Here is a 125,512-nt window from a genome sequence, read left to right on the forward strand (position 1 = left end):
TGGGGAAAACTCCAAGATGAACTCACCGAAGAGAGTCGAAGCTGCTTTTATCCCTTCTTTCTAACCAGATTTTTGTGCACAGTGCCAAGTTTCATAAATAGTTTCAAACTAAAGTGTAACCATAGCTGTTGATAGCATTTTAAAAAAATGTATCTACTGTATATCTGGATCAGATGAAGAGAACAATGATCCTGCAATTCACAGTTCCTATACTGGCACCTGTTTTAAGAACCTCAGCTTTGGAGAGTTTGATTTGTGGGCAAACAGTGTCAATGTACCATTTCCTAAGGCGTATGAGACAAGGAAAACCCATCAGTGGATAGGATTTTGTCACCATATTAATATATTTGCAAAAACCGTCATTTCACTGCCTTGCTGTTAGGCTCCCCAAGAAAAGGCCAAGTGAGCACAATGGCCTAACCTTCTAATCAAAGTCCATAACTACAAAGATACTAGAGAAATTAATTTGTGATTAGAAAAGCATAGAAATAAGAATGAGGGGAAAGCACTTAATAAGACTGTAGCTTGTTGCAATACAAGACTTCCTAGTTTCCCATAAGAGCAGTCCTCTGAGGAAGTTTGGACTGATGAGGAATGACTAATGTCTAATGATTGATGGACTAGAACCTGGATCTTCCCCTCTCATATTCCTACCCTTGAAAAACTTATAAGTGGACCAGAGTTTATAAGGGAAAAGGCTCCTGACACTGATTTTGTAGTTGAAAAGAGACTGAGGAGATAACAGAGCCCACATCTAGTAATTTGAGCCCTAGAATATGCTTTCCATTAAAGATTTTCCACCTTTCAAACTAGACTCCAGATAATGTGAAAAGTTTTTTATTATTAATCAAAGATTAACAGCAACAGGCACATTAACATGAGGATGGCAAAGCCTTTAAGAAATGGCTTTACACTGAAGCTCTCTCCCAAAAATGGCTGTTGCAAATTGTAAACAGAACAAAACAGTCTTTACAGTAAAAACAAGGAAAATACAAATGAACAAAATTAAAGCACCAGTTTCTCAAAATAGATTACAGTTGTGCTTACAGTACTTCAAACTTAAAACTTACCAAAAAAAGGAATGCTTGAAGATTAAAAATTAGTCCTTAAAATTTGTCCTTAAAAACATTTCTCCTTTTCACATCAAAAAACCCCAGGATGGGTAACATTTCAGTAGAGGGAGGGAATAAGTAAACAATGCACTTTTTCAATCAACAAAATTTGGTCACTTAGCTTTGTGCATAGTTTAAGGCAGCTGTAACAACCTATCAGTTCCCCTCCCCCCTTGGCTGCTCATGAAAATATCACATTCTAAAAAGAATAAATTAAAAAATGCCTTTTGACTCCTTTCCATTTTCCCTTCCCACCAAGTACTCATTCACATTTTCACACTCACTCATCCTCTCTCTCTCTCTCTCTCTCACACACACACACACACACACACACACACTCTGCAGCGTAAGGGGCATTTTGTACCCTTGTTATGAAGGACATGCTTTCCATCCCACTTTATTTCAGACTGGCAATACCCTGAGCTGTTTCTGGTAGTCATTCCACCTTTTTTGTTGCATGTGCAGTTCAAGTGTACAATAGCAAAAACAACATGCAAATGTTTTCACCATAGAATCTTAACATAATTTGAAGATCTTCCTCTCCTCCATCCCACCTCCCCTCCCCAAATTCAGAAGTATTTCTGCTTGCTATATTGCATTCCCATACTCTGGAGTAAAACGTGGCTGTGCTTTATGTTAAATGTTCAATTCCCAATGCACAGCCAAATTTGTAACCTACGGCGGACTTCTCTTACTAAGAGAAAAATGAGCTGCAGTTTCAGATTTGATAATTTTAAAAAAATCAGTGGTTCTTTCACAGCCATGCAGAAAGGTTATTTTTGAATCTACAGTTTCCAAGTATGTGTGTAAACATCAGTTCTTGCCCAAGGCAGCCAAGTATAGACACTTCACATTTCCACATTTTGGACAAAGGATTGAATGGAGTCCTGCTAAATTCCAGGAAAAGAGAATCGTCCATGTCATGTGGCAGTTTTGAAGGCCTTATGTCAAATCTCCTTTAAAAAAAGATCAAATAATGTGGCACATAACAAATCTTGAACTTTCCCTGTCAAGACTTGTATTCTTCTCAGGGTTGCATATTCAAGGTTCCATGCAGAAGCCAACCAAGGCATATGCATATTGCTCTGTATTCAGGTCTTGTAACTGAAAACCAGTTTCAAACGATTTCTCAAAGGAAACAATTGGAAATAAATAATGCTGGCATTGTTTACACTGAAACCTTGGCAGTCAGACAGAATTTATCCTTCAACACTGGTCCGTAAGTACCAAGCAAGAGCAGTTTGTTAAGCAGACCCCGGGGTCAGGATAATCGGTGTTCCTGAGATACTACATCAGAGTCTGTTTCCTCACATGCAGGATCAATATCATCACCGTTGTTAGACTGTTCTCTCTGAATACCTTTCCAACTAGATTTATTTAATCCCATGTGGCCAAGCATAGTTTGAGACAGCTTGGTGTTTGAAAAACGAGCCCATTCTGCAAATAATGGTTCCACCAAATAGGTCATGAAACCTAGAAAGAAAAAAATAAGTTATCATTTGAACATCGAAATCCTTACCCTACAACATACATTTTAAGAATACTTCAGTATTTCATGGTTTTTATTGTACTGCACACCATCTGCATATTACTGAGTATAGGAACTGTATACGGTGAGTAAAATAAATTGTAAATATAACGGTATAGTCTTTGAGGAACCGTTTTATCATTCTTTCTATCGATTTAGTTTTATGCCATATTGTACAAACTAGCCACAGATTATATACATTCAGACCAATATTTAGACCAGTGGTTCCCAACCTTTGTTTGCCCATGCCCCATCCAAGGGTCTCTAAAATCCTCATTCCCCCCCTCCACTCTGACATATAAGTCTTACTATTCACAAAATGAACTCTTACTCATGTGGAGGAAGCCTAAAATGGCCATTAACTTGGTTTAAACAAAGGTTCCAATTGCCCCTTTTAAAAATCAAATTGCGCCCCTGTGGGGTATGGGTAAAAAAAATGTTGGGAACCAGCGATTTAGACTAAAGCAGAGCCTTGCTGTGGTTCTTCCAAAAGATCTTGCATCATGATCACAAGCAGAAGTTGATGTAGTACTTGAGATGGAGGGTACTATGGCATTCCTGCCCTATCAATGGGCTGCCTCAAGGATCCAGGTGACCACTATAGAAACAGGATGCTGCATCAGGTAATTTTTGAATTTTATTTATTAAGTTCTTATATCTTTGTAGACAGTCTGTTGTTAAGATTGAGACAGACAAATACTAATTTCAAATAGTCATTCTCCAACTATATAACTAGAAAGGAGTTACCAATTTATGCTTTAATATACAGTGATCCCTCGATTATCGCGAGGGTTCCGTTCCAAGACCCCTCGCGATAATCGATTTTTCGCGATGTAGGGTTGCGGAAGTAAAAACACCATCTGCGCATGCGCACCCTTTTTTTCACTGTCGCGCATGCGCAGGTGGTGGAGTTTGCGTGGGCGGCGGGGAAGACCCAGGGAAGGTTCCTTCAGCCGCCCAGCAGCTCATCTGCTCGGCAGCGCAGTGAGGAGCCGAATCGGGGTTTCCCCTTTGCATGGGCGGCGGGGAAATCCCGATCTTCGTCTGCTCGCTGCTGCTGCGGCCGCCCAGCAGCTGATCTGTTCGGCAGCGCAGCGAGGAGCCGAATCGGGGTTTCCCCTTTGCGCGGGCGGCGGGGAAACCCCGATTCGGCTCCTCGCTGCGCTGCCGAGCAGATCAGCTGCTGGGCGGCCGAAGGAACCTTCCCTGGGTCTTCCTCGCTGATGCCCCCGCTCACCCGCCCGCCGCCCGCCGCCCGCCAGCAAGAGGGGGAGAGATAGAGAAAGAGAGAGAAGGAAAGAAAGAGATGAGAGAGGGAGGAAGAGAGTGTGAGAGAGGAAGAAGCAAGATAGAGAAAGAGAGAGAGAAAGAAAGATGAGAAAGGAAGGAAGAGAGTGACGTCATCGGGTGGGAAAAATCGTGATATAGCGTTTCGCGAAGAACGAGATCGCGAAAATCGAGGGATCACTGTAAATATAACTGCAGTATGTAACACAGTTCTGTATGTTGAATTTGGGCACCAACACAAATTATGATTTCATTTAAACCATGAAGCTTTGAATGAAGCATGCAAACCTATCAAAACATTTCTTTTCCCTTACTTTCCTTCCCTTCCCTTTTATCCATTGTCTTTATCTCTATTATATATTAGGAAAAAACTTTTAATAAAAATATTTCTTTTCCAAAACATGAATGTAAAGTATTAACAAAGAAATTGGTTTAAATTTGGCTGAGCTGTTACTTGTAAAGTCTTGTGTCATCATTAATAAATTTAAAATTTCACTATAAAAATGGAACAAATAAAAATTAAGACTGAAATTTTAAGCTCATTTAAAAAAAACAATTTAACAGTATTTCAGGAAAATTATAAAGGATAAATAAAAGAAATCCTATTTCATGAACATAGACATTTTAAAGTCAGTGAGCATAATTCAAGCAACATTAATACACTGCAATAAAAGAAAAAACCTTTTTGCAATCTGCCAAAGACATTTTAAATTATTCAGACAGTTCATTTCTAGCTCCGTATTATGTATTAATTAAATTTATGACAATTTTCCACATAAATCAGTAATTACCAATCTGGATGTTGGCAACGGTTTCTGTTTGTCGATCACATAGCGGACTCACACCTAAGCAGTATTTTTTCTCAATGTCTCCTATAACAGAATATTGTTTTAATCATCTATTATCCACAATAAGTCAGAAAATATGCTCCCCCCCAACTCTGAAATCTACAGCAGACACTTTCAGACTCAGAGCAGAATGAACAACTGAAAGCAATGACTTGAAGTGAAGAAAACCAAGTTCTATTGTGAAAGTGAAACAAGCTGTTCAGTGCTTTAAATGTTTTATTATGCTGCAACAGCTGGAGCTTTGAAAACCAATAGCAATAGCATATAGCATTTAGACTTATATACCACTCTTTACAGCCCCCTCTCAGCAGTTTACAGAGAGTAAGCATATTTCCCCCAACAATCTGGGTGCTTATTTTACCGACCTTAGAAGGATGGAAGGCTGAGTCAACCTTGACTCAGTCAAGCTTGACCAGTCATAAGTACCTTCCACTGAGTGCCATTGTAACTTTGAGCAGTCACTGAATCAGTAGTTGTAACCCAAGGACTACCTGTATACTACACCTAAAACAACTGTTATTATAAATTCAGCCCTATCAGTTAACCCCAGACCCATTCATATCAAAAATTAACTAAAGGATTGCTCAGTGTTTAGAGGAGGAGAATACACCAGTACTGCTGTTTGCACCCGTAAAGTAAACTTAGTTTTTTAAAAATTCACTTGAAATAGAAAACAATACTCTCCAGTCATATGCATGAATACCTGTCTAATGTAAATCAGGGTGGGGGTTGTTATATATGATTTATCAGTACATGTTATTTTAATAGCCAAACTGAAAAAAGGAAAAATCATCATTTTCCAAGGAAAGAATCTATCACACAAAGTGTGAGGAAATACATAATAATGAATTCCTAGACATGATTTGGCTACTAAGGTTTCTAAAGTAGAAACACTACTAAAGAATCCCTTGGATTATAATCCTGTGAGGTTCATTTATAAAAGGAAATCTAGTTCTTTTAGACGGAAGCTAAAGATAACCAATTTATGGCCACAACTGGAACTGGAATTTCTATTTTTCCAGAGGCTATCATTAATTAGAATTGTCATTAAGCAAACGGTCCAAAGTTGAATACTACCTATAAATAAAATGTACTACAGAAATAAATAATGGTGAATGTGTTTTTTAAAAAATTAAAATAAGTGCAATAAGGGTACTTATTTAAGAATGGTTTGGGACCCAAATAAATCTTTTATTAGAGATTATTTTAGAGAACATAATCGTGAATTTGAAAAGAGTCAATAGAAGAAATGAAGAAATTTCCAGAAAAGGTACATATTTCTCAACAAATTAAGCTTTTACAATTACAATTACATTAACATAAGGTAAACTGAAATGAAAATGAACTATGTAAAGGAAAAACATTGTGAATGTGCAAACAAACCAGAGAAATGCTTGGCATGTAAATTATGAAAAGAAAAAGAGAAGAAAATGATTTTGAAATTACAAGAGGGAGAAACTGAATTAGTGGATATCATTAATAATAATAATAATAATAATAATAATAATAATAATAATAATAATAATAATAATTTATTAGACTTGTATGCCGCCTCTCCCCGCAGACTATACAAATAGCATTTCATCAACATTGTTCTAACTTTGTATAAAAAGAATGACTTCTATTTGAAGAAAATAAAGCAATGTCTAATGAAAGAAAGAAATTTTTCCAAGAAATTAACATAACATTGAGACCAGAGGCCTTTCTTTTAGGGATGATGGACAAACAATTGCAAAAAGAACAATCATCAAAATCTATTTTTCTATATTTATTTATTGGATTTGTATGCCGCCCCTCTCCGTAGACTCGGGGCGGCTGATAACTGCAGTGAGATTAATTTATGTGCAAAGATGGTGTTCACATTGTCCACAACTGAGAATAATTGGGGAACATGAAATATATTGAGATAGCCAAAGTGACTGCTTTCTTCAAAGAAAAGACACAATGTTTATTTTTGAGTGAAAAACCATTATAGACGTTTTGCACAAAACAGAAAAAACTGAAGTAATGATTTATGGTTTTCATGATTATGCAGGACAAACACAGAAATAGAAGAGTCATGATGTCACTTACATTACACTGATGACACTATCCTAATACCCTAAATGCAAGGGATTTGCAAGACGCAATATTAAAGGTTAAAGAGGACAGTGAAAAATTGGACTCAAATTAAATATAAAGAATGTCAAATGAATGGTATCAGCTTTAGAATTGAGAATGAAGATATTAAAATAGGGATAGCATCTGCCTTGGAAAAGAAGTTCAAATGAAGTCTCTATTCCTACAAAGATCAGAATTATACAAGTCATGATATTCTGTATGACACTATAGAAGCAAAAGTTGGATTTAAAAAAACAGAAAGAATATTGACATCTTTGAACTTAAGTGTTGAAGAAAACTTCTGAAAATATCATAGACAGCCATGAAAACAAATCAAAGGAACATCAAACAAATCAATCCAGAGTTCCGATTTGAAGAAAAACACACTAATTCTAGGAAAGACAGAAGGAAAGAGAAAAATAGGATGACTAACAGGAAGATGAATGTTTTTAGTTACAATGTCAATGAGTGCATCATTGGGAGACTTAAAAGAAAGATTAGGAAACATCACCATGAAAATTTATACGTATGGTCACTAAGATTGAAAATGACCTAATGGGACATAACCAAACAAGAAATCAAAAATAGATCTAGAAAAATAGTAATGTATTATCCCAGCAACAGTAATTTAATGAAACCATTCCAACGACATACAACCTTTTGCAAATAGCTCAGGTTGTTTGCAATCACCACAGCTGTCAGTATTTCACAATATATGGTAATAATTCTTCACTTCTTACGACTTGCCTTGATTAAAAAATTCTTCAGTTACTTTTTCACTCCACTGTTTGCTTAGCTCCCAGGTCCGACAGGGATTACAAATATCAGCACATTTCAATGCCATCTAGCAAAAACATAAACACATTATTTAGTTCTAGTTTGTCTTAGCACTCATGTTTATATTTATAGTGATTGTGTAATATTCTAAAATTAAGATAATAAAAGATAAAGTAAATAATGAGTAATGAGAGGTTTAAGCCATATAGAGTTAAATGAAGTATACTACTAAATTTAAGAGTTTGAATTTAACTACATTTGGGTTATGGCAAATATGTACATAATTAAAGATAGAAATTGGTGTAACATCAATGTAACACTGAAATGTTATTGAAATAGACATAATTTTTACAATTTTTACAATGTAAGTTGTTTAACAGCAAGTTTTAAATAATTCTTATTAATTATTAATTAAGCATCAGTGGGACTGGTATATTACACTTTGCAGAGAACTGATGTAATACTATCCTTCCATAGAATTCTATGAAATTCTATTTGAAATAAAAGTGGACATAAGAAACGCTGGAACTTCCTGTAATTAAAACGGAACATGGTGTTCCATAATTTCAGTGGCACATAATCTGAGAGAGGATGAGATGAAATGAATCAAAGATTGTAAATGAAGAAACTAAAGGAAGTAAGAAAATTATCACATGCAATTGCTATGGGAAGAAATTTCAGTCATGTGGGCTCGACGTTAAACAGGTGGAAAAAGAAAACTTTAGTATAAATGAGAGTGATTATCATTCATTACTACAGTTCAATGAACCTTCAGTACTTCTGATAATAAATTAGAGTTTATTATTTTGATAAAACATAGCAATCCTTAAAATATTTTAAATATTGTATCATTTTATTTTAAGGCTTTGTTTTTGATACCAATTATATCACCTTATTGGATTTTCTTACTTGAAATGTCAGATGTTGCCATTATGTACTCTGTTTTCCCTCAAATAAGACATCCCCTGATAATACCTTTGAGTGCATGGCAATAAGGCCAAGTGCTTATTTCAGGGTTCAAAAAAATATAAGACAGTGTCTTATTTTTGGGGAAACACGGTAATAATTATATTATTTGAATGAAGAAAGTGGCAGCTATCTTGCCTATTAACTTATAACTACACTATTTGGCCCTTACAAATTCAAAATATGCACATCAAGTCAAATCAATTTCTGCAGCAATACGCATTAAATTCAGAAGAGGAACTGTGACGAGATTACAGATTCTGTGTAATTCTACTGAATCCATGCTAAATCATTAAGACTGAAAAGTTGTTGCTTTGTTCCTACAAGATTTTATTTTTAAAAGCTTAAAGGTAAAAATATTTTTTAAATAAATTCTATTGCAACGGTTTTTGTTTTGAAAAATATAGATTCTTGCTCAGGGGGATATCTACCTAATAATTTCACAAAATTCAAGAAACTGAGGAGATATCAGTTTGCATCACATTGTCCTGCCAGAATAGGAAAACATATTGTTGTATTTCATTTGCAATAGGAACAAATAGGAAATCTTAACATTCAGTCCACGCAAATTGTATTTTTATAAAAACTATAAATAAAAAATGAGGACTTTTTCAAACTATATATTACTAGGATACTTTTTATCATAATTTCTTTTCGACCTAAGATTCATACAAATTACCTGAAGGACAAGATGCCGATGATCTTCCTCCACTAAGCATAAGTCTTCTTTGTCCAAATGGGTACGAAACAGAGATAGATATTCATTCTGACGGCTAATATCAGTGGCGAGAATCAATGCCCCTATTTGGCTTTCCATCAGCTGCCTGAAATCGGAGAGAATAGGAAGAAATCCAAAGAAATAAATTCATGCAAACATGAATCATTACACAATATTCAACTCAACACTGATTATAAATTTGCAATGTTCAGAAAACATTGATTTTAAATTTAGTAATTCAAAGATGCAACTCAGATTTTTATGTCCATTTCAACTCTTCCCCTCACCCACTCATTGTCATTGAAGAAAAATATAGGAAAACCCATATGAAACTGGATACTGCCATTTTGTCTGAAACCACAGATCAGGTTCTTCTATGTTGCCAGTTCTACAGGAACATATGCCTCCAGTTGATTAGCTTTATCTGTACTATTTGTTCAATAATCAACATAAATTTATTTCTCTAAAGTAGCAACTGTAAGTTTTGCTTGCTAATAATTCTTTTTATTGGGAGGAAGTTTTGTGTTGTTCATTTTACTGATTGATCAAGTTTTATCTATAAGTGCCTTTCAGATGTTTGTGATGTTTGCCGTTTCAGAAAGTTAATCCAAATTATCTAGATGTCTGAACTACAACTTTCTACATCATTAAAAATGATGGTAGTATTTTTCTTACACATAGTCCTCTGTTAACATCAGCAACTGGGACTGGAATTGCTGTTTCAACTCTGACACCACATGATCACACCATTTAGCAACTGCAGTTCCAGCACTTTCAGTTGCCACTATCAAGCCCATCCCACATGATAATGAAGCATTTGTGACCTTATGCCAATTTCTCCATTGACTCCACTTGTGCAAATCAAGCAATGAGAGTCACAAATGGCAATCTCATGATCATGAGATACTGTACTTGCAAGTGAGTTGTTGAACAGCTGGACTGCAATCATGTGACTAGAGGGATGCTGTGACAGCTGGAACTTTTCAGAAATCAATCCTAAGTACCATTAGTTCAATGCAAATTTGAACACTCTCTGAATGAGTGGTCATTGTGAAAGTCACTGGCATTTAGCTTTATTTGTGGGAATGTAAAATTGCATTCGGAATTATAATGCATTTTAGAAAAGTACAACTACCTTTTATTATTTATCCATTTTAAATAATTTATTCTGTAATATATTCTCCATTCTGTAAAAATTACAGGTTTTTGCAAATCTGATAAAATACCTGCTTTCTAGTGACATATGTGCAAATAATCCAGACTCTCTCAATAACCCCACTGCAGATCGCCAGTGGTGATTTTCTAATACTGAGGTATTCTGAAATTAAATAAAAGATTATTGGTATTATACATTCTTTGAATCCTGAGCTACATATCTATAACAAGCAACATGTTATACTGATTTTTAAAGAAAGGAACACAATTGTATTAATTTTCCTTGATAAATCAGCCACTTTTTATCAACCACACATCCCTTTCCTGATTTCTCTTTGTTGGCTTCAGATGCCGCTGATTTTGAACTTGAAGAATAGCATTTCCCCCATAGCTAAGACGAGAATCACAGCATGTTTTGCGGCAGTGTAAATATGCCTTCCTGGGTCTTGCTAACAGCTGAAAAATCAGGCAACTGTTCAGGTGCAAGATCTTCTCATGTAAAATTTAGGATTATCAAAACATCTTATCTGCCCACTTTTGAATAATGATGAAGACTATTTTATTTAAGTAGGGATTTTTTTACAGTATCCACCATGTGCGGGAACTTTAAAAAAAATATTTTTTAATCCAAATAAAAAATTAGTGCCTAAAAGGTCCCGCACAAGGTGGATATTGTAAGAAAATCCCTACTTACATAAAACAGAAATGATCACTTCTTTAAAAAAAAAATATGACATGTTCCTTACTTTTATTAAATGCTTTAATAATTTTGAATATAACTTTAAAAGGTTATTAGATAAGTCCATAAGTTGATTCACTTCAGCATTCTGTATCATCAACCCCAGACTGTATGCAAAACACCTTCTCCCCTCCCAATAGCCAGTATGTAACACATGCTGCCTTTGATTCAAGAGTAGTAAACATTAATCAATATTAATAGTTACTGACAATATCATTTCTCCATAAATCTATCCAGGCTCCTTTTAAAGCCATCCAAATGGACTGGCTTTAAAAACAAGTACCACAAAAAGTTGTGATAAAGTTTCTGTCAGTCCAAACTCCCTGTATTTAGTTCCAGTAGACGGTCTGGGCTTCTAACACTGAATGAGAAAATGTTCTTTCTCTTCATGTTAACTATGCTATGATGATTTTATGTAATTTTTATCATGTCTCCCTTTAATCTTTATATTCCAAGCTGAAGGGCTCCGTTGCTATAATTTTTCCTTGCACTGTGTTACACTAACTTTAATTGTTTTGGCTGCTCTGTTTTGCATTTTTTTCTTAAGATGCAGTGATTAAAACTATAAAATACACTGCCTCATAAGATGCAATAATCAAAATTATACAAAACAAGGGCAACCTCAATGTAATTTTTAAGGGTAGCTTTATATCCGCAATTCTATTTTCAGCTCCCTTCCTAATAATTCCAAACAAGGACTGCCTTTTTTAAAAATATCAACTGCCTGCTGATTTGACATTTTCCTCAAGCTGTGTACTATGATGTCAAAATTCTTTTCCTGGTCAATCACCGCTAGTGTCTAGTCATGTCCCATTAAAGGACAGAAGTCTTCATCTTCTACTTACCTTGTATAAAGTTGCTAAATAATGGTTTGTTTTAATAAGAAAAGGCTGATTAACACCTGGATGATCCAAATCATGAGTGGAAGCTGCAATTAAACTGAGCAGAATATCCCATGGAGTTAGAGATTCGGAAAGCTGCAATATATAAATTATGACCATGTGAATATCTATTACTGATACTTTCCAAAAATGTGGCAAGCATTTCCAACAGAGTTTAACTATGGCATCAAGTTATGTCTCACTTTGATTGCATTTTAGTTAGTCCACAGAAATCCCTTTTTTTGGGGAAGGCTAGGGGGAGCGGTTATTCTAGGGCTAGCAATATTGAAACAATAAGTATTGTTAGTTTTTTCTTGACAAATATGCAATCTCCCAAAACTGATACAATCCTGATTTCAACATTCTAAAAAGTTTCAAAGCTATTACAAGAACTTTCCCCAATTGGATCCCTCCCAATTTGTACTGAAAAACTCCAAAATCTCCAACTACTATACTCAATATTATTGAGGAAATTATATCAAAAAATAATCTATGATATAAAATGAGCTCTTCAAAAAATAAAAACAATTAAATTGTATATTACCTTTGCTTAATGTCACTAATGTTGCTAGTTATCAATTTCTTTTGTAATAGTAATTTTGTTATATAAGTACATGAAAGAATGTTTTTTATTTTACCTTGGATTCGTTTAAATAACAGTGCATGGCCTGAGTCACATCAGCAGCATGAACTGCATTGTGGTATGGGTTGTGGCTGTGATAATCTTCTTGAACCATTACTATAAATGAAAGTAAGTATTAATGTGTGAAGGAAAAGGAGAAAGATATAACCCCAAAATATCCCCTTCCGTTCTTGATTCATATTAATTAAAATGACAATAGATATAGTATAAAGTATGATAAATTTCAACAATATTTAGCAGGAAAAAAATCAAATGAAGGCAACCTCCTTTAAAATATTCAGAGATTTATAAACATACTTGTCACCTCTAGAAAAAAATTCATTTTAAATTATCATTTTTAAAAATTCAAACTGGAAAAATCAGAAAATTGCCTGGCATATTGATGTTTCTAACCATGTAACAAATATGGAAAAGTTTTTAAATCTTGTTAGGTATTATCTATTGTAGGCATAAACATGAAAAACTACATTACTGTCCAAATAAAACCGAACAGCAGAAAATTCATAAAAGCATTGCCAATATCGATCTAAAATGATAATATCTAAGATAAAAATGTAGACTGATTATTGGAAATGCTGCCTTTTTGACTTTATGTCCATAAAAGCAAACAGGTTTTTCTCCTTACAGCAAGTTATGAATCACAGAACGTTTCATTAGGGTTTGGGGTGTTTTTTTTTGGGGGGGGTTTTTTTTGGGGGGGGGGGTTTAGAGAAAAATAATTTCACATTCAGGGGATGCACACTGACAATAAATGCCCCCAAACATCTTTTAAATTTGTTACAATCAAGAATGTATTGTTTTGCAATACTTAGCCTCTAATCAGAATCTGATCTAAAAACCAAACATATTGAGCCATGGTTAAATCTTCAGACGAGATTAACCAGGAAATCTCAACATAATCAAAAAAGACAAGTTATATCCCAGAAGGCAGTAAAAAACAGCTGTTTCCATACTGCGGCAAATGTTTCATGTAATCACCAAGTACAGTATATACCTCAAGGAAGTTTTTGCCTTAATAAATTATATAATTTATTTGACTTGTATAATCCTGCGTTTTTCAGTGACTAATTTACCAGAGAATGCTGGAATACAACATACGTTTATATGCAGATTTAAGTGCCACATTAGCACAAAGGCCTTTCTGTTTCATTTTGTATTATGTTAGCACAACTGCTGCAAAACATCCAGATTTCTTCAGGTGTGGGTGTATCCATTTTTTAAATCGCTTCAACTTCAGTTATTACAGTACTGGAAAATACCGGTAACCAATACTTAATGTAACTGCAATAATTTGAATTGCTCTGCAGTTAAGGCAGAAGAGAGGTAAATCTACTTGCTAGCTTTATTAACAACCACTAAAGACAAAGTATACATTCTGCCTTCCAATTCCTCAGTAATATTTTGCAAACTACTTTTTAAAAAAACCTCATTTTTAAAAATCTTCATAGGATGAGTTTACCTATAAAATCTGCCAATTATATTGGCACACATCTAGGAAAATCACTACAGTATATAGAAATATCCAGGACGACATAATCATCTCACTTTTTTGGTTTACTTTCCTTATTTTCATAGGGTTTTTTTTCCCTTTTTTCACATTGGACAATATTCATGAAGAGTTATCAATCCATAATATTGGTATTTTTCTCATTTCATTAAAAAGGATTGCTTTAAAGTAGTGAAATGCATTTAAAGAAAAGATTTAAAGGAAATGTTTGAATTTAGTAAGTTTTTACCTAAAAATCTGCGTAGCTTCATTGTATCTAGTTGGAAGTACTCTATAAGTCCATGAAGATTAAACAGGTGAAACGTTAATGTGACCAAACTGTTTCCTAAAAATACACATACACAAGGAAACCATGTTTAATCGGAAGTAGACAAGTCTGTTTAAATAATCATAGCATACATATTTCTTTTTCTTATCTGTAACTAGAATATGGCTCTCAATGTTTTAATTAAACATTGTTAGACTTCTAATTGTTAGTGCTTTCATATCAAGTGATTAAAAATATTATCACCCAGTATTATAAAATGAATCCATTAATTTTCAACAATCCCTTTACAGGTAGCCCTTATTTATCAACCATAATTGGGACAGGCAACTTTGTTGCTATGCGCTGCAGCTGCTAACCAAAAAACCGCACTGAATGACTCACAGTGGCAATAATCATGTGACCACAATTTTCAATTTCACTTCTGGATTCACCATTAATCCTGCTATTGGAAGACAGTTTTGAAGCTCGCCAATAGTGATCACATGGCTGCACATAACAATTCAATTCGATTCAATTTATTAGATTTGTATGCCGCCCCTCTCCGTAGACTCGGGGTGGCTCACAACAATAATAACACAATATATAACAAATCTTATAATTAGAAGTCATTAAAAACCCCTTATTAAAAAGAAAACATACACACAAGCATACCATGCATAAACTGTATAGGCCTGGGGGAGATGTTTCAGTTCCCCCATGCAGTTCCCCCATGTAGAGGTGGGTTTTAAGAAGTTTACCAAAGACAAGGAGGGTGGGGGCAATTCTAATCTCCAGGGGGAGCTGGTTCCAGAGGGTCAGGGCCGCCACAGAGAAGGCTCTTCTCCTGGGTCCTGCCAGATGACATTGTCTAGTCCAGTGTTTCCCAACCTTTTTTGAGCCGCGGCACATTATTCATATTTTCAAAATCCTGGGGAACACTGAACGGGGGGACGGGGGGGCGCGGGGGGGCTAAAGAAAAGTTTGGACAAAAAAAAATATCTTCCTCAATTTCACTCTATTTCTCCCTCCCTCTTTCTCTCTCTTCCTTCCTTCCCTTCTTTCTCTCTCTCCATCCCTATTTCTTTCTTTCTTCCTCTCTTTTTTGCTCTCTTTCTCTCTCCCTCCTTCCTTCCCTCTATGTCTTTCTCTCCCTTGCTCTCTCTCTGCCTCTCTTGCTATCTCTCTTTCATTCTCTCTCTTTCGCTCTCTTTCTGTCTCTCTTGCTATGTCTCTTTTTCTCTCTCTCTCTCTCTCTCTCTGTCTCTCTTGCTATCTCTTTGTCTCTCTCTCTCTTGCTATCTTTCTCTCTCTCTTGCTATCTCTTTCTTTCTTTTTTTCTCTCTCTCTTGCTATGTCTCTCTTTCTCTCTCTCTCTGTCTCCCTCCCTCTTTCCTTTCTATCTCTCCCTCCCTCTTTCCTTTCTATCTCTCCCTCCCTCTTTCCTTTCTATCTCTTTTCTTTCTATCTCTCCCTCCCTCTTTCCTTTCTATCTCTCCCTCCCTCTTTCCTTTCTCTCCGTCCCTCAGCGGGGGCAAAGAAGAAGGAAGGCAGGCTGCAGAGGGCACCGAGGACAAGAGCGCTCGCTCGCTCCCTCGCCCTCTGACTTCCCTCCCTCGCTGCTGAAGGGACGAGCGCGGGGCACGCTGCAAGAAGTTTGTTTTTGCTTTTTTTTTCCCCTTCCCCCGCCTCACGGGAGAGAGTGAGAGAGAGAAAGAGCAGCGCCCTGTCGGTTCCGAGCGCAGCCAGGGAAAGCGGCCTCGAGCCGAGTGCGAACTGCGGGATGTGGCAAAGGACTCCTTGTCAACCAAAAAAGGGTGGGGGTGGCAAAGGCAAAGCCTGGGAGGCGGGGAAGGGAAGAGCGGGAGACCCCCAGACAGAACGGCTGAGGGGAAGGAAAGATGGAAGGAGGGAGGGATTGAGAAGCGAAGCCAGGGAGGGCTGAGAGAAAAGGGGAGCGGCGCGCGAGAGAGAGGGGCGGGGCGTGCATTCCCGAAACGGATGGAGAAAGCCCTCTCTCGCAGCGAAAGCGCTCCCAGCCAGGGGGCTGCGAGAGAGGGCTGGGAGCGCTTTCGTCCCGAGGAGCTGAAGCTGCAGCCGCCGCCGCGAGAGAAGTCACGCCCCAATGCAGGGGGGCGGCGGCGGAGGAGAGGGGGCAGATCGGGCGGGGAGCTTGGCGGCACACCTGCCTGTGTCTGGCGGCACACTAGTGTGCCGTGGCACACTGGTTGGGAAACGCTGGTCTAGTCGACAGGACCCGGAGAAGGCCAACTCTGTGGGACCTAACCGGTCCCTGGGATTCGTACAGCAGAAGGCAGTCTCAGAGATATTCTGGCCCGATGCCATGAAGGGCTTTCTAACAGCTATAACTGAAAAGATTGGTCACAAAGCTTTTCAACTTAAGTTAAGTTTTGAGTTTTATTAGATTTGTATGCTGCCCCTCTCTGCAGACTCGGGGTAGCTAACTTACAACAGTTTCATTTAGTGACCATTCAAAGTTACAACGATGCTGAAATAAGGAACTAATGAGCCTTTTTTACACTTAGAATCATTGCAGTATCCCCATAGTGAGGTGATCAAAATTCAGATGCTTGGCAACTGGTTCATATTGATGACTGTTGCCCCAGGGTCACGTGATCCCCTTTTGGGATCTACTGACAAGCCAAGTCAACAGGAAAGTCAAATTCACTTAAGAACTGGGTTACTAAATTAATAACTGCAGTGGTTAAAATTAACAATTGTGGCAAGAAAGTAATTAAGCAAAACTCACTTAACAAATTTTTCATTTAGCAATAGAAAGTTTGGGCTCAATTATGGTCATAAGTTGAGGACTACCTATAGCACAGTTGTTAAGTGAATCTGGCTTTCCTGTTGGCTTTGCTTGTCAGAAGGTCGCAAAAGGCAAAAATGACTCCAGGACACTACAGGATACATGCCAGTTGTCAAGCATCTAAATTTTTATCACATGATTGTGTGAATGCTGCAACAGTTGTGTGGAAAAGGTGATAAATAATATTTTTCAGTGCCATTGTAACTAAATGAATGGTTGTGCATCAAGGACTACCTATAAATGATAGTTTGGGTCATTAATGCTAAACTAGGTGAATTAGCAGTTAACCTGATGTCCATTTAACAAAATAAATTTAGGAAACATTGAACAAATTAAAAATTTGATGGAAAAATATTCTTCCTCATTATCTCAAGTACAAAAAGGGAATTAGTCTAACCTACAAATGGTTGTAAGTTGAGATTTAACTTCAAAGATGAAATTGAAGTTGTATGTGATTCCTCTCTCAATAGTTAAGAGTTTACTTATTTACTCACTAACCCACAAAGCCCTACATATACTTGCTATTTTGAAATTATCTATTCCAACCACTTTGTCAGAATTCATCCATCCCAATCTGTTTATTGTCTGAATTATTGGTTGATTACTTTAGCCAATGGCAATTTGAAGTCTGTGTCAGGCTGAAGCCATCATTTGGAGTTAGAGACTTTAGCCTACCACAGTAGAATAGTATCATGGAAACTGGGGGGGGGGGGGGGGGGGGGAGGAGAGAGGAAGAGTTGCATGAGTGGGAAAGTTACTAGCCATAACAAATTCCTTTCTTAGAGTCCTAGGTCATCCTTTATTCTGCACCAGTGGATGTAAGGAGAAGGTCAGCGACATCCCTGCACTTGGACTGGTCCTCGTGATGAACTTGTGGGTGTGGGGATGGGGGATGAATCTTAACCTGGGTGGGGTACTGGAAGGAAGTTAGTATCGGGATGGTAACGGTGTGACCAACATGGCTCTGATAATAAATCAAACCTTGAATGAGAGAATGGGCCTGGAATCTGATTTATTTCCCAGATGCTATTTGGGGTGCTGACCGTCTACACATCTTAAAGTTGCCAACTTTGAAAATCATTGATACAGAATATCATGTATAAAGTAAACAATACATTTATACAAAGTAGTTCTTAATTTGAATGCAAGCTTAACTTTCTGTCTTACCACATTCTGCACAGATCCTTAATACATGATTACCTTAAAAGTATGGGATCAGAATTTTAAAATAATAATAATAATAATAATAATAATAATAATAACAACAACAACAACAACAACAACAACAACAACAATAATAATAATAATTTATTAGATTTGTATGCAGCCCCTGTTCACAGACTCGGGGTGGCTCACAACAATAATAATAACAATGTGACAATATGAAGGAATTGGCTGTTTCAAGTCTCTTGAGCCACAGACTTTACCATAAAATCCCTAGAGAGAATTTATTTCCAACTCTATAATCCCAATACTGTACTAACTAATTACCAGATTTCATGTCTGAAAGAAGTAGAATATTAGTCAATCTATTTTGTAAGCCCAACAATTTAGATAATTTTGGAATAGTAGCATATATGTGTAGGGGACTGGCTGTTTTGTGGTTAGTGAGTAAATAGGCAAATTCTTAACTATTGAGAGAGGGATCAGATGTATACACATACAGCAATTGCTCAGTTTTTAAAATAGTATCTTCAAAGTGACAAATGGAATCTTACCGTTTGTTAACCTGTCAAAAAGGAAGATATCAAAATTCCAGTTCCCAACTTTTTCTAGCATACACTGAAAAGCAAAAGAAAACAACATTTTATTTTTGAATAAAAAACCGTTCTTTCCAAATATCTGAATCATACTTGCTGCAATTTTATGAATCTATACAGATTCTGAAAGGAATAGTAGTCAGAAGAGAAAAGCGACAATACAGTGATCCCCCGGGTATCACGATCCCGATCATTGCGAACGGGCTAAATCGCGATTTTTCAACCCGGAAGTCAAAACACCATCTGCGCATGCGCGCCCTTTTTTTCTATGGGCACGCATGCGTAGATGGCGCCGGGCAGATCAGCTGCTGGGCGGCTTCCCTGGGTCTTCCCCCTCTTGCTGGCGGGTGGGCGAGCGGCGGGCATCAGCGAGGAGTTTCCCCACCGCCCACGCAAACTCCTCGCTGCCGCTCGCCCGCCCACGCCGTTCGCTCGCGCCGCTTCCCAGCTGAGTCCTGAAGCGAATTGGCTTCAGGACTCAGCTGGAAAGCGGCGTGAGCGAGCGGCGCGAGCGAACGGCTTGTCCGCCGCCTGCCTGCCCGCGCGCCCGCGGCTCGCCCGCCCTTCGCCCGCCCACGCCGTTCGCTCGCGCCACTTCCCAGCTGAGTCCTGAAGCGAATTGGCTTCAGGACTCAGCTGGGAATCGGCGCGAGCGAGCGGCGAGGGCAGGCGAAGGGCGGGCGAGCGGCAGCGAGGAGTTTGTGTGGGCGGTGGGGAAACCCCAGCGCCGCTTCCCAGCTGAGTCCCCTTCCCAGGAACCCCAATCTTCGGCTCCTCGCTAGCGCTGCGGAAGTAAAAACACCATCTACGCATGCGCAGATGGTGTTTTTACTTCCGCAGCGCTACTTCGCGAAAACCCGATCATTGCTAGGGGTCCTGGAACGGAACCCTCGCAATGATCGGGGGATCACTGTATCCCTGATCTGAGACCACATCATTCTTTGACTTGAGAAGTTCTAGAAAAAAATCATTTTCTTCACTAAGCTGGGTTGCAACTGCCGTCTTACACCAACAGCTTTCTGTCACAGAAGCAAAACATCACTTTTTTGTGGAGAGAGAGACTTACGTAGACCAATATTAAAATGATCAATTATTTCTAAAACAAAGCGGATTCATCTGAACCTTATTATGGACAAAGCTTTTGCCCGTTGCTTTCCATGTGCCACTTAGTTACTCTATTTCTGTGTTGATAATTTTCTAGGCACAGCTAGAAGAGGAAAGAGCTGCTTCACTGTTGCAGCGGCTATACTTTGGAATAGTCTGACAGCAATCAGGATTGCTGGTCTTCAGGAAAATATTTAAACATGATTTTCTGGACAGCCTTCTCCTAGGTTTATGCATTATGCGTATTTTATTACATTGACTTGTTGTTAGTATTGATTTTCAATTTTTAGTTATGTTTTTAATTATAGTTTTTTTTTTTTTAATATACAATGCATATTATATAAATCACTAATGGTGAATCTTTTTGGCTTGAATGCTAAAAGAGTGCACGTACGAGCGTATGCCCACACCCATAATGCAATGTCCTCCTCCCTTGCATGAGCACAACCCCCACACTGCCGCATGTGCATACAACCCATCGTACTTCCCCCCCATGCTTGCACACAGGTCTCATTGAAGCCTTCAGACTTCCAATAGGCCCGTTGGGCCGTTTTTCACCACCCCCAGGAAATCCTCCTCAAACCTGGGGAGAACAAAATATGGACCAATGGGCCAACTGAAAATTCCAAACTTCTGGTTGGGCCGTCCGTCATTTTTTGCCCTCCCCAGGCTTGAGGAGACTTTCCTGAAGCCTGAGGATGGCAAAGAACAGACCAACTGCTCAAACGGAAATTCATTTCTGAACTTCCTGCTGGTCCATTGGGCCATTTTTCGCCATCCCTAGGGTTCAGGAGGCTTTCCTGAAGCCCGGGGAGAGTGAAAATGGCCCAAAACAAGACCAAAAACCAGCTGGCCAGCCCGTGCATGCATGCTGGAGCTCACATAGGGCAACGCCTCATGTGCCCTCAGATAAGGCTTCGTATGCCACAGCTGGCACATGTACCATAGGTTCACCATCACTGAAATAAATTGATAAAAGCTAGCAAATTGCAGACTGAGAATATAAACAGAAATTTTACTTCTACAAGTCTGGAACAGATTCATTATAAACTGTCAATAAAATTATTTACTTACTTGCACACCTTAATAAAAAATATTATTTCTTTTAGAGCAATGTTGCAAGATAGCTATAAAAACAAACCTTAGCTTGTCCATTGTAATCATCGTCTAAAATGTTTGAAGAATTTGGAAGAGTAATACCACGGAAGAAACGGGAAGATCTCAAGTACCGCTGGAAACTCAGTAACCTTCGGATATTTCTTGCAGACACAGAAACTTCAAATTCAGAATTTGCTAGATGGGAGGGAAATAGTAAGATTAAAGATGTAAAATCCTTTCCTAAAACTTCAAAAGTGAATTTATAAGGACAATATTTATTTATGGAAGAATAGCCGAACATATGAAAACGTTAACTTTCATCATTGCTGATCTCTGATCATTTTTCTTTATATTTTTTTCATCATGGTAATTTAGCATATACAGTGATCCCTCGATTATCGCGAGGGTTCCGTTCCAAGACTCCTTGCGATAATCGATTTTTCGCGATATAGTGGTGCGGAAGTAAAAACACCATCTGCGCATGCGCGCCCTTTTTTTCCATGGCCGCGCATGCGCAGATGGTGTTTTTACTTCCGCACCTGGGAAGACCCAGGGAAGGTTCCTTCGGCCGCCCAGCAGCTGATCTGCTCGGCAGCGCCGCAGCAGCGAGGAGCCGAAGATCGGGGTTTCCCCTTTGTGTGGGCGGCGGGGAAGACCCAGGGAAGGTTCCTTCGGCCGCCCAGCAGCTGATCTGCTCGGCAGCGCCGCAGCAGCGAGGAGCCGAAGATCCGGGTTTCCCCGCCGCCCACGCAAAGGGGAAACCCGGATCTTCGGCTCCTCGCTGCTGCGGCGCTGCCGAGCAGATCAGCTGCTGGGCGGCCGAAGGAACCTTCCCTGGGTCTTCCCCGCTGCCCGCGCGCCGCTCGAGAGCAAGAGGGGGAGAGATAGAGAAAGAGAGAGAAGGAAAGAAAGAGATGAGAGAGGGAGGAAGAGAGTGTGAGAGAGGAAGAAGCAAGATAGAGAAAGAGAGAGAGAAAGAAAGATGAGAAAGGAAGAGAGTGACGTCATCGGGTGGGAAAATATTTTTAATTAATATTTTTTTAAAAATCGCGATATAGCGTTACGCGAAGATCGAGATCGCGAAAATCGAGGGATCACTGTATGTATAATTTGAATACACTGGTACCTCTGCTTACGAACTTAATTTGTTTGGTGACCAGGTTCTTAAGTAGAAAAGTTATAAGAAGAAGCAGTGTAAAAGTAAATAATGTGTGCGATTGGGGAAACCACAGGGAAGGTGGAGGCCCTGCTTCCTCCCAGGAGATTCCTAGAGAGGCCCCACAGAGGCTTTTCCCTGCCTTTTCTGGCCCTGTTTCCTCCTAGAAGATTCCTAGAGAGGCCCTACAGAGACTTCTACCTGCCTTTTCCAGTTTACAGTTTCGGAGGCTCGGTTTGTAAGTGGAAGAGGCAAAAAAATCTTGAACACCCAGTTCTTATCTAGAAAAGTTGGTAAGTAGAGGCGTTCTTAAGTAGAGGTACCAATGTATTTGATATATCAAGCCTTCTAGTTAATGGGTGTAGTGGAAGAATACATTCCAAGACCTTTAGCAGATAAATTATTGCTATTTAATTACTGTGAGTGGACTAACCAACCTGAGAAGAATAATGGTTCAGGTCTATGTTTTGAAAATAACCTTAAGCTTGACCACATAATGGCAAGCATTAGCGACATACTCAGCCAACAACCTTGAGAGTTTAGAATTCACACATTAAAACCTATGTATAATCCTCTATAATCTGAAGTTTCATTATCTGCAAAAATATTCAGCCACAGAAAAGCCTTACTTCTAAAATATATAATCTTGCACTTTCTATTTGTATTCCTATATTTATTTGTGAGTTTTATAGCCACTGTAGTCTCTAACGCAAAACATTGAAATAAAGAGTATCTAGCAACCATATTAAAATCTTTAAGCTCTTATTTTCAGATATTACTAAGCCTGCTCTGATACTTTTGCAACATAAAATTCATAATACCCAAAAAGGTTCTTTCATTTTTCAGACAACATGAGAAATTGGGCCATTTTTAGAAAAGCCCACTCTGGATCTTTCAACACTTTTAGGAAGTAGTCATCCACAAAGCCATAATCTTCTTATGTAGTCTGGACAAAATGTTAAATGATGACTTTGTAAATAAAACTTTGGGGGAAGGGGACTGAAACTAGAGGTAATTCTCATTTAGCTACCATAATTGAGACTAGCAACTAAGTCATAAAATAATTGATAAGTGAAACAGTGAGTGTGTTTATTTATTAAATTTATGCCCCTACCCCTTTTGCAATCCAAAGCAATCTATGATTTTACTTCAGCTTTGCTTTGCTTTACCGACCTGTGATGGTTGCACATGTAAAGATTGGTCATAAAATTACTTTTTTACCAAGTCATAACTGCAGATGAACAAGGCAATTGATAAATGAGGAATATCTGTACTACTTTTAAATTCTCTGAATTAAGATTCTTGCTAAATCTGTATGATAGATCAGGCAAGTCCAGCTGCTACCTGTATTTTCACAACTGGGCAATTGTTGCATTAAATGTCTTCAGTGTATTATTTATTTTTGTAAATTTTATAAAGTAAAATTTTATTTGAAAACGCAATTGAAGGCACTATAAAATTTGGAACCGGTACAATATCAGGCCAAACATATTAACTGAAGAACTGGAAAGAATAAAAATGATGAAATTCCAATTTTATTAATTGGAAATCCACAAACGCTCTGAAACTTTTATTCATCAATCCACCCATCTTTTGGGTATAACTATTTATAATTGTTAGAATTTCTTCCTAATGTGATTCCCACAAGATGAAAAAACTGATTCAAATCATGGATTATAAAGCCTAAAATGGATTGTGGTCATAATTTGGGCATTTGGGCATGATGTGAGCCGCCCCGAGTCTGCGGAGAGGGGCGGCATACAAATAATAATAATAATAATAATAATAATAATAATAATAATAATAATAATAATAATAATATTTTTTAAAAAATAAAGTAACCCTATGACATAACTACATATTTCAGAAGCACATTCCATATGATTTAATGCATTATTCTATACTACATTTAATTGTACTCAAATCAGTTCTTTCAAAGAAAGGTAAAATAGAAGTGAATACAATATAAATGTAAAATTACCATTCTTAAGAAAAATTGATGTATTTTTCATCAATATATCAAACTCTTACACCTCAAAATAAATACACTCATCAAACACTGTATACTGGCTTGGGTATCAAAAGCATAATCCTGTAAATAAAGACATTAATTTATAAGCAAGACAGGTATCTTCACAAGGTATATTTGCATTCCTTTTCCAATAGCAGTTTAAAGAGAAATTCTACTTCCCAAAAAGTGAAAAACTTCACCTCTCCTTAAAGAAGCCATGAATTGTATAAGGAAAAAGACAGTTCGTGCTTTTAGAATGTTTTTTAATTCTAGAATGTTTTAAAAATTTCCACAGAAGAGAAAGGAAAATTCATGTTTACAAAGTAGTAACAATAATGAATTTCCAAGGTTGTGTTTCTGATCAAATTGACCAATTTTTCTCAGATTTCAAACTGGGAAAGAGAGGAAGAAAGTACATGATAACAAAAGAAGCACACTAATGACCAAGTTGAAATTATCGGTGAAGAATGCTACTATTTTAAGTCTCTTCTTTTTGACTGCGTCAAACTTTTAAAAATCCCAATATCAAATAAATCTCATAATATTGAAATCTTAAAAAAAATAAAAGAAATATATTGATTAAAAGGAAAAGGAATGCTAGAGAAAAATTCTGTTTCCTCCAAAATAAGACATCCCCTGATAATAAACCCAATTGAGCTTTTGAGTGCATGGCAATAAGGCCAAGGGTTTATTTCAGGGTTCACAAAAATATAAGACAGGGTCTTATTTTGGGGAAAACATGGTAGATGTCCACATAAAAAGCTAATAATTCTCAAAAAGTTTACTTTTGAAAATGGAAAATCAATTCTTCTTACAGACAAAATGCTCTAAAAATTTCACACATACTTGTCCATTAGTGTACAATAAATATTTTGGAAGTGAAAAGTGTGCACTTGTTTTAGCACACTTGGATGCATTTATTTATATATGTATGTATCATCTTTATTCCAAGCTTTGGAATCAGCTTATGAAAGGATTCCTCTCCATTTTATCGCTATCCTGAATGGGAGAAAGTCATTGGACCAGAGTCACACAGTGGGTTTTTGTGACTGAAGGTGGACATAAACCTGGCTTTCTCCAAACCCGTTTCAACATCTTAACACTCCGTTATATTGACTCCTCTTCTCTAATGCTAGCTCCTTAACCTTAACAGTTTTTACTATACACTGGTATATCCGTGGAACTGTTATCAGGAGAAAAAGAAGTGATATGATGAAATCATATCTAACCACCACCAACTTTCCCTGGCCCAATAATTTGCAAACAAGAAAGCAGAATAAAAACAGTGAAATTTAAATTTTATTCTAAGGACCCCAACCAGCTGGACAGAATTTGAACTGCAAGAAACATATTACTTTCTAAAGTTACTAGCATATACTGTAATCCATATATAGGTGTGGGGGTTTTTTCTTTTGAGTTTGGGCAGGAGGGCCCGGCGTGCTATGATCTATGACAGGGATGTCAAACTTGTGGCCCATGGGCCAGATGCATTTCACACAGGCCACGCCCACCCCTGGTTTAGCAAAGGGGGGGAAGTTATGATACATCAGATGGCAACAGTTAAATACCCCTGATCTATTAGATTATTAAAAGTTGGGCACAACTTAAACAATGAATATATTTTTTCTTTAAATTCTATAAGTATCATTCAGCTACAGGTATCAGTTTTTATATTATGACTTAAGAGTTATGTGTCAATTTCTAAACAAGGCAGACTGGCCATCCAAATGGCCACATCCATAAATTAGCTATGTAATAATCATAGAGATAAGGATCTGATCAGAATTTTCAAACTTGTTAAAATGAATGTACAATCCCTTTCAATTTCTTTTCCATTTAAAAAATCTGTAACTGAAGATTGGAGAATTTCATGAATGAAGGTGCTCTAGGGAGATTATAAGAAGTATTTGAATTCCACAAAAAAATTGTCCACCTGTAAACAGCGATCTCAAGTAGGTTAAGACACTATTCTTCAAGCATTTTTATAGACAACGCTGCAGCTAACAAAATAGAACCTAATTTAAAATATTCTGGTTTTTAACATTTAGAAACATTTTACAAAGAATATGACATGGCAGATTATATCTTGACATGAAGCACACAAAAGCTTAAATGTTGTATATATTTTCAGTGATATGAACTGAAAGTACCAGGCTAATACCATGACAGTTTGAGCTATCTAGGCTACAATTTTATATGCACTTTACATAATGAGAATAAATCCCACAAATATTAGGATTAATTTCTGATTATATGTATGTGCATATGTATATGTAGATATATGTTTACTATTAAATTGAAAGATTCAGAGATTAGTAATACTGTGAAGTTAAGAGCAATATTGATATTCATTAGATTTTTTGAAATCCTTGTCAAGTTATTGGTAATAAGAAAGTACTGGGCACGTTAGAATGCTTTGGATTTATTTTAATATAGAAGTTTATTAGAAGTTTCAACCTTCAAGCCTGTGAATATATACTGGTAAAATATAGCTTTACACTACAGTTTTACTCCTTATCAAGATTCTTCAGATAATTTTCAAAACTCAAGATATAACAATTTAATCTGAAAAGCACAAACATTAAACCTTCTTTATAAAGCCAATATTTCCAAAATCTAATCTAATATAGAACAATCAGAGACAAACAATATACAAGTAGGTATGCATTCAGTCTGATAATGAATTGACATGTATATGGGTGGTGGCTGAGAAAAGACTACAGCAACAATAGGAATCAGAACATACAAATTACAATTATGGGGTGATGTATATAAGCTACTTTACAACCAGTATTAATCTTTGAAATACTTAAAGTTTATCAAGTTACATATTCAAAGATTCTGTGTAGATGTATAAAATGTATGTATTACTCATATGGCTTCATGTTCTTTATTGCCCATTTTAATCTAACTCGAAAAATACAGTGAAAATATAAAATCAACAGAATTATACTCCATGTAGAAAACTCATATGAGGTTATCTAAGTCTAAATATCATTATCTTGTCTTTTTTCTATTCATAAGTTAACTAGCATTTCTAGGACTGGAATTTATTAATAGAGCAATCAGCTATAGATACTTCCTATGTTCAAATGTGCTATCACAGCAATATTCCTGCCAAACAAGAACAAATTAAAAAGTTTATTTTTCCATCTTAACAATAACCTAGATTGATTGACTTAATATACTGTCCTGTGATTATCATCCACAAGATCAACCATCAATGGTACAGTACATACTTTGCACGCTAGACTCTAAATTTAATCCCCAGACTCTCAAGAACTAAGATCACTATCTGAAATCTAGAAAAAATTATATCAATCTTCCTGGATACAGACAGTATCATGATGGATTTGTTTGAATCAGTTTAATGAAGCTTCACATAACCAGTTATTATTATTATTATTATTATTATTATTATTATTATTATTATTATTAATTAAATTTGTATGCCGCCCCTCTCCGTAGACTCGGGGCGGCTCACAGAAGTAATAGAAAACAATATATAATACAAATCTAATATTTAAAACTAAAAACCCATAATTTAAAAAACATGCACACAACATACCATACATAAACAATATAGGCCCGGGGAAGCTATCTCAGTTAGCTAGCATAATTTTCACATTAATGCACCTAGTACAGTGGTATCTCTACTTAAGAACGCCTCTACTTAAGAACTTTTCTAGATAAGAACCGGGCATTCAAAAAAAAATTTGCTTCTACTTAAGAACCATTTTCTACTTAAGAATCCGAGCCCAGAAATATTTCCCAGGAAATTTGAGAGTGGCACAAAAGCCTGGCCAGTTTCCTGCGATTCCCCCTTTAATCCCGGCCATCTTGGGCTTTTCTGGGCTGCCAGAGGAAACTTTTGGTGGTAATTAAGGAGACAGCCCAGAGCGAACAGAGCATTTTCCTTTCTCTGGGCGCTTGGAGAGGGAATAAATCACTTCGTTGTGGTGATTCCCTCGGGCTGCTTCCCATATACCCGGCGCGAGGTTGTCTCCCAGAGCGCCTGGGTGCGGAAAGGCAAAAGGGGCGCTTCACCCCAGTCAGATCAACTCGGCTTCAGCCAAACCGAGGAATCACCACAGTGAAGGAAAGGTGCCGGCTACAAAGCAAACGAGCGAGAGGAGAGGGGAGTCCTTCAGCATGGGAAGGAAGAGGAAGCAGGTAGCAGCAGCAGCAGCAGCCACCTTTTGGTCAAAGGAGCGGGAGGTTCTCCCCTCTCACCCGCCTGGGTTTCTCCCTCTGGCGCAGTGCATGGGAGGCAGCCTCACGCCGGATGTATGGGAGGCACATGCTCCTCCTTGCCGCATCAGAGTCCCTCTTTTTTTTTAAGCCTTAAAGTTTTGGATTTTTTTTATTCCCCTCACCTCACCTTCTTCCTTCGACAGCAAGTGTCCTCTTCCTCTTCTTCCTCCTCCTCCTCCCACCCAAATCCCAATCTTTTATTTCTTTCCTAATGGGTTTCCACGCATTATTTGCTTTTACATTGATTCCTATGGGAAAAATTGTTTCTACTTAAGAACCTGGTCACGGAACGAATTAAGTTCTTAAGTAGAGGTACCACTGTTTATGTAATTGGGAATTTAGACCTTCCAACTTAGTACAAAACATACAAGCAAATCTTACTCCCTGTGATATATTTCAATTGCATGATTTCATTCTTTCTTTTAGGGCTCTTTAACCTCTTTACTTCTAGAAGGAATAAAGGTTGTCATGCGCAGAAGCAAAGAAATCACCAAAAACCAGCAAAATCTCACACGCGTGTTCTCACATGAGATTTTATTTGTTGTGCATGCGCAGAAGCCAAATTTCAGAGAGCACACCAATAGTGGCCGGTGCAACCTCCGCCTGGTTGTAACTTGAGGGCAACCTGAACTGAGCATCTATGAGGTATTTCAAAATTCAAAAGGCTGAACTTAAATACTTTGAAAATACTCAAAATATCCCACCTTGCGCACAAAGAAAATGGTCCAAATAAAAGAAAATTTAAACGGAAATGGGGCAAATCATCCTACAATGAATATACGTTAAAGTTTAAATCTCCCAGGAATTGCAGAACTTCTTTATATAACATTCATATAGCTGAACTATACAAAGCTTCAGCATTCTGTCAAAAAGCAGCTTTCAGATTAATCCAAGCATTTAAAACATTCACAGAAGACAGTATTTTAAAAATAGAGATAATTGCATCCAGCATGTCATTATTTGCTCAAACCTATCATTTTGCAACTACAGTATGTCTTTCAGTAGAATCTTAACGAATTTTATCATTAAAATTTCAAGCCACGTTCATAGTGAAAACATTTGCACTTCTATCTTGGTTATCCTTTGCCATCAGTCTTTAATTCTTAAAGTATGGGAGAGGTAAAAGGAGTTTTACATTCCTATAGAATATTCACTCTTTGCCATTGGAATTAGTAAATTTACACAATAATGAGATTGTCTAATTATGCTCTAATATGTGAAGATAGAGAATTACGTTTTTTTCAAAATATCATTCAATTACCCTCTGCAGTTACTGCACTGCACTATACTAGGAAAAGACATATTTGAATTTAAAGATCTGGAAACAACTCCTGTGCTTGTATCCTCACACACTCAAAAGCCTGAACTCATTGTGCATTTTTTTTCAACTTGGTATAATATAGCTTAAGAAACAAAACTCTAATATTCTATGTAGAGTGTGTTTAAAACTTCTCAAATAGAAATTATTTCCATAAATGAAAAATATTACTTAATAAATCCTAGTATAATTATATGCGCAGCAGCCAAACACAAATGGAATTCTTCATTACTGTACTGCTATTAAATACTTACAGTGAAAAATACGGAAATCAATGTATGGATGAGAACCTCTTCTCTCTCTTTCAAATCCTGCCCGACTTCTTACTCGTACATCTCCTGGAAATAGGGTCAAGAGTGAAATATACCATGTCGAAGAGCTACAGAAAAAAATGCAACTGACTACAGTTGCAAGGTATAGATGTTCTGTGGATATAGGGTAACAATAATATAGCACCTTTACCTTAGATGCAATTTCATAAGTTTGAAGGTTTTTTTTCAAATATCCAATTCCCTGCTTGTCATAAATTCATTTCCTACCTTCTAATACACAATTCACTACATATACAGTGGTACCTCTACCTAAGAACGCCTGTACTTACGAACTTTTCTAGATAAGAACCGGGTGTTCAAGATTTTTTTGCCTTTTCTCAAGAACCATTTTCCACTTACAAACCCGAGCCTCCGAAACTGTAACCGGGAAAGGCAGGGAGAAGCCTCCGTGGGGCCTCTCTAGGAATCTCCTGGGAGGAAACAGGGCAGGAAAAAGTGGGGGGAAGCCTCTGTGGGGCCTCTCTAGGAATCATCTGGAGGAAACAGGGCCGGAAAAGGCGTGGAGAAGCCTCTGTGGGGCCTCTCTAGGAATCTCCTGGGAGGAAACAGGGCCTCCACCCTCCCTGTGGTTTCCCCAACCGCATGCATTGTTTGCTTTTACATTAATTCCTATGGGAAAAAATGTTTCTTCTTACAAACTTTCATACTTAAGAACCTGGTCACGGAATGAATTAAGTTCATAAGTAGAGGTACCACTGTATTCAAATTTTTTATATATGCTGAATTACTATGATGACAAAAATATAATAAAGAAAAATATCGGAATTCTTTGTTTCTCTTCAGTATCAAATTGTTTTTCTAAAATATATCAGTTAAGTAGATGTGTAATGTATACAATTCTATATTTATAATTTTCAACACTACAGTAATTGCCATTACTATTTATTTATGTTCAACTTGACATCAGTCATTAAAATATCAAAATGTAGTATTAATATGAAATTACTGCAACTATTTCCCCCTTCAATAAAAATAAGCATCTTCTGTAACCGTAATAGTGAATCAGTGGCACGTATGCCACAAGTGGCATGCGGAGCCATATCTGCATCCGGCCTACTGGGTGCTTAGATCTGCCTTGTGAGACCAGCCTAGAAATAGCAAAGGACTGGCTCGTTGTGCCTCTCCTACCAAAAATGGGATGTGGGGAGGAGGGCATGCCACCCTATGCCCTATCTTCAGACAACTTCCTATAACACTCTTCCTCCCGCTTTGACTGGCAGGGTGCTGCAGGAGGCAATCCAAGCCAAAAACAGAGTGTGGGAGTCATGCATGGCCCCACTGCGCCCCGTTTTGGCTGGAAGGGTGATGCAGGAAGCATCCATCCCATCTCCCCAGCTGGCCCTCAGAGGACAACTACAATGCATATCCGGCCCTCAAAGAAATCCAGTTTGACACCCCTGACCTACATCTAAGGCTCTCAATCAGTATTTACCAATGCCTAGATTTTTTTAAAAAATATAGAAATACTTTACAAGTATGCCAAATTTAACATGATACAAATTGTCCTTAAAACTCAGATATATACTATTATTTTATAACTTATTTCTTCAATAGGTAAATATTTTATATTATGATGTATCAGAGTCAGCCAGGATTTTGATTGGATTTGTCCATTTATCAAGTCTTTCCCAAAGACCTGGGATATGCAATTGTTGTTTAATAATATTAAAGATTATGTTGCAGGATGTAAGTTGTTCCAAATAAAGCTGCCTTTAGCAATAGCAATTATATACCGCTTCACAGTGATTTACAGCCCTCTCTAAGTGGTTTACAGAATCAGCATATATTTCTCCCAATAATTGGGGTCCTCATTTTACTGACCTCGGAAGGATGGAAGGAGGAGTCAATCTTGAGCCGATCAGGATCAAATTGCTGGCAATACTGTGCCAACAGGGATCTGATATTTAATGATGATTTTGTTTATTATTGTTGTTCTTTATTATTGTTGTTGTTGTTGTTGTTGTTACTGTTGTTATTTTCCAAAATATTTTACAAGCCTGCTTATGTCTAAGATAAGATTTCATTTTATTTTGTATTATATATTATGTCAACTTTTGCAGAAAACATTTCATGTCATAACTATGTTAGTCTTACAAGAGTTTTTCTTCTAAAACGAGCTTATCTATAAACTGATTTGGCTTTTCTAATAAGGAATCTACTTACGGCTATTAAACATTCATTAGTACTGAATTATCACAAACCATCCCACCATCCACGAAGCCGCTGCGTGCAGACAATACGAAGGGAGACGACGAAGCTGGAGGGGGGAAAGGGGGTAGGAACATGCCCCATACACCCCACGCACCTGCTAGCCACATGCAACAACCTCACTGCAGCCACTCCCACAACCCTTTTTCTCTTAATGGCGTACCTACCCCTTCTTCTGTTAATAGCGGCCGCAAAAAGAATCACTGGGCCTCCTTGCTGCTTGTCAGGCAGTTAGCACCAGTGGAGTAGGCAAGGTCAGAGGGGGGAGAACTTTCCCTACATACCATTACCTATGTCGTATTTATGGGCATTAAAACCTTGGGTTTTATGATCCCCTTTTACTATTTCCTGACTGGCAAAGTCAATGGGGAAATCCAGATTGACATAACATCTGTGTTGTAGCTTAACAACTGCAGTGATTCCCTTGACAAGTGGTAGGAAAGATTGTAAAATGTGGCAAAACTCATTTTTTTGCCTCATTGCAAAAATTGCAAATCCCAATCACTACCACTACAGTTGCAAACCTTGAACCTACACACAGGGAAATTACAATAGTCATTCATGGTGTAACTATCAATTTATTCAAATACAGCAATTTATTCAAACACAACAATTTATTCAAACTCAACAATTTATGCAAATAGTCACGTCATCGTCTTCTGGAACATCATCAAAACTCTCCACATCCTGAATTCCAGTCTGAGTTTCTTGTGACTCTATTTTGTTTAAAACCATTGATCCCAATCTCTAATGTCTAGCAATAGAGGTCTCCTTAAAAGAGTACCTCCTGTCAATGTATTGCAGCGGCAACACAAGTATCACTGATTTTTTTCCATGCATTCTTGACCCAAATCACAAGCTCTGGCAGACTAGGCTTCACAAAGTTTCCACGCTGGTTTCTTGCCATTCTGTTTTCAATGTATTCATTTATTTCAATGTGGATATGGGTCCTTGAATGGCTCGTTAATCGCGATGTACAGTGTCTGAAGGCACAAGCAACCAGATCTTAACAGGGAAAGCTGAGATAAATCTCCAAAGTGTCCTTCAGAGCTAGAACTGAATTGAAAAACTGGACCATTAGCAGGGAGACAATCTAAATGTTACAACTCAGTCACAGAGCTGGACAACTAGAGCTACCCAACTTGGCCTCCCCAGAGGATAACATGGAGAATAAGAATTTTTCCCTGTATTTTGATCATTTAGAAAGCATCTTGACAAAATAATAGACTAATAGAATTGGAAGGGACCTTGGAGGTCTTCTGGTCCAACTCCCTGCTCAAGCAGGAAACCCTATAAATTATCAGGAGCAGAAAGCAGACATGATAAAAAATTATACATTGCCAAATGTTTCAGTGAACCTCTTCCTCAGGGGATATTAAACTTAACAAATGCAGAATAAATAATCAGTGTGTTAGCATTGACAACATAAGAAATCAGGCTTAATGTTAAAGGGATTTACAAAGGGATTTTTTGCAATACCGATGAATAGAAAGTACAGTGGTACTTCTACTTAAGAACGCCTCTACTTAAGAATGTTTCTAGATAAGAACCGGGTGTTCAAGATTTTTTTTGCCTCTACTTAAGAACCATTTTCTACTTAAAAACCCGAGGCCGGAAAATTTTTCCAGAAAATTTGAAAGTGGCACGAACACCCAGCCAGTTTCCTGCCATTCTCCCTTTAATTCCAGCCACCTGGACTGACAGAGGAGCCTTTTGGTGACACTTAAGGAAGCTTTGGCAGTCCAGAGCGAACAAAGCATTTTCCTTTCTCTGGGCACTTGGACAGGGAATAAACCTCTGTCAGAGCCCAGAGAAAAGAAACGCTCTTTCGCTCTGGGCACCCGAGGAGTCACCACAGTGAAGGAAAGGCGCTGGCTACGAGCCCTTCAGCATGGGAAGGAAGAAGCAGTAGGTAGCAGCAGCAGCCAGTGTATGGGAGGCAGCCTCGCATTGGGTGTCTTGGAGGCGCGTGCTCCTCCTCGCTCCCTCAGAGTCCCTCTTTTTTTTTTTAAGCCTTAAAGTTTTGGATTTTTTTGATTCACCTCACCTCACCTTCTTCCTTCGGCAGCTACTGTCTTCCTCCTCTTCTTCCTCCTCCTCCTCCCTCTCAAATTCTGAGCTTTTATTTCTTTCCTAATGGGTTTGCATGCATTATTTGCTTTTACATTGATTCCTATGGGAAAAATTGCTTCTACTTAAGAACTTTTCTACTTAAGAACCTGGTCATGGAATGAATTAAGTTCTTAAGTAGAGGTACAACTGTACTTTAAAGTTCATCATCTCTATCTGCTTTTGATACTGGTATTTTCTAAAGTAGCATCTGTCCATGAGAAAGACATTCATCAAAATATATTGGGCACATTTGCTTTAATTAAGTGAATCAATAATAGTTTCAGTTTCAGGATTATTGCTATTTTTTCTGTAAATTAAATATTCCACATTCAAATACTGTACAAAATTATACCCAGTAACAACTATTATGGCCACTTGCCAACAAAATGGAGCCAGTTGCCAGAATGCATTCCTTTCTCCATTATGTAGGATGGAAGATTTATGCAAAATGCAGCAGGAGATTCTTGAATATAATCGGTCATTTGTATTCTATGTCAGTGTTCCAGAAGAACCCAACTCCAATTAAAAACTACGAGACAGACATTCTCTCAAAGTTCCCATTTATTAGAGTAGGTATTCTGACAAATCTGGGAAAATACAAATCTGAGAGTTCCAGGTTTTCCCTCAGTAAATCGAAATCTCAAATCCACCCCCTAAACCCATCAGTCCATCACATGGTCCAATCACCATCTGTCCAAACTGGAGCCATCCCTTCAACCATTCCTCCTCCAGGTGCAGGAATTATTATTATTATTATTATTATTATTATTATTATTATTATTTATTAATTAATTAAATAAATAAATTTGTATGCCGCCCTTCTCCGTAGAATACCATACCTTGACCAAAAAGAAGAATACTATTATGTCTAACTACATTCCCTGTGCCAAATCCTCCCTCCTAATTTCCCAAGTACAAGAATGTGGGTATGTAAGCTTCTGATGCTAATATGGCTTGAAAAGCTGACATTCTATATGGAAGAATTTTTTTAAAATGTCAAGATCCCTTCCTGATTTCACTCCTTGAATTCCTTCTGAGATAATTGGCTAAACAAAACCCTAATTTAGCAGCATTTTATAAAGCATACTTTTAGTTTTCTTCTGAAAACAGAGTAAGCAAGTTGCAATAACTCAAAACAGAGATAAAATGATACAAAGAATTATCGCGGGGGTTACGTTCCAAGACCTCCCGCGATAATCGATTTTCCGCGGTATAGTGGTGCGGAAGTAAAAACACCATCTGCGCATGCGCGCCCTTTTTCCATGGCCGCGCAAGGGCTTGCGGGTGGAGGCGGGGAGCGACGAAAGTGCGGAAGCCGACAAAGATTGCTTTGAATGTCGGCTGCCCCCGCCCCCCCAGCACCCGCCCGCCCGCTGTTCGCTGCTTGCCCGCCCACTGTTCGCCTGGCCGCTCGCTCGCCCACCCACCCGCCCGCTTGCCTGTTCGCCCGCCGTTCGCCCGGCCGCTCGCTCGCCGCTTGAGAGCAAGAGGGGGAGAGATAGATAAAGAGAGAGAAGGAAAGAAAGAGATGAGAGAGGGAGGAAGAGAGTGTGAGAGAGGAAGAAGCAAGAGAGAGAAAGAGAGAGAGAAAGAAAGATGAGAAAGGAAGGAAGAGAGTGAGAGAGAGGAAGAAAGAGAGAGAGAGAAGAGTGGAAGGAAGAGAGAGAGAAATGATAGAAAAAAGGGGAGAAAAAAAGAGAAATGAGAAAATGATTGAAGCAGAGAATGACAGGAAAGAAAGAGAAAGAGACAGAGAAGTGACTCTTGGTGATGACGTATGATGTCATTGGGTGGGAAAAACCGTGGTATAGCAAAAAAAACGTGGAGTATTTTTTAATTAATATTTTTTGAAAAACCGTGGTATAGCGTTTCGCGAAGTTTGAAGCCGCGAAAATCGAGGGATCACTGTACAGTGATCCCCCGGGTATTGCGCTCCCGATCATTGCGAAAGGGCTATATGGCGATTTTTGAACCCGGAAGTGAAAACACCATCTGTGCATGCGCGCCCTTTTTTTCTATGGGCACGCATGGGTAGATGGCGCCGGGCAGATCAGCTGCTGGGCGGCTTCCCTGGGTCTTCCCCCTCTTGCTGGCGGGAGGGCGAAGCCCCCCCCCAGCACCCGCTCGCCCGCCGTTCGCCCGGCCACCCGCCGTTCGCCGCTCGCCCGCCCTTCGCCCGGCCACCCGCCGTTCGCCCGCCCTTCGCCCGGCTCGCCCGCCCTTCGCTCGCTGCTCGCCTGGCCACCCGGGTTCGTTTGGCTTCGGGACATGCCGGCGGCGACGTTTTAAAACAGCCGCACGGTTTACCAACTGAGTCCCGAAGACAAACGTCAAAGGCGAACTTCCGTGTTTGTCTTCGGGACTCAGTTGGGAAGCTCCGCGGCTGTTTTAAAACGTCGCTGCCGGCATGTCCCGAAGCCAAACGAACCCGGGTGGCCGGGTGAGCAGCAAGCCCGCCGTTCGCCCGGCCACCCGCCGTTCGCTTCGCTGCTCGCCCGGCCACCCGGGTTCGTTTGGCTTCGGGACATGCCGGCGGCAATGTTTTAAAACAGCTGCGCGGTTTACCAACTGAGTCCCGAAGACAAACGTCAAAGGCGAACTTCCGCGTTTGTCTTCGGGACTCAGTTGGGAAGCCCCGCGGCTGTTTTAAAACGTCGCCGCCGGCATGTCCCGAAGCCAAACGAACCCGGGTGGCCAGGCGAGCAGCGAGCCCGCCGTTTGCCCGGCCACCCGCCGTTCGCTCGCTGCTCACCCGGCCACCCAGGTTCGTTTGGCTTCGGGACATGCCGGCGGCAACGTTTTAAAACAGCCGCGCGGTTTACCAACTGAGTCCCGAAGACAAACGTCAAAGGCGAACTTCCGCGTTTGTCTTCGGGACTCAGTTGGGAAGCCCCGCGGCTGTTTTAAAACGTCGCCGCCGGCATGTCCCGAAGCCAAACGAACCCGGGTGGCCGGGCGAGCAGCGAGCGAACGGCGGGTGGCCGGTCGAAGGGCGGGCGAGCGGCGGGCGCGGCAGCAGCGAGGAGTTTGCGTGGGCGGCGGGGAAACCCCAATCTTCGGCTCCTCGCTGCTGGGAAGTAAAAACACCATCTGCGCATGCGCAGATGGTGTTTTTACTTCCGCAGCGCTACTTCGCGCAAAACCGACCATTGCGAGGGGTCCTGGAACGGAACCCTCGCAAAGATTGGGGGATCACTGTATTCATAAAACTAACAACCCACTCTTTTGCCAATTATCTCAATTGGGTATACTGAATGGAAAAATGAAAGTATGTAAATTGGCTTTTCCAACTCTGTTATAATTATTTTGTTACCAATACAATATTTTGTATACTGATTTAAGGTAGAAATACATGATGATGTAGGAGTTCATCAAAGACTCTATATAGCCTAGATTATGTAAACATCAATAGGCATAGATATCAACTATCTTGCTAATCAACAAGCAGAAAAATAAGAGCTCCTTACTTTACTGCTTTTTGAACAGTAGCTGAGAGTTCAGGATGACTCTCAACTTGTGTATATACAAACCTCATACAGGAAGTGTGATTCCATGCAAGGCCAAAGCTGAAAATATCCTGGGGTCAGGGTGGGAGCAAATAACTACAGCCAGTCAGGATTCTGCCAGCAGTGCCCATTTCTCTCCACTCAGATCTAAACAGCCTCCAGAAGCAACTGACAGTTTCGTAACCCAGGGATGGGGTGAACAATGCACAGGTCATCAGCATACTGATGATACTGGATTCCAAACTGATTGGCAATGGCACCCAACATGTAGGTTCATGTAGGTGTTAAACATGGGGGGAGTGAGAGTATTGAGCCCTGAAGCACCATGCACTGAGGAACTGCAGATGCAACCTTTCCCCTCTGCCAATACCTATTAGGACTAAACACTGAAGGAGGCAAACCACCAGAACACAACAGTCTACTGCAACAGTCAAAAAGATATAAATGGTCAATGGTACTGAAAATAGCCGAGATATCAAGAAGCACAAGGACAGACATACCACAGCCATCCCATCTTCACCAAAGGTCATCAAGAAGTGTGATCAATGTTGTTTCAGTGCAATATCCTAGCCTGACGTGGATTCAAATAACCTGCTTCCTTCAAGGCCCTTTACAAGAACTATCCAATCACTTTTTCAACAACCCACATTACAAAGGGAAATTTAAAAACCAAACAATAACTATTCAGAAGAAAAGAATCCAGCAACGGTCTCTTAAAAAGTACTACCTCTTTCATCAAGCCAGAAGGATCACCGTCTCCCTCAAAGGTGTGAATACCACCACATGAACCCAACCAAAAGACCCAGGATGAAACTGGACCTAGCAAATAGGTGACCAAATTCACATTTCAGTGGAAGGTGTCAACCTCACTGAGAGTCACAGAATCAATTTCAGTCCAGATAAAGCCATAAGGCTGTGCAAAGGCAACTCAATCAGATCCACTCAGAGTCCAAATCTATATGAGTTTACCCACCAGGTAGTATGACTATGCCATTGTTAAACTGGAGGATTTTTATATGGTTTCACATCTGATTTGTATCTTACATGTCTTTGCCTTGAGAACAATCTAGTAGAACTATGACTCAACTGAAATCTGGATGGCGTGAGTGCTATCCCCATGCCTTTGGCACTACTGACTGTATTCTCTTTTATCTTACTCACTTTGGTTTGGGAGCTACATGCCTATTATAGTAGCACTGTTACTTTTTCTGAACAATCATACAGTATTTTCTAGCAATCATAATGTAGTTCTAAACCAGCTGGGCTGAACCCACACCATTGCTTTTGGCTTTCAGAATGGTCCCAGATATTTGTACTGAAAAACTCAGATTCGGAAATTGGATAAGCTTAATAATGATACAGAGCTACATTCACTTTCATGGAAGGACCAGGTGAACAGAGAGGAATGCCCCTGAATTTGTTGCTTTATTTGGCAATGTGCTTAATTAACTAAGGCTTTTTAACTTAAATGAAACAATGAAAATAAATACTTTCCTAATGTTGCCAAATGCCAACAAATACCACAGAAGGAAATTAAAACGAACAGGGAGGTTAGTGTCTATGGCACAGCAGTAAACAAGGATGAATGAAATTTGCCAAATTAGCCAGAACTTGTCTGATATGATAAACAAAGAATAATTGTGTAAATACCAGAAAGGAAATCTAGAATTAATCTGTTGTAATTATTTTTAAGGAATCATTTACTTTCAATTTCACATTTGCAACAGTATTACATTTTTAAAAATCTGAGGATGCATAAATATTCTATGATTTACCAGTTATTAAGTAGAATTGGCAGATATACCATCCATCCAGATATACTTACTTTCTGCTGATTGTTCAGTATTAACAACTAAATTTACTTTAGGGTTCAGTGCTCTAAAAACCACCACCAACACATTTCTGCAAATTTTATAATAATGAATAACCTAAATAGATGTTGCTGTAAAGGATGCAACAAGTAAAATTCTTATGACAATGTATTTCTCCTTATGCATGTGGAACTAATCTGAATAATTTACATTAAAATTCCTTCCACATTTTTTTCTCTGTTTTGAAGTTGCACTATTTCAAAATTGCTAACACATAACAATATTTAGTTTACAACTTAAGCTGAAATTCATTCCTATACAAATATCTATGAGTCATTCCAACTATCTTTAAACATAACACATTCCTAATTTTATATGTATTTGGCATTTGCCATGTTCAACACAATAATTGTAACTATAACAGCTAATATTTAACAAAAGTAACATACTGTACATTAAAAACAAATATATATTTATACAATTTATACATAAATGTAAATGCATGACACTTCAGTATCATATATTTAATATCTGGCATGTTCTTCAATATTTTTCCTATGTATTTGCATATCTCCACTCTCATATTTCTTCCCACTGAAATTTGAATTACAGGACAGCCCATATTTTCCTATTTTGAAATCATCTTCAGATGCATTTTTAGTGCCTTACTCAATATGAAAATAGTACCAAATTAAATGTAAATACTTAGAAGCATTTGAAAGCAATGGACCAAACAGAACAAAAGTAATTAAAGTATACATTTTGCATATTGTCTACTTGACAGGAATATTTCGTATCTCAATAAGCAACCACACTTACCTAACATGCGAATGTACAATGCAGTTTGATCAGAACTGTCATAGGAAATTGCTCCACGTCTCTGAAAATTAAAAACATGATATTTGTATTTTTAAAGTGTCTCAATTTCTAATTTAATTTAAAGATCATTGTAAATAAATCTTCCAGTAAAGAACAAAAGTTCAAACTTTAATCATGTTTAGCAAAACTAGCTGTGGATGGCATACTTTTCTTCACATTCCACTTATCCTAACTCTCTAAAATCAAATATAAAATGATACTTTTAGTTAAAAAGTCAATTGCATATATTTTAGCTACATCCAATCATATTTTATAGTGAACTTACCATTCTATCCCTGTATAGAACTGCCATTGTCTTACCTGAACAGTCCTCTCTGTGTAGAGAGTCCGGCGTTGGGGGCCTGGGGCCATGCGGGACCGCTCATCCAGGCTTGCCGGTCCACGCGCGCCTGGATGAGCAGTCCCGCATGGCCCCAGCGCCGGACTCCGCCACTGATCTCCACCCCCGTTCCGCTCTGCAGCTGAGAGGCGCATCCACTCCTTCGCCCTCCCCGGCACCCAGCGTCCGGCCCCACGCTGCCTCCACCTCCCGGTAAAGTGCCCGATCTCTTCCTGCAGGAACGGGTGGTGGGGCGCCGCGAAGGGCCACGCTTGAAGGCCACCATGGCGCCGCAGTCCCAGAAAGTGGCGTGCTTTTTAAATGTGACGCTTTCCTTTCCTGCATCAGCCAGCAAAGCCGGGCAGTCGGCTTTGCTGGCTGGAGAAGCGAGCGATCTGGGGCTGCGTAGTTTTGCGCAGGGGGGACAGGGGGACAGGGCAGTCCCCGCCGCCTGTGTCAGCGGCGAGGTGTGCTCGCCTTGTGCCATGGGGGGGAGGCGATGGAGGTCAGGGGTTTTCAAGCAGCCGCCTCCCCCCCACACAGAGATAAGAGAGAGAAAGAAAGAGAGGGACAGAGAGAAAGAAAGAGGTACAGAGAGAAAGAAAGAGAGGGACAGAGAAAGAAAGAGAGGGACAGAGAGAAAGAAAGAGAGGGACAGAGAGAAAGAAAGAGAGGGACAGAGAGTAAGAAAGAGAGGGACAGAGAGTAAGAAAGAGAGGGACAGAGAGAAAGAAAGAGGGACAGAGAGAAAGAGAGGGACAGAGAGAAAGAAAGAGGGACAGAGAGTAAGAAAGAGAGGGACAGAGAGTAAGAAAGAGAGGGACAGAGAGAAAGAAAGAGGGACAGAGAGAAAGAAAGAGAGGGACAGAGAGAAAGAAAGAGAGGGACAGAGAGAAAGAAAGAGACAGAGAGAAAGAAAGAGGGACAGAGAGTAAGAAAGAGAGGGACAGAGAGAAAGAAAGAGGGACAGAGAGAAAGATAGAGAGGGACAGAGAGAAAGAAAGGGACAGAGAGAAAGAAAGAAAGAGAGGGACAGAGAAAAAGAAAGAGAGGGACAGAGAAAAAGAAAGAGAGGGACAGAGAGAAAGAAAGAGGAACAGAGAAAGGGAGAGAGAGAAAGAGAAAGAAAGGTAGAGAGAAAGAGGGAGAGAGAAAGAGAGTGAGTGAGAGAAAGAGAAGAGAGAGAAAGAAAGAGAGGGGGGAGAGAAAGAGGGAAAGATAGAGAGGGAGAGAGAAAGGAAGAGGAGAGATAGAAAGGGAGAGAGAGAGAGAAAGGAGGAGACAGAGAGAGGGAGAGAGAAAGAGGGAGAGATATAAAGAGAGTGAGTGAGAGAAAGAGAGAAGAGAGAAAGAAAGAGAGAGAGGGGACAGAGAGAAAGAGAGAGAACTAGAAAGACAGGAGGACAGAGAGAAAGGGAGAGAGAGAGAAAGAGGAAGAATAAATATTAAATATTGTATTTGTTCCCATTTTGTTTTTTACTTTAAATAATGTATGTGCAGTGTGCATAGGGATTTGTTCACACGTTTTTTTAATAGTCCGGCCCTCCAACAGTCTGAGGGACAGTGAACTGGCCCCCTGTGTAAAAAGTTTGGGGACCCCTGCCATAGAGCAAACTCTCTGTAGCACTTGCCTTCCAAATGCCATCTCAGCCGATGTATAGGAATCCAGTTTATAATTTTGACAAAGGAGAACAGAAAGGCCCACGTGGCCACCTTGAAAATATCATCAATGGAGGCCTGTGTGGCCCAGACCACCGGCATGGCCATGCTGTGGGTGGAATGCACAGTGATTTGGGCCAGAACTGGCCTTGCCTGTGATTCATAAGTTGCACAATACAAGCCATGATCCATCGACTAATCATCTGTGATGACACTTTGCAATGGATGGAAGCTAGTTGAAAGGCCACAAAAGTGCTGCAGAATTCAGAATGAAGACATGCATTTAATATAGATCTTGATGGCCCATCTGACGCCAAGTAAATGCCAGCGATGCTCTAGAGCAGACCTGGGCAAGGGGCGGCCCACCCGTTATCTGTGACCGGTCCGCAGAGGTCGGGGTCCGCTCCAGTGAGGATGAAAGAGCTCACCACGTCTGCCGGGACTCTTCCGGTCCCTGCTTTCAGATGGGTGAGCTCTTTCATTCTCACACTGGAGCGGACCCCGACTTCCTACCGAGAGCGGCCGAGCACAGAAACCATGTAAACACTCCAGTGCAGTGACTGTGGTGCACCGTATTGCCGTAAAGATCCGCATACCAGGGTCAACATGTGACCAATAGGGTGCAACTAGGAGAATTTCTGCACCCTCCATCAGCAACTTCCAAATCCCCCGAGGTATGAGGGGAAGAGGGGGGAAATGAGTAAAGCAATCCCAGAGCCCAAGGACTGCATAAAGCACTGACCCATTCTGCCCCCTACACTGGTAATCTGGAGTAAAATCTCTGAATGTGTGTGTTGCTGGAATTGGCAAACAAGTCCATTTGTGGATGTCCAAACCTCCAGCACAAATTTTGGAATACAACCGGGTGGAGGCACTATTCAACTGAGTCTATCATGGTTCGTTTCAGTCAGTCCGCCTGCAGATTGTGAACTCCGAAAATGTGTTCCGCCTGGAGTGACAGGACGTGTGATTCCACCCAGTGGCCTAAGTCCTCCATCTCCTGCATAAGGCAACTCGATCTCATGCCTCCCTGTTGACTGATGTGCGAACAGGCCAATACATTGTCTGTGAGAACAAGGATATGTTGGTTCTGTAAGGAGGATGCAAAGTGACCCAGAGCTAGATTCACCAGTCTCAGTTCCAGGAAGTTGATGTTTGTGTCTGACAGTTCCACCTGTGATCAACATCCCTAGGTCCATTAAGATCTCAGATATGCTCCCCAACCGAACAGGCTGGCATCCAGGGCCACTGTTACCCTGGTGGACTCCAGAAAAGAACATCCCTTTAGCAGCGCTGGGGAAGATCACCAGGTGAGGGAATAGAGTACCTGGACTGGCACTGAGACCTGTAAGTTGGAATGACTGGTAACGTGGCGCTGGAAGAACCACACACACACACACACACACTGGAGCAGTCGAGCATGGAGACATGTCAGGGAATTATTCCAACACAGAAAATGAACTTTCCCAGCAGCTGGTAAAGTAAAGGGACCAGAACTCATCGTAATTGATGCACTTTCAAGACAAGTGGGACAATACTGGACCTGCAGTCTAGAGACAGGAACAGCTTGCAATTCACACAATGATGGCTCCAAGGTGCAGCAGAGAGGTGGTTGGTGTCAGGTGGCTTTTTGCAAAGTTCACCAAAAAACCAATGTTAAGATCGTATGATGGAGGTCGTTCTGGGGGAACTTTGATTGGATTATATTGTCGTCCAAATAACACTGGAAGCGTAGTGACCTTGGAGGAATGCCACCATGTCTAACAATTTGGTAAATGTCCAGACCGAATGGAAGGGCCCAGTATTGGTAATGGGCCCCCTGGAACATGGAGGTACACTTCTTTGAGATTGATGGAGGTTAACAATATTGACGTCTGATGCACCCCAAGATGGAAGATAAGGAGTGCATTTTGAAGCACTTGTATTCGACGTAGACATTGAGTAGTCTCAGGTTCAAGATGGCTCTCTATCCCCCTGAGCTCTTGAGGACCAGGAAGAGAATGGAATATAAGTAGTATCTCTTGACCTGGCACACTCTCTCTATGGCCTCTATCTGGAGAAGATGGTTGACTTCTGCCCCCATTAATGGTCATTTAGTGGCTTTGGAAGGAACTGAGCATTAGATGAATCTGGTGGGAAGGTAGGTTATAAAATCTATTGTGAGCCCTGATCGGTTTACAGGGCTCAGGCATCTGAAGATGTGGCCTTCCATTGGGTGGAGAAGAACTGAAGCCTGCTTCCAATGGAAAGGTCCATGATAGAGTCACTTGGATCTTCTGAATACTTTCGATCCAGAGCCTCAGAAGGCACATCTGCTCTGGGAAAAGGATAGGCCTCTGTCTCTGCTGTTGAATCTGTCTTGGCAGTCTGTCCCCTAGTAATATGACCTCTGGGTTGCGGGCCCCCAAAGGAAGGTTCCTGCCAAAAGGGCTGCTGACGGTAGAATAGAGTGCCTGTCCGCCCACCTTTGGCTCCTGGGAAGGACTTTACATTTGTCTTCCATGAAGATAGCATTCAGAAGTTTGTCAAACAATTTGGCACTGGAAAAGGGGACTGCTGCAAGCAGCCATTTGGAACAAGCATCAGCCTCTCAGTTGTGAAACCATAACATATGATGAGAAGTGACACTTGCTGCCATGGCTCAGGAAGCGAACTTGGCCGTTTGAGCATTGCATCCACGGAATATTCTGCTGCTGTCAGCAATTTGTTGAGATCTGGTGCAGTCCGGCATTATCAGGACCCAAACGAGACTGCATTCCCTGATCCACATGATGGATGTTTGATTTAAAAAGGAAGCAGCCGGGGCTGCCCTGACTGACCAAGCAGCTGCTTTGTGAGACTTTCACAGAATCGACTTGACCTTTCTGTCATGAGATTTGAGACCTTCAGTCTCTTCTGAGGGCACTGCACCTGAAGATACAAGATTGGCTACTGGAGTATCTACAGGCAGCAGTTGCAGGATGTTGTTGATATCAGGCATATAAAGTCATACAACCTGCATTCCATCGAAGAGGGGCCTGGTGCACCTGCAGGTTGCTCCAGGGTTTCTTGGTGTTCTCAACATATAGCTTTGAAGGAGAGATGTCAGTTTCATTCTCAGTAGGTTCTATGCCCACAGAATGGGCAGCATACTGGGTGGCCACCTCTAGTTTAGCCATGAGCTTGGCTTTATGAAGTAAGGTCTTAAAGAGAGACGGCTTAAATAGGCCCATAAAGGTTGACTCATCTTCATCTTTCGACAACTCTGCATTAAAGACACACCTCTCTTCCCAGAGCAATGCCTCCTGAGTCTCTGGGGAGTGGAGTGAATATTCATCAGGAGCCTGGGGCCAGGTCCCTTGTAAAGTAGCCAGGATTACAGTGTAAACTGGATTTTGCTGCATACTCATTGCACTGCCCTGAGAATAGGCATTGGCAATCATATCCTGCAATGCAGAATGCAATTGCTGCCATGTAGCCACCCCATGGCCAAGCCCCTCTACTGCTATAGTGAGGGTTGCAGCAGCGGGTGTCCTGATAGGCATTGGGGCAGGGGCCAAGGCAGTGACCCCTGCCTGATTGGCCTGGACAGTAGCTTTCTCTATAGGCATGATCTGCGCCCCGGTTGATGCTCAGGAGACCAATCAGCTTCACTGGCTGATCCTGTAGGCAAGGTTTGAGGTACAGAGGGAATAGAAGAAATAAGGCCCAAGGGCTGAGCTAGTTGTAAAATTGAATGAGCTATTAGCTGGGGAGAAACCTGTGGTGGCAGGGGAGGTGTATCTTTGTGCAGATCACTCACCCCTGCTGACCACTAATGGTATGGCTGCAAGGCGATAAGGGAGGCCCAGAGACATCTGATGCCCAGGCCTCAAGTCAAATTCCGAGTGGCAAATGGACTGAAACTGGGTCCTTTCTCTTCCAAAACAACCAGATATTTTTGGACACCTAAAATGGCTACCAGCATTGTAAGAGCAAAGTACTTCTGTTACTGGCCATTCAAAATGGCTACCACCTGCAGGTAGAGTCTGCTCGAGAACAACTTTTCAAAATGGCCACAAATGACATTGTGACAAAGCGCTAAAACCAAGCAGGGACACTCAGCAGTCTCCGATAGCCTTCCGGAGCAGATTGCAGGCGAAACAGGCACTCCGATAGCCATTTTGCCCTTCCAGCAAGTTTATTGTAAAAATGCAGAGAAGAAACCGCTAAAACCGCTTCAGCTTGCCTGATCATCTGCTAAGAAGCGATACGAACTCTTTGTAGTTGCAGCGGGAGGGCATGCTTAGGTGCTGGTTTTGGAGTCTGGAGTTTGCCTCATGAGACAGGGACTCCCAAGAAAATAAGGAAAATTGCTCAAAAAGCCTTTGAATGGGTGTAACAACCCCTCCCCCCCTGGCATGGACCCTTAGCCATAATAATCACTCAGGAGTGTAGTCCCATATGGCAGGGACTCCAGCAACCATTAGAAGTGGTGATTCTTGTCAGCTCACCAATGGACCAGCCCACTTTTTGGTTATTAAAGAAATTACAAGCCTGTGAAAAGTCTGTCCAAGCAATAGTAAAACCATTCAATTGGTAAAGATAGTGAAAAACATGTCCTCTTTCACCCATTGAGTTTTGAAACTGGCGGGTTTCTCCAGTGGTGCACAGAGGGCGTGTTTCAATTATGACAATCAACTCTGTCCTCAATCACCTGACTGAGATTTAACCCATTGCTTGGACTCTCGCAGCAGCTCACAGGACAACAAACAATTAATTCAAGGGGTTTTAATTGCTAAAAATGCTAAAAGTAGTTTTTTCCTACATCCCTTACTAGAACTACTTCCTTCCTATATCCCGACTTCTCCAAATGGCTGGTTATTAGTAAGACTCCTCTTCTATGATAATTATCCCAACAATAAGATTGGGAATCTCTGTTTTAGGCAGTAAAACTAACCAGATCTTTTGCCAGTAGTTGAAAAAAAGAGTGGAATAGTAGCACTAATCCACAATGGGGATAAGACAGATTTGTAACTATAAGTAAGGTGAATACTTAGAACAAATTCCAGTATCAAATGTGAAGGAAAATACTAAGAAACAATTTCCATATTATTACCAAGATAAGTGAATTTAAATGTGTGTAATATCAACTGAGTATGAAAGAGTGTCAGATGACAGACACTCCTCAGTCAGAAAGCACCATTCTAATTAGAAGAATGTGGAACTTCCATGAACAGATCTGGAAGCAGTGGAATGATCATGCCAAAGTCATAAGAGTGTCTGATAGTTGGCAGTGCCAGTATTAGAAAAAAAAGCTCTCACTACTTTCTGAGGATGCATACAAACAAAACAGGAAAAGTGAAGAAGACATGAAACTGTAAAAGCCTGACTAAACAGAACTTCATTTCTATACAACAGTTTAGACATCTTGTCCAATTATATATTTCAATAAATCCTTAAATAAAAAGAAGCTGTTACAATCTATATATGGTACAAAGTTAATGACAATATATTTTTGCCATGTTTCTGTATATTCGAATGTAGGTTTACAATTGTTTGCAGATTTGTAAGAAAAAATAATGAATATAGCAGGTGCAAAAAAGACCCCTTAAGAATTCTGTAATACTATGTCATTTTCATCAACTGAAAAATCTCTACCCTCTGAAAGTGAAAATGGCTTTCGGAGGCAACAAGAGTTACAGCTGCATATGCAGGTTTAAATCCAGACTTCCTGTCCACATTTTAAAAATCACCAGCCCCTTTAAAAGGAGTATTTAGATGATGTAAGAAACTGATTTTCTGATGAAATAAATTCACATATCCTGAAAATTTAAATGTTTAAAATTTTGGTTCATGAATATATAAAATATTTTTAATTCAAAGTACTCTGTTCACATTTGTAAACTTATGGGTAGAGTTCCAATCTTGCTAAAGTATTTGGAGCTCAAAATAGGTTTGTTTCAAGTTCTGAGCAAGTTGTTCATTAAAATACACTGAAATATAGAAGAGAAAAACAAAATATAATTTATGTACCCATAGATAAGGCACCAATCAAAATGTCTTCAACTGAGTCAATATTATCACCTACTTGAACTTTTATAAAATAACCTGGGTGTACTATTTCCAAGGATACTTATCCTTAGAATTTATGCACAAGTAAGTTAATGGGCCTTGTAGAGTGGATTTTACACTCTCATTTCTGCTTTTGCTATTCTGCAAGGAAACAAATTAGATGAAGAATGTTGATAGTATTAATATGGTAATATATCTGCTCTGTTTTTATTATTTTTAAAGTTTGACTTTGCTCACCATAATTTTGCATAATGGATTGTTATATATTTTACAACTGTTCATGTTCAATTTTTGTATCTCATTTTCTAAACTTTCATTCTTAAATGTTGGGGCTACCCTTAAGAGAGTTTGGCAGCTACAACTGGTACAGAATGCAGCTGTACAGAGTTCTAGGGACTCCTAGGGCAGCCCATGTAACACCACTGTTGCATAAATTGCACTGGTTACAAGTGTGCTTTTATGTTCAATTCAGTGTGTTGCTTTATGACCTTAAAGCCCTTTACCAGCTTTAAGGTCATAAAGCAACACACTGAATTTGACAGGCTAGTTGAGCAAGCAACCCAATGGGATTGGCCCAGCCACTTGTTTCTGCAGAAGGACTTTGCTGCAAACCCCTTCAGTCAAGGAATTCTGGCTGGCAGCGTGCAGGAGAAAGGCTTTTTCCGCCAAGGCTCCCACACTCTGGAACATCATGCCTCCCAAGGTGAGATGTGCCCCCATTCTCTTGATCTTTCATAAGAACTTTTCAAAACTTTTAATAAGAACTTCAACTGACCTATGACCTCAATGAGGGCACTCCATGTTCGAGGTGGTTATTACCCTAGGATCACACCGCCACATCATTGTATTCTGTGGTTTCAACTTCTTTAGTCTCTTATTTAATATTTAATATGCAATGTTTTAATGTTTTGCATCTTTTATGATGTTTGTAAGCCATCCAGAGTCACGGCAATGATCTGGCTGGCATATAAATTTAATATATAAAATAATACATAAAATAAATGAGAACATCTAAAATTATAATTTACTGTCAGCAACAGAGACTTAAGTCTTTTGGTACTTTCTGTGAATTGCTCTGCTTTAAAAGTTGTGCTAATATAGTTGTAACTAAATATTATAAGAAACAACTTAGCATCCTAATAACTGAAATAAAATATACTTTTTTATATATTACATTATTAATTACATTATCCAAAAGGTTTGTCCTTAAGGCCAATCATTTTGGATAAACACAACCAGATTATTTACTGAATACTGAGATATAGCAACTAATATTAAATATTCTTCAGTATAAATAATTGTGGAATTATTTATAAAGTATAAATTCCTTGTAAGAATGACTGTTTGCAGTTTCTATTGATAATATCCTAGCATACAATTTATAATATAATAGCTAAACTGCTAAGCAATAAACATACAAAGAACTTTTTCTTGTATGTATTTTCTATTCCCAAAGGATATAATTAACAGAACATGAATTCCACTGTCAGCCAACTTAATTATGCTAACCACTCAGGTAACCAAATGCATAAGAACTGGTTGGAAGTAATTTCTACTATTACATAAAAGTAGAATATTGATTCAAAGTCCCTTGCTTCAAAACTGATTTTACTAAATCATTTCAATTGGAAGCCTTTTTTAATGTCTGAAATTAAAGGATATTATTGCCTAAAATCCCAGCGCTAATGCCTTAATCTCAATTTAAGAATATCTATGGGATGGCTCAAAAACTGCAGATGTTTTGTTATGGGTGAACCATCCTCACATAAACAAAAGTCCACATTTTAAGGGGGGGTTCTATTTTCCATATACCAAACACCCGCATCTTCCTATCCTCACATTTTGAGAGTACATGACAGGATTACTTCAGTCAGCATTCTTTCACTACACCATTGACCTTATATTCCCCCTATACGCCTCTGAATTCTTTAAAATAAGTACAAACATATTCCTTCTGAGTAATTTGCAACCTTGTACTGTATTTCACATACATTTTGAGTATGTATGTATATATGAGTATGTATGTATATATATATATGGGTATGGCTAGCTGATGAGGCCAAAATAAGGCCAAAATAGATCTATCCTAGTGTCCCTTAATTTTCAAATTCAGCAAAAAAACATGTAACATATATATATTCTATAACTATGTAACTATTTTTTTTTGTAATCCACATTCTGTAGGGTGTTTTGTTGTGCTATTAAACTCAAAAAGAAACCAAAGAACGACTTCCTCTTCATTTGCAAACTGTATTAGTCAGGACTATTTCAAAATCTGAAAGCGACTTATACCTTTAGAAGTTTCAAAAAAAATATGGTTTGCGTCATACCACTCTATGGAGTTCTGCAAAAATAAAGCAAAATATATAACTCTAATTCTGGGCAAATGCCTTAAGATTCAGAGATTTGTTATCATTCAAAGGGAAATCTCAGCAGACTGCATCAGGGCAATAACAGATGGGTAACCCAATCCTCCAAACATTTGAAGAGCGCCAAAAATGGCAACAGAATCTATTTTCTCACATTTTACCACCTACCTACATTTGTTATGGTTAAATGTATTGCTGGTATCATTCACATTGGACTCATAATATATTTACTTTAAAAACCTATGAGAGACATATTTAAAGTGTATATCTATATACCCATATCTATATATAATGTGCACTTTAAATTTGGCATACAGTATATATAAAAAAGGCATATATGTGTGTCTGTGTGTGTGTTTCTGTGGATGAGAGCAAAATATGCTTGAAATAGATCTATACTCTCTACCTTCCTTTTCATTATCAGTAAAAATATGTTACACACACACACACACACATATGGCAATCTTATGCAAAATATTTTAACGGATGAGCATAATTCATCTGAAGTGAAAAACAAAAAAGACTCCTCTGATAGCAGCTTCATTTTATCCAAGTAACTTTCATAACTGCTATACAAATCAAGGAGAAAAACACTGAACACCTCTAAAGGTTATCACCCCAGCTATCTACCAACAAAGCAATTTCATCCTCTTCCCCTTTTCTAGCCTTACAACCAAGATAAAATTACGAACTGTCTCTAGTCCATTGTGTGTGTGGGGGGGGGGGGGGGCGTTGAGAATCTAACCAAAACTCAGGGAAGACAATTACTACAGCATTTCTACCCAGCCACAGGTGACCAGGAAAAAGAAAAAAGCCAGAGTTCACAAAAATAAAAACGGGAGACGAGCTGAGGGACCGACAGAGGGCAATTCCGCAGAGTCAAGCGGTGGCTCCGGTGCGTCTTTCGCGTGTTGCGAGCTTTGCCTGCCCGCCTGCCTGTGCAAGCTAACTGAAAATCTCATCTGCTCGCACGCTATCTGGCCTAATCTTCCTTCCTACCTCCCGCTTTTGTTCCCTCACGCCTGACCGAACAGCGCCGGAGGACTCGAAACCTTTGCACGTTGCAGCCTTCGGGGGGTTTTTTGTTTGGTTTTTTTCCCATGAGGGAATTTTTTTCTTTATCCCTTTTTTCCCCTTCGGGGTCCCGCACGGATATTTTTGGTTGTGTTTTTTTTTCCCCTGCCCCTCCTCCTTCCACGCTCTCTCCCGAGGGCCGCTTCCCACCTCCGCCTCGGGCAAGAGCGAGAGGGGCCCTCACCTGAGAAAGCTGCCTGGGGTTGGGGCAGCCGAAGAGCGCCGAGCTGGAGCTGAAGCTGATGGCCCCCCGGCGACTGAGGACGTGCTGCGGAACCGGCCTGTCCAGAGGCAGCACCGGCAGTTGATAGCATACTTCCATTGAAACGGGGGGCAGCACCGCCGCCGCCGCCACCTCGTCGTCGTCGTCGTCTTTCTGGGGTCGCCAAGCCAAGCCAGGCTCCGGGAATCAAAAGGCAGGCCCGGCTCAACCGCTTTCACCTGCCCCCCTCTTCCCCTCACGCCAAACCGGGCAGCGCTAGAAAACGGACTTCTTTTTAACCGTCCGAGCGGGGCTCGGCGAGTTGAGGGAAGCGGAGAAGCAGCTTAGATGATGATCCGGAAGAAACCAACATCAAGCCGTTGCCCGCCCCGCTACCCCCGCCCCGGCTCGAATACGCGAGTCCCTCGGTCAGCTCCTCAGCCGGGACGGCGGCATCCCCGCCGCTAGTTCATTCGGGTCGTTTTAAAGCGGGAGGGCCCCGGCGGCCGCTTGTGAACTGCGGCAAGTCCCGGCCCGATTTGGAGGAGGCACAACTCGGCTGCGGCAACGCTGCTATTGTCCAGCACGAGGCGCGGCCCCGCGCACGGGGGGCGGGGCCAGGTGCTGGCTGGAGAGTGATGGCGGTAGTGGCGCCGGAAGCTAACGGAGAGGTGAAGGGGGGTGGGGGAGAAGAGAAGAGTTGCGCGTGCAGCGACCCGTCCTCCTCGCCCACACGGAGCACGTTCTCCTCCCTCGGTGTCACGCGAGTGCACGCCTCTCCAGAGGGAAACCTCGTCCTGGAATGAGCTGCGGGCGCGACGATCAACCCCCCCTCCCGGCGGGAACGTCTTACGCCGTGACGTCATTACCCTGCCTGATGGCCCTTTGTTTTTGTTTTTCTTTTTAACCCTTTTTCGCTCCCCGGTTTTATTTTTGTTCGCTTTCGGGGGGGGGGAGGTTGTGTAAAGCGGTGCCCGATCTATCTCCACTAGGTTGTGAGGTCCCGCTGTTGTTCTTTTATTATGTTTAGATAATATTTTATTTTTTTATTTTATTTTTTTACTAGTATCATGTATATGAATATTCTTATATCTAATGTTTCTTTTTATTTTACTTGTATCATGTACTGTATATGAATATTATTATATTTTTACATGTCTCCAATATGTACTTGACAAAACAAATAAATAAATAAAAGAAAATAAATAAAATACTAGAAGAGCCCTCCACTCCTACTCGCAACTCCTGCTCTTCAAGTTGCCAAGGTTGGAAAACACTGCCCTACACAACTAGACTTACAATCCTAGGTTTAGAAAGCTTAGAACTACGTCGCCTTAAACAGGACCTAAGCTTAGCCCATAAAATCATCTGCTACCATATCCTTCCTGTCAACTGCTACTTCAGCTTCAACCACAACAGATACAAACTTAAAGTAAACCGCTGTAACCCCCAACTGCAGGAAATACGACTTTAGTAACTGATTAGTTGATGCATGGAACTCGCTACTAGACTCTGTAGTATCATTACCTAACCCACAAAACTTTACCCTTATTGACCTCTCCCGATTCCTAAGAGGTCAGTAAGGGGCATGCATAAGTGCACCAGAGTGCTTTCCGTCCCCTGTCCTACATGTATATAAATATTATTATATCTTTGTATACCACCAATACGCACTTGACAAAACAAATGAATAAAAATAAATAGATAAGGGCAAAGGACATGGTGTATAAACCAGCGTTTGAAGCCTTCGTAAAACTTTTTTTTATGTTCAGACCTTGACCTTAAACCACCCCTGCCTCTCTGAAGTTTATTTCCTCCTTGTCCCCTAAACCTGTCCTAGCATGCTTTTGTCTTTTTAATGGCCCTGTTTTGTAGTAGTTGTGATGCTGGAAGAAACACTATATGTGTAATATGAAATTGTGGGTGGAAGTGATAAAGGGATTGGTTGACTCACTTATTCGCTTACGGTCTGTGGTTACAAATTTTTTTTAATACTGTTTGGGTAACCTACAAAACCAGTTTGGTTAAAAAAAAGGATTAGCGTTGGGAAAGGTGTTGTAAGCTGCATAAAATAATGCTCCACCGTAATACAACCTACAGGTGTTAAAACTGATAATCTGCATACAGTTTTGCATAGAAAAATGTTAAGCCTCATGGGAAGAAACTGCATTACTTCTGGGCTGTTCTTTTGTACCAAGGAAAGTAAATGCAGTTGGATGGGCCTTAAGGGGAATGATGCTACTGTGTGCCTGCACATGAATGATATAAGATACTAGCTCTCAGCCTTTATTTTGGCCATTCTTAGTTGATAATATTTCGAACAGTGGTTTCCTTGAACTTCCTTTAACAACTCCCAAGTTACATGAACTAACTCTGACCTCAAAGACTAAAGAACGGTAACTTTTGATGTACCCAAAGATACCATTGATGAATTCACAAGATTAAGCCAGTAAATAAAATGCCAATAAATAAATACTGCAAGGTCTCTGGAACCAACTCCCCCTGGAGATCGGCACCACCCCCACTCTCCTTGCCTTTCAAAAGGCATTAAAAAGGCATCTATGCCAGCAGGCCTGGGGACTGTGAGTGAAATCTTCGCTCTGGACACTTGTATGAAAGGGGAATGATTCTCTGTTTTTATTGTGGGTTTTTACGGGGGTCGCCCAGAATGTAATGCACCACATTTTTTTCTCCAACAATTATTTATTGAACATAGTGAAACTTACACACAAGAAAGAATGATGTTTCTTCTACACTCCCTATTTTTCCACATAATCTCCATCCCGTTCTGGCCTTCCTACAGTGAGACACAATGGCCTTCTTACAGCGAGACACAATGCGCTGTTGGTACCACTCCTTGTTCTGATCACGAAGCCATTTCTCCACTGTGCGAATCACTGTCTTCTAATGGCCTCTGTGGCCAGCAACTAACGGTACTTCTGTCGACTGCTGATTCTCCGTAAACTGTACACAAACCTTTGTGAATGTTCCCAACAGTTTCTTTCTCTGCAGTGAGAAATTCAATGATGACACGCTGCTTGTAACGTACATCACTTACAGACGCCATTTCGAAACACTGCAGCAGCTATGCTATCTGCCTAAAATGCAAAATTTATACACACACTGCTGACAATTCAAATAATATACTGTATATCTAAAGTTTTGCATTTGTACCCTTACTGTAGGCTGAGAAAAAAATGGTGCATTACTTTCTGGGCGATCCTGGTAGTATTTTTAATGTTTTAATAATACTTATTGTCATTGTATCTATTTTTATTCTCCTGAGCCTCCCTGAGTCCGCAAGGAGAAGGGCAGCCTATAAATCTAAATAATTTCCTTTCCCTTCCACACCCAAGGTTTTAATTTCCCCATTATGATTTGGGGCTTTCTAGAGTTATTTGCAAGCTGAACTGATGAAGAATGACTATGCAGTGGAAACTTTCCCATGGAATAAAATATCTTGTTATAGATCCTGGGACTTGCCCACTATCTTGAGTTTTATAACTCTCTTTTTTGAAATGCTTGAAGCACATCAGCTTTTTCCCATACTGAAAAAGTTATTAAAACAGGAAGAGACACTGGCTGGATTGCCAATTTTTGAACTCCCCTTTTAGTCAGCAAAATTATTTATTTTCCCCAGGAAACAATACTGTGAGACACTCACCGTGGTGAAAACTGCAGTACAGGGCTGAGGACAATGTTTTATGGAAGTGTCTTACAAAACAATTTGGATGAATCACAATTCTTTAGTGGGAACCAAATCCCAACATAGGGTTGCAAGTGAATTGCTATATTACAATGAATTTTACTATAGTCGTAATTGTAATAAATTAACTGAAGTCAAATATGATATTGAAATCAAGTCAGCATCCAATTTACTGCATATCATTTCTTATATTCTGAATTTATTGCTTTAATGTACAATAATATTTGACCATATATGAATGAGAAAATTGTTTCAGAAGAAGAAAAATATGAGAATGTTCTAAAATTATGTTAAAAGTATAAGCTTCTTTAGCTAGTTTCAGAAAAGACTATACTGTATAATAACATTATTCCTGATACATAGTGAATTATTGAGAAAGCCAAAGAATACTTAAAAGAAGGCAATATGTGCTACATTGAATATAGATAGGTCTTTGACTATGCCAGCCATATCAAACTTGAGATATGCTTAAAGAAAATGGGAACAATCTGATTGTGAAGCCTTCGGAGAGGGGCAGCATACAAATCTAAATAATAATAATAATAATAATAATAATAATAATAATAATAATAATAATAATAATAGCACAGGTCAGGAAACCAAAATTTGGATAGGACATGGTTCAACAGACTGGCTCAGGCTTTTGCAAGTCAATAAAGGAGTAAGACAAGTCCTCAGAGAGGGGCGGCATACAAATCTAATAAATTATTATTATTATTATTATTATTATTATTATTATTATTATTATTATTACATTCTCCCCTGATTTATTCATTCTAAATGCTGAATATATATGGATTAGAAATATGGATTAAAATCAATAATCTGCACAATATTGATGAAATTAGTAACTGAAAATGAAAATCATCTGCTGTAATAGAAACCAAAGAATACAGTGAAAAAAATGAGATAAAGAAAACCAAACCAACGACAACTGGTACAGCGACTACCCTTAGAATGGAGAGCGGAGATACTGAATTGGTAATTGTGCCTTTTAGAATCAATTAGTATCAGGATGTACAGTCAATAAATAAATATGCTACTTTATATATTATGACTTAGTAAAGTAATGAAGACCTTAGAAAATATATTCAGATGAGAACATGTGTCTATATCTATAAAGGTCAGAATCAAGCACACATTTTGGGAGGGGTGACACTTTAAGGAAGTAAAAGCTGGAGATTGAACAAACAGGCTAGAAAGAGGATTGATGCTTTCAAAGTTTGGTGTTGGAGAAGACTTCTAAGAATATCAACAACAGTCAAGAAACAATTGCATGAATCGTAGAACAATTTAGCAGAATCAAATTATTATATTTAGTACATTTACAAAGATCTAGGTTTCTGGATAGTTGGAAGAGAAGAGAAAAGAGGAATTACTAGCAGTAAGAGGGATAGATTTAGGCACAGCAGCATCAGAAGCTCTGAGGATCCACCTGACGACAGATTACCCTATGCAGAATATATCTGCATAGTTGATAAACCTGGACGCCAACTAGATAGCCCACAATCATTAGTCAATGTTCTTTTTCCGTTGTTTTTTTTAAAGTCACATTAAAGACTAAAACACTTTTACAAACACCTTTTTAAAAAATCAAATTATTTTAAATGTCTATGGAGAATTTCAGTTATCCAGGTCTTTGTTGTCCCAAACATGCTTTGTCAAGAGGCAACTGGACTTTCTGGTTTTTCTTTGAAGATATTTCACAGTTCATCCAAAAAGCTTGTTCGGCTCAAAAGCACCTTTTGATCAGCTTATTTTACTCTATTAGAAAAAACCCCCCTCATTTTTCTTCAATTATGTATGCAGCCTCCACCTTGTTTTTAATTTTAATTGACATTTTTATATCCATTGACATTAGTGAACTGATAGATACATAATACTGAACTACTAGGTTATAGTAAGTAAAGAATATATTTTCCTTCGTGAAGGTTGTTAAGACAGAGCAATAAGTTCTTATGCCTATATATGCTGCAAGGTAAACATTTGGTTCTTTTTAATATAACCATTGTTGAATATTAAGTGTATTGCCTCAGAGTATTGCCATGTAAACTGTCTCTAGGCAGACTATGTAAATAGGTTGCGCCTGATTGGCTGCGGCGCTGACAGCTCGCGTTTGAGCGGGAACTTTGTGTATAAATAGAGCCGGTTTTGCCGGCTCCAGCTGAGACGCGTTCCAGCTGGTAGTCACTTCTAAAGAGCTGAGAAATAAAGCGAACCGTCTCTTTACGTGCTGTCTCGAGTCACTTCACCTGGCGACGACGGAAGAACGAGCCTGCGCCTGCCGCAATGGATCCCTTGCCGGTCGGGAGAGCTCCAGACTACTTCAACCCGGAGAAGACAACATGGGACGCTTATCTAGCAAAGTTCGAAGTGTTCCTCGAGGCTGCGGGCATGAGAAACGCCGATGCCGATCGGAAGAGAGCAATCTTCTTAAACTACTGCGGCACAGAAATGTTCGATCTCGCCCAGACGTTGACCGACCCGACTCCGGTGAATTCCGTTTCCTGGGACTCCCTGAAGACAAAGCTCTCCGACCATTTCAAACCGACAAAGCCGCCGATCGTCTACCGCCACCAGTTCTCCAGAATGGGACAACTTGAAGGAGAGTCTATCAACCAATACGCGACACGCCTCAGAGCCGTGCTGTCAAAGTGCCGGTTTGAAAACCCGGAAGCGCGCTTAATTGACGCCCTCATCTTCGGGATGAAAAACTCTACGGTGAGAAACAAGCTCCTGACCGAAGAGGAGCCTTCACTTCAAAACGTAATAAAACTCGCCCAGACAGCTGAAGTCGCTGAAGCAGCTGCTCGAGAACTCAAGCAAAACGATAAACAGGAAGTCGTGGCTCACATCTATTCGCCTCCTCAACAAGCCAACTCTCCTCCCGAAGCAATTACACCTCCACACCCCGAAGACGACTGCTTCCTAATCCGACAAGACCACCTCCAAGCTTCGAGATCTCCACGTCAAATTCTTCCCTGTTCCGGGTGCCGCGGCAACCATCCCCGCCATCAATGCCCCTTCCGGGACGCCGATTGCCGCCGTTGCGGCCGCCGTGGGCACATTGCGGCCGCTTGCAGAGCCCCAACTCCTGAGGACACCTTCTCCTCTACAAGGGCTGCCAGATTCAACAACCAAACCCGAGGGAATAGAGGCTTCCGTTCTTTCGGCCGAAACAAGCACTCAAACTATAACCGCGACTACATAAGAGGTACTCAAAACATCTCTATTAATACGGTAACCACCAACAAAACTAAAATTAACATTTCTTTGCTGTTAAATGCTAAACCATGCCAGATGGAACTGGACACTGGTTCTCGTTATAGCATTATGCCTTGGTCAAAGGTTAAACTGTATATGCCTCATGTTAACAAACATAACTTAATGCATTCTGATTTACGTATTAAGGATTTTCAAGGGCAATTAATTCCTGTTTTAGGCATTGTAAATGTACCAATTGTATACAAATGTTTTAAGGGTGACCTTCCATTACTAATTGTGTCAGGGCAAACTCATTCCCTTTTAGGCTTAGATTGGATGGACCCATTGGGAATAGGGATTTCTGGAATCCACACAATTACACATTCTGACAATCCGGATTTTGTCAAGGAATTTCCAAATGTATTCAGTCCAACTCTAGGGACTTATAAAGGGCCACCTACATCTTTCTCACTAGACCCTAAGGTGCCTCCAATCCGGCTCAAAGCACGGAGAGTCCCTCTACCTCTGTTACCCAAACTAGATATTGAGTTAGACAAACTCATCCATCAGGGTATTTTAGTGCCAATTGATCAAGCGGCCTGGGAAACACCAATTGTCACTCCCCTCAAACCAGATGGCTCGTTACGTGTGTGCGCAGATTACAAGTCAACCCTGAACAGAGCCTTACAACAACACCCATACCCCATACCTGTTGTGCAACACTTACTGCATTCCTTGGGGGAGGGGAAGGTGTTTGCAAAGATTGACCTGGCCCAGGCTTACCTACAGCTTCCCGTAGACGAACCTACATCATATTTCCAAACCATTGTCACCCATAGGGGAGCGTTCCGATGCACACGATTACAATTTGGGGTTAGTGTAGCCCCGGGGATATTCCAGAGTTTGATGGAACGCCTCCTCACTGGAATAGGAGGAACTATACCATACTTTGATGACATTTTAATTTCTGGGAAGGATCAGGCCCAATTAAATGCTAGAATAAGACAAGTGCTAACTAGGCTACAGGACAAAGGCCTTAGGGTTAAACCAGGGAAATGTGTATGGGGAACCAGCAGTGTTAATTTTCTGGGATACACTATTGATGGCGAAGGGATTCATCCCACTAGCGAGAAAGTTTGGGCAATACAAAACGCTCCCGAGCCAAAAACTAAGTCTGAATTACAAGCCTTTTTGGGATTACTTAATTTTTATTCTGTTTTTTTGAGGCAGAAGGCCACAGCAGCGGAACCCCTCCACCGGCTGCTTCAGAAGGAAGTTCCCTGGCACTGGGGGAAAACTGAGAGTGAAGCATTTACCCGAATAAAAAGTCTATTAACGTCCAAAAGCGTAGTGGTACAGTACAGTTCATTACTTCCCCTACGTCTTACGTGCGATGCTTCCCCTTACGGGGTGGGCAGTGTACTGGCTCACGTACTGCCTAACGGTACAGAGGCCCCTATCGCATTTTTCTCCAGGACCCTGTCTAGCACAGAAAGGAACTACAGTCAGCTAGACAAGGAGGCGTTAGCATTAGTCTCAGGAGTAAAGAAATTCCACAATTACATTTTTGGTCGAAAATTCCAATTAGTAACAGATCACAAACCCTTGTTAGGCCTTCTAGCCCCAGACAGACCAACTCCACCTTTTATGTCCCCCCGCTTACTAAGGTGGGGAATATTCTTGGCAGGATATCAATATGAACTAATTCATAAGGGAGGAACAACCATCAACCATGCGGATGGCCTTAGCAGATGCCCCATTCCCGACTTAGTAGAGGATCCTGCCCCATCCGCTGATGTCTTATTAATAGAGTTGGCTGATAACCCAATGACTACTGCCAAGGAGGTAGCCGAACATACAGCTAAAGACCCCATTCTCATTAAAGTAGTGAATTGTGTTCTCAAAGGGTGGAATAATGAAAACGTGGGGACAGACTTGTCTGAATTTAAAAGTAAAAGGTTAGAACTCTCTGTTATTAAGGGTTGCTTGTTATGGGGCGACCGGGTTGTAATTCCTGAAACTCTGAAATCTAAGGTTTTAACCATGCTACATGTAGGCCATCCAGGCATCGTGAGGATGAAGGGGTTAGCAAGGGGCCATTTCTGGTGGCCAGGGCTTGATGGCCACATTGAGAGTTGGGTGTCAAAGTGTGACCCTTGCCAGGAGTCACGGCCTAAACCCCCAAAAACAACCCCTATGGACTGGGAGCCACCCCAGGGCCCGTGGTCTAGGCTGCATATAGATTTTGCTGGTCCCATTGATTCTAAATATTTTCTAATTGTTGTAGACGCATATTCTAAGTGGGTCGAAATAATATTAATGCATAATATCACCACATGCTCTACTATTAAAGCGTTACGCCACCTTTTTGCCACGCATGGCTACCCAGATGTGTTGGTTTCCGACAATGGGCCCCAACTGACAGCCAGACAGTTTGAACTCTTCCTGGATCAGTTAGGGGTAAGGCATGCCCTCATTTCTCCTTTTTCGCCATGGGCGAACGGATTGGCAGAGAGATACGTAAGAGTTGCCAAGGAAGCATTGAGGAGGGCTGGCCCTGGGGAGGTGCAAGAGCACCTTGATGAATTTTTATTGGCACAACATATGACTCCAAATTCAAGAACAAATAGAAGCCCAGCAGAGGTTTTAATGGGCAGGAAGCTCAGATCCACCTTGGACAGATTAAATCCTGTATATTGTACAAAGAATTATGTAAATAATAATGTTGGTAATGTTGAGAGAAATATGTATATGGGGCAATGTGTATTCGCAAGGAATTTCGATGGGGGCCCAAAGTGGTTGAAGGGCACTGTTATTCAACAAAAGGCTCCAAAAACTTATTTGATTTCTTTGAACGATGGCCGAGTATGGACTAGGCACATCGATCATTTGAGAGGGTGCCAAGACACTGGGCCAAATGCTACCGTTAACCCGCTGATTGCACACGCAGGCCCACCGATGGAAACCAACGCAACGCCAACATGGACAGACTTAAATCTGGACTCACCCATCCGAAGCCGCTCGGCCAGCCTCCCGGAATCATCCTCGTCAACGGAGGTCGGAGATGTGCCAGCCCACTCAACTCTGGGCCTCGGAGTGCAACCAGGGCCTTCGGAGTCCAGAGGAGGTACCAGCGAATCGACCTCCTTCCATGCCTGCGACGAAGGACTAACTGAATTGCGCAGGTCCACAAGAAACACCCAAAGACCTCACCGATTGGATGAATATGTCACATGGCTTTCTGTATAATCTGTATGGGTTTTTTTTGTCTAGGAGGGGAGGGGTGTTGAATATTAAGTGTATTGCCTCAGAGTATTGCCATGTAAACTGTCTCTAGGCAGACTATGTAAATAGGTTGCGCCTGATTGGCTGCGGCGCTGACAGCTCGCGTTTGAGCGGGAACTTTGTGTATAAATAGAGCCGGTTTTGCCGGCTCCAGCTGAGATGCGTTCCAGCTGGTAGTCACTTCTAAAGAGCTGAGAAATAAAGCGAACCGTCTCTTTACGTGCTGTCTCGAGTCACTTCAACCATGATGTTCATATGCTTCCTATATTGCAATAGTGCATATGTAAACAATGTAGTCACACGTTCAGAGCCAGTCCAGTGACTCTGAGCCCCCTCAGTTGTTTTAAAAGATCACTCATGCTATGTAGATGTTTGCATTAATGCAGATCTGAACATATGAAATATAGCTGTATGTAATGTAAACAATTTCCAAACATGACCTATAAATTAAATTCGTGAGGGTTGATGGGTACTGAGAAAGTGTTCTCAGAAAGATTCCAAATTGGTATATCCATTTTATTTTACCTACATCCTCCTTCTGGTGCCAAAAGAAATAACTTCAGAGCCAAAATAGCATAATCACAGGTGTGGAAGGCTTAAAAACAAAAAGAGTGAAACAGAGTTCCAGATTGCTCTTTGTGATCTCAGGGCATTATGACATCTCAGCTCGTTCTTTCTTAATTTTTTAATTTTTCTTCATTTCCTTTTCCCGCCATGCTCAGTTGTGCACCTACTCTGCCATATGCAACTTTTATTTTGTAAAGTGGGAAGGGGGAAGATAAATACCATAATCACTCATATAATGGTAATAATAATAATAATAATAATAATAACAACAACAACAACAATGACAACAACAACAACAATAATAATAATAATAATAATTTATTATATTGTATACCAACCCTCTCTGAGGACTCACAACAATACAACATGTACAAATCTAATGTTAAAAAACAATTTAAAACCCTTATTATAAAAAAGAAAAACAATCACACTACCTAACAGACCATGCATAAAACCATAGTAGCTAGGGGTATATTAATTTCCCCATGCCTGGTGACATAGGTGGGTCTTCAGGAGGTTATGAAAGGCCAGGAAGGTGGGGGTAGTCCTAATCTCTGGGGGGAGTTGATTCCAGAGGGCTGTGGCCGCCACAGAGAAGGCTCTTCCCCTGGGTCCCGCCAGATGGCATTGTTTAGTCGACAGGACCCGGAGAAGGCCAACTCTGTGGGACCTAATCGGTCGCTGGGATTCGTGCGGCAGAAGGTGGTCCCGAAGATATTCTGGTCCGATGCCATGTAGGGCTTTATAGGTCATAACCAACACTTTGAATTGTGACCAGAAACTGATCGGTAGCCAATGCAAACCACGGAGTGTTGATGAGACATAGTTCATGGGAGGCATTCTCTATGCTCAGATACTTGTATTACCCAAGTCTAATGGAGGATTACTAAAGAAATCTATTGGGCAAATGGATATCTATAACTTTTGACTAGACTTCCATTGAGGACCTGTATACTGCACAAGTCAAAAAGAGGGCAGTGAAAGTATTTACTGACTCCTCACATTGTGGGCATAAACTGTTTCAACTCCTACCCTTAAAATGTCGCTATAGATCACTGCACACCAAGACAACTAGACACAAGAACAGTTTTTCCCCCGAATGTCATCACTCTGCTAACCAAATAATTCCCTCAACACTGTCAAACTATTTACTAAGTCTGCACTACTATTACTACAATTTTTTCCCATCATTCCTATCACTCATTTCCTCCCACTTATGACTGTATGGCTGTAACTTGTTCTTGTTTCCTTAAGATTTTTATTAATATTGATTGTTTCTTCATTGCTTATTTGACCGCTATGACAATCATTAAGTGTTATACCTCATGATTCTTGACAAATGTATATTTTTCTTTTATGTACACTGAGCGCTTATGCACCAAAGATAAATTTCTTGTGTGTATATTCACACTTGGCCACTAAGAAAGCTGATTGAATAAAATGATTGTTATTATGGTTCTTTGGGTTTTTAGTTAATTAATTGGATTAATTTAATTAATTGGATTAAGATGTTTTATATTGTTTTATTGTGTGTTGTAAGCCGCCCCGAGTCCTCGGAGAGAGGCGGCATAAAAGTCTAATAAATAAATAAATAATTCTATTCTATTTTATTAATTAATCTATATTTATTTGTGTTGCTTCCTGACAAAAGCATTTTTTTATAATTCTTTGCCATATATATTTTCAAGCATTTGAATGGTAACAACATGAAAAACCATCATATAATGCTAAAAAAAAAGCAATTCAATGAATCGATTGTAATATACCAATAATCTAAACTAGTATATCAATTCCCACAGTTCTGTGACTTGATTTTAAAGCACTTGGAGATTAAAATCATGTTATCTAAATATGTTATTTCTTATAGAAGTATTTTTGTTTGATGAACTGTTGCCCTTAGTATAACTTTGGTCAATCACAGTTAATGTGACTAACTCCCTTAGTCTTAGGCAACAGAAAAGGAAGGATGACAGTAAAAGGAAGAGGGGGGAGGATTATATTTCATTTTCATTTTGTTTTCAAAGTTAAACAGTAGGGGTTTTTTTTTTGGAAATTTAAATATTTAGCAATCTACCTAATTGCTCAATAGGAATAACACAGACAAATTCATTAGGCTGAGTATTCTACTCTCTGTTAATGTGCTGCGTGTTCTACACTGTATTCCTAATCTTTCTGCCTCTTATTGGAGTTGGCTTTGAGAAAAAGGGACAATTCTTCCATTTTACCCAAAATCCAAATAAAAATGTGTATGTCTATCTGTGTGTATTTGAATCCTTAATCTTTGGTCCAATCTTTATTATTTTACACTAAGTTCTATAGTCTAGAATAAAGACAGTCTATACAGTCTTTGCTTCTGATTATATGGGAAGTTCAAAAATACCAAGAAGGCCAAATCATGAACTATATATTAACTACCCGTATCTTTATGGCTCTATAACTGCATGTTTTATCAAGAATAAAGCATTTTCTTTGGAAATCAGCCAAAGCTCAGATTATTTTTATTGGTTAATGAAGTTGCAATATCAATATTTCATACTAGTAGATAGCCACAATTATAGTTCTTTAGTTTACTGGTTATTTATTGTTACTTTATAATTACTTGATAGACTTCTTTTTTAAATAGTAATCAATTGTAGTCAGTTGTTATTGCTACTATTAATTTGGTGATTTATTTACGGGACTGTCTCCTGCCACATAGCTCCCAGAGACCAATTAGAGCACACACAGAGTTGGCCTCCTCCAGGTTGGCAGGACCGTGGGGGAGGGCCTTCTCTGTTGCTTCCCCGACTTTATGGAATCAACTCCCCCCTGAGGTCTGTACAGCCCCCACCCTGCTGGCTTTTTGTAAGGCCACAAAGACCTGGCTATGCTGGCAGGCCTGGGGGCCCTAAATCAAACACTAGCTTGTCCATGTATATGAATTGGTATAAATGAGTAGTTATGTGTGTTGTTTAAACTGTTAAATAAATATAAATATAAATATACCAGTCTCTAATCGAAAATTCCCTATCCCATATCCCAATCAGCTTTCTCTTCCTATTGTGACAAGCTTAAATGTGAAAAACCTTTCTTAAATGTTCATACTTTTTTCTGATACTCATAGCAATACATATATTTACACAAATATACAAAATATGGACAAAAAAAATAGCTATATGACTAGTAAATTTAAAGCAGCATGATAGTCAACAGTAGTCTGGAAATATAAACAGATAATTACCCAGCAAGCCATCTTAAAATGTTTCGTAAAAGGTCATCAACCATTTCCAGTTTGCACATTTTAATATTGCTTCATTTTTAATTTAAGTAAAGTCTTGAAATACCTGGGATCAATTGATGAGGAAACATTACATGGTTAAATGAAGAAAGGGTATGGGAATGTGTGAAGAACTGCTTCCCCCTTCCTTGGACAGAAGTGGATAATCAGTCCTTCCCATCCTTCTTAATAAGTCAATGGAGAAAGAAGTGGGATCAGTCTTCTTTCTTTTGTTATAAGTGTCAGGATATATAAAGAGGAGCAAATAAGTTCTTTTCGGTGCCACTTCCCTGATCCCACAAAGTGATTACTTTGTAAGATCTGAGTACTGAGCTCAGAAGACTGATGGATTTTCCATTGTTTATAAATAGCCCCAAAATAGGTCTTCTCACCCCCATATTCTGTTTCATTATCAAAGCAGAGTAGAGGTGGGAAGTATGCTTAATACTTCTCTAAGTCAGCATGTATTCTATCTCCTGCACTGAAAACAGTTCTTTTACTGTTGCCATAAAGAAGACAAAGATGGCATCATGTGAACATTGTTGAGTTCTGATACTGAAGAGGCAGGAGTCTGGTAGTGTGACTCCAAGTCTTTATTGGTTACCATGAGCAAACATCAGCACCTGCCTGCTTCTGGCAGGAGGTTTCAATAGGAACTCTTTTGGAAAGGAGCCAATCGGAATTTACCTGCTCAACTTCGTAGTCGGACTGGAGTGAAAACCTCCCAGCTTTCTTAGGAATGATGAAGGGGGCATTTTTATCTCATAGTCAGCGGGATATGTCCTAAGTCGGTGATGGTGAACTTATGGAAGGTGTGCCACAGGTGGTACACGGAGCCATATCGGCCAGCTGATTTTCGGTTCACACAGAAGTACTGAGAGGGTGTTTTTAGCTTCTGGAGGACCTCTGCGTGGGCGTTTTGCCCTCCCCAGATTCAGGAAAGCCTCTGGAGCCTGGGGAGGGTGAAAAATGGATCTACTGGGCCCACCAGAAGTTGGTAAACTGAATGTTTCTGGCCTCCAGAGGGCCTCTGGGAGTGGGGAAGGCTAGTTTTGCCCTCCACAGGCATTGAATAATGTGTGTGGGCATTTGCACATGTGTGATAGTGCACGCACACATGCTTTTGACACCCGAGGGGGGAAAAAGTTTGCCATCACTGTCCTAAGTCAACTGGGCCAAACTACAAGTTATGTATTTATGTCCATTTAAATACGAGGATGGATCATTCCACTGGTGGCAAGATGAAGTACTTCATTTCCAATCATTTTTTTTACATTTTAATTTTCCATCAATAAACTTAACTCCACTATATATTATTTAATGGTTTTCCATTCTTGCAGATCAGATGAATTCCAGATTATAACATTTTAAAAACTGTTATTTACAAACAACTAACAAATATTCAAAGGCAAATATACGCACTGAAAATACTAAGGGCGTAATTTCCAACGCTGGCTGGATATTGTGAAGGTTGTATTGCCAACATGTCTAAATTATACAATACTGGGAAAGATCACCAGACATTTTTCCTAAAAAAAAATCAACCTCGTAGAATATAACATAATTTCTGTAAATACAGCATCACACTATAAACAATTAGACCTAAACTTAATAGATCTTTGTTCTGGATAAATATATTCTGGTTTGTAATATGTTAGAATTGATGCTATAGTTAATAAAATTAAATACATGGCATATGCACAAGTAATTCATATTACTATTGAGTGCCCTAAGAATTAACAATCTTTAACAAAGGTGGCAAAAGTAAAAACTCAAAATAAATTCAACTTACCCTGTTTCCCACAAAATAAGATAATAAGCCCAATCGGTCTTTTGAGTGCATGGCAATAAGGCCAAACGCTAATTTCAGAGTTCAAAAAAATATAAGACAGGGTCTTATTTTCAGGGAGACACGGTAACTCATGGTGACTTCAGAGATGTTTCCATATATTTTTCTTTGCAACAATACAGCAGCAATTACTCATCTCCTTTTTTCAAGATATTATTTGACTTTCCAGGTTAGTTTATGGTTATGATATTTTCTGATGATCCTGCACCTTTAGTAAGCGGTCCAATGCTACCCAACTTTTTCAAGACCAGCAAAAGTCAGCATTTAGCTGGGCTTAAAAATGAGCTGGAGTTATTAAACAATAAATGCATGTTTATGACTGTATACGTCAAAGTCTGAAGTCTGATACAGAAAGGGGGATATGACTCAGAGCAGAGCTCAGTTCCTGGAAACAATTTCTAATTTACTAGTATGTAAGCATGATTAATTAGAATAGTCACTGGAAGGCATCAAATGTTGAGTTGACTGTTGTATGTCAAATAATGCAAAGCTTTAAAATCGATAGAGTGAAGGAATCTAAAGAGCTATTGATGTTTACTCAAGATCAAGTAATCTATTTTTGATAATTTGGAATTTTATTGTTGATATTTAAGGAAGGAAACATCCTCACCGCACTCAGTGGAAAATGTTGCTAATAAAGACCAATGTGATTAATGTCTTAAGACAGTCTAAAATGATTCATTTGCATTTTTATTTTGTATTCTAAACATGCTAGGAAACACAATGAATTTAACATTGATAGGATTTATTTGCTCTTTTTGAAAGTGAAAAACTTTTCAAGTTTTTTCTTATTAAAAATTATAATTACAGTATATAAGCAAAAGAAGGCGTAAGATAAAAATAGGAAAGACATAAATGGTAAAAAAAAAAATGGTACAAATTTTGCCATTTTTCCTACAGAGGTTCAGTAGGCTTAATTTCAAAATAAACATGCATAAGATTATACCATAAAATATTTACAATGGGAAACAACTGTATCATAGACATTTCTAAGAAAAAATCAAATTATGGTAAGATTGTTTTCAGAAGTCACTTATGGTTTAAACTACAATTTGTGTCCCATGAGTGAAAAGCCTTTCATCCACAAAAGGATTAAGATTCAATGCAGCATTTCTCAAGATTTTATTTCTATTTCCCCTGTTCCTTCAATTGACCATGTTCCCCAAAATCTGACCCAGAATAATATATCCAAATACATACGTTTTTCAGTTTCATCCCTGGATTTCAGACCAAAATAAAAAATGTTTGTATATAAAAAAGCATACAGAATTTAGTCTACTTAGTAAGAATATTGCAATTTTCTTAAACTTCACTGGTGAGATATATCTTCAGATTTCTGTCATCCACATTAATTTACCCTTCTATCAAGAAGCGCAAGAGATATGCAGGAGCTGGAATGATTATTTTCATTATTTGTTTCTAAGACGTACTGGCCTTTCTTTTCTCCAGGAAGTGTAGTGGAAAAAATATTGATCATTTACAAAAGAAGATTTGTAAGATTTATACTGCCTATAAATCTGTTATATTAGAAAATGCTTCAGGTTTGCTTAAAATATTTTCTCTTTGAATTTTCTAGAAAATGAAACAGGAATGTAATTAATTATTTGAACAGGTTGAAAAATTACATTTCAGTTAAAAATAAAAGCCACATAAGCTCAGTTCATAATTGGAATGTCTCACTGTTGCTTAGAAAAGAGGTGTCAAACTCAAACCCTGAGGGCCATATCCAGCCTGCGTGGTAGTTAGATCTGGTGCTTAGGGCTGTCCTGGAAACAGTGAAAAACCAGCCCATGGTGCTTCTGCCAGTGAAAACAGGCTCTCGAACTCCAGTTTTGGCTACCACAGCTGAAAAATACTAACACTGGAGTCAGATTAAAGCAAGGTTTATTCACCGCATAGCAGAAACAGAGTTGCTATACAGTCGGTTTAAAGTGAGACGCCAATTTTCTAGTTTAAATGTCCCATGAAACTGAATTGGCCGGTAGTGGGTCGGTTAAAGTTTGAGCTAGGGCATAAATTTCTGAGCCGCAGTAGTTTAGGAAAATCGCTCTCTTTCGACCGCTGTCAGTGTTTTTCATACCTGCTGCTTCAAGGAAGACCTCGAATTTCCCCATGTAGTCATCCCAGGAAGACTTCTCAGGGTCGAAATGGTCGGGTGCTTTTCCTACAGGCAGGTTATCCATTCTGGAGTACGTAGGTAAGACCTCCTTCGTCGCCAATGAAAAATACTGACACTGGAGTCAGATTAAAGCAAGGTTTATTCACCGCATGGCAGAAACAGAGTTGCTATACGGAATGTATCCAGGCACGAACTGCTACAGTAATGGCTTTCCGGCTTTTTATACATTGTTTCTTCCCACTCAAAATAACTGACGCGCATTTGAATTTCCCGGGCTATTGTAAACCAATCACCATTCAGCAGTCTTGTGACGCAACTATTTACATGAGGTTAATGAATATTCAACAACAGCCTCCTGCAATCTTCTGCCAGTGAAAACTGAGCTTGCACAGCCCTTCCGAGTCCATTTTCATTGCAGAGGGTTGCAGGGGGCCATAGCAGCTGAGCTCAGGAGCCTGTTTTCACTGGCAGAAGCACCATGGGATGGTTGTTCACTGTTTCCAGGGCAGCCCTGCGGACCAGATCTAACTACCATGCAGGCTGGATCTGGCCCGCATACTGACATCCAGCTGGCCATGCCCACCCTGGCAACACCCCTCAGCCCCCTCCAAGATCAAACACAATCCTGATGTGGCCCTCAATGAAATTAAGTTTGACACCCTTGCCTTAGAACATTTAAGGTTATAAATTTATTAGATAATTCCACCCAAAAATCTGGCTTGTTAGAGTGCTTCCCTGGTCTAACAAATTGCTAGAGAAGTATGAATTTTGTATAGGGCACTCCATGAAACAAAATTGACAAATCCATGATAGAAAATGACGTAGGCATAGAAATAAAAATATTCTAAGGTACCCAGAATATTTTATTTTTTAAAAAAATCTAGAACATCAGAATAGAAAGGCAAATTGATGTGTTTGTGGGCTAGAAGAAAAAATAACCTTATTATTCTCATGGTGAATGAGATTTATGAGATCTATCTTATCATTCACTTTCTAACTCTCCTGTTGTCAAAAATCATTGTAACACTTCACTGAAAGGTTTCAGGAAATTGGAATCTCAAATTGAAAGAATTCTGCTGTATATTGGTAATCTGAAGTTTACTAATCAGAAACATTCAAATTAAGTTTCTACAAACTTTTCTTATTCCTGCTGGATGGTTCTGTTAAGATATTTTCATATAAAGTTGCTAAAGAAAGGGAATACAGAAAGCACACAAAAGAATTAAACAATAATTCTTTGAAATTTTGTTAGGTAATAAATATTTCTGTTCCTGTGATGGAAGACTGTGTAAAGCTAAAGTGACCAGATTATAACCTGGGTAAAGCGGGACACCATTGGGGGGGGGGTGTTTGCAGATGGACGGAAGGCAGCGTGGGCCCAAACTCAGGCAGGCTTCAACTGGGCCCTGCTGTAAAGCCTCTTCCCTTCAGAGCCTGGTGACTGAGCATGTTGTCCCTCCCTCAGGTAGTAGAAGAGCATAGCTGAGGAGTGGAGGGTGCAGAATACCACAAGCAGGCGGCAAGCCTTCTGCAGCGAAGCGCCGGGCAGCTCTATCCTGGAGAGCAAACTTTTTTACTCACCCGAGTCACTTGGAGACGCCTCATGGCTGCTTCCAGGAGCAAAGCGTGCCAGATGGGCAGAGAAACCACAAATGCAGTGCTCGCCTGCCAGCTGCTTGCAGCCTACCTGCTGGGGGAAAAGGAGGAAAGTCATCATGCAAATCTCCAGGGGGAGCTGATTCCAGAGGGACGGGCCCCCTACAGCAGCGTTTCCCAACTGGTGTGCCGCGGCACACTAGTGTGCCGCGAGACATGGCCAGGTGTGCCGCGAGAAGCTCCAGCTGGGCGGGGCGCTGAGTGTCGTCCTGTGGATGGTCTTGGGCTTCACAGTCGCTTCCTGGTTCCCTCTCCTCCCACCGCCTGTGTCTCCCGCCATCGCCTCCCACCAAGCCGTCGCCCGTTGCCGTGGGTTCCTCGAGTGGGAGCTGCCGCTTCCCTCCGTCCAGCTCAGCCACGCTGCCGTAGAAAGCACAGAGGTTATTGCCACCGCTTCTGCCTCCACTCAGGGAGCCACCGTGGTCACCGTGCCTTTTCCTCTCGCTCAGCTCAACCACGATGGCTCCCTGAGTGGAAGCAGAGGCGGCGGCAATAACTTCTGCACTTTCTATGGCAGCGTGGCTGGGCTGCCTGGAAGGAAGCGGCAGCTCCGAGGAATGAGGCGCTGGCGGAAGACACAGGCGGAGGGAGGAGAGGGAACCAGGCTGAAGGTCGTCCTGTGGCTGGTCTTGGGCTTTACGGTTGCTTCCTGGTTCCCTTTCCTCCCTCCGCCTGTGTCTTCCGCCATGGTGGGAGCAGCATGAGAAAGAGAGGATTCTATCCCACGAGGAGACGCCCACCGAACTGCAGGTCCCGCTGCCGTCGCCTTCTTTCCCTCCGCATCTTTCTCATGCAGCCTGAGCCCGCCTTTGCGAGTCCGCCCTGGCTTTCGCTTCGCCCCATGATTTCCCCGCAATTTCATCCAGGCCACCTCTTGCCTCCTTTTGAACTGCGGAGAAATCTGCGGGCGAAGCAAAAGCCAGGGCGGGAGAGAAGCGCGGGGGTGGGGAAGGAGGAGAGCCCCTCAGCGCTTCCCCTCCGCCAAGCTGCCTGCTTGTCCTCGTGCCTCGTTGCTACCTCCTGCCTTTTTCCAGGGGCCTTTGGAAGGCACCCAGGGAAGGGGGGGGTTGGGGGTGGCTGCAGCGGCTTCTCGTCCTCCTCATCGGGCTGCTAACGCCCGCCTGGCCCCTCTTGCATGCAGTCCCTTCACCGAGCGCTTTTTTCTTCTCACAGCTGAGGCAGGATTTGGAATGTCGGGGGTGTGTGCATGCGGGCTCCGCATCCCCCTGCCACCCGGAACATTTAAAATAAGAAAAACCTTCACCGGCCTCCGCAGAGAAGAAAGGAAGAGAGAGCAAGAGAGAGAGAGCAAGAGAGACATAGCAAGAGAGGCAGAGAGAGAGAGACAGAGAAAGAGAAAGAGAGAGAAAGAAAGAGAGCTAGCAAGAGAGAGAAAAAGAGAGACAGAGAAAGAGAGACAGAGAGAGAAAGATAGCAAGAGAGAGAGAAAGAGAGAGAAAGAAACAGAATGAAAGAGAGATAGCAAGAGAGGCAGAGAGAGCAAGGGAGAGAGAAAGACATATAGGGAGGGAAGGAGGGAGAGAGAAAGAGAGCAAAAAAGAGAGGAAGAAAGAAAGAGGGATGGAGAGAGAGAAAGAAGGGAAGGAAGGAAGAGAGAGAAAGAGTGAGGGAGAAATAGAGCGAAATGGAGGAAGATTTTTTTTGTCAAAACTTTTCTTTAGCGCCCCCCCCCCCCCGTTCAGTGTTCCCCAGGATTTTGAAAATATGAATAATGTGCCGCGGCTCAAAAAAGGTTGGGAAACACTGCCCTACAGAGAAGGCTCTTCCCCTAGGCCCCGCCAAGCGACATTGTCTGGCTGATGGGACCTGGAGAAGGCCAACTCTATGGGACCTAATCAGTCGCTGGGACTCATACAGCAGAAGGTGGTCCTTCTATTCCTTACAACAGGTACTATGAAACCGTACTGTATTTTACACATCTAAAGTAGAGTGGTAGTCAAAAATGTGACTTCTCAGTAGACCCATATCTTAGAAAACTAAAGAGCAGAATATTCTATTTAAAGGCTTCCATTTTGCATGTGTTTGTTTTATTCTCCTAATAAGTAACTTTTGAAGGACTTTTTCCTCGCAATTTAAAAACATTTAGAAAATGGTTTTAATTCTGGGAAGACACCTAGATAAAACAGGAACAAATCATACAGAAGAGTTCATATCACTTTAGGGGATTCTAAATCTTAAGGACAGATATTATTTAGATTCAATCCAATGTCCTGCCTCTTCTGCTATAAACCAAAAATAATGTAGATAGAGGAATAGTTTCAGTTTCAGAAAGTGTCCACAAATACTTTCACTTTCAATAATGATATCATAGAACCGGTTAGAGGAATGCTTGTCAGAGAATGAAGATAAGCCTCTGGATGTGGTACCAGCTATATTCATCCTAAAACTAGAGACCAGAAGATCAGGAAGCACATATCTACTCACAGATCACCATAAACCAGAGAATCCATCAAGCATTTTGAGGACCAAAGTTCATCCAACCCATCAGAAATGAGTACTTGTTTTTGTGGGTTCAGAAGGAAAAATACAGAATTTGTTTAAAGAAGAGATTTTTTTGGAAGTAAGGACTTTCTTAGGAAATCATCTTTCTTGCAATCACTTTCTTCTGAGGGATTTATGGTTGTTGGAACATGATGGAGACCTGAAAATGTTGGCCTTATTCATAATGACATATTTATAGGCCATTATTAATCTGTTCAGTCATCATTAAACTGTATTTTTATACATCAGTTTTTATCTGGAGTTATTTTGCACATTTCACTGTACAGTTTCATTTAGATAATATTTCTTTGTTATTATTACAAGTTTTAGTTAGATTGGAAGCTACTTTGAAGTCACTTTCTGTGAAAAGGTAGGGTAATGGAGAAAGTAAGCAACAATGTCTTAATTATATGCATTGTATTATCTGATATGAGTTGGACTATCATTTCTAAATGAATGTGATCATAAACTCATCACACAAGCACACACATACACAACTACACATCTTGAAATTTTAATTCTCTACCTGTATCTCCTAATGTCTGTGGTTCTGTTTGTATTAATTAGAATGCTCACACCACGGCCTTACTATAACTCTGCATTTAATAGTCTAATTCTCATGTACTGGATGTGATGCTATCTTCTTGTGTTTGATTCATGTTGCATATTACAGTACCTTAATAAATCTTTTATAATCACGGGTTGCAAATCAATCTAAAATAATTTGCTACAGTTTGACACCAGGGGGCATTGCCGGCTTACAGAATGTAGAATTTATTCTAACAATTGGCAGAACATTTAATTTTCTTGAAACATCACTCAAAATTCCTCAAACCAGAGATTTCCAGAAACAATATTAACAGAGTTTTAGTTGTATTAAAAACTGCTAGAAGAGTATTTAATTCAACTAATACTAAGTAAATACTAGGACAATATTGAGAAAAAGCCAGAAGGCTCTAGTGACAATCTGCTGCCTATAATGTTAAATGAATAAACAAGTGGATTAACAAATAACAATTAGAAGGACTTAGACAATTAACAAAAGCTAAGTTAGGTAGAAATGATAAAGCAGACATAGCATTTGATTTCTTACTTGTATATGTCTGACTTTTCAGTTATAAAACTAGAAGGAAATTTGATTTAACTCCTTAGATGAGAACATGCCATTTTATAAGCATCCTTTACAATTTTACCTTAATATGGACATTTAACAGATTATTTTATGCCACGTGTAGGAACAGTCCTTCAGAAGAAAAAAGAACACCAAGGTAGCTCTGTTCTTTTTCATTATCACTGTCATCAGAAATGTAATAGAACTATTTAACAAACAGGGTTAATAACATTCCATGAAAATTCTGTTCCTTATTATACAGGACAGCTGACTTGTGCCATCCTATCCAAATTGCAACAACATTTTGGCTGTCTGGCTCCCTTGATCAAAACCATTTTGTTTGTTTGTTTTGTTTGCATTTATGTTTGCAATATGATGTCCCAGCCAAAATTGGGTGAGAAGATTTTTAAAAAATCAAAACTGAGGGATTTCTTTGGTGACCGCATATGCAGACATTGGTGATGGAAGCAGTGGCTGTAGACAGGCAACAAAAGGAGAACAATAGGAAGTCCAAGGAGTAGTTGAGCCGGTAGGAGATGCCACATCAATACATTGGTAGTAATGGCTCAAGGAAGGTGCTAGAAGAAATGGGAGCCGGTAGGCCAGCATATAGGCTATGTAAGAGGAGGGAGAGAGGTGGTAGTGTGTTCCAGGTCTGTCCAGATGTAATCGGGTAGGTTCCAATTTTTTTTACTACCACTCTGTGGACATGGCTTATTTTTGGGGGTGTGGCTGGGTGATCATGTGATGGTGGGCGTGATTTGGTGGTCTTGTGACTGGGTGGGAGTGGTTTGGCAGTAATGTGACTGGGTGGGAGTGGCTTTGTGGTCATGTGACTGGGCGAGGGTTGCTCCGTGGTCATGTGACTGCATGGTCATGTGACTGGGGGGTCATGGCCAACTTGACATCACTCATATCAAGGGTTAAGGTTAGAGTGCCTAGTTTCTCCTCACTTCAAAGGCTTCAACGAGATACAATTTCCCTATCTATTTACTACTACCAAACATCCAAAATATACTATTTAATTCTATGTATATATGCCACAGGTGTACATACATATTACACACAGGCACACAAAAAGATACATTATCTACTGCGGAGAGGAGCGGCATACAAATCTAATAAATAATAATAATAATTATTATTATTATTATTATTATTATTATTATTATTATTATTATTATTATATATTTTATAATAGAGTAGACACACACACACACACACACCTCTTCTAAAATTACACATTCAACCTCACTTGCTGCATTTGGAAAAACACACCCAGAGTCCACTTTCTGCCACATATTTAACCATAGCTTCTGTACATTAGAACATTATACATGCCTTCAGAATTCTTCCCTAGCTTGCACATGATTATTAGAGCCAGGAAATGTCATGGATTAAGAAAAATGTGGTGAAACTCGCTTAACAACGCTTTTGCTTAGCGATCAAAATTTTGGGCTCAATTGTAGTCATAAGTCAAGGACTTATGCTTTCCTTTGCATAGCAGCCTTGTCCTAGTAAACTCCTTCTCCTTTCTGGCAATTTTCCTCTCTGTTAGAAGCACCAAAGTAATCCAGACAATGTAAGGTTTCCTGCTGTAACACGGGATTGGACTAGATAACTTCTGAGATATCATCCAGCCCTAAATTACTGTGCTGTTTCAAAGTGTCCGCTGAAGCCACATCTAGTGGCAAAGTTTGTGGTGCTTCCTTGCTCTTCTTCCTTCATCCCCCTGTGTGTGTTTGTGTGTGTGTGTGTGTGTGTCTCCCCCTCCGTTCTTCCATCCATCCCTCCCTTCCCCTCCCTCTCATACACACACACACACACTAACAAAGTGTCTGTTATTACAGAAGATTTCATTTCTCTTTATAATACACCTGACACTAATCAATACCCCATCTCTAAACTACATAACTGCATACACAGATTCCACCACACAGCAAAACCCGACCCAGCAGCCATTCAAATTCAAATTCAAATATTTATTGTCAGAGTACAACATTTGGGGCCTGCTCCCCTCTATTTTTGCTCCCTGGGGCATCAGCTGCTTCTCTCTGCACTGCTGGGAGATGATCTTGTGCAATTTAACAGCTGTGAATCGCCACTTTCCTCTAAATCCCATACAGAAAGCGCTGCAGCTGAGGAGAAACAGTATTCAAAATGGCTTCTTCTTCTCTGTGCTGCAACATTTTCCGGACGGGACTTAGAAGATAGCAGCAGCTCACAGCTGCTAAATTGCACAAGATCCTCTCCCAGCAAGGGCAGCAGCAGAGAGAAGCAGCTGCCGATCCAGCAAGCACATGGAGCATCTCTGCGAGTGACTGAGGGTCAACAAAGGATGGAAGAAGCAGCTGCAAGTCTCCGTTGCAGCACTTTCTGAATGGGACTTCTTACAGGTAAGAACCATCCGGTCCATTCCCAAACTGCTTCAACTTCCTGTGACACACACACACAGCCCTTCCGCCAAGCACAGCAGGCCGCAGCCAAATAAATTGGTTTGGCCCAGGGGTCCGCAGTTGGAGGCCAGAAGAGGGCAGCAGTATGCAAGCCAAGGTCCAGAGTAAGGCCTGAGCAGGGGATGGCTCATTCCCCAATGTAACCGAAGCAGATGGCAAGCAGGTAGAGGTTCCAGAGTAAGGCAGGAATGAGGGAATAGTGCATTCCTGACCTGTTCTCTTAAAAATTATTTTTATGTATTGAATATAAATAGTTATGTTAATCCCTGCTAAAGCGAAACCTTTAGATGACCCTAACTATTAACTTCAACTGTTTTGGAGGGAAACTTAAAACATTCATATTTGGGTGGCCTTTTTCAAGTATTATGACTGGCCCCTGTGGGCCCAGAATAAAAATTACAGAGAATCGTCTGCAATTCCTCAATTCCAGTTTTGAGTCAATAAATGCTGTTGTAGTAATGCTGGTCTGCTTCTTGCCTACTGAAGCCCCCTACACAATAACTCCTAAGTGGTATTCTGTTTCAAGCATTTAGACCAGAATGAATGTTAATATATAATACTCTTATAGAATCTGGCAGTCATTCTCATAAAGTGTAACGGACGCTTAATAATATTTACCAGTTAAGAATTGTTACCCTACATTTGGATGCAGAAACATCTTACTCGTAGTATTGAAGGAAAAATAATGCCTTTAGATGTGTCTTCAAGATCTGAACACCACCCAAAAACTGTGGTTGTTAAACAGTTAAAGAAATAAATAAAGCAATTAAGGAAATAAATTAAAGCAGTTGTTAAGGAAATAAATATTACATAGATTCAGGGTTATACAGCTAACCTTGTTTGAGCATCCTTACTGAAATTAAAGTCCAGTTAGAGATCATATCTCATTCACGAGATGTGAAAACATGTCAACAGCATTCTGCTATCCCCTAAATGTTCTGGGCAGAAACATCTTTCCCTCTATTGTTCATTTGTTTCAAACTTTTAATTCTTTAGCAAAACTTAGTTGCTTACAGATGCTACAAAGAAACATTTATTCATTCTTAAATAAGCTCAACAACAGTGATGGGGGCAAAGCAAAGCAGAGCTGAGAATGAAGCCTAGTAAAACTGGGATGCCATGGTCTCTCTGGTGTCACTGACTATTGTGCTATAGCAACCTGTGCACTCATTAATCTTTAATTCACCTTTTCACTAGCCTACAAAAGGGACAACTAATGGAATATTGGAGCAACAAAAAGTAACCAGATGCCACTGACCTCCATTGGTGAAGGAAGAAAAATAAAAACAGCTTTTTTTTTTCTATAGAAGCTTTTCAAATACAGAAGTGTTTAGCTTTACATTGCAGTTTGTCTTTCATTTTTGTCTAATTATTGTTGAAAACTTACTTTTATGTTTTAAAAATCACTACTTGCTAATATAAAGCATCAATATACAGTATATATATATATATATATGTACTGTGCATATAGAAGACCTCTGTTTCAGAAGCAGGTATGTTTCTCCCTTTTTCTATAACTTACCTCTTTTGTATTTGTTAAATGATTTATTAGAAGGTATATATTTGCTTCTAATAAATCAATATATTTATTATGATTTGTATGCCACCCCGAGTCTTCGGAGAGGGGCGACATACAAATCTAATAAATTATTATTATTATTATTATTATTATTATTATTATTATTATTTATTAGAAGCAAATAGTAATATGCTTACATTGGGAATTTTGAAAATATTTTAACTGCACTTGTAAATGCTTGCATATGTTTTAGAACTATATGCACAAATCAAGATGCCTTCTATCCAGAAATACAAATAACATGCTGTTCATTCCAGTTTTAGTAATAAGGCTTACTATTTTGTATATGAAATTATTTCGTTTATTTCATTTATTTATATGATATAAAATAGTAAATGTTGAATGTATATTACATTTGGTATGGTGTGTAAGATTAGTAATCTTCATATGATATCTTGGGAGTAATGACAGTGGATTCTCTTTAGAGTAAAATGGATTGGGAATTGGGAATCCATTTAAATATGTGTATAAATACAGTACCACTGAACTTATCATCAAAATGATTTAAACATAGTTATCACTTCCCAAATTAAATGGGATATATAGCTTTATTGCATTATTTTCCATAGTTAACAAACTGTGTTTTAATAAATGGACGGATACTAGCTAGACAAATAACTCTGCGGGGTGCTTGAAACCAGTAAAACCAGTAAGAGATTGAAGCTGTGAAACTCAGTGTCATGCAAGTTTAACTGGTGAGAAGTTTCACAGAAGTTTACTAGACCTATCTTCCAGGACTGTGGTCTTTCCATGCAATTCTATGCATTCTTAGCCAGAAGAAACTATCAAATTCACCAAGCTTTATTTTTGTGTAGATGTACACAATTGCAACATTGTGTACATCTACACAAAAATAAGGCTTAGTGAATCCGATAGTTTCTTCTGGATAAGAATGCATCGAATAACCTATGTATCTTATTATTGTTGCACCTACTTGATTCAACCATAATATTAATTTCTGACCATATTCTTGATTTTCTATCATTGTTGTGTTTGGAATAAAATCTCTTGGTTTCAGAAACTCAGATTATGTTGAAAAATATGGAAACACCATGTTAACTAAAGCAGTAATTATACTAGATGGTGTTATATAAAGTACAATGAATAATACTATCTTATTTTTACTGTGTACGTTATCCTGTTATAAAACCTGTTTCCTCTAATTTCATTGATGGCAACTCTAGCCCCATGTTACTCAAGTGTTTAGCATATTGCAGATACATTATTCTTAATTAACAGCACGCAGTGCAGCCAGCCACTTAATAATTAAGAGACCTGAAATGACCATTAGTCTTTATGATAGGAAAAAAACTGATACTCATTTCTCTTAATGAGGTCTTTAATGTTATTTCTCTTGAGACATTAACTTTCTCTGGATGAAATCAGTATCAATAAATCATGTGCCATTTTATGTTTGTATATTTGTTTCAAAAATTCTGTTGAGGAAAGAAATGTAAGATGTAAAACAATATATTTACATCTAAAATGGAGGGACTTTTCTCAAGTTATTATGAATATAAGTTGTAATATTTATTGGTTTCAAAAGACAGTAATAGCATGACATGAGGCTTTACTGTTTGACTATCACAACAAAAATTGATTTATTACAATCTGAGCATCTAATGTAACATATCCCTTTAAAAATTTATAAACTGATACATGATTCTGCTTTTTGCTCACTAATAAGACAAAGAAAGGGCAAGACATTGTATTTATGTGTAATGGAGAGATTTACATTGTCTGACTTTTTAAAATCAGTTAATGGGGCAATTTCCCTAAAGTGAAACAGAAACACAACTTTGCAAAGGACCGGTTGTAAGCTTGAGAGATCACATTGCTTCTGCCATTGAGTGCCAATATCCTAAATATATATGGGTTTGATTTTTAAACATAAAATCATAGGCTACAATCATGCCTGTCCCGACTGCAGAGATAAATAAGTAAATAAGCAGCACGCAAGCATCCGTACTTAGATTATTGCTTATTAGATTTGTAAATGAGTAACTTTCCAGTTTTTAAACCAAGACAGTCATACTTCTTTGGCACCACTAATGGAATTCAGCAATTAATTCTTTAAATGTCAAAAATAAATGAGATGAAAGATGAAACTGGGGAATATCTTTCAAACTTTGCAGCAATGCATGGAGAGAAAGGAAGAGCTCACCTGTTCATGCCATAGCAACGGAATGAGTCAGAAATTGGGGCGGAGCTACTGTGTTTATGGAATGGTTCAAAACCAAACCGTTGCCTATGTTGCTACATGCACTTAAGAGCCAGGTGGCTTGCCACCTTGTACACTGATCACCTATGTTCCACCAGTTGTGGCATAAGAACTAAAATATGAGATATGGAGCCCTTTCAGAGTTTCCTTAATCAATAATAAACATTTCTTCTTGGATGTCCTTTTATTCACATTAGAGTTCTTGAAAATGCATTGATAAGATGGCTGAGCAAAGACAGAGAAATTTATCTACATCAGGAGAAGCTCTCTATGAACTCCTAGGTCTTGAAAAAGGGGCATCCCACGAAGAAATCAAGAAAAGTTACAGGTATTTATGAAAATCTAAAGATAAGTACCCCCTGGTTTATCTACCCATTCACATTTGTTCATATCTATTCTAAAAAGTGTCAAAGCCTTCTTCTATCTTGACCATTTCCACAGGTGCTCAGATTATTTTGTCTTGTATTTGAGGGTTGATGCTCAAGGGCTGAATGTGAATTGACTGCTTTGAGGGCTGGACATGCTTAAATGTTCAATTGTAGGACAATGGATTACAATAGTGTCAGTTATGTTTCAAATCAAATCAAAACAAAAACAAAATGGCTATTGGTGCCAGTGTTCCCTCTAATTTTTTTGGGGGGTGGGCGGAAAAGTATAGTGTCTGAGCGGCAGTCCCTTCGGGACTGGGCGGCACAAAAATAATAAACAAACAAACAAATAAAAAACCCACCCTGTTTTGCCTCAGAGAATTTCAAAATAAAATACTGTACTGTGTGTCTATAACAGTGAGCTCATAATAGGGCAACTCTATCAATATCAAAATGCCACTTAAATAGTTTCTCTCTCTTCCTCTCTTCCTCTCTCTCTCTCCTTCCCTCTCACTCTTTCCCTCTCGGCTTCTGGGCAGGTTTGGAAAACTCTGAGTTGATGATTTTTAAGTGAGCGATTGCTCACTGCTCAGCTTAGAGGGAACTATGATTGGTGCTATAATTTATTTATCTATTTATTAATTAGATTTGTATGCCGCCCCTCTCCGTAGACTCGGAGCGGCTAACAACAGCAAAAAGACAATATGAACAAATCTAATATTGAAAGTAATGTAAAAAAAACCCCAATTTAAGAAATCAATCATACATACATACATATCATGCATAAATTTTATAAGCCTAGGGGGAAGGGAATATCTCAACTCCCCCATGCCTGACGACAGAGGTGGGTTTTAAGGAGCTTACAAAAGCCAAGGAGGGTGGGGTCAACTCTGATATCTGGGGGGAGTGGTTCCAGAGGGTCGGGGCCGCCACAGAGAAGGCTCTTCCCCTGGGTCCCGCCAAACTCACCTTTGTTATGAAAACAGTGTTGCAAATGAAAACATTAACCTTATAAAGTTACAGGGAAAGCCCTTTAAAATGATAAAGGTGTTAAAACATAACCCTGATTTATTTCCTAAATTCTGACATTATTCAAATATTGTATTTAAAATGTCTTTATTATTTTAAAGATTGTGAAAAATCTTAACGTAAACACTGAATTTGCCACTATTATGAAAAGACTGAAGATTAAAGTTGTGCAGATTTAATCCAAATAATGCATCAACTAATATTTGGATTATATAAATAAGTATCTGTCTAAGAATGAATTTTAAAATTCCTACTTAAGAAATGTTTAATAGTTAATGTGAAAATTGTATTAATAAACAAATCATTATGTGAAATTTATGTTAATTCTACAAATGATTAAAATATATTTCCAACTCAAACATTTCTTAAATTATTTATCTTTTCCTCAATAAATATAGCAAGGTATCAGTCTTCTTAGAATTTGAATTTTATAATGTGTAGGAGGTAAATTGATTATACCAATCTTTTGTTTATTAAATAATAATTTAGGAATAGTCTAAGTCTATGGATAGGGGCGGCATACAAATCTAATAAATAAACAAATAAATAAACAAATAAATAAATAAATAAATAAATAAATAAGGGATTCAAACCTTTAAAAATTTTAACTTTTAATTAGTTTGAACCTAAAAATATTTTGCACCAAATACAGTAATACCTCATGATACGAACTTAATTGGTGAAAGGAGGAGGTTCGTAAGGTGAAAAGTTTGTAACACGAAACAAAGTTTCCCATAGGAAAAGCGATTAATCCGTGCAAGCCCAAAATTCACCCCTTTTGCCTCATTTCCGCCGGCATTCGGATTTTGTTCGGGTGTGGGTGGAGGGGGGGGAGATGGGGGGAGACAGCTCAGGCTGCCCGGAGGGAGCCTCGTGGGTGGATTAACGGAAAAGTCAACAGTTACTGTCCGGCTTGCAATGACTGGAAGGGAAGGGAGGGAAACGCATGGGCGGTTTGTACGTGCGTCTTTTCTGATTTCCTCCCTCCCTCCTTCCCCCTCCATCCGGCGGAGCAGCGAGAAGGAAGGGATACCGCTGCTCCGCTGGACTACGGCGATAACATCAAAAATATAGGTGGTTTTGAACTAGTTTGAAGGCCAGTGTGCATGTCCAGGAAGCTGAAAGTTCCTTGTCTCGGTGTCCGGTTCCTGTGCAGCGTCCTCTCCTTGATTTGGCCGTGGGAGAGCTGAGAGCTGGGAGCCCCGATCAGCTGGGGCTCGGAAGATGGCGGCCGCCAGCGGGCACATTCGGTGAGCCGGGGTGCATATTGAGCGAGCCGGCGTGGATATTCGGTGAGCCAGCGTGCATACTCGGTGGGCCGAAGGTTCTTCATCCTGATGCCCGACTCCTGTGCGGCGTCCTCCCCCTGTTTTTTGCTGTGGGAGAGCGGAGAGCTGAGAGCCCCGATCAGCTGGGGCTCGGAACATGGCGGCCGCTGTGGAGCGAGTGAACTGCCCCGCCTCCGAGTTCTCTCCCTGAGTTCCTCTCTCGCTCCGGGAATGTTCCCACGCCGAGATTGAGGCTGGGGGGACGAGTGAAGGAGTTTGGGGTGAGATTCGCGAATGAACAAGCTGGTGAGTCGGGTGAGCCGATCGAGTGGACTGTGTTGGAGGAGGACACTCTTGAGGACAATGCGACCAGCCAGGCAGACCGGGACGCTGAGCAGCTGTGTGGTGGGTGCGCTCGGCGCTGGAGGAGACCTGGCGGACGGAGAACTGACCATTGTAATAGGAGAGAGGAGACTGAAAGGAGACCAAGGGAGGAGGACTGGTAGAGCAAGGTCTGGTGGTGGGAGAGTTATACAGACATGGACGCCCCCTCCCTATTCTGGGGGGGGGGGAGAGAGAGAGATGCTGAATGATCCTTGACTTTTGAATAACCTCTGCCCCTGAGAACTTGGCACTTTGAGAAACTTGGCACTTTTGAGAAACTTGGCACTTTGAAAAACTTGGCACTTTGAAAAACTTGGCACTTTGGGAAACTCAGCACGTTGAGAACTTTAGCACTTTTATTAGTTGCTGCTGACCGGATTCCCTAAATGAATTGAATCATTCACTATTACCTATATTTGTATTTTCTGTATTTTTATTGTTATTTTTATTCAGTTTTATATTTATAGGTTTTTTAAAATTTGATAAATTTAGATATTGTATTTTAATAACCAAGTTAATCTATTTTAATTATAACTAATTTAATCTTAATATTATTGGGGGGTTTCTTAATGAATGGATGACTGGGGTGTATGTAATATTGTGCATATGATGAATGATTGGTGTGACTGTGATGGTTGGAGTGGGTGGGGTTGTGGTATGCATGAGATGAATGAAAATAGTATGAACGACAGATTTGGCCCACCTGACGCTCGGGAGACAGGAGAGGAAGGGGCACTGATCTCTGGGGTGGCAGAGGGTCGGAATATTCCAGTGTTGCTGGGGAGAGGCAGATATGGCGGGGGCCACAGAGTTAGCCGTTCCAGGGGAACGGGGGATCGTTGCTTAATAACGATCCCTTGTTCTGGCTCTGTGAGCCCAATCTTGGGTACTGGTGATGAATGTAACTCTGGCCCTGGGCTCAGGTTGCTGCTACTCAATGCCAGGTCGGTGGTAAATAAAGCTCTCCTCATCCGGGATTTGATCCTGGATGAGGAGGCCGACCTGGCATGTATTACTGAAACCTGGCTGGGCCCAGAGGGGGGGGTTCCTCTCTCTGAAATTTGCCCAGCTGGGTTTCAGATATGGCATCAACCTCGACCCCAGGGAAGGGGGGGAGGAGTGGCTATTATAGCCAGGGAGAGCCTTTGCCTACGTGGACTCATTGCGCCGGAAATTGCGGGTTGCGAGTCTCTCTTGATGAAGTTGGACTTAGGGGTTCAGGTGGGCTTATTTCTCACGTACCTGCCTCCCAGCTGCGTGTCAAAAGCCCTACCTGTGCTACTCGAGGAGGTAGCCGGGTTGGCGGTGGAGTTCCCCAGACTTATTGTCTTGGGGGACTTCAACCTGCCGTCACTCGGCGAAACCTCGGGGTTGGCACAGGAGTTCATGGCCACCATGACAGCCATGGACCTGACTCAAGTAGTACGGGGTCCGACTCATGAGGGGGGGCACGCACCTGACATGTTATTCCTTTCCGAGCAATTGAGCAATGGTCTGAGACTAAGGGGCTTAGAAGCAGTGCCTTTGTCATGGTCAGACCATTTTCTACTACGGCTTGACTTCCTGGCTCCAATCCTTCCCCGCAGGGAGGCGGAACCAATGAAGATGTTCCGCCCCAGACGCCTAATGGATCCAGAGGGTTTCCAGACGGCGCTTGGGGTTATTCCAGAGGCACTCATCCACAGTTCGGCGGAGTCTCTTGCGGAGGCCTGGAATACGGCTGCTGCGGAGGCTCTCGACCGGATTGCGCCTTTGCGACCTCTCCGTGGCGCTAGACCCCGTAGAGCCCCATGGTTCAACGAGGAGCTCCGGGAGTTGAAACGCCAAAAGAGACGTCTAGAGAAGCGATGGAGGAAGAGTAGGTCTGAATCTGATCGAACACTTGTAAGAGCTTTTATTAAGACTTACAAAGTGGCGCTCAAGGCGGCAAGATGCGCGTACCATGCCGCCTTGATTGCATCAGCGGAATCCCGCCCGGCCGCTCTGTTTAGGGTGACCTGCTCCCTTCTTAACCAGGGGGGAGCTGGGGAGCCCTTGCAGAGTAGTGCCAAGGAGTTTAACACGTTTTTCGCTGATAAAGTCGCTCAGATCCGGGCCGACCTCGACTCCAATTGTAAAACAGAGTCGACTGACAACGAGTCAGTCGAGGTGACTGGGGCACGTACTTGTCCACCTGTCTGGGAAGAGTTTGATCTGGTGACACCTGATGAAGTGGACAAGGCCATCGGAGCTGTGAGTTCCGCCACCTGTTTACTGGATCCGTGTCCCTCCTGGCTGGTTTCGGCCAGCAGGGAGGTGACACGGAGCTGGGCCCAGGAGATTACCAACGCTTCCTTGGGGAGGGGAGTTTTTCCATCACTCTATAAAGAAGCGCTTGTGCGCCCCCTCCTCAAGAAGCCCTCCCTGGACCCAGCCGTACTTAACAACTATCGTCCAGTCTCCAACCTTCCCTTTATGGGGAAGGTTGTCGAGAAGGTGGTGGCACTCCAGCTCCAGCGGTCCTTGGAAGAAGCCGATTATCTAGGTCCCCAACAGTCGGGTTTCAGGGCCGGTTACAGCACGGAAACCGCTTTGGTCGCGTTGATGGATGATCTCTGGCGGGCCCGGGACAGGGGTTTATCCTCTGTCCTGGTGCTCCTTGACCTCTCAGCGGCTTTCGATACCATCGACCATGGTATCCTTCTGCGCCGGCTGGAGGGGTTGGGAGTGGGAGGCACTGTCCTTCAGTGGTTCTCCTCCTACCTCTCTGGCCGGTCGCAGTCGGTGTTAGTGGGGGGCCAGAGGTCGACTCCTAGGTTTCTCCCTTGTGGGGTGCCTCAGGGGTCGGTCCTCTCCCCCCTGCTATTCAACATCTACATGAAACCGCTGGGCGAGATCATCCAAGGACATGGGGTGAGGTATCATCAATATGCGGATGATACCCAGCTTTACATCTCCACCCCATGCCCAGTCAACGAAGCGGTGGAAGTGATGTGCCGGTGCCTGGAGGCTGTTGGGGCCTGGATGGGTGTCAACAGACTCAAGCTCAACCCGGATAAGACGGAGTGGCTGTGGGTGCTGCCTCCCAAGGACAATCCCATCTGTCCGTCCATCACCCTGGGGGGGGAATTATTGACCCCCTCAGAGAGGGTCCGCAACTTGGGCGTCCTCCTCGATCCACAGCTCACATTAGAACAACATCTTTCAGCTGTGGCGAGGGGGACGTTTGCCCAGGTTCGCCTGGTGCACCAGTTGCGGCCCTATCTGGACCGGGACTCATTGCTCACAGTCACTCATGCCCTCATCACCTCGAGGTTCGACTACTGTAATGCTCTCTACATGGGGCTACCTTTGAAAAGTGTTCGGAAACTTCAGATCGTGCAAAATGCAGCTGCGAGAGCAGTCATGGGCCTACCTAGGTATGCCCATGTTTCACCATCACTCCGCAGTCTGCATTGGTTGCCGATCAATTTCCGGTCACAATTCAAAGTGTTGGTTATGACCTTTAAAGCCCTTCATGGCATCGGACCAGAATATCTCCGAGACCGCCTCCTGCCGCACGAATCCCAGCGACCGATTAGGTCCCACAGAGTGGGCCTTCTCCGGGTCCCGTCAACTAAACAATGTCGGTTGGCGGGCCCCAGGGGAAGAGCCTTCTCTGTGGCGGCCCCGGCCCTCTGGAACCAACTCCCCCCGGAGATTAGAACTGCCCCTACTCTTCCTGCCTTCCGTAAACTCCTTAAAACCCACCTTTGCCGTCAGGCATGGGGGAACTGAAACATCTCCCCCTGGGCACGTTTAATTTATGCATGGTATGTCTGTGTGTGTGACTGTTAGCATATGGGGTTTTTTAAATATTTAAATGTTTTAAATTTGTCTGATTGCTTATGATTTGTTTTTTACATGTTGTGAGCCGCCCCGAGTCTTCGGAGAGGGGCGGCATACAAATCTAAGTAATAAATAAATAAATAAATAAATAATAATAAATAAATAAATCCTCCTCCTCCTCCTGTATTCCGCCTCCCTCCCAGCCTCCGAGCCACATTCTCCGCGCCGCCGGCAGGCTGTCATCTTCTAAAGAAGCAAGAAGAGGAGCAGGAGCTGGGCGCCTTCCTCCACCACCACCGGCGCCTAGCTCCTCCTCCTCTTCTTGCTTCTTTAGAAGATGACAGCCAACCGGCGGCGCGGAGGGTGGGGATGGTGTGCATGTGTGGAAAGGGTCAGCGGGAGAACTGGGGGGAGCCGTGGCCACTGCCCCATGGAAGGGACCCAGCTGGGAAGCTCCCAAAGGTGTGGGCTGGGGTCTTTCCGGGAGAGCAAGCAGCAGGCGTGGGCTGGGGTCCCCCCAGTTCTCCCGCGGACCTCTTCCACACATCCCGACTCCTGCAGCCTCCGCGTTTTTCTTTCGGCCTCGGGCTGGAAAGGGGGAGCTAAGCCAGCCCAGCGGCTTTTTACATTGGGGAGATGTTACCAGCCCAGCGGCATTGATTCCTCCCACCGCTTAGCTCCTCCCATCCACCCAGAAGCCGAAAGTTCTGGCCTTTGTTCACCAGCCTCCACGTTTTTCATGTTTGCATCCTGGGCGGGCGGGCAGGCGAGGAGGCGCGACCAACTGGCTCAGGCTTCCGCTAGGACGGGGCGGGTAGCGGCTGGGCACAGCGGCAAGGGTGCGTCCGACTCGGGGCTGGCGGCACCCGACGCACCGGGGAACATCAGCTCAGCGGATCAAGCCCGGCTCCTTTCGGCCCAGCATCCCAGGCCAAGCGGCTGCCTTCCGTCACTGAGCCTGGCTCGCCCGGAAGATCTTAGCGTGCGTTGGCTGCGCCGGCGAGGGAAGCCAAGCCGGCAGCAACGCCGCCGCCGCAGCCAACACGCGCTACGATCTTCTGGGCGAGCCAGGCTCAGTGACGGAAGGCAGCCGCTTGGCCCGGGATGCTGGGCCGAAAGGAGCCGGGCTTGATCCGCTGAGCCTGGCCGGCTTGGCTTCCCTCGCCGGTGCAGGCAACACGCGCTGCCATCTTCCGGGCGAGCCAGGCTCAGCGGATCAAGCCCGGCTCCTTTCGGCCCAGCATCCCGGGCCAAGCGGCTGCCGCCGCAGCCAACGCGTGCTACAATCTTCCGGACGAGCCAGGCTCAGTGACGGAAGGCAGCCGCTTGGCCCGGGATGCTGGGCCGAAAGGAGCCGGGCTTGAAGACAGGGAGGAGGATCGGGCGGGACCAGGTGGGGGCTGGAATTTCTCCGCTGGGAAGAAGCGGCGATGGATCCTCCGTCTACCTCTGTCGGCTGCTCCGGGCCACAGGAGCGTGGGGCGCTGCTTCTCCGGTTGCCCGGTCCTCTCCTTCCTCCCGCGCCGATCGAAAGGGGCTGGAGCGGCAGAGCCGAGCACGCCTTCCGCCCTTTCATCCTCGCCCCCGTGGCCTGGAGCAGCCGACAGAGGTAGACAGAGGATCCATCGCCGCTTCTTCCCAGCGGAGAAATTCCAGCCCCCACCTGGTCCCGCCCGATCCTCCTCCTCCCTGAGGCAGCTCGCCCTCCCATGGCTGCTTCCGGGAGCGGCCCGGAGCAGCCGACAATGTTGCCCGCTGCGTCGGGCGCCACCAGCCCCGAGTCGGACATAGCATCGCCGCCACCGCTGCCGCCCCCAGTCGCTGCCCGCCCCGTCTCGCTGCCCGCCCCGTCTCGCTCGGCCGCGCCTCCTCGCCCACCGCCCGCCCGCCCAGGATGCAGACCTGCTGCCTCGCCTCATGCCCGCTACCGGCCCAATCCTGCGCCTCCTGCTCCCCCCCCAGCCAAAAATACAAAGGCGGTCTGCCGCCGCCCGCGGAGCAATGGGAAGCTGAAGCCGCCGTATCTTGAGGTACCACTGTATAAATAAAAAGATAGAAAGTTCTGAGAAGCATTCTTTTAAAAAACCCAAGAATTCTTGAGTACTAGTTCTTCACCTTCAGAATAACTAGGACATGGGGTGAGGTATCATCAATATGCCGATGATACCCAGCTTTACATCTCCACCCCATGCCCAGTCAACGAAGCGGTGGAAGTGATGTGCCGGTGCCTGGAGGCTGTTGGGGCCTGGATGGGTGTCAACAGACTCAAGCTCAACCCGGATAAGACGGAGTGGCTGTGGGTTTTGCCTCCCAAGGACAATCCCATCTGTCCGTCCATTACCCTGGGGGGGGAATTACTGACCCCCTCAGAGAGGGTCCGCAACTTGGGCGTCCTCCTCGATCCACAGCTCACATTAGAGAACCATCTTTCAGCTGTGGCGAGGGGGGCGTTTGCCCAGGTCCGCCTGGTGCACCAGTTGCGGCCCTATCTGGACCGGGACTCATTGCTCACAGTCACTCATGCCCTCATCACCTCGAGGTTCGACTACTGTAATGCTCTCTACATGGGGCTACCTTTGAAAAGTGTTCGGAAACTTCAGATCGTGCAGAATGCAGCTGCGAGAGCAGTCATGGGCCTACCCAGGTATGCCCATGTTTCACCATCACTCCGCAGTCTGCATTGGCTGCCGATCAGTTTCCGGTCACAATTCAAAGTGTTGGTTATGACCTTTAAATCCCTTCATGGCACTGGACCAGAATATCTCCGAGACCGCCTTCTGTCGCACGAATCCCAGCGACCGATTAGGTCCCACAGAGTGGGCCTCCTCCGGGTCCCGTCAACTAAACAATGTCGGTTGGCGGGCCCCAGGGGGAGAGCCTTCTCTGTGGTGGCACCGACTCTCTGGAACCAACTCCCCCCGGAGATCAGAACTGCCCCTACTCTTCCTGCCTTCCGTAAACTCCTCAAAACCCACCTTTGCCGTCAGGCATGGGGGAACTGAAACATCTTCCCCTGGGCACGTTGAATTTATATATGGTATGCTTGTGTGTGTGTATGTTAGTATAGGGGTTTTTCTTAAATTTATAATATTTTAATTAAATTGGATTATGTATTGGATTGTCTTTTCACTTGTTGTGAGCCGCCCCGAGTTTTCGGAGAGGGGCGGCATACAAATCCAAATAATAAATGTACATATGAAATAAAATCACAGGACACCAGTCCAAAGCAAGGTCCACTAAACAGGGTACCAAAATATTTTCTTTTTACAGCTCTCAATGTATCAAAATGGGATATGTTGGGTAGTTTACAGTGCAACATAATGTGTCAAACAGACCATTGGCTTAGTCTGATTCATCAAATATATCACCACATTAAGCCTAAATGTGGCTTTTTAAAAAACTGGATGCAGACATTGCATTTTAGAAAGGGGGTTGATAAAAAATAATAATAATAATAATAATAATAATAATAATAATAATAATCATCATCATCATCATCATCATCATCATCATCATCACGCAGTCCTAGGTGCTTGGGAAGCACCCGACTGGTAATGAAATATGAAATCCAGCATAGTGATCTCATTTGCTGTGTTGTATTGACATTAATAATAATAAGAATAAGAATAAGAATAATAAGAAGAATAAGAATTGAGGAGAAGCAGCTAAAGAGATTAGTGAAATACGAAGATCTAAAAATCGAGCTGCAACGACTCTGGCATAAGCCAGTGAAAGTGGTCCCAGTGGTACTTGGCACGCTGGGCGCAGCACCAAAGGATCTCAGCGGACATTTGAAAACCATCGGAATTGACAAAATCTCCATCTGTCAATTGCAAAAGGCCGCTTTACAGGGATCGGCAAACATAATTTGCTGCTATATCACGCAGTCCTAGGTGCTTGGGAAGCGCCCGATGGTGATGAAATACGAAATCCAGCATAGTGATCTCGTTTGCTGTGTTGTACTGACAACAACAATAATAATAATAATAATAATAATAATAATAATAATAATAATAATAATAATATTAATTAGATTTGTATGCTGCCCCTCTCCGAGGACTGTGGGAAATTGCATGTCCCAATAATAGCAAGCTAGAAGATAAGGATCAGGAAAAGGGAGGAGATGTGCAATGCATAGGCTGCTCCAGGATGCAGATGTTTAAATAGAAACTGAATACAGTACCGGTAAATTATATTAGGGATGCCACAGCAATGGGTTCCTCCACTGGATGAAGTTATCTCCTTACTTTCCATGATTTTATGTGCAAGTAATCCATTCCCTCAGGTCACTGCACAGGCTTCTTGGCATAAAACACAACCTGGTGCCATTTCTCAATAATACAACCCCTATAACCAGTAATGGGTCCCACCCAGTACGAATGGGATCGACAATCTGTTAGGACTTTTTAGTGCGCTCCGGAATTCGGCGTGAGAGACTTCGCTTCTGCACATGTGCCCGAAAAAAGGCAAAAATTGCTGAATCTCACCCACATAAGTGTCCTCGTACAAGATTTCACTTCGGGGGCATGCACAGAAGTAAAATCTCGTGCGGGGGCATGAGCACATATTTCGGGCATGTGCTGGCCTTGGGATCCCAGTACCGGTAGGAAAAGGTAAGTGGAACCTACTCGGGATCCCAGTACCTATAGGAAAAGGTAAGTGGAGCCCTTCACTGTTTATAACCCTCCGCTGCATTAAAACAGCATATACGGTACTTTACCTGTCCAAAAATGAAGCCTTATGGTACCTTCTAGGTTTCCCATGGCTTTGTTTGAAGATTAACAGAGTTCTCTTTCTTCTGGAGCAGTTCTGAAAATTTAGAATGCCAATAATGACTACTGGTTTTCCTTGCTGGCTACCAATCAGATGTATCCTTGAAATTGGTGACTATATCTGAATGCTCAATGTTGTTTTTCCATGTGGAAGAGAAGAAAAAGTTTCTCTAATCCCATAAGGGGAGAGTTGTCATGGAAGAATGCAAAGTGAACTGAATTTCATTTTGCCCTGTACATGAATAGTGATAATTTACATAACAATCTATGGCAAAACTGACAGTGGTGTTTTATCCATCTTTATTAGCAATTATGGTAAAAACAAAGGCTGCTTCTGAATAAAGTGGAAATATCAAAGGGATTCACACTTAATGGAATTGTTGTAAATACTTGCAAGACAAAATGATGAGTCAGACTCTTGGATTTCATTTAAATGATCCTTTAACTTACGTTAATTTGCTTCATGAATCTAAAAAGCTGCTGCTGAAGTAAGCACTTGACAATGCAGTATAATAAGCATAGAATACCTGACTTCAAATTTCCTATTGTTATTAGTTGGCTTGGTGCTTGCCAGAATATAACCATCTATATTTTAAATGTCATAAACGTGGTACCACTACATGATGCTTCTTTTTTCATTTTGATATCATTTTATCTGCAAAAGAGTCAACTTGTTTTCCAATTATGACTTGAACTGCTTTAAGTTAGAGTACACTGCTGGGGCACATTGATCCACAGAAGATGCACAAAGGAAACAACAAATTTGTATAAATGTCCTAGATCCCACACATTACTTTTCCATTCCCTACTTCCTCTCAGTAGTACAAGTAACTTGGGTGAACAACCTCCAATCCTGGGGCCCCATGCCAACTCTTTTTCATGAGCCATAGATCCCATCCATCTGCCTTGCAGAGTCTAGTTTCCTTTTATTTTGATATGGAGACATGAACAAGTATGGAAGTATGGATCTAAAATACAAACTTTAACAATAATCCAATCCTATTGATTGGATTACTGAAGAGACAGGAGGCTGGTGTAGTGACTTCAGCAGGCAGAGGATTTAAATAGGGAGCCAATCCAGCAAGGAACCAATCAGAATTTTCCTACTTTACTTCCTTGTCGGACTGGAGTAAAAACTTCCCAACTTCTTCAGGACATAACATCCCTTCCCCCCAGTGATGGGCTACCAAAAATTTTACTACCACACTATGGGCGTGGCTTATGCATTTTGTTTCAACATCTTTCAGTGCAAATTGGGTGCTCTGGAGTGGAGCTCCAAATTTTGCTACCGGAACTGCGTTCCTGACCGTTCCCGTAGGAGCCCATCACTGCTTTCCCCTTAGTACAGCACATAATTTTGCATATGTAATTGCTGAGATACATATGGCGTGTTGCAGCTCTAGTTGACCTGCTCAATTCAGTCGGGGCGTTGGCTGGAGCTGGAGAGGACTTGTTTTCTCTCTCTGCTCCCCCTCTGGAAACTTCTGGAATGGCTTAGACAAGATGTTGGGATCTCCTGGACTGGACTCATCGCTGTCGCTGGGCGGTGCCTCCAGATCAACAGCTAAGTGAACCAGTTCCCGGGATTTAGTCATAGCTGTAGGGAGAACATGGTCAGAATTCGGGCCTAACTCCCAGACAGTGTTTAATGGCTGGCATTCACGTAATTGTTGTTGCCATTTTAGCCATCCTCCAGGCCTATTATGTAGGATTTGGAGCCTGTTATTTCTAAGATTTTTCCAGGTAGCCATAGGGATCTTGTGGCAAAATTTCTTGCATATATGGGGGCATTTATTTGGAATATTCTGATTCCCTCTGTTTTGGGATTTTCCATTTTATTCCAATAACTTGTGTGCAGCCTGTCGAGGACAGACCAGAGCTTCCGGGTCATCAGAAGTTTGGCAGCGTTTTCTCCCCCAGTTGTACTCAGAGTTATGTGTTGTGTCATTAGGAGTTTGTCAATTAGGGTTTGCCAATCCCCTGGGCCCATTCGGCCTAGTTTCTCCTTTGTAATTCTCATGGTTTATTCCACTAGGCCGTTACTGTTCGGCTTGAAAGGAGCGATCAATGTGTATTTAATCCCCAGGCCTGCTATAAACCCTTCAAAGGGTGTTAACATTAATTGTGGCCCATTGTCAGACACTAGTATATCAAGCAAACCATGTGTTACAAATAATTTCCTTAAAACTCTGATGACTGCTTCTGTTGTTGTGCTCGGCATCCATGCCACTTCCAATCATTAGAGTATGCGTCGACTATTATTAGAAATGTTTGCCTATGAAATGGACCCACAAAATCCAAATATATGCGTGACCAAGGAGCCCATGGTTGTTCCCATTCATACACAGGTGACCTTGGGGAGAGTGCTCGAAATTGCTGGCACGGAGTATACCCTGTGGCCCAGTCTTCTATGTGTTTGTCCCTGCTGGGCCACCAGACATAACTCCATACCAGTGCCTTCACCCTAACCCCCTCTGGGTGCCCCTCATATAGAGTCCTTAGAATATCCTTTTGTAGTGACAGAGGAGCAAGGCCACGATCATCTCATAGTAGACACCCTCCCATACCACTATTTCATGTTGTCTTTTTGCAAAAGATTGGATGTTGGGATTTACTGGCCCTTGTGGCCACCCCCTCCTCACCCAGCTCAAAATAGTATGGAGTTCAGCGTCTCTTCTTTCAGCTGCAGTTTCCGCCACTGTAATTAGTCCTGGCCCCACAATGTTGATTTGAAGCATTCGGACACCCGGAGTGGGGTCGTCCACCAATTCTGGCAAGGGGCAGTGGCTGAATGCATCAGTGTTACCCATGGTCCTGCCTGGGTGGTATTTCAGTGTATAAAATTAGGCAGTAAGGAATAAAGACCATCCGGAGGCAGAGCATCCAGTGCTGGCTTATTCCCTGCTAAGAACCCTAATAAGAACTGATGGCCAGTGATCAGCTCAACATGCTTCCCATAGAGATATTCATGAAAACATTTTACTCCAGCAACAGCAGCAAGGGCTTCCCGGTCAATTTGACTATAATTTCTCTCAGCGCTCGAAAGAGTCCTGGAGAAATAAGCAATGGGGGCTTCATGGCCATCTGGCAGCCTGTGGCTTAATACAGTCCCCACCCCAAAAGGTGATGCATCATATACTAACACCAACAATAGAGTCTCACTAAATTGGATCAGGAAACTGTTGTCTGAAAGAAGGGGGGGGGGTTACAGCTTGGAATGCTCTATCTTGCATGGAACCCAAAAACCAGAGAGAGCTTTTTGAAAGCAACTTGTGTAGGTGCCCCACGACATTAGCTTTATTTTTCAGGAACTTGCTGTAAAAATTAAGTAGCCCTAGAAACGTTTGAAGCTCTGTCGTTTTGTTGGGCACCGAAGCCTCTCTAATAGCCCTGAGCTTGTCTTTAGTGCGGTGCAAACCAGAACCATCAATCTCATGTTCCCTATTTCCTTCCGGCTGGGCTGGATTCCTTTGTCTTGGTTTTTAAAGCTCTTCAGTAGCCCATCCTCATCGCCAATGTTGAGTTCCAATACTGAAGAGACAGGAAACTGGTGTAGTGACTTCAGCTCTTTATTAGGTTACAGGGAGAAACTTCCAGCAGCAGGTATACAAAAGGCAGGGGGTTTAAAAGGGAGCCAATCAGAATTTTCCTAATTTACTTCCCTGTCAGATTGGAGTGAAAACTTCCCAACTTCTTCAGAACATAACAAATCCCCTCCTTTCTACCTGTACTGCTACAGTAGAAAAACCTGGTCCTTTTGAGTGCAAGATACAATTCCTTACACTCCACCCCTCCACCAGTTATCTAATGGTTGCCCACCACTATATAAAACTAATAAGGAAGTGATCTAGGAAACCTGTAGATTCATAAACTAATGACAATAATCATAATAATTTATTAGATTTGTATGCCGCCCCTCTCCGAAGACTCGTATTTTTTACAATGTATTTTTACAATGATAATGATCTATCAGTATTGTTGTATGTACACTGAGAGTGTATGCGTAAGAGACAAATTCCTGGTGTGTCTAATCACACACACAAATTATGTTTAGAGGTGAAATATATCAATGCTGTTTTCCATAAGAAATAAACGTTCAGAACATAATTTTGGTTTTATTAATATCATATTTTTAAAATTGTAAACATTTCCTTCTCCAACCTTGGGTTATCTTTACAATGGTAAATGGAGTTTGGGAATAAAAGAAAGGGATGGGCTTGTGATTTTACCAAGACCCACTAAAAATAAAATGACAGTATGGACATTAGAATTTTTTTTAAATGAGCAAAAATGTCGGCTAGAATACTGGACAATTATTTCATGCACAAGGTGAAGTCATGAAGCTATTTTCCCTCTCTTTACAATGGATCTAAACTCTAACATTATGCGATTTATACATTCTGCTCAAGAAAGACATTGTCTTGTTTCTAACATTATCTTCATCTCTTTTTTTGTGCTTTTCTTCAAAGGAAATTGGCCCTGAAATATCATCCTGATAAGAACCCAGATAACCCAGAGGCTGCAGAAAAATTTAAAGAAATTAACAATGCTCATGCAATATTAACAGATGTGTCCAAAAGAAATATATATGACCAGTATGGATCATTAGGGCTGTACATTGCTGAACAGTTTGGTGAAGAAAATGTCAATACATATTTCATGCTTTCTAGTTGGTGGGCAAAAGTAAGTATTTAACTGCAAACCCGGTAATCCAGAGACTGAAACACACAGTCATTGGTTTGTTATAATCTGTTTTGGCCTTTCTATTGCAGCTTTCACAGAATTTGCACTTCAGCATTGCAAAGTTCTAGATCACTTAATCTAAGAAAGGTTTTAGTCTCAGGAACTTTAATGACATGGCTGTTCTATCTCCATACTTCTGGTAAAGTGCTTATTAAATGATGTATCCCCATCTCTTTTATTTGCTAATTAAATATGCTTCATACACGTTTAATTGCCTGAAGACATTAATTATATCTGAAGCTAAAACTCCAGGTTAATTTTGACTTTCTTCTCAGAAATGACTAAATGAAAATGACTCATTTTTCAAAGAGAAGTCTTCTTGGTGTGACAACGGGATAATCAGTTATTAAAGTACAAACGTATCCTTATTTTGGAATATATATGGCGTAGTGTATGCGTAAGCAGTAGTAATACGTAACTATTTATCATTATGCTACACCTTAAATATCTTGTCAAAGGGCTGGAAAAAGGAAGTAGCAGATTTCAGAATGCCTTTCTGCAACAAAACATAATGGATTGACCCAGGGAAAATGGATCTTGCAATTTGGATGACACTGAAAATCTTACTCATCTTGTTTGTTATGTAATTGTAAAGATTTGGCATTTATACCTATCACACACATTAGCATTTCCATCACAGTATGACCAAACTTATTAGGCCCTAGGCATCCCAAAAGTGCCAGATTTCACACCCTATGTGTTATTCTCACTGCTATTTCTAGTTATAAGAGCCTTTGGATAAGACAATATTATTAATTTAGCTAGAACATATACACTCAAGGATTGCCATTTTGACTAGGGGTGAATTTATAAAACATTGTATTTTTATATTTCATTTCCATCACCATCTAACTTTATAGTATGGTACTACTGTTTTCATTTCCGAACCCTGCCCCTCCCAAAATTACTCAATTATCTTCATTTCTGCAGATGTTGAGATGCTAAGAACAGGCAGAAAACACATGACTAATCATCACTCCCTGCAAAGGTGTGCAAAAAAGGCCATTCAACTAATCCTTGCCCACCCTAAGCATCACAACACCTGAAATAACAAACTCCCACTTTACACACAAAGGAAGTTTGGGGTTTTTAGTTCTCTCCAGGATATGTATTGGGTGTATTTGAAATCTGTAAAAACAAAAAAAAGTGATTAAAATAGTAATTGCTATGGGGAATTAAAATGAAAATTAAAGTTCTCGTTAATGATTTCAACATGAGGTTCGAGAGAGGGGGGGGGGAGAGGGAGAGAGAGAGAGAGTATTGATTGTCACTTGTACACAAAATACTCTTCTGCCTAAGCTGCCTGAGTCTACATTTGGGCTGAAAGAGAATTCATTAGGCCCTGCCTTCATTTGATCATGAGTTGGAAGTGATTTGAGAATTCATGGCCAGTACTGGACAATTTCTGTTCCAGTCTTCCCTTTTGGAAAGTTCTTGAGAAGGTGCCAGGCTTCTAAAAAGAATCTGGAAGCAGCTGATTATTTGTACCCACTGCAGTTAATCTTCAGGCTAAAATATATACTGACACTGATTGTGTTTGTGCTTGTGGATGACCTGTGGCAGTCTCAGAATAGGGATGGTGTATCCACCCTGTTCTTTCCTTCAATTTCAATATAATTGATCATTCTTTTGGACTATTAGGGAGAATGAGGCACAATTGCTGCTGATTCGTCTTCCTACATTGCTGATTCCAGGCAAAATTGTAGGGGGGAAATCTAACCATAGGCATTAATTTATTCTTCTTTAATATTTAATATTTACATGAAACCATTAGCAAAGGGTTAAATACATCAGTACTCAGCAGAGGTGAGTTTCTCCCGGTTTAGACTGGTTCTCCCGAACCTGTAGTGACTTGCTGGTGATATCATGATGACATCATAGAACCGGTTTGGTTGGTGTCAGTCCATGGGGGCCGCCATCTTTTTTTTAATGAACTTTTTTAAAAAAAAATCTTCTGAGCATGTGCAGAAGCCGAGTTTCCAGCACTGTGCATACAGTCGCCATCATGTTTTCAGCATATAGTTTCTTGGGTATCAACACTACTTTGGTCAACTCTGGAAAATTCCTTAAAAACTTTTGTGGTCAACTCATATATTTCCTAAATCAAGCCAGAAAGTCATTTATTTCTCTATTCTGATCTCTCTCAATACGCTTCATCCTCTTTTCCGCTTCTCTAAGGGCCTGTTCTTCCTTTGTGGTCTTTTGACTGGGTGCTACTGCTGTTGCTGCCTGTGCTGCTGTTTCAATTGTTGTTGTGGAAAATGCAAACCAAAGCCCACAGCCGAAGAGCAGGAGTTTTGCATGTCTCCTGAAGATCTGGAAGAGCAAATCAGTACAGACATGGAAAAAGGTACCTGTCATTATGTAGCCATGGATTATACTAGTCAACCAAAAAAAGAAAATCTGTTCTTACTTTCTCAAAAGAATACCCAAGGGCTTTATTCCAGCTGCTATATTTTGGGGGTCTTAATTTGAGAAAGGACATCCTATACAAAAAAGTGTTAATTGAATTCCTCTCAAACTGCAGAGCAGGTTACTTTAAATGTTCCGCAGGTGGTAATTGGTTAATATCCGGATTTCCTTCTATGTGATTAGTTAATTTCTAGGGTAGAAGTTACTACTACTGGAGTATAGAGCGCTGAAATGAGTAGAATATTATTATTTTCAGTGGAAAATGAAGTAGAGGGAAGAAGTATAGCAATGGAAAGGAAGAGTCTGATTTGCATAAAAGTTTTAGCCATGTGCCATCCAGAATTGTGTGATAGCAAGATGGGCGGTAAATATATTTAATAAATAAATAAGGGTTATAAACATATAAGGTAATCATTTGAATGTGTGTCTATTTTGTGTCTGTTTGTGTGTGTGTTTAAGAGATTTATAGTTCACTCAAGTCTGGCACAACTCTGCAGCTCACAAATGCAACATTAAAAAAACAGTAAAAACAAGGAATTATGACATCAAGAGAAAGTCTGGAAAAATCAACATTCATTTAATATCATGCAGGCATTTATCAACCTCTCTGATGCAGAACCAAGTTCTAAAGATTCATTTCAATAGGACTAAGTTGTAGACAAAATGATTCGGGGTGGTGGTGATATTTTTTTTTAGAAGGTAGGCACCATGACCTGTATGAGTGTGTGTGTATGATATATGCAAAGCCTCTACCTAAATTTTAGTAGTAGTAAATATATGCAATATTTTTTAAAAAATCTGACTAGCTTCTCACGCAGAGAAATCAGCTATTAAGTGATACAAATTAAGTGCTTGATTTCTTACTGCTGGCAACATAAGAATAGGAAGCCACTAACCAAATTTGAGGACTTGACCGCTAGAAAGGCACACTAAAAGTTTTCTTCCTGTGTCAAGTTTTCCTTCTCTGACTCACTGAGCATAAACTGAGTACAATGAGCCATTACAGCAATGAGTGGGAGGTTTTAACTAGGCAGCAATTCTCAGACTTGAGTTGGGTTTAGATATTATGTCATTTGAGGCTGTTTGGCATACAGGCAGCCCTTGTTTAGTGACCAAATTAGGATCAGCAACTTGATGTTACTACAAACTACAAATTTATTATTATAGTCAGACCAAAACAAATAAAAACACTTAGTGAATGCTTTGCGCAGTGGCAGTATCGTAGCCAATGAGGTTTATCTGAGGCGTGATTATTGCTAACTTGATGTTAAGTGAAGCAATGTTGAATGGAATTGCATTATGATCTTATTTCAGCTTTACTTCGGGATGCTGTCTCCCCAGTTCCTATTCTTGCTCCACACTTTATTTTTCCTGGCTATTTAATAATTGGGTCCCATTTTACTGCCTTCTTACTTATAAAGTTAAGAATCATTTTTATAATACTGAATTTTAGTAGCTGCACTGCAAAGGAAACAGGAGATTCAAATGATAAAGCAGGGCAGAAAATTGACAAATTAATAATGTTTCCTTTATTCTAAAGCTAATGTGAGGTTTAGAAGGAAGAGCATTTAGATGAGAAACATGATAAATAGAAGACTGCATTTAAAAAATCCTATTCATAAATATATTCAGAAATCAGCAATAAATCTATTTTAAAAGGATAACATTTCAGATGCCTGATCTCCTAATCTAACCTAACAAAGATTGGCAAAACACAAAAAGCCCTTTTAAAAAAGAAGTCCAGTCTCTTCCATCAAGTGAACCTCAGAATTTCTATATTGATAGTCCTTGACTCACAACCACAACTTAGCCCAACATTGCTGTTGTTAAGCAAGACAGTTGTTAAATGAGTTCTGGCCCCAGGACATTGCAACCATCATAAATAGGAAACAGTTGTTGTTGTTGTTGTTGTTATTATTATTATTATTATTATTATTTATTAAATTTGTATGCCGCCCCTCTCCGTAGGCTAAACCTCCAAATTTTGAACATACTATGTGACTCTGGGGATGCTGCAACAGTCATATTTAAGAAAACAGATTACGAGTCACTTTTTTGGTGCAGTTAAAACTTAGAATGGCCATTAAATAATGGTTGTAAGTCAAGGACTTCTTGTACTGTACCACATACTCTAGTACTGTGATGGTGAACCTATGGCATATGTGCCACAGGTGACATGCAGAGCCATATTGGAGGTCACGCAAGGCATTGCCCTATGTTAGGTGCAGCGTACATGTGTGTCCTAGCCAGGTGATTTTCAGCCTTGGGGAAGGCTGTTTCACCCTCCGGAGGCTTCAGGAAATCTTCCATGAAACTCTGGAGTGCAAAAAATCACCCAACAGGCAAACCGGAAGTTCAGAAAAACAAACTTCCGGTTTGCCCATTGTGCTGTTTTTTGCACTCTGGAGGTTTAGGGAAACTTGCTGAAGCCTCAGAATGCAAAAAAACAACACAATGGGCATACTGGAAGTTCAGAAAATGGACTTCTGGTTTCTCCATTATGCTGTTTTCCACACTCTGGAGGCTTCAGGGAAGCTTCCCGAATCCCTGGAGTGTGAAAAACAGCCCAACAGGCAAACCAGAAGTATGTTTTTCCGAACTTCCGGTCCGCCCATTTGCTCAGTTTTTTCAGCATCCCAGGCTTCAGTGAGGCCTGTGTGCATGCACGTGGACAGGGGGGATTGTGCACATTCGCAGGGGCAGGCACAGGACTGTGTGCATCTGTGGGGGTGAGGGCATAGGTGTAGGCACATGCATGTGTGCTAGCACATGCACAAACACAGTTTTGGCACGTGAACAAAAAAGGTTCACCATCACTTCTCTAGTACATTTGGATCCCTGGAGGGAAGACCTATATGCAAATTTATTCAAAGGTCCAGCTGTTTAGTCAGGCATGGTGAAAATGTTGGTGGTTTTTATTATGGAGAATCAATTCTGTCAACTCTTGTGAATATATAATAGCCAATGTGCTTTGAGGAGAGATGTGTCATTTCAATTGTAAAAAAACAATTGAAAGAAAATGAATTTTATCCCCTGCAAATGTCTGATAGCTGAAACAATAATCTTGATTGAAATATTGAACTCCTTGCAGGGCAGTTGAAAATCTGTTCTTTATCATAGGATTATTTCTTGAATGTGCAAACTGTCCACTGACAATACACATCTATGTTTTATGCATGCATACACTTCTAAAGAATTTTAAATGCCTCACATGGCATCTGAGTTAAAACAAATGAAGCCCAGATGGCAATTTTATTTTATTTCCAAGTCTTCCTAGGCTAGAGCTGAGAAGCATAGGATTTCAAGGACACTGGCATAACATTTTGGGGATGATAAAGGCGACAGTTAGTAGGAAAATGAAGTAAAACGGAAAGAACCAGGATTTGGGGAAATGTCAAGGGAATCTGTCATTGTTTTTAAACCATGTTAAATGTATTTTCTGGGTTAAACTACAATTTCACTGTTTCCTACACAAAGCTGGGAATCTATGCCACTATTGTTTGGCAAAGTAATTCAATAGTTCCAATTAGACTGGAGCACATCATAAATGACTATTCCACTCCTAAATATCCAAGTTCAAATCCTTCTGAATTCCCTGGAATAGCTTTCTTTTAGATAGGCATACTTTTTACTAGGTGATTCAAACCATAATTGTGAAATCCCTTGTACTTAGTGCTCTCAAACCTTGGCTATTCTACCTAGTTCTATATTGTTATTTTAAATAACAGTACTTCATCTTCTGTTAAAACAAGCATATAGCCAATTTGGAGGTAGTGCAATTATGCAATGATATTTAGTAGTCTGAAGGATTTTCCTATACTGTAGAGCATAGGATTTTGAAAGAGGGTCAGAATGTGTTAATTGAGTTGGGTAGGAGCAAAGAAAGTAGAGAAGGAGTTAAATAAGTCTATGCTGGAAATGGGAATGGACAGAAACAAGGAAGTGATCTTTCATAGAAAAATAAGAATTCTATATCTGAAGATTTTCATTTCTTAAGATACATTTTCACAATAATACATATAGTAGTTAAGGCACTGTCAACTGAAGAGAGAAATGTAAGCATCTGCTTAAATCCTTTTAGTAAGACTTCAACATGACTGATTTAAGGGAAAACTGGATAAAGGTGATATTTTCCAACTTTGTGCCCTCCCCAAAATGTGTCAGGAAAACCCCCTGCATAAATATGGTAACTAAGGATATAGGGGGTATGATCCAATGTATTTGGAAGGCATTAGTTGCATCTTATGTAGGAATAGTTGTGTATTGCCAAACAAGAAGTAATTTCTTACTACCTATAATTGTTAACAAGAATGGAAGATGGAGATGTTTAATCCCCAATTCTTGCTGTTTTAGATGGGGAAGGTCCAATTCTGCTTCAGCCAACAAATGCAACTGAGAAAACCCAGCTTATTGGTGATGGTCATCGCAGCTATCGCACAGAATCATAAACCTGCAGCTCCTTGAATTTGAAGGATTTATATGACAAATTCTGGATTGCAAGTATCATTAAAACATGAAAGACACTGTGCACACTATGTATCTTCAAATTGATTTGAGGCCTAATTATGAAAAGATGCTCTACCATAATATTGTTTCCAAAACTGTGTTGTTGCATGCATGAATACTACAAGCACAATAGAAACAAATTATTTTTAAAATACATGCACTTCCAATATTACTAGAAACATATGACACACAACATGCTCTTCTCATAGTATGTAAGAAAGTCCCTAATATTCTGTGTACTGGCATGTAGTCTCTAGTGAATTTAAAATCATTAAGGTTATTATAGTACTGCTTCTTTTCAAGTCCCAAAAATGTTTAAAATGACTAGTATCCTTACTTTTCTCTGCAGCTTTACAATTATTTTGATCTTAGTGTGCTTCTTCACCTATATAATTTTTCTTAAAAGCAATAGTACTTCTTTTCTGACAATTGTTTTCTGCTGGATAATACATGTATAAAACAATATGTAATGTTAATAGGTTTATTTTGTCCATGGAGGATTATTGCACATGTTTGCTACTATGTTGGAAATGCAGAAAACTCAGAGTCGGGGAATAAATTAATTTACATAATTTGGATATGCCGTAGGTATAAATAATTGAAAAGTTACAATATCCCTCTTCAGCAACTGAAATGCCCATGACTGCTTTTATTCAGTGATTTTGATATTCCTTGAGCCATTAGATTTCGATTTGACATATTCAAGTTTCCTTCACTGCAAAATACACTACAACCAGAAACCTACACTTCAATAGTTTTAAACTTATTTACTTACCACATATATGTCTAATAATTGAAAACCAATATAATTTGTATCCACCATCTGGGCTTCTGATACCATCTTGTGATCTCTTAGAATTATATTTAAAGGTTAAATGATATATATTTTCAGATAAATTTAGGTGGATATGAACATTAAAGCAACATTTGGTGCATGCAGTTTGGATTTAACTTCTGCATATCAATTATTATTGTTATGCTTTTGCTTAATCAAGGAGAGATTAATAATGGCTGGAAACCTGTCCCCAGTCTTTGGAATGCTGTATCTTTTTTTAATAAGAAAGACAGTGAAGCAACCTGTTAACAATATGAATTTGTTCAGAAATAGTAAGACCAACAATATCCTATCCAGACAGCTTCATTTTATAAAACTTACATTGTGAATATATAAAAACAGTCTTGAGAATGGTTTAACCGAAAGATTTCAAGCAGAGCTCAGTTTTGTAGTAAAGACTATGTTGTACAGCATGGGATATGAGTTGAGTTGTGCTTATGGAAAAGAACAAGTTTTCCAGTTGATGAATGCAAATCCAATCATGGCTATTGCCCTGTGGGATGCTTATTTACTGAGAAATAAAATCTTAATGCATTTCTTGGACTTTACATCCAAACAATCATGGACATAATTAAGCTAGAAAGTTAATAATTTGAAAAAAATGACAGAAAAATATAGCAGGAAAAAAGCCAGGATACCAAAGACTAGATCTACAATCTATACAACAACAAATGTATTCCATTTTAGATAACCTAAAGTCATACAATATTCATTAGCCATTTGACAACATAGCATTTGCTTTTCATTACATGACTAGTAGAATAAGGAATATAAAACAAATCCTGTAAAATGAAAAATGTACAGTAATATAAACCTTGATTACATGTGTAGATATTGTTGGTAGTCAATTCAAAATGTACTTTGTATACTGCATTTCACTTTGTGCTTACCAATATATTACTTGAATAAAATTCCATATAACATCTATGTATCCACTTTTTTCATGGAAAAAATTCTTGTTTTTCTAATTTCCAGAACAGTGTCATTTTCTTCTACTACGACTTCTTCTACTACTGTGTCTTTTTAAAACAGTTACCTCATTGCTTATTTGACCCCATGACAATCATAAAGTGTTGTACCTCATGATTCTTAACATATGTATCTTTTTCTTTTATGTACCCTGAGAGCATGTGCACCAAAGACAAATTCCTTGTGTATACAATCACACTTGGCTAATAAAGAATTCTATTCTATTCTAAAAGGGGTTATTTTGAGTTGAGATAAAGTTTGGCATTCAGTGGTATCTGGAAGACAATTCTCTTAAGAAGCTATATATCCAAGATAAATATAGAAAATAATTTAATGGAATAATTTGAAATGATTGAAATAGTATATATACAATTAACTCCAGGGGTGAAATTCAATTTTTTTCCCTGGAGTTAATTGTATATATACTATTTTTCTTGGAACTATTTTGTGGGCACAGCAGGGGAAGGAAATTGCAAAATCACAATTTCCTCCCTATTCCAGGACCAGCCAGAGGTGGTATTTGCCAGTTCTTGGAACTACTCAAAATTTCCACTACCAGTTCTCCAGAACCTTTCAGAACCTGCTGAATTCCACCCCTGATTAACTCAACATGTACAGTAATCCCTTGCTATTTTGCAGTTCATCTTTTGTGGATTCGCTACTTCACGGGTTTTCAAAGGGGGCTTAAATCCATTAAAAATTCATAAAATTCTTCTACAGTACTATTGTACTCTATTAAAGAAACTGGTAGGAAATCACATGTAGTTCCAGCTGAGAAACATTGTAGAATGACTGTTTAATGCAAAAGGTGGGTTTTAAAAGTCCAAACACTCATTAAACACTTAAAAAAAATATATTTCCCCTACTTCATGGAAATTCGTTTTTCACAGGTGGTCTTGGAACACATCCCTTGCGAAAAACGAGGGATCACTGTATTGAGTATTTTCCCATTTATCACATTAATTTCAGATTCTGCTAAATCTTTGTTTGTTCAGTCTTTTAAAAGTCTAGTCCCCATTTCAATATTTGTGACCCTCTCTGCACTCCTCCTCTCAATGTTGCTTTTTGTGTTGTTTCTATCCTTGTGTGGAGCCATCCAATGCCTTGAGTATTTTCCCATTTATCACATTAATTTCAGATTCTGCTAAATCTTTGTTTGTTCAGTCTTTTTAAAGTCTAGTCCCCATTTCAATCTTTGTGACCCTTTTGTGTTGTTTCCAGTGATGGGCTCCTACGGGAATGGTCAGGAACGCAGTTCCGGTAGCAAATTTTGGAGCTCCATCCTAGAGCACCCAATTTGCACTGAAAGATGTTGAAAGAAAATGCATAAGCCACACCCACAGTGTGGTGGTAAAAAAATTTGGTAGCCCTTCACTGGTTGTTTCTATCCTTGCGTGGAGCAATCCAATGCAGGTGTTAATCTGGTTTTCTCCCCTCCCTGTTCTCTGCCAAAGGCAGCACTTTTTCTGCTCTATCCTGTTTTTCTTGCTTGCAACACCTCCCTTTTTTCAGTTCTTTTAAAATGAAAACACAGCTCCATGTTTCTGCAATAAATGGGTACAACAAGGTATTTTAGTTTCTTCACTACATATATGAATTTCTGATGAATTGTTTCCTCCTTCCTCCAGATTTTTGTTCTTCCTCCTCTCTCCCTTCTTGCCACTCGATTCTGTGGGTGTGGATGTCGGGGCATACAGGTGTATCTCCCCTGAAGCTTGTCTGCAATCCACACAACTGATGCATGGACAAGAGCCACCAAATATAGGCAGTCATAATATTAGTTGGATGCTTAACAAAATGTACCTTGTCTAAACATTGCATTTTCCTTCAATTCCTAAAGTAACAAAAATACTCAAATTCAAATATCTTTTCCCACCATGGCTTCTATTTCTTTATTTGCTTGCTTTGTAGAAAGCTACAAATGCAGCCAATGAACTCTTGCACATGGTACCTATGTTTAATACTAGTTTAATTTTGACCCCCCTCAAATTAAGATGGATGAACTGAATCAAAGGAACAGCACATCCTTCAGACTACGTACTTGATAAAGGGCACTTTGGAATTTTCAGAAATATTTAAATATGTTAAAGGCTTAAATCAGGTTCAGGAGGGAAGTGTTTTTAATAGGAAAGTGAAGACAAGAACAATGGGGTACAATCTGAGGTTAGTTGGGGGAAAGATCAGAAGCAACCTGAGAAAATGTTATTTGACTGAAAGAGTAGTAGATGCTTGGAACAAATGTCCTGTAGACGTGATTGGTAAATACACAGTAACATGCCTGGGATAAACATAGATCCATCCTAAGATAAAATACTGTACAGAAAATAGTATAAGGGAAGACTAGTTGGACCATGAGGTCTTTTTCTGCTGTCAATCTTCTATGTTTCTATGTTTCTATTTCTGAAGTAAAAAAAACTGTTGTAAGCCACCCTGGGTTAGTTGAGAAGGGCAGAGTATAAATAAATATAAATATAAATATAAATACAAGCATAAATACAAGCATAAATACAAGCATAAATACAAGCATAAATATAAATAATATAAATAATATAAATATAAGTATAAGTATAAATACAAGTATAAATATAAATAATATAAATAATATAAGTATAAGTATAAATACAAGTATAAATACAAGTATAAATATAAATAATATAAATAATATAAATAGTATAAATAGTATAAATATAAATATAAGTATAAGTACAAGTATAAATACAAGTATAAATACAAGTATAAATACAAGTATAAATATAAATCATATAAATCATATAAATCATACAAGTCATACAAATAATACAAATAATATAAATCATATAAATAATATAAATAATATAAATAATATAAATAATATAAATAATATAAATATAAATATAAATATATGAAGGAAGGATGGGTGGGTGGATGAATAAATGAATGTAGGGGCTGAGAGGGCTTGCAAGAAAAATGAAGAATCAACAACCGCAGCCAGCAGAGAAAGGGATGAAAAGAAGAAATCAATCTAAAACTATTTTATGCCAAATAAGATTTTCGGCTTGTTTATTATTTCAGTTGGCCTTTCATTCACACACACACGTTGGTGAGTTCCGCGTAGTATCGCCCTGTGCTCCTACTATAAACGTAGCAATTCGCTGTTTTCCGGAGAAGTTCCAGCTCAACCGAAATTCCGCTTGACAGTTAAGCTTAGTTTCGATTTACAGTATATTAGAAGCAACGGCCGCAAAAGTGACTTTTTTTTAATTTCCCCCCGGAAATCATCAGCCAATCCAAAACAAAATCTCTTAATATTTTGCTTCCTCTCGAAGCTCCCGAAAGGGCAACTTCAGAAACAAAGTGACTTTGCGACTAGAAGAAATAAAAAGCCTCCTTCGAGCCGGAATCGAACCAGCGACCTAAGGATTTCCGCACGGTTAACTCTACAGTCCTCCGCTCTACCAGCTGAGCTATCGAAGGGACACGCCGAATTATTGTTTGCTACCGAGTGTAAAGAGCCTGAGTAGAGTTCGCTTTGTTCAATTGAGGGACCTGAGGAGACCGCGAGGTGGCGCTGGAGATCGCCGGCTTCGGAAAGTGTGCTGGTTTCTTTGGTGGGAATCAGCGGCTGAGCGTTTCTGCAGCTCCCAAATGGGAGAAAGGGACCAAAAATAAAGCGAAGCATATTTTTAAATACACATATTTCTAAAGGCGATCCGCTAGAATCCAAGAGCTTATTTCTATGAGCTCAAAAGCGGCGTGCATAAGTGCCCCAGCGTGCCTTCCGTCCCCTGGTCCTTACGGTTTCTTTATTTTCACCTGTTGCATGTATTTGACTTGAAAAAAAGAAAGGAAGGAAGGAAGAAAGGAAGAAAGAAAGAGGGAGGAAGGAAGGAAACGGAAGGAAGGAAAGAAGGAAGGAAGGGAGAGAGAAAGAAAGAAAAAAGGAAGAAAGAAAGAAAGAAGAAAGAAAGAGAGAGAGAGAGAGAAAGGAAGGGGGGAAAAGAAAGAAAGGAAAGGAGGAAGAAAGAAAGAAAAAGAAAGAAAAAGGAAGTAAGAAAGAAAGAAAAAGGAAGGGAGGGAGGGAGGGAGGGAGGAAGGAAGGAAGGAAGGAATGGCTTCCTTCCACATCCTACGTTTCTTTGAGGATCTTTTCAAAAGAACGAACAGCCAAAGTCTCCAAAACAGGAAAAATATAAAATTATAACTTATCTCGTTGGTTTTATGCGATTGCACAAGCTGATTTGAGAGACGCCCTTTTGTACGTGTAAAAAATAAAAGTAATTTAGGAGTCGACCCCTGCAAAGAGGAAAATCCAGTGCGATGCGTTACCATTCAATAATAATAATAATAATAATAATAATAATAATAATAATAATAATAATAATAATAATAATATGCCACCCCTATTATTTGTTTGTTTAGGCAAGTAAGTATTGGTAGTATACAAAGATACAACAATGTTTACATACATTTTATATAAGGGGCATTTGCATACATTTTACATAGGGGGCATTTATATAGGGGTGTGCATAAGCGCATAACCGTCCCTGTCCTACTCTCTTTTTATCCTTTCTATCACTGCTTTCTACTTATGTTATGTTAATACAAACTGTAATTCTATACTTGTTTGCAAATACATAAATAAATAAATACATACATACATACATACATGCTTACATACATACATACTATTGGTAGTAATAATAGAGAAACACTTATGCACGCCCCTTACTGACCCAATGACTAAATGATCTGTTAAAATTTCTTCTGAATTAGATTGGAGCGTTGCCTTACCTGGTTTGAAAAAAAATAAAAATAATTTCATGGATGCTGTTTTTTAATATACTGTGCATTCACAATAAAAAGGCTTTTTGTAAAACAGAACATTTCGAGCCAGGCAGGAGTCGAACCTACAATCTTCTGATCCGTAGTCAGACGCGTTATCCATTGCGCCACTGGCCCTCCTTAGGAAACTGCTTCTTGCAAAAATCTGAAATAATAACAATGGAGTGGTTCGGTGCGTTTTTTAGATTCGGTTTAAATGTCTTTCTGTATATCAAGTTGCACCGATTGTTGTAAAAATGGATTCAAGAATGATTCTGTGCTCTTATTTATTTCCTGCAAATGCGGTTACAACGATGTGAAAACAGTTCATACAAAGTCCACTCTGTTTTGGCAGCTTATAAATCTCTTTGGAAATAATCTTCTTGTTCCTTCGATAGCTCAGCTGGTAGAGCGGAGGACTGTAGGTGAATTGCACGTGGTCATCCTTAGGTCGCTGGTTCGATTCCGGCTCGAAGGAGGTTTTTTTTTTTCTCCTTTCAATGTTACTGGTGGCATACACCTATTGAAAAATACGTTTTGGAACCAGTCTAAAATTCTATACCTTTTAAAGAATGAAGAAAATAAAAGATTTCATGTGAAATAAATCTTCACATATGCTATCTAATGAAGAACTATGATTAGAAGTTAGAAAAAGAAGGAAAACAAGGGATATCTTTTCTAAGCATTCAATCAGAAACTTTGTAACATATTACAGTATATTAATACTTTGCCTGGTTAATCAAAAATATATCATAGCCTTCATTCTCTGCTTTTGTTTTAATCATAAATATATTTTTAAAATGTCTAAAGTGTACAAAAGTAATTAAAAAGGAATGAAACATACACATGGGGAGGAGAATTAGTCTATAGCAGTGATTTTCAACCTTTCTTGAGCCGCGGCACTTTTTTTACATTTACAAAACCCTGGGGCACATTGAGCGGGAGGGGGGGGGCTAAAAAAAGGTTGGACAAAAAAGTTTCTCTCTCTCTCTCTTCCTCCCTTTCGCTCTATTTCTCTCTCCCTCCCTCCCTCTTTCTCTCCATTCATCTTTCTTTCTTTCTCTCTCCCTCCCTCTTTCTCTCCATCCCTCTTTCTTTCTCTTCCTTCCTTCCTCTCTTTTTTGCTCTCTTTCTCTCTCCCTCCCTACCTCCCTCTATGTCTTTCTCTCTCTCTCTCCTTCCCTCTCTTTCTCTTTCTCTCTCTTGCTTTCTTTCTCTCTTGCTTTCTTTTTCTTGTTCTCTCTCTCTCTCTCTTTCTTTCTCTCTCTCTCTTGTTCTCTTTCTCTCTTGCTCGCTCGCTCTTTCTCTCTCTTGCTTTCTTTCTCTCTCTCTCTCTCTCTCTCTTTCTTTCTCTCTCTGAGCTTCGCGGCACACCTGACCATGCCACGGCACACTGGTTGAAAAACACTGGTCTATAGGTTGAGTTTGTAACTTTAATTGCTATGGTGAGTGTTGGAGTAGAACTAGGATCATAGATCCAGGAAAAGTACAGGGATGTTCATATACTCCGGGTCCTTGGAGAAGGGCAGCATACAAGTCTAATAAATTATTATTATTATTATTATTATTATTATTATTATTATTATTATTATTATTATTATTATTATTGTTATTGTTATTATTATTATTTATTAGATTTGCATGCCACCCCTCTCCGAAGACTCAGGGCAGCTCACAACATAACGACAATACAGTTCAGTACAAATCTAATATTTTAAAAAATTAAAAAACTAATTTAAAATAGATTATCATAAAAACATATACTACACACTCACTCCAACTAGCCATAATACAGGAGTCAGAAAAAAGGGGGGCCGTTAGTTCCCCCATGCCTGGCGACAGAAGTGAGTCTTCAGCATTTTGCGGAAGGCGAGAAGGGTAGGGGCAGTTCGAATCTCCAGGGGGAGTTGATTCCAGAGGGCCGGGGCCACCACAGAGAAGGGTCTTTCCCTGGGTCCTGCCAGATGACATTGTTTAGTCGATGGAATCCGGAGAAGGCCAACTCTGTGGGACCTAATCGGCCGCTGGGATTCGTGCGGCAGAAGGCGGTCTCGGAGGCATTTTGGTCTGATGCCATGTAGGGCTTTATAGGTCACCATCAACACTTTGAATTGTGACCAGAAACTGATCGGCAGCCAGTGCAGGCCGCGGAGTGTTGATAAAACTTGGGCATATCTAGGAAAGCCCATGATTGCTCTCGCGGCTGAACTGCACTTTTGGTGTATTTGGCCTTCTCCAGGTCCCGTCAATTAGGCAATGTCATTTGGCGGGACCTAGGGGAAGAACCATCTCTGTGCGGGCCCCAGCCCTCTGGAATCAGGTTCCCCCAGAGATTCATACTACCCCCACCCTCCTCACCTTCCGCAAAATGCTGAAGACTCATTTACGTTGCCAGGCTTGGGCTGATTTGATCTTAGCCCTGGACAACAAATGATTGTATGATTGTTGTACGAATGGGTGTGATTGATTTTTAATACAATTAGGGATTTTAGATGTAAATGTACTTTACATTTGATTCTAATTTAATTGGATTAATTTTATTGCAATGTACTGTTTTTATATGTTGTAAACTGCCCCTACTCTTTTGAGAGGGGCGGCATAGAAATCCAATAAATAAACAAACAAACAAACAAACAAATAAATAAATAATTTACTGATGGATTCCATGTCAATAGGGGAAAAAACATCTATTATCTGTTAAGCAGTGGGAATAACAATTCAAGAGACCAACTTTAGAAAAGTTCTTTATTAGGCAAACTATGTACATAACCAGCAGTTTGCTGTCTGACGCCCGACCCTTTTATAGGGAGTGGTCAGATGCTTTAGCCCAGAGGTCCCCAACCGCCGGTCCGCGGACCGGGACCGGGCCGTTGGAGCTTTTCAGCCGGTCCGCGGCGCCAGGGCCCCCTCGGCCTTTCCGCATCACCAGCGGCGCTCCCCCCGCCAGCCAGCCAAGCCCCGCGCCCGCCGGAACCGGCTCCTCGCTCTCCCCCCGCCGCCCGCCGCGTTTGCAGGAGGTGGGGAGGGTTGGGCGGCCCGCCAAGGCCAGGAGGGACGCCGCTGCCCCCCCCCCTTCCCTCTCTCCGCCCGCCGCTGCGCCTCCTTGACAACGAGAGGAAATGCCGGCAAAGGCTTTCCTCAGCGGAGGCCGGCGAAGGTGATATTGAATGTCGGGGGAGAACGGGTGGTTGCACGCGCTTCCTATCTTCCTGCTAGCCCACTCGGAATATTCAAAATAAGAAAAACCTTTGCCGGCGAAGGCTTTTCTTATTTTGAATATTCCGAGTGGGCTAGCAGGGGGATAGGGAGCGCGCGCGCAACCACCCGTTCTCCCCCGACATTCAATATCACCTTCGGCGGCCCCGCCTCTCCTGCAAACCCCCTTGCTGAGAGCCCGGGGCGAAAGTGCTCTCGCAAAGGTGAGGCGGGCAGGGCGTGCGCACGTCATCGCTGAGAAGAACGGAGAGAGAACGAGAGTGAGTGAGAGCAACAGACAGCAAGATAGAGAGAAAGTGAGAAAGAGAGAGTGAGAAAGGGGGGGGAGAGAAAGAGATAGCAAGAGAGAGAACAAGAGAGAGAAAGAGCGTGAGAAAGAAAACAAGAAAGAGTGAGAGAGTGAGAAAGCAAAAGAGACAGAAAGAAAACAAGAGAGAGAAAGTGAGAAGAAGAGAGAGAAAGAGGGGGAGAGAGAGAGAAAGAGAGAGGGGGGAGAGAGAGAAAGAGAGGGAGAGGGAGAAAGAGAGAGGGAGAGGGGGGAGAGATAGCAAGAGAGGGAGAGAGGGAAAGGTGGAGAGAGGGGGAGAGAAAGAGAGAGGGAGAGAGAGAGGAGATAAAGGAAGAGGAGAGAGAAAGGAAGAGAAAGAAAGAAAGAGGGATAGAAAGAGAGAGAGAGTGAGAGATGCTCAGTGAGCCTTTCTTTGAAGTTGCCTTTCTTTCTTTCTCTTTCTTGCTTTCTTTCTTGCTCTTTTTCTTTCTCTCTTTTACCTTCCCTTCCTCTATTTCTTCTTTTCTTTCTCCTTCCTACCTTCTTCCCTTACTCTCCCCTTTCATAAGTTTCCTTGCTTCCTTCCTCTGTTCCTGTCCCTTCCCCCTTTCTTTCTTTCTTTCTTTCTTTCTTTCCTTCCTTTCCTCCCTCCATTTCTTGCTTTCCTTTTCCTTCCTCCCTTCCTTCCTCCCTCATTCCCTTCTTTCACTCCTTCCTCTCTTACTCTCCCCTTTCACACCTTTCCTTGCTTCCTTTGCACCCTTCTTCTGTTCCTGTCCCTTCCCTCTTTCCTTCCTTCCTTCCCACCCTCCGTCCATTCATTCACCCATTCCTCTCTTGATCGCCCCTTTTACGGCGCCGCTGACAGCTAGCTCCCCCCCCCCACCGGGCCATGGAAAACTGGTCTAGCTTAAAGCCGGTCCCTGGTGCAAAAAAGGTTGGGGACCTCTGCTTTAGCCAATAGCATTTGGTCATTCTTCCCGTTCAAACGTTGGGCCTGATTGGAGGCATTTAACTGTCCAATGCATAACCTTATCCACTTTCCTAAGGTGGTCTGATGCTATGGTTGGGGCTAAAGCTGTGTGAAGAAGCAACCTTTCCCAGATGGTTAAGTCTCACATCTGATGAAAATACAGAGGTGCAGCATTTGCATGATTATTGTCATTACATACATGTCATCATTTATTCCTCCTCCCCTGCCACCTTTGTTCTCCACAGTCACCCATGTGTTCTATGACTAAATTTCTCAACGGTTATTACAAAAATGTAATGTAATATTATAGGCATGAAAAATAGTTTACAAGCATAAAAACAGCCTGACGATTATGTCAGAAAAATGGTTCATCTAGTTCAACATTATGCCTCTAGCAATGACACAGCACATAAATCTGGACATCTTATCAGGAAGGCATAACAGGGCCTGCCAAATCTCCAATGCCATTCATTCTCACATCTGATCAAGTGATATTGCCTTCAGCAACGAAGGCTCAGCTATCATGGCTAACACTGCAGCGCATTTGTTCAATGCATAATGTGATCTTAGCTTCCATATGATTGGCTACACTGGTTCACTGACACTCCTAGTGCTCAATGAACAAACAAAGCCAAATAGTCACAGTCCAGCTTCCTTTCCTATTTAGGAACCTGACAATTTGATTTTAATAAAACTGAAAATGTTAAAAGAGAAATATTAAGACAGGCTAGAGGCAAAGGATCTCAGTGGTCCTATTGTTCATTGATCTATTTCTACTAGTTTTTTTCTCATCATTCCTATCATCCTTTTCCTCCCACTTAGGACTGTATGACTGTAACTTGTTGCTTGTATCCTAAGATTTTTATTAATATTGATTGTTTCTTCGTTGCTTATATGACCCCTATGACAATAATTAAGTGTTGTACTGCGTGTTTCTTGACAAATCTATATTTTCTTTTATGTACACTGAGACATATGCAGCAAGACAAATTCCTTGTGTGTTCAATCATACTTGGCCAATAAAGAATTCTATTCTATTCTATTCTATTCCATTCGATTCGATTCGATTCAATTATAATATTGTTTGTTGCAGAATTGCCAAATGCATTAAATGAATGTGATTACTTTTATTGTTTAAAATAATAAAATAATTTCTTTAATCCATATTCACCAAATACTGTACACTGGTGTTATGCAGTCGTCAAAATTCAATGCAATTAAATGCAACATAGTCATTAAAATCCCATTACTTTTTCTCACCCTCCTAGGTCTAGGTCAGCAATGGGGAACTTATGGTACGCATGCCACAGGTGCCACATGGAGCCATATCTGAGGACACACAAGATGTTGCCCTATGCCAGCTCCAGTGCCCGCACTGGCCAGCTGATATTCGGCCTTCTTTTTGGCCGTTCTCATTCTCCCCAGGCTTCAGAAAAGCCTCCTGAAGCCTGGGGATGGCAAAAAACGGCCTAACGGGCCAACCAGAAGTTCAGAAACAAACTTCCTGTTGGCCCATTTTTCACCATCCCCAAGGTTCCTGAATCCTGAGGAGAGTGAAAAACAACCTAATGAACCTAACAGAAGTCTGTACACATGTGTGTGTGGAGTGCTGGGAGGTTGTATGCATGTGTCCGAGGGGAGGGCATTGCAGTATGAGTGTGGCACACGCACACATGCTTTTGGCACCCAAGCCAAAAAAGGTTGTAATATCTTTGGCTGGTTAGCCATAAGAGAGTGCCAGCACTCTCTCCTGTCGATGTCATTTTTGCCTTTTACCTTGAGGGGGGAGTATTTTTCTGCTTCCTGCTTGCTATGTGCGGTTTGTTGATTATTTCTGCTTTGTGCTTGTAGATATGTAGATGTGTAAATAATACCTGTTTAGCATACTAAGTCTGTGTCATTACTGGCTGTATCACGTATCCACACTCTTCCTTAAACTCTGCTCAGCGTATGTCGAAGGTCTCGTAGCCTAGCTGCAATGAGACCAACCAACACCTTGTATAATATTAATATTTCTCAACCTGAGCAACTTCAAGATATGTAGACTTCAACTCCCAGAATTCCCCAGTCAGAATTTAGGGGAATTCTGGGAGTTGAGGTCCACACATTTTAAGGTTGCTCAGGTTGGTTGGTTTGTTTTAAGAAAAACACCACATTAAATAATGTCTTCTTCTTGGATCAAGGGTTTCTGCCTTATCCTGTCCTCTGGAATATTAGCCCCTTTTTGTAAGGCTCCTAGGTTTCCTTAGGAGTTTGGACAGCCTCAATTATGAATGGGATTTTGGGATTGAAATGTATTGTTTAGCTTGGGCATCATAGACTATTGTTTTTAAATGTTGAGGTTTTTAATCTCATGCCACCCAGAATCATTTCTGTGAGATTGAGAGCTATATACTATATGTAGATAAATTTAGAGTAAATAAGTTGACAAAATTATTTTAATTTTAATTTTTGAATATTAGCATTTTAATATTAGCATTTTCTTTAAATTTGCCATTTTACTACTGTTGTGGTTAGCTCTGGCCCAGCTCCTGCTCCAAGGAATGTGCAGGTGGATGTGGGGAAAACATCCACATGCTGCAGGCCTGTTTTGCTCCCGATGGAATCTGCCGACGAAGTCTCCTCTGATCAAGGAAGCGTGAGTGACAGGGAAGAGGGGAGTTTGGCAGACAGCCCAGGAGGAGATCAATCATCTATATCATCCTTGGATTCTGAACAAGAATTAATGACACATCCACGCATGCGTAGAGTGATGCATAGGAGACAACAACTGAAGGATTATTACAAGAGACAATGAGGCCACCTGTGGTTGGGTGGGGCTGCTGTAATTAGTGCTACAGATAAAAAGAACAGCATGCTGGTTTAGCCTTGTGGCAGTTTATTTGATTCATTGTTTCATCAAGATCGTGGTTTTTGTGCTGTTCAAGATTATGTGTAGACTCTCTGGACTTTAGAATTGGACTCAATTTCCCAGTTATTGGGTGAGCTATTGGACTGCATTTAACCTGTGCCTTGTGTGTACCAGAAAATCCCTTTGACATTTAAAAAGGGAGCTGTTTCTGTTTTTCTGTTTATAAAAACCTTTGGGTTTTCCTTTTATAGTGTGGTGTGTGTCTTCCTGGACTAATTACCCTGTAATTATGGGTGGTTCAAACACGCTCGTAGAACAACTACTATCCTGTATTTAGCCAGAAGTCTAGAAGGGCTTACTTTCAATTTTTGTCAATTTTGTGCTGGCACTTTGTTTCTGAATATTCAAAATAATGCATTACATCACAGCCATCATTTTTGTCATACAATAAAAATGCTAAGTACTTAAAACTCACAGTTTCTAAACAGTTTCTTCATTTGTAGAAATAAAGTTATAAAATAATATAAGAAAAGATGAAGATTAAAAAATATAAATATTGAAATATGCAATGTATTTTTAATGTTTAATATTTGAAAAGATGAAGATTGAAAATATGTAACTTTTAAATAAGAAATATATAGAAATGAATTCATATGTGTTGGGATATAAGAGATAATAATTAGTGTTAATGTGTATGTTTAACCAATTTACTAGTATAATATAATTATGAATACATTATTTATTGTAATAAGGATAAAATATATGTATGAATAACATTATAAAATAGAAAAGATGAAGATAGAAAAATAGAAGAAAATATAAAGATTGAAATAAGTAATTTTGAAATATATTTTGTAAGGGGAAAATAATGATGTGGAAAAGAAGATAATGAAATTCTAAGTTGATTTTTGATTAATGTTTAGGAAATAAGCAAAGTAAAAGATATTAATATTAGGAATATATAAGTTGGGAAATGACTACATCTTTGTTTGTTAGAATTATAGTAGGGAGCAAATACATAATGGGAAAAAGACTAAAGGCAGATATTAGGAGGAAAAGAAATGGGAGAGATGTATTGAAAATGAAACGATAATAGGGTGTAATTTTTAAAAACAAGAAATATTGTTAAGAATATTTTATGGATGTATGGAACTCAGAAAACAAATGCTCACAACATGAGATGTTGAAAGAACAAAAACAAAATGTATGGGGTGGGGAATAAAAATGCTAAGTACTAAGTAAATAGAAAACTTTTGCAGAATACAGTTTGCTACAGTAAAGCACGGTGGATATTTGGCCTAAAGTTATGATGCAAACTGCTCTTACAATTCTGTGATGAAGTATTAGCAAATAACAGCACAGATGGCTTTGCCCTAAGATTAGGCCTCACGTGCCAGACGTGATCAGGAAAACTGTCATTTTAAAAATAACTTTCAAACAAGTGCCAAGTGTTGAGTGATGCATATGTCTAATAAAACAGCTAGAAACATAGCAATGCCCAGGGCTGGAACTTAGTCCTGGAAGTAAAATATGGCCATGGAATTATCACTTAGATACAGCCAACAATGGCGGCATGCCATCACCATTTGTCTAAGTAACCAGGGATAAGCCTCCAATTTTTGGGTGTATGGGTGAGTGGAGAGAAAGAGAGATGAAAGAGAGACAGAGACAAAGAGACACAGAAGTCAAACCATGTATGTATGTATGTATGTATGTATGTATGTATGTATGTGTATGTACGTACGTACAATAGTACCTCTACTTATGAACTTAATTCATTCCATGACCAGAAAAGTTTGTAAGAAGAAGCAATTTTTCCAATAGGAATCAATGTAAAAGCGTGCAATTGGGAAAACCACAGGGAGGATGGAGGCCCTGTTTCCTGCCAGGAGATTCCTAGAGAGGCTACATGAGGCTTCTCCCCACTTTTTCTGGCCCTGTTTCCTTCCAGGGGATTCCTAGAGAGGCTACATGAGGCTTCTCCCCACTTTTTCTGGCCCTGTTTCCTTCCAGGAGATTCCTAGAGAGGCCCCACAGAGGCTTCTCCCCGCCTTTTCCAGCCCTGTTTCCTCCCAGGGAATTCCTAGAGAGGCTACATGAGGCTTCTCCCCGGTTTTTCTGGCCCTGTTTCCTTCCAGGAGATTCCTAGAGAGGCCCCAGAGAGGCTTCGCCCTGCCTTTTCCGGCCCTGTTTCCTCCCAAGAGAGAGGTCCCACAGAAGCTTCTCCCTGCCTTTTCCGCTTACAGTTTTGGAAGCTCGGGTTTGTTTTTGCGAAGAGTAAAAAAAAATCTTGAAAACACGATTCTTATCTAGAAAAGTTCGTAAGTAGAGACGTTTGTAGGTGGAGATACCACTGTATGCATGTACCAAAAACCTATGTACATAGAATATTGCTAAAGAGTTGGTATTGAGATTGATGTTTTGTTAGTTCCAGCTTTCTAAGGGGCTTAGAAGTGTTGCCTTTGTCATGGTCAGACCATTTCCTACTGCGGCTTAACTTCCTGGCTCCAATCCTTCCCCGCAGGGAGGCGGAACCAATTAAGTTGTTCCGCCCCAGACGCCTGATGGATCCAGAAGGTTTCCAGAGGGCGCTTGGGGTCATTCCAGATACACTCGTTCACAGTTCGGCAGAGACCCTTGCTGAGGCCTGGAACAAGGCTGCAGTAGGGGCTCTTGACCGGATTGCGCCGTTGCGACCTCTCCGCGGCACTAGACCCCGTAGAGCCCCATGGTACAACGAGGAGCTCCGGGAGTTGAAGCGCCAGAAGAGACGTCTGGAGAAGCGATGGAGGAAGAGTAAGTCTGAATCCGATCGAACACTTGTAAGAGCTCATATTAAGACTTACAAAGTGGCGCTCAAGGCGGCAAGATGCGCGTACCATGCCGCCTTGATTGCATCAGCGGAATCCCGCCCAGCCGCTCTGTTCAGGGTGACCCGCTCCCTTCTTAATCAGGGGGGAGTTGGGGAGCCCTTGCAGAGCAGTGCTGAGGACTTTAACACATTTTTCGCTGATAAAATCGCTCGGATCCGGGCGGACCTCGACTCCAATTGTAAAACAGAGTCGACTGACAACGAGTCAGTTGAGGCGACTGGGGCTAAACGTCTTTGTCCACCTGTCTGGGCGGAGTTTGACTTGGTGTCACCTGATGAAGTGGACAAGGCCATTGGAGCTGTGAGTTCCGCCACCTGTTTACTGGATCCGTGTCCCTCTTGGCTGGTTTCGGCCAGTCGGGAGGTGACACGGAGCTGGGTCCAGGAGATTGTCAACGCCTCCTTGGGGAGGGGGTCCTTCCCGGCCCTTTATAAGGAGGCACTTGTGCGCCCCCTCCTCAAGAAGCCTTCCCTGGACCCAGCCGTGCTTAATAACTACCGTCCAGTCTCCAACCTTCCCTTTATGGGGAAGGTTGTCGAGAAGGTGGTGGCACTTCAACTCCAGCGGTCCTTGGAAGAAGCCGATTATCTAGGTCCTCGGCAGTCTGGATTCAGGCCCGGCTACAGCACGGAAACTGCTTTGGTCGCGTTGATGGATGATCTCTGGCGGGCCCGGGACAGGGGCTTGTCCTCTGTCCTGGTGCTCCTTGACCTCTCAGCGGCTTTCGATACCATCGACCATGGTATCCTTCTGCGCCGGCTGGAGGGGTTGGGAGTGGGAGGCACTGTTCTCCAGTGGTTCTCCTCCTACCTCTCTGGTCGGTCGCAGTCGGTGTTAGTGGGGGGTCAGAGGTCGACCTCGAGGTCTCTCCCTTGTGGGGTGCCTCAGGGGTCGGTCCTCTCCCCCCTGCTATTTAATATCTACATGAAACCGCTGGGCGAGATCATCCAAGGACATGGGGTGAGGTATCATCAATATGCCGATGATACCCAGCTGTACATCTCCACCCCATGCCCAGTCAACGAAGCAGTGGAAGTGATGTGCCGGTGCCTGGAGGCTGTTGGGGCCTGGATGGGTGTCAACAAACTCAAACTCAATCCAGACAAGACGGAGTGGCTGTGGGTCTTGCCTCCCAAGGACAATTCTATCTGTCCATCCATTACCCTGGGGGGGGAATTATTGACCCCTTCAGAGAGGGTCCGCAACTTGGGCGTCCTCCTCGATCCACAGCTCACACTAGAGAAACATCTTTCAGCTGTGGCGAGGGGGGCGTTTGCCCAGGTTCGCCTGGTGCGCCAGTTGCGGCCCTACTTGGACCGGGAGTCATTGCTCACAGTCACTCATGCCCTAATCACCTCGAGGTTCGACTACTGTAACGCTCTCTACATGGGGCTACCTTTGAAAAGTGTTCGGAAACTTCAGATCGTGCAGAATGCAGCTGCGAGAGCAATTATGGGCTTCTCTAAGTATGCCCATATCACTCCAACACTCCGCAGCCTGCATTGGTTGCCGATCAGTTTCCGGTCACAATTCAAAGTGTTGGTTATGACCTATAAAGCCCTCCATGGCACTGGACCAGAATACCTTCGGGACCGCCTTCTGCCGCACGAATCCCAGCGACCGGTTCGGTCCCACAGAGTTGGCCTTCTCCGGGTCCCGTCGACTAAACAATGTCGTCTGGCGGGACCCAGGGGAAGAGCCTTCTCTGTGGCGGCTCCAACCCTCTGGAACCAACTCCCCCCTGAGATTAGGATTGCCCCCACCCTCCTTGCCTTTCGCAAACTTCTTAAAACCCACCTCTGCCGTCAGGCATGGGGGAACTGAAACATCTCCCCCTTGCCCATGTTGTTTTGGTATTAGATTGATTGTATGTGTGTTTTGTTTATTTGTTTTAATACTTGGGGTTGTTTTTGTGAATTTTTAGCTTAAAACTGAAATTGGATTGGTGGGTATTGGATTGTCATTATATATTGTTTTTTGTCTTGCTGTGAGCCGCCCCGAGTTTTCGGAGAGGGGCGGCATATAAATCCAATAAATCTAATCTAATCTAATCTTTTCTATCCTGCAGTTCATATCAAAACTCTCCAGATGAATTTGCAAACAGTAATAATAGCAAGAATCAATGTGTAGATAAAAATGCCAGTTAATCAAAACATCTAGTGACTGTGAGACCAACCACAATAATAATAACTGGTGTGGTAACTGCTGCAATCCAACAGGATCCAGTTGAATAAAGCTCTTTCCACTTGAGCGGAAAGAAAACTGCTCAACCGCAGAGGAACAAAATATCAGCTCCTAATTAACAAGATGATTTTAGAAAACTGCAAAAGAAGGAAGACCAACTTGAACATAGCTTGGATTAATTAAAAGAAGGCACTTGATTCCCGACCACATGATGCTGTCTCTGCCCTCTCAGGATGCCTGGAGGTTGTAGGATCTAGATGAGGGAAAAAAGACTTAGACTACATCCTGGCATGATTGAATGGCTTTGGGTGAATGTTTGCCATTTTAAGTTCTGGATGGGTTGCCTTACACTGTTCAGACCTAGTTCGCAACCTAGAGGTTCTCTTAGACCCACATTGGCCGGTGTGACCAGAAGACCTTTCCACAGCTCCTGTTTGTGTACCTGTATTGTGGTTAGCTCTGGCCTAGCTCCTGCCCCAAGGACTGTGGATGTGGGGGAGACATCCACATGCTGCAGGCCTGTTTTGCCCCCGGTGGAATCTGATGATGAAGGCTCCTCTGACCAAGAAGATATGAGTGACAGGGAGGAGGAGAGTGTGGCAGACAGCTCAGAAGGAGATCAATTATCTAGCTCCTCCTTGGATTCAGAACAAGAGTTAATGATACAGCCACGCATGCGGAGAGCGATGCATAGGGAACAACAACTGAGAGATTATTATCAAAGAAAATGAGGCCACCTGTGGTTGGGTGGGGCTGTGGTCATTAGTGAGGCTGCTATAAAGAGCAGCCTGTGGGTTTGGCCATTGTGGAGGATTATCTGATCGTTGTGTTTCGTGACTGCTTTACTGACTTTGACCTTTTGTGTGCTGATTTTTCCCCGCTTTGAAACTAAACCAGGGCAAAGTGTGTTTCACTTTATGAAAGAAGGACTGTGAATTGCCTCACAGCTGCAAGCTAAGTATCACAGAACTGATAAGGGACTTGTACCAATTACCAATTTGTTTGGAGATGAGTGCTCTTTGCTATACCAAAAGAGGGCTTAGTTTAAGTGACTTTTCATTATAAAGGACATTGTTTTGAATTTTCAAACGTGTGTGTGTCTGAAATTTGTACCTGTGAATTTTTGGGCCGAGTTTACCAGAGAGCCCAACAGAACAACCTGGAACATGACTTTATTGGCTCAGTTACTCAAGCCCTAGTCAC

General features: G+C 40.9%; 2 protein-coding genes, 3 non-coding genes and 1 pseudogene across 7 annotated transcripts; 3 read left to right on the forward strand and 3 right to left on the reverse strand.

The window, feature by feature from the left end:
• Positions 1 to 821: 821 nt before the first annotated feature.
• On the reverse strand, positions 822 to 53,377 carry PDE7A (phosphodiesterase 7A). Of its 2 annotated transcripts, XM_070747859.1 has the most exons (13): positions 52,523 to 53,377; positions 40,825 to 40,885; positions 30,291 to 30,374; positions 21,341 to 21,492; positions 19,054 to 19,117; positions 14,491 to 14,586; positions 12,750 to 12,850; positions 12,076 to 12,207; positions 10,563 to 10,654; positions 9,298 to 9,442; positions 7,623 to 7,719; positions 4,719 to 4,799; positions 822 to 2,585 (listed from the first exon to the last, which is right to left on the reverse strand). In XM_070747859.1, exons 1-13 carry the CDS (start codon positions 52,658 to 52,660, stop codon positions 2,374 to 2,376), a joined length of 1,455 nt encoding a protein of 484 aa, XP_070603960.1. In that variant the 5' UTR covers positions 52,661 to 53,377; the 3' UTR covers positions 822 to 2,373. The 2 variants fall into 2 exon arrangements, with proteins under 2 accessions (XP_070603960.1, XP_070603961.1); XM_070747860.1 differs by lacking the exon at positions 30,291 to 30,374.
• A 24,552-nt stretch (positions 53,378 to 77,929) lies between these two features.
• DNAJC5B (DnaJ heat shock protein family (Hsp40) member C5 beta) lies at positions 77,930 to 107,098 on the forward strand. 2 transcript variants are annotated; one of them, XM_070749179.1, is made up of 5 exons: positions 77,930 to 78,191; positions 82,249 to 82,379; positions 98,149 to 98,362; positions 100,601 to 100,772; positions 105,188 to 107,098. In XM_070749179.1, exons 2-5 carry the CDS (start codon positions 82,273 to 82,275, stop codon positions 105,280 to 105,282), a joined length of 588 nt encoding a protein of 195 aa, XP_070605280.1. In that variant the 5' UTR covers positions 77,930 to 78,191; positions 82,249 to 82,272; the 3' UTR covers positions 105,283 to 107,098. The 2 variants fall into 2 exon arrangements, with proteins under 2 accessions (XP_070605280.1, XP_070605279.1); XM_070749178.1 differs by lacking the exon at positions 77,930 to 78,191 and adding an exon at positions 78,221 to 78,414.
• On the forward strand, positions 102,034 to 102,099 carry LOC139166062 (U4 spliceosomal RNA; annotated as a pseudogene).
• Positions 107,099 to 110,508: 3,410 nt separating the features above from the next.
• TRNAY-GUA (transfer RNA tyrosine (anticodon GUA)) lies at positions 110,509 to 110,597 on the reverse strand. Its single transcript is given in 2 exon segments — positions 110,509 to 110,544; positions 110,561 to 110,597. It is a non-coding gene; the product is annotated as a tRNA-Tyr (tRNA).
• A 1,412-nt stretch (positions 110,598 to 112,009) lies between these two features.
• TRNAR-ACG (transfer RNA arginine (anticodon ACG)) lies at positions 112,010 to 112,082 on the reverse strand. The gene has a single exon. It is a non-coding gene; the product is annotated as a tRNA-Arg (tRNA).
• A 250-nt stretch (positions 112,083 to 112,332) lies between these two features.
• On the forward strand, positions 112,333 to 112,422 carry TRNAY-GUA (transfer RNA tyrosine (anticodon GUA)). The gene is given in 2 exon segments: positions 112,333 to 112,369; positions 112,387 to 112,422. It is a non-coding gene; the product is annotated as a tRNA-Tyr (tRNA).
• Positions 112,423 to 125,512: the final 13,090 nt, after the last annotated feature.

Source organism: Erythrolamprus reginae, chromosome 3, assembly GCF_031021105.1.
Source record: "Erythrolamprus reginae isolate rEryReg1 chromosome 3, rEryReg1.hap1, whole genome shotgun sequence".
In the NCBI taxonomy this organism is placed as follows: Eukaryota; Metazoa; Chordata; class Lepidosauria; order Squamata; family Dipsadidae; genus Erythrolamprus; species Erythrolamprus reginae.

Excerpts from the sequence above, each read along its gene's own strand:
- DNAJC5B (XM_070749179.1), top strand. The coding sequence starts at position 82,273 with ATGGCTGAGCAAAGACAGAGAAATTTATCTACATCAGGAGAAGCTCTC. Across the intron at positions 82,380-98,148 it reads GAAATCAAGAAAAGTTACAG|GAAATTGGCCCTGAAATATC; the intron begins GTATTTATGAAA and ends TTTTCTTCAAAG. Across the intron at positions 100,773-105,187 it reads CAGTACAGACATGGAAAAAG|ATGGGGAAGGTCCAATTCTG; the intron begins GTACCTGTCATT and ends TTGCTGTTTTAG.
- PDE7A (XM_070747859.1), bottom strand. The coding sequence starts at position 52,660 with ATGGAAGTATGCTATCAACTGCCGGTGCTGCCTCTGGACAGGCCGGTT. Across the intron at positions 19,118-21,340 it reads ATTACAATGGACAAGCTAAG|TGTATGCTAGAAAAAGTTGG; the intron begins GTTTGTTTTTAT and ends TTTGCTTTTCAG. Across the intron at positions 12,851-14,490 it reads GAAGCTACGCAGATTTTTAG|TAATGGTTCAAGAAGATTAT; the intron begins GTAAAAACTTAC and ends TTTCATTTATAG.